This window comes from Nyctereutes procyonoides, unplaced genomic scaffold (assembly GCF_905146905.1).
Source record: "Nyctereutes procyonoides isolate TBG_1078 unplaced genomic scaffold, NYPRO_anot_genome, whole genome shotgun sequence".
Classification (NCBI taxonomy): Eukaryota; Metazoa; Chordata; class Mammalia; order Carnivora; family Canidae; genus Nyctereutes; species Nyctereutes procyonoides.
The window spans coordinates 10,588,628-10,697,963 of NW_026575132.1; the positions used below are offsets into that span (position 1 = coordinate 10,588,628).

At 35.8% G+C, this 109,336-nt stretch overlaps 1 protein-coding gene across 1 annotated transcript; it reads right to left on the minus strand.

Moving 5' to 3' along the window:
- Nucleotides 1-2,514: 2,514 nt before the first annotated feature.
- Nucleotides 2,515-109,087, minus strand: C2CD6 (C2 calcium dependent domain containing 6). The gene is made up of 16 exons (XM_055344983.1): nt 108,881-109,087; nt 94,983-95,069; nt 92,022-92,073; nt 90,337-90,482; nt 86,934-87,056; nt 82,867-82,911; nt 81,849-81,917; nt 79,256-79,335; nt 74,757-74,903; nt 67,751-67,856; nt 65,924-65,990; nt 63,883-63,926; nt 62,336-62,860; nt 10,339-10,413; nt 5,764-9,210; nt 2,515-2,862 (listed from the first exon to the last, which is right to left on the minus strand). Exons 1-16 carry the CDS (start codon nt 109,085-109,087, stop codon nt 2,515-2,517), a joined length of 5,568 nt encoding a protein of 1,855 aa, XP_055200958.1.
- Nucleotides 109,088-109,336: the final 249 nt, after the last annotated feature.

Genomic DNA, 109,336 nt, shown 5'->3' on the forward strand with positions numbered 1-109,336 from the left:
AAATTCTACCCCTGAAACAAATACTACACTATATGTGAATGAACTTGAATTTAAATTTTGAAAGATGGGATCCCTGGGTGGTGCAGCGGTTTGGAACCTGCCTTTGGCCCAGGGCACGATCCTGGAGACCTGGGATCAAATCCCACGTCGGGCTCCCGGTGCATGGAGCCTGCTTCTCCCTCTGCCTATGTCTCTGCCTCTCTCTCTCTCTCTCTCTCTCTCTCTCTCTCTCTCTCTCTCTCTCTCTGTGACTATCATAAATAAATTAAAAAAATAAGTTTTGAAAGAAAAAAAAAAGGATCAATGGAACAGAATAGAGGGCCCAGAAATAAACCCATGCTTTTAAGGTCAACTAATCTATAACAAAGGAGGCAAGAATATTTGATGAGATAAAAAATTTATTCAACAAATGGGGTCGGGGAACTGGAAAGCTATATGTAAAAGAATGAAACTGGTCCACTTTCTTACACTGTACAAAAAACTCAAAATGGATTAATTACCTAACTGTAAGAACTGAAACCAAATTCCTGGAAGAAAACATACGCAATAATTTCTTTGACATCAGCTATAGAAACATTTTTCTAGTATGTCTACTATGGCTAGGGAAAAAAATTAAACTATTGGGACTATACCAAAATACAAAGTTTTGAATAGCAAAGGAAACCATCAGCAAAACAAAAACAGCCTATTGAATGTGAGAAGATATTTACAAATTATATATCTAATAAAGCATTAATATCCAAAATATATGAAGAATTTATACAGCTCATCCTCCCAAAAGAAACAAATAATCCAGTTTAAAAATGGGCAGAGGAGATGAATAGACCTTTTTCCAAAGAAGATACACACATGAAAAGATGTTTAACATCCCTCATCATCAGGGAAGTGCAAATCAAAACCACAATGAGAAATTACCTAACACCTGTCAGAATGGGTAAAATAAAAAACATAAGAAATAACAAGTGTTAGTGAGGATGTGGAGAAAAAATACCCCTCATGCACTGTTTGCCAGAATACAAACCAATGCAGCCACTGTGGAAAACAGTCTGGCAGTTTTTCAAAAAATTAAAAATAGAATTACCATATGATCCAGTAATTCTACTATTGGGTATTTACCCAAAGGATACAAAAACACTAATTTGAAAAGATATATGCATCCTTATGTTTATTAGAGCATTATTTACAATAGTCAAGATATGGCAGCAGCTCAAGTGTGCATTGCTAGATGAATGGATAGACATCACACACACACATAGGAATATTACTCAGCAATAAAAAAGAAAGTAACATTGCTACTTGCCACAAGATGAATGGATCTACATGGTATAATGCTAAGGGAAGTAAGTCAGAGAGACAAATACCATATGATTTCACTCATGTAGAATTTAAAAAACAAATGAACAATAAAAAAAGACAAAAAACCAGACTCTAAATGTAACTAGAGGGGAGGTAGGTCGGTGGATGGGTGAAACAGGTGAAGGGGATTAAAGGTACACTTACCTTGATGGACACTTAGTAATGTATAGAATTGTTGAATCACTATATTGTATACCTGAAACTAATATAAAACTGCATGTTAATTATACTTGAATTTAAAAAAAGGGGGGGGTAGAACCAATTCTCAGAAGTCTCTCTCAAATAATAAAAATAACTCCTATGTTGATCTTGCTAATTTTTATGCAGTTTCTACAGTTTTAAAATTTTATTTATTTATTAATGAGAGACACACATAGAGAGAGAGAGAGGCAGAGACACAGGCAGAGGGAGAAGCAGGCTCCATGCAGGGAACCTGATGTGGGACTCGAACCCAGAACCCCGGGATCACGCCCTGGGCATGAAGGCAGGTGCTAAACTGCTGAGCCACCCTGGCATCCCTGTTTAATGTGATTAAATGTGATTTAATGTGATAAAAGTTTAATGTGATTTCCTAAGTTTCATGCTATTAAAGAGGTCCTTTCATAGTTTTCTGAGTAAGTTAGAAGAGTTGGTCCACCATAGGAGGTGCCTCAGGAAATAGTATTAAATCTGTTCTTATATTTACTTATAGTACAAAAGTTGTAATAGCAGATGATATTAAAATTAGTGGATGTTCCCTAAGCCCAGAAAATTACATACTGTTGAATCTGGAAATATACTTAGAGCCAAAAATAAGTATATTCATAATAAAAGGCTAAACATAAATAACTGCAAATAAAGACCCTGAACACTGGGTAGACAGAAATAATTAGAGACTAACAAAGATTTGGGAAATCAGAGGACTATCAACCGATAGGATATTGTTATACAGTAAAAAGAAAAGCTGGAAAATAAAACTTAACAAATATGAACTGAATATGTATTTCTTGGTCTGTTCCCTAAGGTTCATAAACAAAAACACATTTACATCAAAAGTGCTTCTTTTTCATTTTAATTTAAACAAAATGGTTCTAACAAGATGAAATTTGGTTGATTTCTATCACACAAAAGGACAGATCTCCAAACCATTTTGTTAATTGGACAAATTGACTGTTGGCCTTATATATCGTTTTGAACTTTTAACATTTGGATAATATCACAAATGAGTGAACACTTTTCAATATTCTCTCTTAATCTTTTTTTTTGCCGCATTTTATGGATTTCATAATTTGGGATTGCATCATTGACGTACACTAAACCTGCTGAAACCATTCGAGGACTTGTAAATTTTCCATTGTAGCTCTCTTGCCGTTTGTTAACCTCTGGAGCAGTATTCGGTCTTGTGAAGTGTTTTAACTGATTATGGCTATCATCTGAGCTTTTTCCTAAAAGCTTTGTTCTTGATTTTGCTTGTTCAGCATGCTTAAATGGGGTCACAGGTATATCCTCAAATCTATCCGAACAATCCTAAATATTAAAATAAAAATTCATGTTGGTGAGTTAGTTTTCTTAAAAATACATTCAAATTTCCAAGAACTGAAGTTTGTAATATCAACAGTTAAAGAGAAAAAATAAAGGCAACAAATATTTTATAGGCAGTCCCCAAATTCAGATCTTAAACCCAATGCCTCCTATTAGATCCTATTACAGAAACCATGCTTTTGGGGCAGCCCAGGTGGCTCAGCGCTTTAGCGCCGCCTTCAGCCCAGGGTGTGATCCTGGAAGACTGGGATTGAGTCTCTCGTCAGGCTTCCTGCATGGAGCCTGCTTCTCCCTCTGCCTGTGTCTCTGCCTCTCTCTCTCTCTGTCTCTCGTGAATGAATTAAAAAAAAAAAAAAAAAGAAAAGAAAAAGAAAAAAGAAACCATGCTTTAAAAAAAAAAGGCCAATGTTTCAAAGGATCTTGTATTTTAGAAGGGATAGAAGATACGAAGCTGGAAACCAGAAAAACTTAGGAGAGCTGTCCTTAGGAATCAGACTCCTAGACCAAGGCAGTTAGCCTATTCTATAATTCTTCTCCAAAATATATTTTCTCCAACCCCAAATATAAATCATGAACTGATACTTTATATCATCCAGAGTTTCATTCTTTAAAAGTTAATAAACATCTTCTTTAATGCACCTTCACGCACACATAGAGATCCTGGCATCCAAGGACATAGTTATATTGTTTAAAGTAATAAAAATTTTTATGTACATTCTGAGTAAAGAAGTAAAACATTTAGGAAAATAACTAGAAAGATATACACCAAAATTAATTTTTTAAAAAATAAATTTTGGGTTAGGGTGATAGGATTATGGGCTTTGTTTTCCTTTTCTTTTTTAAAAATTTACATAATACGACTCTCTTTTATAATAAACATATAATAACCTACAATTATCCCTAAGAGGGTATGGAGCTATTAGTCATTCTTACGCTAGTATGAACTAGTTTCCCATGCAGTCTGAGCATCTTGTCCCTTAACACTTTGCAGAGATGACCACACCAAAGCAATAAGCTATCCTGATTTAGAGAGAAGGTGAGAATGAATTAATAGAATTGGAGGGTAGAGAGAGGTTGTACAGGACTAAGAATTAGTGCAGCAAGAAAGATTTACAAAAAAGGGGGTATAAAGAGTCTAAAAACAAATTCTACCTACTCTATTTTTGCCTGGGTTTGAAGAAGGCAAGGAAACATTCTTCCTCTTCCCCTCTTATGTATGTGGAACAATTAGGTAAGCCACATTTAAGGGAATTTCTACTACTTTGGTAATATACAATTCTTGCTTTACAGATGAAATAACTGATTGCTGGAGTACCAGCCGAAGGGCATGGAGACCCACACAACTGGTTACTTTTCTGGATGGTCCTACAATTCAATTTCTGATCTTCTATTTTGACTCCTTTGGGAGATTCTAGGATTTTAGAAAAGAATCAGATGAGCAAGTCTTTCCAATGATCTGAAAAAAATGCTCTCCTACCACTCAATTTTCTCAACTCCACTGGAAAGGAAAGGTTAGGGACTGCTGGTTTAACAGAGAAAAATAAAGATAACTCCATCTCTCCTGCCCACTCTCAGGATAAAGTTTCTGAGATCCTATATGATCTCATATTATATGATATAAACACTATTTATTGTTTTGTTTGGAAAAATGATATTAAAGATTCAATTTGTGTAAAGGAACTTCAAAAAGTCTTTCCTTTCCCAAAACTATGAGCCCATCTTCTACTTCCTTGTCATAGTTGATACCCACACGTATCCACTAAGTGTGTACACACACAGTCAATACTAAATTACCAAATTTAATAGGAAAGAGAAATCCAAAGTTAAGAGTATAAGCTGCATTGATAATATTTTCCCTGCTACTAATTTTACTACTTACTAAAGCTAAATTTGCTTTACTATGAAAGCAAATTCAAAGCAACTGTTCTAAGAAAAAAAAAAAGCAACTGTTCTAAATTAGACCTACTTTCTCATTCAAAGGATTATGCACATCAAACTATCAATGTAATACTATTTTGGGATATATTAGTTCTCTCAGTTGTGGGTCATACCTATTTATATACACTAACGGAGAAGAGCAGTAGTCCAGAAAATTAAAGTAAGTCCTTCCACTCCTAGATTTTAACTTTGCTTTAGAATGGTTCGCATAAAGTCTGGCAGCAGGTTTACCTTCCTAATTGTTTTATGTTAATATTATAAATAGGTTTGAATTCCAGGTTTCTTAGCACATGATATACCAGAGGGGCAATGGTAATAGAAGTTAAATTAAAATTTTTTCATCCATAGTCCAATAGATTATAAATGCATATATATAAATTTGAAAAAAATTGCATATCTAATGCTTATCAGAATAACTGGCATATATCTTTGTTTACTGAAACAAATATAACTTAGCAATCTGAGAATTATATATTTATATCTGCATGAAAACAAAATCCCAGCTATGTTTCCATAGTATACAGCCACTGCCAATAATTGTATCGGTTGTGCCTGCATGGAGTCCCTGGCTGAGGGGTGAGTTGTGGCTGAAATCAGTTTTCCATGGACAGAGCAATGTGCTCTTGCTCCAGGGTGTCTCAGTCTACAGTGTCTGCTCAGAAGAAAGGGTGGGTGTCTTTTTCTAATTCGTGCTCCAGAGGGAGTGGCCTTTATCTATTTTACACAAAGGCACTAAATGTGTTACCAGTCTCCTGATTTTGAGACTGTGTTTTGAATTGGGTGAGGTGAATTTGAATGTCAGAAGAATTTTTTAAAATTTGACAGTCCGTATATCTTGGGGCAACAAAGGTTACACACATACTTGCATACAGACATATATACCGTAAAGTAGAGTATTTACAAACTTTGCTAAATACAAAACTAGAAGACTTAGAAAAACAGTATTACATGTATAGTTCTTCTTGCGGTCCAGTGAAGCAATGTTCTTGGAACAGATTTCCTTAGAATTCTTGTGGTGGGCAGTGTGGTTGGTAGTATCTTGCTAAATGACTTCTTTTGTTTGTTGACACGGTCTCTTTCTTTTCGTACCTTGGGCTTTAGATTTTCTGTCTTTAATACTTCTGGGAAGAGGGATGGTTTTGAGTTTTTCTGAGCTTCCACAATTTTGTACTTTAAAGACTGTGATTCAGGGAACTTGGCATATTTTTCATCACAAATTCCATTTTCTCTTACAGAAAGAGTATGTATTTTTTTGTATTGTGCAAATGTTACTAAATGTTGTTTTTTATTATTATTATTATTTCCTTTCAACCTCCGAATATACTGGTCTTCTAACTTTGATTTCTCCCCAGCCTCTAAATTGAAATGAGTTAAAGTGCTACTCTGCCTGGAAGGAAAAGTGTATTTGTATACATAGTCTTCATTTTCACTTGGCATTTTGCAATTAGGAATTCTTGGATAAAGTGACAGTACAGCTTCAGGTTTTTCCTGTGCTATCAACTTACACATATTATGCTCTTTTTTTCCAAGGGGCTTTGTTTTTAGTGTCCTTTCAAAGCAAACATTTGACTGACTTGCTTTTGATTTGCCACTCCAACTATGTGGGTCTTGAATATCTGTTTTAAAATCATAATTTTCTGCTCGAGGAAGCTGGATAAAACCATATTCTTTCCTGTGTTTCTTAAGTACTATATCTGTAAGTCTTTCTGATGACTTATTTAATGGAATCACTTGGGTGTTTTTGATGAAAGAAGGTTGTAGTTTAATTAATCTCAAGGTTTTGGCTCCTTCTTTAGGATAGTATCTTTTCTGTTCCTCAATTATTGATGGATTTTCCTTAATATGCTGTAAGGAAAAATATTCCCTTTCTTCCTTTTTGGTCAGTTCTGTTTCAGTAAGTCTATCTTTAGGAACTTTTTGTAAAGTCGTTTTTTGAATAATTTTTGAATATTTATTTTGCTTTTCTGAATTCTCTTCCATAAGTTGATTTTCATTTCTAAAAGATAAATCTGGCTTTATACATTTTAATGGTATAGTACTAGAATTGATCAAATTTATATGTTGGTTGATCCCCTCTAATTGTCTTTCTGTGAGTAGTCCTGACTTTGAAAGTTTTTCTATAAAAAGGCTCTGGAGGTGTTTGCTTAAATTGGCTTTTAGATTTAAAAGTTCATTTTCTGTTAAAGCTATAAGATAGTTTTGTAGAGATTTATTTAAAGGATATTTCATCTTTAAGTCAAGTCTCTTCCCAAAACTCCCCCTTGAAATGTCTTGTCTTAACTCATGAAAAGATATGGAGGCACTTTTAGTTCTTAGAGAAGACATGTTTGAGTGGACAGTGTCAGATTCTGTCTCTTTAAATAAACTGCTTTCAGAAAGGTTTTTTAGGAAATAGTTTTGGAGAATCTCATTTAAAAAAGATCTTAGCTTTATTTCCAAATGTTTATCTATGAAATGATGATTAAAATTATTTACAAAAGACATGATTTCTTTTACGGTTTCCGAATATTTTTCCAGAAAAATATTTTGCCCTTTTGGCTCCACTTTCTCATTCATCAAATACAGATTTTGATAGATTTTTGGTAAGTCTTCTTTGGTGATGTGTCCAGATTCTGAAAGTCTTTCTACAAGGTAATGTTGGATATGTTTACTTAGTTCAGATTTTAAATTTTTTATTTCTGACTCTGAGAGTTCTTCTAGAAATATACGCAGTTTTGGACTCAAAATAGGTTTTCTGTCTAATTTATCTGCTTTATCAAAATTCTCTTTGATTTCTTCAAGCTCTTCTGTATTATTTGGAACAGGATGCTGAATTAGTCTTTCTAATTCTTTTTCTGGTTGTCTTCTATCAAACTGATTATATTTGAAAAAAATATTAAACGTATGTTTTAAGAAGGATTTTAACATTATTACATCTGAATCATTAAGTTTACCCATTAATGAGTTACTTAAATTTTCTAAAGTAGAATTTAGATCATTTTCTTCTCTAGCAAACCTCTGACTATTATTTGGCATATCTGTTTTTTTATCTGGTGCTGACTGATATTTTGAATGTTGTAGGGATAAATTTTGACCTTCATCCACATATTCAACTCTATTCAAAGAAGTGGTTTCTTTGGGAATGATGAGTGTATTCTGATCTGAAAGAGGTTCTATACTGCTTTGGGTTTCCAAATAATCCTCTGTGGAATACTTTGGCTCTTCTCCAGCAAAGACGGTCTCTGAAGCCATTACAGATCTCTTCTGATATTCTTTATCTAATTCTATCACTTTGATTATCCCAGATTCCAAAAGACTATCTATAGGAAATGCTTGTATTATCTGGCTTATAACAGATTTGGCCTGTGGCAATTCTATTTCATCATTGTTTTCTTCATATTGAAGTAGAATATTTGAAGATATACTCTCCCAAGCTGTGGGTAATTGATTCTCCAAATTTACTGATGTCCCACTTAATTCTTTCACTCCCACTTCCAACTCTGAGAAGACAGGTGCAGTGAATATTTGCTTTATAACATAATCATGTGCACTGTCACTTACATCTGGTTTGGAGCTAGACAGTTCAATTTTTGAATGTTTCTTTTTGAAATTATTTTTTATTGGAAAATCAATCTCACCAGCTTCCAAGTGTTTTTCAGAGACAAGTGCCCTTTCTACCACTGGAGAATTTCTTGGTCCACCTTCTGAAAGTGAATCTGCAGGAATATCTTTAATTATTTGTCTTAAAAGAGACTTTGAACTTAAAATATATTTTTCTGAAAGCCTGCTATTTAAATCTTTAACTTTTTCAAATACTTTGTTTTCCAAACTACTTGGTGGCTCATCATAAACACTTGGAAGTGGAGAACTATGACTTTCCTTTCTTGCTTCAGTGTCCACAGAAAACTCTGGTTTAGAAAATAACTTATCTGAAAGGTCTTGCAGATTTTTACTTAAAATTGACTTGAACATAATTGATTGTTTTAAATTTTCTAGGTGAGAAGTAAGATTTAATGATTTTGAGAAGCGACATGTATTTACATTTCCAGTCATTGATGATTCTGCTTCAAAATTAGGTAGAGATACATTTGGTAGTCTTTCTTTTAACTTTTTCTTAGTGTCTAAAGTCTTTATCGTGATGCAATCGGAATCATGGGCTAACTTTAGCTTAGTCTCTGTGCCTAAAGTCTTTGCTGTGGTGATGCCAGGATCATGAGGCCAGGTTTTATTAGTAGGTCTTGCAGTTTTTGAATATGTTGGGTAAGGAGGATCTTGGTCTTCATGCTCTATAACCTCTGCACTTAAAATATTTCTACATTTGTACATATCTTGCTCTTTCCTTTTTCCGACTGACATTTTGTGGTTTATATTCCTTAGAAAAGGATCAAAACCATTCTTAGAGTTGAATTCCTGGAACTGTAATGTTAAAAACAAAAGGTTAGAAAATTCTGTAGTATTTATTTGAATTTATAATAAATTTGCTAGTTAATTTTCTTTGAGCAATCTGTCAAATTATCTATTCATCTACTTACTGTCTACAAAGAGAAAACTAATTATTTTAAAATATTTGAAATTGGAATGAAAATTTTAAGGCAAAATTTTAAAATTCGTAATTCTGATACTATACTATTTTGTATCCGAGAGCTTTTTGCCACCTAGAGTATTTTAAATACTTAAACTGCATTCATAGTTTTTTTTTTAAAGAACTTAATTTCCAGTGTTAGCTGCACTTACTTAAACAATAGCTAACATCAAGATTTAAGTCCTATCCTAGAAATATTTACCATTTTAGTAACAATAAAAAAAACATTTAAATGCAAAGCAAGTAGTAGATATTCTATTAAAAGTATCACAAATATTTTCTAAAGACTAACTTGGGAGCATAGATCATCTGCTTTTAAGTCTGCAAATTTTAACAATGATGATGAGTTTCACCCACTACTTAGCATGTCACAGTAGAATCTTACTTTTTGATGAATATCACACATGCCTGATAAATGGCTAAAAGAGCGTAGTATAAAAAATTCTGGATTATAGGGAAATTTCAGTGTAATATCCATGGGCAGTTTTGTTGCTCTGGGATCGAACTTGTCTATCACTGAAATAGCCTTTGGGATGAAGTTTATTCAAATATTTCAAACATATTCTAATGTTTGTTCATACAACTTCTATATTATCCAGTTGAAAAAAAGCAAAATGTGAAGTAATCAGCTTAGTATGTGTTTTAGTTTATTTCAACTTAGTTGTTCAAACTTCATTGTAATGGATACAATTTATTGTAACTGTTCCTCAAATGTTAGTTGATATCCAGATGACAGCATAAGAATTCCCTGGGTTTTTCTGAGATATACAGATTCCCAGGCTTCACTTCCAGATTGAGATTCATCAGGTCAGAGGTAGGACCTGAGAACAGATATTTTTTAAAAGACAGCCAGGTGTTTATAATGGGTAGTCTGGTTTAGGAACCATTAAATTATATAAAATATTAGAGAAGCCTAGTATTTAAATATAATTGCTATTGGGATAGGATAATTCAGGACTCACTGGATACTTTGGTTTGAATTCTATAAATTCCGGTCTGAAAGATGGTAAAGTGTATTCCACTGGTGAAAAAATCACCTTATAAAAAGAGAAGTTTTAATTTTAGACTGCTTATAATGCAAGGATATTTCCCAAGATAATTTTATTCTTTCAATGTATAAAGACATAAAAAAGCTTAAAACCTAAATATTTTTCTCATAACTACTATAATTTACTTTGTCAATTATCAAAGAAATCTATACATATATAATACATTTACACATATCATCTTAGCTTTTGATACTATAATATTCATCCTGAGTTTGTAAAATCAAGACAATGCACAGCAACTTGAAGCAAAAACAAAAGCAGAAAAGAAATAGAATTGTGAGAATTAATATAATTTCATTTTAAAAGGTTATAAAATGGATTAGATAATAACTGGCATTTAGGGGCCCCAGGTGGTTCAGTTGGTTAAGCATCCAATTCTTGATTTTGACTTAGGTTATGATCTCAGGGTCGTGAGATCTAGCCCTGCATGAGGCTCATGTGCTGGGTGTGGAGCCTGCTTAGGATTCTCTCTTCCTTTCCCTCTGCCCCTTCTTACCTTTAAAAAAAAATAAATAAATGGCATTTGGGATAGAAAGCATTTTTAATGATTCCTTTACCTGTAATTGCTAAATGGGTACTTACACTGCCTAAGGAAACACTTGATTCTAGATTAAGGTCTATAGGAACAATTATAGAATCATAAAACCACTGAATTTTTGGAGATGAAAGATGCTTTAGAGATAATCCAATCCTACTCGTTTCATACAAGAATCTGAACTTGAAGTTTGTTGCCCCAAGTTATCCAGATGATTAGTAGCCTAAATCCTAAGCATCTTAAATTTTCATTGGATACTCCTTCCACTACACAATCAAGACTGCAGTGACTAAAAGTGATTCTTTGGAAGTATCATAATGTGTATTCACCCTGCCAACTCAGCTAGACAAAACTTGACACCGTCTCTTTGAGAGTACTTAGTACTACAAACTACTTTCCAATATATTATCTCCTTTAGACAGCAGGAGGTTTATTATATATCAAGTTAATTAAAATAGCAGTTCAATGAATGATGTTTCCATTAGTAATACCTTTAACTGTTCATTAATATTAAGCAGTTAATAACATGACTTTAAATTTTCATCAGCTTCCCACTTTTGCAGCTATTTGTCTTAACACATTGACTAAATTATTTCTACAAGTTTCTCAATATTCCCTATAACTTCTCCCCTTCAGACAGATGTGTCTATGAATTCTTAAAATACACCTCAGACTTTTCCACATCTGTTCTTTTGATTGTTTTGTTTTTCTTTGCTTGAATTTCTCCAAATTTCCCTAAAACAGCTTGAACTCCAACATTTGAAATTCCATTATTTTAAACAAATTTAGTAGAAAATTTATAAATGAAATATATATGACAAAGCTGAAGAACAGTAAAAATATATATATTATCTTTTTTTGTAAAAAACACAAAAGATATAAAAACTCTTCCCTAGGGATCCCTGGGTGGCACAGCAGTTTGGCGCCTGCCTTTGGCCCAGGGCGCGATCCTGGAGACCCGGGATCGAATCCCACGTCAGGCTCCCGGTGCATGGAGCCTGCTTCTCCCTCTGCCTGTGTCTCTGCCTCTCTCTCTGTGACTATCATAAATAAATAAAAAAATTAAAAAAAAAACTCTTCCCTAATATAAGCTTAAAAAAATGTGTGAAAGGACATAAAATACGAACATCTCTAGACAAGAACTTTTATGCCATTTAACTCTGTATTGTTATTTAAAGAATATGAAGTGCTTTATGAATTAAAAAAAACAGTATATTTACACTAGAGAGAAATACTTTAAGCATTTATCTCAGGAAGTCAGAAAATGACAGTAAAACAAACCAATATAGAAGCTTCAAGATGATGGACTAAACATGTGGTTCTATTCTCTCCTACCTCCCAAGGTCCTAGTGAATTAACAGAAAACAATATTTCAAAAAGAAAAATCCCATAGCAATACTGGAAATCAATGAGACACCAGGATTTAGAAAGTTGAGAAAATTCAGAAATTATGAAAGCAGATGTGATTGATTGAATAGAAACCCCCATCAAGAAAATTAGAGTCTTGAACGACAGAAATCAGGTGGATCTTAGAAGCAAAAAATTCAAGGACAGCATTTCAAAGAGTTTCAGATGATGGTGCAATTATCATTAATTAAAAAGATGCATTCAGAACAGCTGGCTCTTCTCCTTTTCAGCATACCAGAGTATATGCTGCTGGTAGCATTGTCTTTCTCAGTCATCTACCCAGAACATCAAAAAACCTGCTTTCTAAAGTAAATGTGCAATCTGCCCAGGTAGAGATCCTATGAGTTTTGAGCCTTGACAGGGAAGCAGAATAGAGCTTGCTGTCGATGACATTTCCACATCAGATAACAAAAAGGGTATAAAAAGAAAGAAAAGGAAGTTCCATCTAGGAGAGAAACTCATGGGTTCTTTGGAAATATTGTTGAGTCCCCAGCCATCCTGCCTAGCCTCTTCCATCCCCATTTACCCTCCAGGGAATCTTGCCCGTCACACAAAGCATAACTATACAGTCAATATATTCCTTCATTCACAAACATAAAATGAGCCAACAAAGTTTACCAGATATATGAAGAAAATCAATACATGCAATGAAGAATCAATAAGAACAAACAGAATTAACCCCAGAGTAAATAGAGATTATTTTTGAGGAATGTGAGGAGAAGGTGACCCTTGGAAAACATTCCAAATAGTATCTTGAGATATTAAAAAAATATTTTAAGATTTTCAAAAAAGTAGTATCTCAAGTTATCAAAAAGATCATGATTTCCTCTTAGCTGTGTAATAGGTATCTCAGATTTAACAAATCACAAAAGAGAATTCTGGATTACTAATGCTGTTCCCCTCCCTCTCTCTCAAACCCATAGAACCTTGTCCTTTCTCTATTTTTCCTCATCTCAGTTATTGATTATACCATCTTCTAGCTTATAACCTAAATATCACTTTTTTATTTCTCTCCTCTTTACCATATCTAATCCAGCATTAACTCCTGTGTTTGCTGCCTTCAAAATATATTGAATGTCCGGTTATATCTCCCCATCAACCCCACTACCATTGTAGCACAAGCCACTATGATCTTTTTCCAAACATTAGTCTCCTAACTAACCTCTTGTTCTCTGTGACAGAGACTGATCATTGACTTCCCACAATATATATTATCTTAGGAACATAAATTTTTTTAGCATTTAGGTGGAAATGTTCCCTGCTTAAAAAACAAAAAACAAAACAAAACAAAACCCTACATTTTCCAGCCTCTGTTGAAGACAAGGGTAACTATGTGACAAGTTTCTGGCCAACTACATATAACTGGAAGTTGTTGGGAGAATCTTCTGAAAGACTATCTTAAAATAGAGGGATGCCTGGGTGGCTCAGTGATTGAGCGTCTGCCTTTGTCTCAGGTCATGATCCTGGGGTCCCAGGATCAAGTCCCACATTGGACTCCCTGCATGGAGCCTGCTTTTCCCTCTGCCTATGTCTCTGCCTCTCTTTCTCTGTCTCTCATGAAAACAAACAAACAAACAAACAAACAAACAAACAAACAAACGGCAGACTCAGCTGACAGGATCTAACTGACCTGCCTGAATTCCAAGTTATGTGAGACAGAGCTGAACTAGTCAGTCCTTCCTGTATCGACCAAGATTAAAACATACATACATAAGGTATGTATGCACATAAGGTCTTCCTATGCTTTATCTAGTTCAATCAAGGTTACTGGGAATTGGGCTGCCACTGCTCAAGACCAAGAGTGCTGATATCCTAGGAAGAAGTAAAGCAAGAGTAAAAATGCCATGAAATTTCCTATCATTTTGAAGATGGCTTTTTCTTCATTGGGTATTTGCTTAGTTGCCATAAAATTTTATTGTTTTCCGGAGCTCCTATGAGCTGGCTCAGATAGCTTCTGGATGCTTTTTCAATGTTTTTCAGAGGAATAAAAACTTGGAGCTGTTTATTCTACCATTTTGTTTATATCACTTTCCTTGAATATTTATTCAATATGGTGGGGGTCTTCTTGCAATGAATTCTCAGCTTTTGTTTGCTGAAAGGGTATTTTAACTTCTGTTTTGAAAAATAGTATAACTGGTTAAAGAATTCTAGGTTCGTGATGTTTTTCCTTCTATTAAAGATGGCATTACACAGTCCTCTCCCTTGCATAATCTCTAACAAAAAGTATATTTCTTCCTCTACAATAAATGTGCCTTCTTCTCCCCTCCCCCTAAGGTTTTCTCTTTACTACTGATTCTCAGCAAAGTGATTATGATATGTCTGAGAATTTTTTTTAGGTCAATCTCTTTGAGTTCATTGAATTTCTTGTTCTGTGGTTTATAGTTTCATTAAATATGAAAAACTTTTGGCCATAATTTCTTCAAATACATTTTTTAGTTTCGCCTCCCTATAAGTCTCCAATTACATGTATGTCTTACACTTGATATTTTCATACAAGTTACTTACACTCTCCTTTTTACAAATTTTTTTTCTCATTGTGCTTTATTCTATAACTTCTATCCCTTCAGGTTTACTGATATTTTGCTAGCATCTAATATTACTATTACTTCCTTTTTCATCTCTAAAAATTCCATTTTGTCTATCTATACCTTCCATTTCTTTCCTCATCATGCTCATGTTTATCCTACCACCTTGAATATATGGAATGTATTTGTAATAGTTCTTTAAACATCCTTTTCTGTTAGTTCCATGTTCTCTGTCATTTCTAGGTCTGTTCCTAGTAATTGATTTTCCCCTGCATTATGGGTCAAATTTTCTTGCTTTTTTGGGTATGTCTATAATTTCTTATTGGATGCTGAGAATGATAAATTTTCTAGATCTTGCTTTTGGTTTCTAGATCTTGCTTTCTTCTTTAATCTAGTATTTTATTAGTACATATTAAGTACTAGTACATATTAAGATACTGAGAAATTTATTGGTGGTGAGGGGGTATTGTCCAAAAGCCTTTAATGTAGGGCTTAGTCTCTCAACAAAGATGGGCCCTCTATTTGCTGTCACATACGCTTTTCTCTCTGGCCTATAGGAAAATGGTTTATTTCTAGCTATGTGAGTTCCCAGAATGTTCTACCCAATACTTTTTTTCAGTGGTTCTTTTTCTTGCCTCTATTATTTCACTACTCAGATTAATCCCAAAGACTAAAGGGGACATCCTTCACAGTTATCTGGAGATTTCGTGTTCTACATTTCCTTCCACTCCAGTACTGTACTCCACAAATTTTGCCTCTGTGCACCAAACTTTAATCTCTTCAATTCAGTGAGACCTCCAAGCTCTGTTTTGGTTCTCTCTCCTGGTGCTGCTGTGCAGAAAACTGGTGTGACTTTGTCCTTTTCTTAAGAAATTATAGTCCCATACTATCATCTTCTCAATGTCTAAAAACTGCTTTTCCATAATTTTGTTTCTGGTTTTCTTATTGATAAAGGAAGAAAGACAAATCACATTCCTCTAAAGTCCATCTTTACTAGAAGCAGACATGTGACATTTACTTTTCATGGATCTATTACATACATTATTTAGTTTGGCAGAGATTTATATTTAAATTATAATACTATGTTATTTATAAGTACTAATTATTATAAATTGTATTTATATAAATTATATTAAATTTTATTATGAATTATACTTATTATACTAATTACTTATTATTATTTATACATTGATTTTTCTTATATTTTAAAATAGAGCCAATCTATAAACAAAGCATGGGCGATTTAACTAGAGCAATATAACAATGTATTAGAAACCTTGACAGAGAAATGATAATATATAAGTAACAATGACAACAAAAATAAAATGGAAGGGATAGGAAAATGAAACTTTAAAAAAAATCTTTTTCATCTTTCATAGTAGGAAGTTGGTAGATAATGCCTATTGGTTTATATGACAAGAATTTTTAATTTATTTTTTAAATTCAATTTGCTAACATATAGTATAACACTCAGTACTCATCACATCACATGCCAAGAAATATTTTAAACATATTAATCACAGCGTTACAAATAACCATTAGAAAAATAATGTCTAATAAAACTGAGAAGAAAAGTTATAGAAAGAAGGTTTGAAATATTATAAATGCTCTAAATCATCTTTCAGAGTGACATCAACATATTCTACCTGAAGTTGATTAGTTGATAAATAAAGTTTGAACTACATAATTTAAAACTATAATAAAACTTACAAGAATTACAAGGCAAATTGTTAAAAGCAGTTGTCTTGGGTAAGGGAGACAGATAGTGTAGCTGTGGGTGGGGAAGGATGACTTTTTCTTTTTATTTTATACCCTTCTGTGCAGACTGATTTTGGGGGGACTGTGTAGGTATTGTTTTAATTTTTAAAAAAAGCTAGGGGTGGTGGTGATGTGGGAAAACATAAAAGCTTAAAACCTACAAAAAACTACAAAGGGCATTCTTTTTTTCCCCAAAAGGTATTATTAATAGGCATTGATTAAATAATTTTTATGCAGGTTCACAACGAGAGATAGTAGAATTTAGTTGTTTGCAGCACAGACTTCAGAGCAGTCTGCCTCTGTTCAAAACCCAGGCTTACCTTGATTATCCTCAGACTAATCAGTTAGCTAGTCCATGACTTAACTTTACCACACACAAAATAATTTAAAAATATTTACTTCACAGGATTGCTATGGGGATTAAATGAGTTCATATATTAAGACAGCAATATAGGAACTTGCAATAAAAGTATTGGGTATTATAATAAAAAATGAAATCTTGCCATTTGACAACATGAATGGACTTATAGGGTATCATGCTAAGTGAAATGAGTCAGAAAAAGACAATACATATGATTTCACTTATATGTGGAATTAAAAAACAAAACACAACAAAACAAAAAACTCAACCAAATAAAAAAAGAAAACCAGACTCTTAAATACAGAAAACTGGTAGCTGCCAGAAGGGAGGCAGATGGGGGGATGGGCAAAATAGATAAGGGAGACTAAGAGGTACACATTTCCAGTTGTAAAATAAAGTCATTGGAAGTCATGAGATATAGATTCCCATGCTGAGGATGAAGTATGAGAAATAGAGCTAAAGGTATGACAGTGGCATTATGTGGTGATAGATGGTGACCACACCCATAATGTGCACTGAATAATGTATAGAATTGTTGAATCAATATGTTGTACATCTGAAATTTATATAACATTGTATGTTTATACTTTAATTATTAAAAAACTACTGCCTATTATTAAAATAAAAACATTACAGCCACTTAAAGTGATGTAATTGATATATAGGTTGTATAAGCAATGAACTACCAGATGAAAAATTAAGGTACAGATGCCTAGTTAATCATAATAAGCAGTCTAGGAAAGCACCAGTAGCATATAGGAAAATATCTGTAAAACTGACTCAAGTGGAATGAAAAAACTTCAATGGATAATATTTTTTTAAAAAAATTAATTAAAATACATGATTATTCATTTGCCAAAAATCCATTGATCTCTACTTCGCAAAGAATGAACGTTAACATATGTAAATTCAAAACAATAAAAAACAGAATGTTGGTAGTGAAGAAGTAATGCAGACATTGACAAATGAATCCAACTGTATTACAAATGTAAAATATATAACCTCACTGAAAGCGGTAAGAGAAAAAAGGAACTAACCTTAGTAACTTTGGAAAAAAATGTTTTGACTGGAAATTGTAATAAAAACAAAGTAAACTGTACATAAACACAGTGTGCTAGTAGGTAAATTTGTTCTTCATGGGTATGGTATAATTTAGGAATTCTGACACTACTTTGCACTTATATTGGGATGGAATAAATAAGTAAATAAATAGTGGATGATGACAGCCAAGTTTCTCACTGTGGGAAAGAGAAGTTACATTGGACAAAAGCAAGAAAAGAGGGTTAATAAACTCTGGAACAGATTCAGAGATACCAATATAAACTTATAATTAGCAAAACATATAAAGAGACAGATATATATACAGAAACAGGTATAGACATATGTATACACATGGGTTTGTATACACACATATATTATTTAACTGTCTGCTGCCTAGACACAATAGCAACACATACACCCAGTTCCCAGACCCTGGTTTCAAAATATCATTCTCCAATATAAATAACCAAGGCTCCTGGTAGAAAAAACTGATTCTAGGATTTGGGTAACAAAATTACAAGATAAGCCTGGAATATCTTACAGTACAGAAAGTAGGAAAGTGCTCAAAAAGCAAAAGGATGGAGGCATGTTAAAGAAACAAAGGATATACTGAAAGAGTTCCTAATGGCCAAAGATGGAAAATTCTACACAAAAAAATAAATAATATCATCTTGGATTATAACCAAAAATATAAAATATACTTATTTAGAAATAAAATACTTCATTAAGAAAAAAGAAAGAAATTGGCTAATATAATGAGGAGATCTAGCTCCAGGGCCTCAATACGACCAAATCACTCTTCATATCTTTCTTCCTCTGTATTGGTTTTCTTATTCATTCCCTCTTATACCACTGCAAGCTCTTGATATAAGAGAATAAAGCTTTCTCTTAATATACTTAAATTATATCATTATCCTTGTAGCCACAGAGACAGTGTTAAGTTTGCCAACTACACCAAAGATTAGAGTTGGGGCAGGGAAGATATCTTCAGGAAGGGATACTGATAAACAAAAACACGTTAACTATATGGGCAATAAATATGTACAGGCATGCTTAATTTGTTTTGCTTTATTGTACCTCCCAGATATCGCTTTTAATAAATTGAAGTTTGTGGCAACCCTGTGTTGAGCAAGAGTATCAGTGCCATTTTCCAACAGCATTTGCTCATTTCATGTCTCTGTTACATTTTGATAATTCTCACAATATTTCAAACCTCTTTGTTATTATTTTACTTGTGTTGATTTGTGATCATTTATTATAATGCTGAAAGCTCAGATGATAGCATTTTTTAGTAAAAAAGTATTTTTAAATTAAGATACGTACATTTTTAAAGATATAATACTATTGCACACTTAATGGGCTACAGTATAGTGTAAGCATAAGTTTTAGATGCATTGGGGGATCCCTGGGTGGTTCAGCGGTTAAGCGCCTGCCTTCACTCCAGGGCGTGATCCTGGAGTCCTGGGATTGAGTCCCACATCAGGCTCCCTGTATGGAGGCTGCCTCTCCCTCAGCCTATGTCTCTGCCTCTCTCTCTCTTTGTGTCTCTCATGATAAATATAAATCTTTAAAAAAATTTTTCAGATGCATTCTGAAACCAAAAAATGCTTTTGACTTGATTTATTGCAATATTCACTTTATGTAGTGGTCTGAAACCAAACCTGCAATATCTCTGAGGGTGTCTGTAGTATTGAAACAACTGCCTATTTCAGCAAAAATATCAGTATATTATTACTCATACCAGAAAAAAGGTATAAATGAATTAAACATATGTAAATACAAAATGCACATATTAGGAAAACATTTAAGAAAATACTGACATAATCCTGGGGAGGAGAAATATCTTCTAAAAAAGATATAAACTAACAGCCACAAAGGGAAAGGTGCCAGATTGGACAACTTAAACACTTAAAATTACTATAAGGACCTCAAAGAAGTTAAAAAAAAAAAAAAGGTAATAAACAGCATAGATCACAAAGCATTGTTACTTGAAACATATATAGCATTCTCACACATAAACAAATATACAACCTAATTTGTATATATGGGAAGAGATTTTAAGTACTCAAATAACAGAAATACGGATTAAAAAAAATAAACACATGAAAGTTGTTCACTTATTAGTCAGAAAATGTTAATTAAAATAACAATTGGAATAGCATTTTTGGGTGAACAATTAACAAAAACTAAAATGAACAAGGTGTGAAATACTGAATATTTTCTTACATTTGGGTGCAAATGCAAATTAGTAAAAGATAATTTGACAGTATATATATATATCAAAATTAAATACGCTCATACATTTTGATCCAACAAGTCTATTTCTCATATTTATCCTATAGTATACTTGTACAGGTTAATAAAGATAATACTTACCATTTAGCAAGTGACTATTATGTTCCAAGCCCTTTAAAATTCTTTGAAATAGATGATAGTATAATCATTTTGCAGATGACAAAACTGAAATTCAGATGTAAATTGCCTAAAGGTATATGACCATGAAAGTGGAAGAATCTGGATTTGAACCTAGATATTTCTGCCTGTAAAATCCAAGGTCTTTTTACTATATCACACTAATTCTCTTACCACTACCAAACAATGCCTTGAAATGGTAGGCAAAATCAAATTCCCCATTTTTCCCCACTTTCTTTCATCCTGACCTTTGGAGAAATGATTTAGCATCCTGTCATGATCAGGGTTTAATTAGAAACAAATTAAACTATATCTGAAATTCTTAATTTATGAAGGGGCTCTAAAAATGTGAAGGAACTATTGAAAGACTGTCACCTGAATCAGCTATGAGTTGAAAGAGATGTTTGTTAGTCCTTTCCAATTCAGATTAGCACTCCAGAAGTTTGTCTCAAAATACTGCATTTCTTTAACACACTGTCTACTTTGGTTCATAAAAAAAAAATCTTTTTACTTCAAACAACTTCAAAGTTTATTTTCCCACAGAATTCTGAAAGTTTTGTGACTTTGTGAAGCAATTACCTTAGAGAACTTGTTCTAGAATTCTGATATGTCTTCAATTTACAAGTTTGTTGCCATAGGTGATAGATTCTTTCAAACTTCTAAATCTGTTAATTGTATATAACCTATGTTTTATGGTTTACCAACTGAATTTATCTTGTTCAATTTAATTGAGTTTTATCTATCATATATATACAGGTCTGACTACCACCCTTAAGGAAAATATTTAAGGTAAGTTTTCTTTTTTTTCCTTTTTTTTATTTTGCTTTATAAAAATTAAACTCTTTACTTTAAAATGCTGCAGATTCCCATGAGTTGCAAGAAAAAGCAGAGAGAACCCATATACCCTTTATCCAGTTTCTCTCAATAGTACCATCCTATAAAACTGCAGTAAAATATCACAACCAGGATACTGACATTATACAGTCAAGATGCAGAACATTTCCACAAGGATCCCTAATGTCCTTTTATAGTCACATCCATTCCTTTCCTGCCTCCACTCCCTATTTAATGCCTGACAACCACTAATCCGTTCTTAATTTTTATAATTTTTTTAATTTCAAAATTATTATATAGATGGAGCCATGCAGTGTATAACATTTTGGGACTAGCTGTTTTCACTCAGCATAATTCTCTGGAAATTCATCCAGGTGGTATTTATCAATACTTTGTTCCTTTTTATTACTATTATTCCATGGTATGGATGTGTACCACAGTTTATTTAGCCACTCACCAGTTGAAGGACAACCTGGGTTGCTTCTACCTTTTGGCTATCATGAATAAGGCTGCTAGAGAGTATTACACTAAATAAGTGCAAATAAGTCAGAGAAAGACAAATACCATATGATTTCAGTCATATGTGGAATATAAGAAACAAAACAAATGAGCATAAGGAAAAAAAGGAGAGAGAGAAACCAAGAAATCGACTCCTAACTATAGAAAACAAACTGATGGTTATCAGAGGGGAGGTGGGAGGTGAAATAGGTGATGGGGATTAAGATGTACAGTTGTTGTGATGAGCATTGGGTATTGTATGGAATTACTGAATCACTGTATTATATGCAGTGATTACAATGTATATTGTAATAATATCACACTGTATACTAAGTGAAACTTAAATAAAATGTAAATAAAAACTTAAGAGAAATAAATCATATTAAATCAACAGGTCAATCTAGGAGAACTGGCATCTTTCCTATGTTGAGTTCTCCAATCCATGAACATGGTATGTCCCACCATTTATCTAGGCCTTTGATTCCTTGTCAACATTTTGTAATTTTTATCATACAGATCCTGCACGTTTTGTTAGACTTGTTTAATTTTCTCTGGAGTTATTGTAAATGTTATTGTGTTTAAAATTTTTGTTTCCACGTGTTCATTGTTAGTATAGAGAATGCTATTGATTTTTTTCATTTTGAATTTGCATCCTTCAACTTTGTGGAACTCCCTTATTAGTTCTAGTATGTGTTCTTGTTGTCTGTAACTCTTTAGTATTTTCTACATAGACAATCATCCCATCTGAAAATATAGTTTTATTTCTTCTTTTCTAAGCCATGTGACCTTTATTTCCTTTTCTTGCCCTATTACAATGGATAAAATTTATAGTACTATATTGAAAAAGAGTAGCAAGAACATATGTCCTTGCTTTGTTTCTGATCTTGCAAGAAGAGCATGCAGGCTTTCACCATTAAGCATAATGTAAACTATAGTTTTTTGCAGATGTGCTTTATCAAATTGAGGAATTTACCTTCTAATATTAGTTTGCTGTTTTTAATATCATAATTGTGTATCAAATTTTGCAAAAAAACTTTTTTTGTGTTAGTTGATATTGCATGATTTTTCTCCTTTTGTCTATTGATATGGTGAATTACAAGATTGATTTTCAAATGTTGACATTATCCTTGCATAACTTTATCTGGTGAATTACACAGACTGATTTTTAAACTTTGAACCAGTGTTACACTTACACATTGCTGTATAAGTGTGCTTATATACTGTTCAGGATTTATGGATCTAAATTCATGAAGAAAATGGTTTGTAGTTTCTTTTTTGTGCTGTCTTTATCTGTTTTTGGTATAAGACTTATAGTAGCCTCATAAAATGAGTTGGGAATTGTTCCTTTCTGTTTTTTTGGAATAGATTTGTAAAACTAGTGATAATTCTTTCTTAATTGCTTGGTAAAATTCTCCAGTGAAACTATCTGTGCTGGACACTTCTTTTCCAGGAGCTTTTAAATTACTAATTCCATTTTTCTAATGGCCATAGGACTATTCAGGTTGATTAATTCATCTTAGTTGACCTAGGTAACTTGTAGTTTTCCAGGACTTGGCCCATTTCCTCTGAATTGTCAAATATATGAGCCTAAAGTTCTGGGTAGTATTTCCTTTTCATCTTTTTAATGACTACAATAACTGAAGTGATAAACGGTTTCATTCCTGATATTAGTGATTTGCATCTCTTCTCTTTTTGCCTTTGCCAATCTTGTTAGAGGGTTATCAATTTTACTGATTATTTTGAAGAACACCTTCCTTTGTTTCATTGATTTTTCTCTATTATTTATTTTTTCATTTTGAAATTAATTGATATTTGCTCTTATCTTTATTATTTCCTTCCTTCTTCTTGTTTTGGGTTTCATTTGCCCTCCTTTTTCTAAGTTCTTGAGGTGAGACCTTAGATTATTTGAAAATTTCATTTTCCAGTGTATGCATCTAGTACTACTATATATTCCTTTCAGTGTTGCTTTAACTATGTCTTACTAGTTTTGATATGTTGTATTTTCCTTTTTACTCAGTTCCATGTGTGTTTTATCCCATTTTGAGACTTCCTCTTTTACCCAAGGATTTAGAAGTGTGTTGTTTATAAACATTTGGAGGTTTTCTCTTATTTATTTCTAGTTTGATTCCAAGTTATGTGTTAATGGACATAGATGGCCTCTATGTAGTAACACCCACCAGGTTGTTTACTTCTTCACAATAGGCTGAGACTTAGCTCAAAACCCTGCAAGCACCAAACTAAAACTGTGCACATCCAATTGTTTTAAAAAATAACCCAAATAAGCAGGTTTTTAGCTATTTAGAGCCTGTCTGCTTTGCATACCACATGAAACTGTGCCCAACATACGTTATCCATAGATAAGATAAACGTTGGGGATATAAAGATCTTGAGTCCCTGTTGCCTTTGGATTTCTCTGACCCAGAGACTCCCAGCTGAGCTGTTGAGTGAAATCACCTAGACATGTAACCCCCCTTTCTAAAAACTTGTCCACAATGAATTTCCTTTCCATCCTTATCCTTCCCTTTTGAGTGGTGAGCTCTGTGCTATAGCCTCCAGGTGGTCTCATGCTGTGAGGGACTCTCCTCACATGCAAACATATTACAGTGTTATTCAAATAAGGCTTGTGCCAGGCTACAGCCAGTTTAAGGTCAAATATTTTTCCTTGATCAGCCTCCAAATCCCTTGAGCCCTCTATATTCTATTATGGTCAGAGAACACAACTCCTTGTGATTTTAATTATTTTAAATTTGCTGAACTTGGTTTTATGATCTATGATGTGGTCCATAAGATCTAAATAATCCATGGGCACTTGAAAACAAGTTGGGTAGAGTGTCATATCCTGTTGGCTGATTGTGTTGTTAGGTCTACATTCTTGCTGATTTTCCATCTAGTAGTTCTATAAATTACTGAGAATTGACTGTTGACATCCCCAATTAACTGTGGATTTTATTTCCTCTTTAAGCCCTATCAGATTTTGCCTCATGTATTCTCAGACTGCTTAATTTTCTTATACTGAAGTCTATCCAGTTTATCTGATATTAATATAGCCATTGCTGCTTTCTATGATTAATATTTGCATGTCATATGTTTTCCCACTCTTTTGAACTTATTCTTGTAAAAAGCATATTGTTGGATCATATTTTTTATTCACCTTGCCAAATCTGTCTTTAAAATGGTATATTTAGACCCCTTACATTTAAAGTAATTATTGACATATTGGGGCTTAAGTCTGTCATTTTATTTGTTTTCTGTTTGTTTCCTCTATTTCTCATTCCTCTGTTTCTCTTTTCTTATTTTTTTGTGGGTTAATATTTCTTAAAATCTGACATTGATTTATTTATACTGGGTTTTTTTAGTATGTTGCTTTTAAGAGTTTTCTTAGTGATTGTGCTATGTATTACATTTATGTAACATCACAATCTATGGTAATTGATATTTTCCCTCTTCAAGTGAAGTATAGAAATCTTTTATTTAGGCCCCTTCACTTTTTTATTTATTTATATTTTTTAAGTTTTTTTTTTATTTAATTTTTATTTATTTATGATAGTCACACAGAGAGAGAGAGAGAGGCAGAGACAGGCAGAGGGAGAAGCAGGCTCCATGCACTGGGAGCCCCGCGTGGGATTCAATCCCGGGTCTCCAGGATCGCGCCCTGGGCCAAAGGCAGGCACTAAACCGCTGCGCCACCCAGGGATCTCCCCTTCACTTTTTAAAAAAGATATATTTATTTATTTTAGACACACATAGAGAGAGAGAGATTGGCAGGGAGGGGCAGGGAGAGAAGACAGTCAATTCCAAATAGACTAGTGCTTTTTGCAGAGCCCAACATGGGGTTGGATTTCGCGACCCTGAGATAATGACCTGAGTCAAACCAAGAGTCACTTAACCCACTACACCACGTAGGCATCCCTAGGGCCCTTCACTTTAAATTTTTTTTTTATTTTTATTTATTTATGATAGTCAGAGAGAGAGAGAGAGAGAGGCAGAGACACAGGCAGAGGGAGAAGCAGGCTCTATGCACCAGGAGCCCGACGTGGGACTCGATCCCGGGTCTCCAGGATCGCGCCCTGGGCCAAAGGCAGGCGCTAAACCGCTGCGCCACCCAGGGGGATCCCCCCCTTCACTTTTAAAATGTAATTGTCTTAAGTATTTCCTCTACTTACAATGTACATCACAGTAGATAGTGTTATAATCTTTGCTTTAACCATCACATATTATTTTAAAACTCATGAGAAGTAGGAGAGCCTGTAATATTTGCCCATTCTCATGCTCTTTTCTTTCTGAATTTCCAAACCTTCTCATATTTTTTTAGAGACTTTCCTTTAGCTATTCATTAAGAATCTGTTTGCTACCAACAAATTCTCTTAGTTTTCCTTTATCTGAAAATGTCTTTATTTTTCCTTTAACTCCTGAAGGAAACTTTTGCCGGATATAGAATTCATATTGGCCAGTTCTTATCTTTCAGTACTTGAAAAAATGATGTGCCACATTCTCTGGCCTCCATGATTTTAGATGAGAAAATCAGTCATTCAAATAGGTATTCTCCTATAGGTAATGCATTATCTCTGGCTGCTTTCAGGTTTTTCCTATAGTTTTCAAATGTGTAATGATGATGTGACCTGGTAGATTTCTTTGGATTTATACTCTGAGATTTGCTCAGCTTCTTGAATCTGTAAGTTTATGTCTTCCTATAGATTTGGGAAATTTTCAGTCATTATTTCTTTAAATACTTGGTCTTTCATTTCCTTTTCTTTATATTCTCCTCCTCCTCCCTCTCTTCTTCTTCCTCCTCCTCCCTCTTCCTCTTCTTCAATCCCTCTCTTCCCTCTCCCTCCCTCTCTACTCCTTCTGGAAGTCCAATACATGTTAACTCTTTTGCTGAAACAATTTTTTTCAGTCTGCTTTCTTTCTGTTGTTCAGACGGTATAAATTCTATTGATATTTCCCTAAGCTCACTGCTTCTATCCTGTCATCTCCATTCTACTATTAAGCCCAATCAGTGAGATTTTCAGTTTGGTTATTGTATTTTTCACTTCTATAATTTCCATTGTTTTTTTTTTTTTTTTTTTTTTTTTGCAATTTCTGTGTCTCTGCTGATAATTTTTATTTTTTTCAAGAGAATTTCTGATTGCTTGATGAAGCATTTTTATGGTGGTTGCTTAAAATCCTTGTTAGGCTATTTCAACATCTGATTCATCTTGGTGTTGGCATCTTTTGATTATCTTTTCTCATTTATGTTGTGATATTCCTGGTTCTTGGTATGGCAAGTGATTTCCAAGCATATCCTGGATATGCAGGATCTTATACGATGGACCCTGGATTCTTTTTTTTTTTTTATGACAGTACAGAGAGAGAGAGAGAGAGAGAGAGAGAGAGAGAGAGAGAGGCAGAGACACAGGCAGAGGGAGAAGCAGGCTCCATGCACCGGGAGCCTGACGTGGGATTCGATCCCGGGTCTCTAGGATTGCACCCTGGGCCAAAGACAGGCGCCAAACCACTGCGCCACCCAGGGATCCCTGGACCCTGGATTCTTAAAAAAAAAAAAAAAAAAAAAAAATTTAAAGTAAACAGTTACCCCATTGAGATGTAGCATGGGGTCAGCCAGGTGAATGTGGATGTTCAACTTCACAGTAGGCTCCCCTGACACCACTCCAGCAAAAGTGGGGTAATGACTCATACTGCCTTATTGCAGACAAATGGGATGAGCATTAAGCATCCTCCTTGGTCCTGGTAACACCTTCTCAGTGACAGTGGGGCAGCCACTTGAACTACATTCTGCATCCAAGTATGGATGTAATATCATCTCTCCCCTAGGCTCCCTGACATCAAGGATTAGAGAGGGAAAAGCAGAGTGCCAGGTAGCCTGCCTCCCCCATTGCTTGGTTTTGCCTCATTGATGTCAAGCAGGGATGGAGGCTCAATTCCCCACTGGATCCCACTGACAAAGGAGGATAATAAAGACTACTGCTAACTGGGACTCAATTACCCATCAAATTTTGTTGCTACTAATGGAAATGGAGACTCAGCTGGCTACTAGACCCAACTGAGACTACCCTGGTGGGAGAAGCAGAGTTTTACCTACTTTCACCAGGCAGGGATGAAAAGATCAGCTTCCAGCTTAGCCCCACCAATGATATCTATCAGGAAAATTGTAGCATTGCCTTGTTCTGCTGGGTGGAGATGGCTATTCCTACTGCCACCTAATGGGGAAATCACAGTGCACTACTGACCTCCCAGGTGTATGGGTGGGGTATGAGATAGAAGATCAACTTCCTGCTTGTACCCGCTGAAACCATGTATGGGGAGAGGAGTGTGATTTTTCCATTGGAGTTTGGCTGCAATAGGACAAGCATCACCCAAACAATTTTCTGCTCTTAGCCTACCCTTTTCTGAGTTCCTTGGCTACAGGGAATAGGCTTTCCTTGGAGCTTTATTGTCTGTGCCTATTGCAACTCTAGTTGAAGGCTTCAGCAGCATCCTGTTCAGATATATGGGAGCCAACAAGGAAACTTAGAAAACTCATACCATGTCCTGAGATCCCTAGGCAGACTACCTTCTTCTTTCCATGTTCAGAGATTTCCTATGCTTGTTTGTTATATGTACATTTAGTTGTGATGGAAAGGATCTAGGAGGAATGGGGCTATTCCATCTTGGTAAGACTGAAATTTCTTCAGTTTTAATATAATTTAATATAATTTTTAATTTTATTTTAATATAATTTTTCATTTTGAATATTTGTAGTTTCTTTTAGCATTGCTATTTAATTGTTCAATGTTTTTATAGTAATTTTTTTACCCTAAACAGTAGTATTACCAGGTTATAGATTAGTAAAGATAATTTGAGATGTCCTTACCCTAAGAATTAGAGGGAGAGCTCATCTTGATTCCTACTTTATTGATATATAGGAAGGCTGTCCTTTCTCCTCTTATTAGCCACCATGCCTCTTCTTAATGTCATGATAATTCTTTTTCCTTTATCCCTTATTCATCTTTCTTTCTGCATGTATTTCAAAGTGGTGAACTTTTATATACATATAATATATAAATATTGTGTGTATGTTTTTGTACATGTTTCTAAAAAGAAATTGCAGGGTTTTAGCTGAGTCCCTTTCCACATGGACCTTGACTGCCTCCAATCTAGATCCTTGGGAATTTGTGGCAGACAGTTCCTCACATTCACAGGTGGCCTTTGACCTTTGCTGCAAGTGATCTAGAGGGGGTAAGGAGTGTAGTATACTTGGGAGTAAAAAAATATAGAGTATACTTGTGATCATTTGCCTAATACACTACTAACACCATTAGGGGATGTCACAGAGCATTAGTAGAAAAAAACTATTAGTGATAACAGCAAAAAGCCAAAACTTACATGGCAAATAGACAAATATAACATCTATTGGGTGACAACTTTGTATTACTGTGCTAGGTGCCAGAAGATAGAAAGGTAAGTAAGATAAACACTTCATCCAATGTAGTAAAAGCTATGGCTAAATAATCAGCTACAAAGGATAGGCTATTTCTTTGGTTGTAATATGCTAAATTACCTAAAGTGTCTTAGTTAATATGTAGCCAAGCTCAATCTGAAGCTAGTTGTCAACTCTCCTTTAACTGTCAGTGCTACTTTGCCTATGCCTACTGCCTACTGTACTTTGTAAATTTATCTCACTTAGAACAATTATATTACTGTAATATTGTGGTTTACTCCAAGTAACCAAGTAAGTCTTTCCCACTACCTCACTATAAGGCCTTTGAAGTCAAGAGCTATATTCTGTTCATTTCTGTATCCACAGTTCCTGGCACATAATAAGTACTCATTCAGAAAGTATTCGTCAAGTGCCTAGGTTTCTGACACTATTCCAGAAGAAAGGAATACAAGACACAGAAACTCTCAGCTCTAAATATGCTTACATTCAGGTAGAAAAGATGGACAACTATGATTAAAGATCTCACTACATTGGCATTTAGGAGATGGTTTCCACTTTGCTTAAGAGTCTCTAAGTGAGTCCCCTGGAGACACTTACAGCTGTAAATTTCTGATAAAATTTATCTTCATCAAAATATTTTGAGTTAGGTAGACATAAAAATCTCTATTTCTCTAGTTCACTGATCTTATTAAAACATGAATTGTTTAAATGGACCTGGTAATACTACTGCTATGAGGGTTCAGTTCAATTCAACCAACACAATGTTCTACATATATTTTCTCACTGAATCACCACTTTTGGTTAAAAAGGCCTTTCATGGGATCCCTGGGTGGTGCAGCGGTTTGGCGCCTGCCTTTGGCCCAGGGCGCGATCCTGGAGACCCGGGATCGAATCCCACGTCGGGCTCCCTGCATGAAGCCTGCTTCTCCCTCTGCCTGTGTCTCTGCCTCTCTCTCTCTCTCTCTCTCTCTCTGTGACTATCATGAATAAATAAATAAAATCTTTAAAAAAAAAAAAAAGGCCTTTCATTCCCCATGTCTACCTTCCCTTTCCTGCCCTACGTCCCTGTTAAGTACATTCTTCACAGAGTATTCCCAAGGCATCCTGTGTGTTCATCTATTATACTTTATTATAACTCTCTGTTTATTTTTCTATCAGCTACATTCACTAATATATTTTTGCCATCTCAAAGTATTGGGAAGAGGAGAAGGTGGTTCATCATATATACTCTAGAGTCAAATCCCAACTCCCTTACTGTGTGACCTTAAACAGTTTACCTAACCTCATTGAGCTTCAGTTTCCTCATCTGCAAAATATAAACAATAACAATGCCTATTTTGTTATGAGGATTAAATTAAATACTGCACATAAAAAGCCTAATATGTTGCCCATCTATATTATTATTGATTAGCATGGTGCCTGCTATCTAGTAGGTATTCAATAAATGTTTCATAAACTAATCCTCTTTAACCTTTAGCTAGTAATGAAAAGACTGCTGCCAGAATGCAAGTCTTCTGACTCAAAATCTTGTTCTTCTGTAACAATAGCATGTTTTGTGATATTATACCATTGTTTTCCTAAATAAAAGTTTAGGCCAGTAATCAGATGGGATTTTTGCGCTATTTTTAGATGCATGGATCAGTATGGAAATAATTTCAATTCCAAAACATTAAAATATCCAGGATATTTTGATGGCTTACTGGAACAATGGTATTAAATATTAGAATCTGTAATGCCCTGGCCAGTTGGAATTGTTGCCTTTAAAGTAACTAAACCTTTTTGCATGGAGTTCAAGATATTCGTATATGAAATTCTACTATCTAAAAGAGTATTAGTATGTGGTTCTAATGTCTTAGATTAAGGAGCCAGTTAGTCATTAAAAATTACAAAGAAAAGCACATATATTTTTTCCTCTCTTAAGAGATGGTTCTTATCTACTGGGTGCAAAATATGAAGTAGACCAAATTTTTCTTTCTCTTCTCATCTTCCAAGTCAATATTTCTTTCTTGCCTGATCATCCCAAGCCACACAACCCTTGTCCCATTTCTGAAATACTTACTGCTGTTAGTCATCATGGCATTTAGACAGCTGAATCTTAAACAACTGAAAATTTCCAAGATGCAAAAAAAAGGAATCCAGTATAATTAATTTCAAGTATTAATGGACAAATGAGATGAGGAGAACAGATTCTTTAAAACTGTTCATATCAAAATAGATGGGTAGAGGTAGTCTATGCTTTCCTAGTGCTCTTGTGTGTTGCCTTTTAAACAATAGCTATATGGGGGAAGGCAGAAGTAAAGAATTCAAAACTTTAGCCTGTTAATGTTATATTTATATTGCTTTATAATAGCTTATAAATTTATGATAAACTATGATAAAATATATAATAAATTTTATTTAAATAAATTCATAACATATGCTTTCTTGATGAAAGAAGTCAGTAAATATTAATTCAAAACAATGTAAAATATTAATAATGATTTTAAAGGATACACCAATCTACTTACTGATTTTCCTTTTTTATTTGTATTTTTTTGTCCACAAAACTGACTTGGCATTACCCTATCTGAAAACGAATGAAAAAAATGATTATATAAATAAGTTGGCACTTGTGGTATTTGAGAAACATGTTCTACTGGCTTATCTGTAACTAATAATGGTGCAGCATAGCAATTAAGAGTACACGCTCTGGAGCCAGACTGCTTGGACTCAGTCTCTGCAACTAACCATCTAACTTTGGACAAGTTATCTTGGCTCCATCTCAGTTTCCTCATCTGTCCTGTGTCATAGGGCTGTGTGATTTAAAGGGCTAATGTATGTAACACTGTGTCTGGAACATACCAAGCACAAAATGAATGGAAGTTCTGTTCTTGTTACTATCACTACTACTCCCTTTGCTCTGATTCCTGATACATTGTACCCTTGGGTCTGTCACTTAGTAAGTTCAATTGCTATTTTCAATAGTATTGTTAAAGAGCGTATGTTAAGTAATTAAAATGAAATGTCATCATGAGATAGGTTTTTATGTACATAAAAGATTGTCTTTCAGTTAAATGATAGTAAATGTTTATATGGAGTACTACTTTTCTGGTTCTTAATGCTGGTTCAAAAAATAAATTAAAAACCAAAAACCAAAAAACAACTCATCATTGCACTCCAGGTGGTTCTAAATGTTTTTGTGGCTGTTAAATTTTATGCACATTAATCAAATCTGTGCTTGACTGGATGTTTAAAAAATTGCTATTACTCATCCTTCTTGGAGCCTCATTTTTGTCTGTTCTCTAGCAGTCATTTGGGTAAACTTCCATCACACATCTGCTATTCATACCCACCTCTATAAAGCTGTGTAGACAATCTACATTCTAGAAAACTTCCACGGATAATTCTATATTTCCTCAAGAATTCATGACCCTAGAAAGGAATCTTAAGAAATAAACTAAAAGAATTTATCAAGTATGGAATGGAACAACTATGGCCTTCAATGATTTATGGTGTTAGACTGAAATATATTTGCATATATATATATTTAATATATATGTTATATTTAATATGTATTAAATAACTTATGTATATTAAATATATACATATATACAAATGGAAAAAATATATATTTATGTATAGGAGTGATAGGTATCTCAAAAAGCAGCTCTAAAGTAGTGGGGCTAACCATATTCCTCTAATTTGTTTATAGGTAATAAATCAAGGAATTAAAAAAGTGAATAAAGTCTAAATGCACTGCTTTACACTTATATAATGTATGCATATATTTTTTATAAAAGCAAAACTAACCTATATTTGATTTTAATTTTTTTAAATTTTTCAAGTTTTTATTTAAATTCTTGTTAGTGGGCAGCCCCGGTGGCGCAGCGGGGCAGCCCCGGTGGCACAGTGGTTTAGCGCCGCCTGCAGCCCAGGGTTTGATCCTGGGGACCCTGGATCGAGTTCCACATCAGGTTCCCTGCATGGAGCTTGCTTCTCCCTCTGCCTGTACCTCTGCCTCTCTCTCTCTCTCTCTCTCTATGAATAAATAAAATCATTTAAAAATAAATAAATAAATAATAAATTCTTGTTAGTTAACATACACTGTAATATTAGTTTCAGGCATAGAATTTAGTGATTCATCACTTACATACAACACCCAGTGCTCATCACTACTAGTGTCCTCCTTAACCCATCACCCATTTAACCTATCCCCCTCTACCACCCCTCCAGTAACTCTGTTTCCTATGGTTAAGAGTCTGTTTCCTGGTTTGCCTCTCTTTTTTCCCCCCATATTTTCACCAAATATGTCTCATATGTGGGATTTAAGAAACAAAACAGACTTTCTCTGACTGACTTATTTCACCTGCATAATACTCTCTAGCTCCATCCATGTCAGTGCAAATGGCAAGATCTCATTCTTTTTTAAGACTACGTATTATTCCATTGTATATACAAGTACCATGTCTTCTTTATCCATATACCAGTTGATGGACATTTGGGTTCTTTCCATAATTTGGCTATTGTTGATAATGCTGCTATGTGTCTCTTGGAATCAGTATTTTTGCATTCTTTGGGTAAATACCTAGTAGTGAAATTGCTAGGTCATAGGGTAGCTCTACTTTTAACTTTATGAGGAACCTCCATACTGTTTTCCAGAGTGGCACCACGAGTTTGCATTCCCACCAATAGTGTAAGAGGGTTCTCCATTCTCCGCATCTTTATGAACACCTATTGTTTCTTGTGTTGTTCATTTAGCCATTCTGACTGGTGTTGAATTGTATAAATTCTTTATATATTTTGGATATTAACCCTTTATCAGATACATTATTTGCAAATATCTTCTCCCATTCCATAGGTTGCCTTTTAGTTTTATTATTTCCTTCGTGCACAGCTTTTTAATTGATGAAGTCCCAAAAGTTTATTTTCTGCTTTTGTTTCCTTTGCCTCAGGAGACATACCTAGTAAGAAGTTGCTATGGCTGATGTCAAAGAAGTTACTTCCTGTGTTCTCCTCTAGAATTTTAATGGCTTCATGTCTTACATTTGGGTCTTTCAGCCATTTTGAATTTATTTTTGTGTACGGTGTTAAGAAAGTGGTCCAGTTCCAATCTTTTGCATGGCTGTCCAGTTTTCACAACACTATTTGTTGAAGAGATTATCTTTTCTCCATTGGATGTTCTTTCCCTGCTTCGTTGAAGGTTAATTGAAAATATATTTGTGGGCTCATTTCTGGGTTTTCTATTCTGTTCTATTGGTGTATGTGCCTGGGTTTTTTTTGTTTGTTTGTTTTGTTTTGTTTTTTTGCCAGTATACTGCCTTGATTATTAGAGCTTTGTAATACAGCTTGAAGTCTGGAATTATGATGCCTCCAGCTTTGCTTTTATTTTTCAAGATTACTTTGGTTATTTGGGGGTCTTTTGTGGTTCCATACAAATTTGAGGATTGTTTGTCTAGCTCTGTGAAAAATGGTGGTGGTATTTTGTTCCCTATCATTATATGTGTAAATTGCTTTGGATACTATAGATATTTTTAACAATTTTTGTTCTTCCAATCCATAAGCATGGAATGTCTTTCCATTTCTTTGTGTCATTGTCAATTTCTTTCATCAGTGTTTTACAGTTTTCAGAAAATAGATCTTTTACCTCTTTGGTTAGGTTTATTCCTAGGTGTCTTATGGCTTTTGGTGTAATTGTAAACAGGATTGATTCCTTGACTTCTCTTTCTGCTGCTTCATTATTGGTGTATAGCAATGCAACAGATTTCTATACACTGATTTTGTATCCTAGAATTTTACTGAATTCACATATCAGTTCTAGCAATTTTTTGGTGGTCTTTCCAGTTTTCTATATAGGCTATCATATCATCTGCAAATCATGATGGTTTTACTTCTTCCTTGCTGGTTTGGATGCCTTTCATTTCTGTTCTCTTGTCTAATTGCTATGGTTAGGACTTCCAGTACTGTGATGAATGTTAAGTGGTGAAAGTCAATATCCCTATCTTGTTTCTGATCACAGAGGAAAATCTCTGTTTTTCTCCATTGAGGATGATATTAGCTGCAGGTGTTTTGTATACGGCCTTATTATGTTGAGGTATGTTCCCTCTAAACCTGCTTTATTGAGGATTTTTATTATGATTGGATTGTGTATGTTTTTCTACATATATTGAGAGGATCATATGGTTCTTATCCTTTCATTTATTGGTGTGATGTATCACATTGATTGGTTTGTGACTACTAAGCCACTTGCAGCCCAGGAATAAATCCCAATGATTGTGGTGAATGATTCTTTTAATTCTTTTAATTTGATTTACTAGTATTGAGAATATTTGCATCCATGTTCATGAGGTTCTCTTTTTTTAGTTCTCTTTTTTTAGTGGAGTCTTTGGTTTTGGAATCAGAGTAGTGCTGGACTCATAGAATGAGTTTGGGAGTGTTCCTTCCATTTCTATCTTTTCTAACATTTTGAGAATAATAGATATTAACTCTTCTTTAAATGTTTGATAGAATTTTCCTGGGAAGCCATCTGGCCCTGGACTTTTCGTTTGTTGGGAGATTGATTGCTGATTCAATTTCATTGCTAGTTATCCATCTGTTGAAGTTTTCTGTCTCCTTGTTTCAGTTATGGTAGTTTATATGTTTCTAGGAACTTATCCATTTCTTTCAGATTGTTCAATTTGTTGGCATATAATTTTCATAATATACTTTTATAATTGTATTTCTGTGGGGTCAGTTGCTGTTTCTCCTCTCGTTTGTGATTTTATTCGGGTTGTTTCTCTTTTCTTTTTGATAAGTCTGGCTGGGGGTTTATCTATTTTATTCATTTTTTTCAAAGAATCAGCTCTTGGTTTCATTGATCTGTTCTACGGGTTTTTTTAGATTCTGTATCAATTGTTTCTCCTTTAATCTTTACTATTTCTCTTCTTCTGCTATCTCTAGGCTTTGTTCTTTTTCTAGTCCTTTAGGTGTAAGGTTAGGTTGTTTATTCAAAATTTTTCTTGCTTCTTGAGGTAGGCGTTTATGGCTATATACTTCTTGCTATGACCACTTTTGCTACACCTCAAAGGTTTGGGATCATTGTGTTTCCATTTTATTTTGTTTCCACATATTTTTTTTTTATTTCTTCTTTGATTTATCCTGGTTGATCCACTAATTCTTTAGTAGCATGTTGTTTAACCTCCATGTATTTGTGGTCATTCCAAATTTTTTCTTGTGGTTGACTTCAAGTTTCATAGCATTGTGTTCAGAAAATATGCACAGTATGATCTCAAACTTACCGTATTTGTTGAGTGCACATCCCATGTGCACGTGAAAGAATGTGTATCTCTGCTGCTTTAGGATGAAATGTTCTGAATGTATCATCTAAGTCCATCTGGTCCCAAGTGTCATTCAAAGCCATTGTTTCCTTGCTTAGATTATCTGTCCATTGATGTAAGTCAGGTGTTAAAGTCCCTTACTAATACTGCATAATTATCAATGAGTTCCTTTATTAAAATTTATTATTGTTTTAGATACTTGAGTGCTCCCATGTTGGGGGCATAAATATTTACAATTGTTAGATCTTGTACAGTCCCCTTTATTATGATATAGTGTGCTTTATTTCTTGTACAGTCTTTGGTTTAAAATCCAGTTTGTCTGATATAAATATTGCTACTCTGGCTTTCTTTTGACATCTATTTGCATGATAAATGTTTCTCCATTTCCTCACTTTCAATATGCAGGTGTCTTTAGGTCTAAAATGAGTCTCCTGTAGGCAGCAAATAGACGGGCCCAGTTTTTTGTTTTATTTTTTTATCCATTCTGACACCCTATGTCTTTTGATTGGAGCATTTTGTCTATTTGTATTCAGGGTAATTATTGATAGATATGTATTTAGTGCCATTTTATTACTTGTTTTGTTATTGTTGCTGGTGATTTTCTCTGTTCCTTTCTAGTCTTTATTACTCTTGGTCTTTCCTTCCCAAAAAGTCCCCTTTAATATTTCTTGCAGGGCTGGTTTAGTGGTCATGAACTCCTTTAGTTTTTGTTTATCTGGGAAACTCTCTCTCCTTCTATTCTGAATGGTAGCCTTGCTGGATAGAGTATTCTTGGCTGCAGATTTTTTCCTTTTAGCACTTTAAGTATATCATGCCACTCTCTTCAAGCTTGCCAATTTCTGTGGAGAGATCTGCAGCTAGCCTTATGGGTCTTCCCTTATAAGTTAGAAACCTCTTTTTTCTTGATTTTAGGATTTTTTTTATCACTATACTTTGCAAATTTAACTACAGTATGTCTTGGTGTTGGCCTGCTTTTGTTGGTTTTTATGGGAGTTCTCTGTGCCTCCTGGATTTAGGTGTCTTTTTCCTTCCACAGCTTTGGGAAGTTTTCAACTCTTATTTCCTCAAATAAACCTTTTTCCTCTTTTTCTCTCTTTTTCTGGGACTCCTATAATACAAACATTACTATATTTGAGAGAGTCACTGAGTTCCCTAAGTCTACTCTCATGATCCATAATTCATTCTCTTTTTTGTTCAGCTTCATTATTTTCCATTATTCTACCTTCTATATCACTCATTCATTTCTCTGCTTCTTTCATTCTTGTGGTCATTACATCTAGCCTTTCAAATTTCAGTTATTGCATTTTTCATTTCTAAGTGTTTTTTAATTCTTTTATCTCTGAGGTAAGGGTATTCCTGATGTCTTCCATGCTTTTCTCAAGTCTAGCAAGTATCCTTATAATTGTTGCTGTAAATTCTCCATCAGACATATAACTTACATCTGTTTCTATTAGATCTCTATTAGACCTTTTCTTGTTCTTTCTTTTGAGATGAATTCCTCCATTTGGCATTTTGTCTAGGTCTCTGTCTTCCTCACTGGGTTAGAAAAGCCAGTTAGCTTTTAGCCAGTTAGTTAGCCAGTTTCCTGCTCCTTAGAGTAATGGCTTTATGAAGAAGAGGTCATATTATATGCAGAGCCTGGCACTTCAGGGAGTGTCTCTGGTGTATGCTGTGTGCACTCTGCTGCTGTTTTTGGCTGCTCTGTTGCACAGGTCAATCATCTGCAGAGGTTCTCCTTGCTTGCAATAGGGGGATGTTCAGATGTTGGACAGAGTTTGGCGAGTTTTAACTAGGGATATTCTGATATGCTTGTTAAATGAGACCTGATGGCACTTCCACTAGAACTGAAGCCTTGCAGAACTCTTCAGTTGGTAGACATGGTGCATGTGGGGGTTTCTGCTGATCTTCTGAGGAAGGGGCCTGCTGTGCTGGTCTTTAGGCACACTTACCCAAGAAAAGCAGCACCAGCAGAGTGCAGGGGGGTAGGGATGGGACTTGGTGTAAGGTTAGGCAGCTGGGGTTGGCACTGTGATATTCATTGAAGTTTGTTCCCGCTGGGAGGTGGGGGAGGGAAATGACACCAACCAGCTCCTTTGTCCCGAGTTGGGATTCTGTGCTTGCTGCTCTCAGGGAAGTACTCTCAGAAGAGTGAATAATTTCCCCTTGTTTGACCCAGGCATTTTTCAGATCGCTGTTTTCATGTTATCTGTCTCTGGGTTGCCTGCCTGCCTGATTCCACTTTGGGCTCTATCCCAGCCAAGCCTGCTGACCTTTAAAACTGCAAATTTTAGAGCCCTGACGTGATGGGGACTTGCACTGGTCTCACTGTACGGGAACCAATGTAAGTTTGACCAAGAAGGGCAGTCACACCAGAGTTCAGGGGCATGGGATTTGGAGGAAGCAGGCTAAATAGGCAGTGTTCCAAGTTCACTGTCCTCAGCAGGTGTCTCTGCACCTATGCTGAGGGGTGGGGGAAGGAAAGGTGCCCACCAGTTCTTTTGTTCCCAGAGAGGCAACTCTGCGCATGCTACCTCTTACAGGAGCGCTCTAAGTAGAGTGAATAGTCTCTCCCTGTGTGCCTTAGTATTCTCTCCAGGAACAGGGTAGCACCTTCAGGTCTCTATCCTAGCCAAGCCCATGGACCTTTAAAACTTTAGTTTTTGAGCCCTGCTGGTTGCAAAAACACAAAAATCAGCCCTTTCATTTTCCCGGCCTATGGCTTTAGGGAATTATGCTCCTGGGATGCCTTGGTGGCTCAGCGGTTGAACGTCTGCCTTTGGCTCAGGGCATGATTCCAGTCCAGGGATCGAGTCCCACGTCAGGCTCCCTGTGAGGAGCCTGCTTTTCCCTCTGCCTGTGTCTCTTTCTCTCTGTCTCTCTCATGAATAAATAAATCTTTTAAAAAAAGTATATTCCTCTCTCTCTCTCTCTCCTTTCTTCTTGACCAGGGCTTACTCCCCTCCACAGCACCTATGATCCATTTCTCCCCCAAACTATGTCTTCATACTTCCCATCTTCCTCAATGTGGCCTCTTCTCTCCCTCTAGTTATGCAGTTTGTTCTGTCCATCCTCAGGTAGATCTCTTGGTTACTCAGAATGATTTGGTAGGTATCTGGCTGTGTTCAAGGATTGAGACAAGCCTAGGATACTCCCACTATGCTGCCATCTTAGCTCCCCCCTCATATAAAGTATTTATAAAAGTATTGGGTTAATTATAGGACTGGTCTACACGAGTAAACTGAAAAGTATAGTTCAAAGTAAAAACAAACCATTTTTTCTTAATTTATGCATTTATTTTAAAATGCCAGCATAATTAACATACAGTATTATATTGGTTTCAGGTGTACGATATAGTGATTCAACATTCTATATATTATTCAGTGCTCATCACTTTAAGTATACTCTCAATCCCCTTCACCTATTTCCCTACCCTCTTCTCCTTTGGTAACCAACAATTTGTTCTCTATGTTTAAGAGTCTGGTTTTTTAAATTTGTCTCTTTTGTCCTTGTTTGTTTTGAAAGTATAACAAACCCATTTAAAAATATATATAGTAATATTAAATAGTTTTTTAAAGGCTCTATTCAGATACAAATTTAGGAATATAGACTTAAAGAGAAATAGGAGACCCAATCATCTTAAAACAATTTCTCCCATTTTAAAAATGAGAAAAATCCAGAAAAATTAATGACTGGCCCAAGAGCAAGACAGAAGTGAGCAATAAGGAAATAAGTCCTGTTTTCTAAGCATGGCTTTAAAAAAAAAAAGAAAAGAAAAGAAAGATACACTATAGGGATGCTCAGTGGGTTGAGTGGCTGACTCTTGGTTTTGCCTCAGGTCCCAAGTTCATGGTCCTAGGATAGAGCCCTACATTGGGCTTTGTGCTCATCAGGAGTCTGCTTGTGGATTCTCTCTCTTCCTTCCTCTGCCCTTTGCTCAGCTCTCTCTCTCTCTCTCTCAATCTCAAATAAATAAATCTTTTTTTAAAGATATACTATAAATGATCTTTCTAATCCTATGTTTAATCTGACACTGCTTATAAAGGTTCTTTACCCTTCAGAGGTAGCTGGATCACTGGCTTGTTTCACATAAGCTCTTTTACATAATTTTCAAATTGCTCTGGCTTTCCCATGCCTGAGTTGCTCATTTGTAAAATCAGGATACTACTGTGAACCCTATACAGTTGTATTAAGATTAAATAAATATATGGAAAGTGTTTACAAAGTTATGAAGATTAAAAAAGGCAGTATCAGGGATACCTGGGTATCTCAGTGGTTAAGCATCTGCCTTCAGCTTAGGGCATGATCCCGGGGTCCTGGGATCAAGTCCTGCATCAGGCTCCCCATGGGGAGCTTGCTTCTCCCTCTGCCTATGTCTCTGTCTCTCTCATGAATAAATAAAATCCATAAAAAATAAAAATAAATAAAAAATTTAAAAATACAATATCAGATAATGGCAAGGAAAGTGTTGAAACATCTTAGTACCTATTTCTATACTTTCATTTTGAAAATGGCAAAATTAAGGCTTTAGTAAGACAAATGATTGCCTAAGATCACAGAGTTAGTACCAAGGCAGAGGTGAGGTCTAGTTTATCCCCTCATTAATATTAATATTAATACTCCATTATTTGATAGAGTATTTTCTCCTTTTAAGGAATAGTTAGAAATAATACAATAAGGAGCTGGTTTGTAATTGTATCAGATTTACTCTAAAAGTTCTGCAATGGTTAGAAGAATCCAAAGGGTATTAGAATAAAAGTTTTGTAGGAATCATATTATGAATACATACCCAAGCATTCCACTCTTCTAAGATGTCTTATTACCCTTGAATATTATTCCAAAATATTTTTCTTCTAGAATAAATAATAATTTAGGTGTATTTTAAAGCTTTCCTGACATTTAAAGTATCAGTTCCTGCAACTGACATCCTATGCTCCCAAATGGCTTCCTGTACCCCAATTATTAGAATTGCTATTAATGTATAGAACAAATGTATAAACACATATACATTAGTGTACATATATATAAATACAAAAACATATGCATGAAGCATTAATTTCTAATCATCTTTATTTTGTTATATTCAACTATTCAAGTAAGCAAAATTTTCCTTTTAGGGTAAAGGTCTGTTCTAAAAACATTCCTGCCAAACACACTTTCTTACTTTTGCCAATCACACTTTCATTGGATAACCCATGAGTGGGAGTGTTGGAGAACTTTTGCATGTTACAAAGAAATGTTCTTGCTTATCTTTCCTGTCAAGTGTCTAGTTATCTTATTTTCTGTTCATTTTAATTAGATTACTGCAATCTACTCTGGATGGATATTCAGTCACTACATGATTTTAACTATTAAATATTAAAACATTTCTGTACTAATTTATAAAAAGTTGCTGCCTCAAGATGTTCAAATGCCCATCTTACATTCATTGCTTTGGTTACCTGATTCCCTTAGAAATTTACAATTTTCTTTGATCCCAGTCAAGCATAGTAGGGGTCCTCCCAAAATTCTGACCCAAATTTGGTTATTCCATGTTTATGGATGTTCTAGTGTTAAATATTTTGATTATCTCCTTTGAGTTTATTGATATGTCATATATGTCTTCATAATGATATCACTTAATGTCTCTTTGAATCAGAAAAATTTCTTCACTAGGTAGATTTATAGGGTAGATGAAATGCTTATAAACATATATTAATATAATAAATGGTTAGTAATATTATAATCATGTAAAATAAGTATTATCCAGGATTTTAAGGTGACCTATATTTTGCTTTGTTTGATTTCCAATTAATATTGTAATTCATAGGTTTTTTTTATCTCAATAACCATAGAACATCATGATGTAACTTACATTTTTTGAGGAAAGTCTTGATAGTTATTACTTTATGTGAGCTCATATTCTCTCACTGAATATTTGAAAATCTAAACAGTATGTATACAATAAAAACCTACCTACAGTATTAGGATAATTTCCATTTCCATTCTTGGGGCTAATGGAACAAAAGGTACTCTGAAATAAAAACAGATAAAGTGAATAGAAAAGTAATTAAATATCAATATGATTTTTAAATAGCATTATTGATAGCTATAAGTAACAAAATGAGACCCAATGTTATCACTTGGCCTTGCATTAAGGAATTCATTTACAATTTAATCAGTGCAACTAGAGATAGTAAGATAACTTGCATAGCTGAAACATTGTATTAGTAGGTTGTTGAGGTAGGAAATGGCAAGAATTTTTTAAAAAGTGGCATTATTTTGTATATCACTGACCTCTTCTTGTGTCTCCAAACCATAGGAAACAAAAATGGTAACTTAAAAAGATAAAAATAAGATTAATACCAAAGACAGAATACAGCAAAAAAGGGAGAAGTGACATTAAGGAAAATGGTGGAGTAGGGTGCTCAGAGAATTGTTCTCTTCACTGAAACAAATATAAACTGTCAAAGACTGAGATCGACTATTTCAAACTCCAGAATCTAATACAAAACTTAGATCATCCAGGGGACTGGTCAATAAAGGAAAGGACAACTAAATTTTGATGTTTAAGAAAATCTGTTGCTCAAAGATACAGGTGTAGTGAAATGACAGGACATCTGCATCCCACTGTTCATAGTAGCAATGTCCACAAAAGGGTCAAAACAGTGGAAGGAGCCACAATGTCCTTCAACAGATGCATGGATAAAGAAGACATGGATATATATATATATATATATATGGAATATTAATATATATGGAACATATATATATGGAATATTACTCAGAAAGGATGAATACATACCATTTACATCGATGTGGATAGAACTGGAGGGTATTATGCTGAGTGAAATAAGTCAGTTGGAGAAAGACAATTATCATATGGTTTCACTCATATGTGGAATATAAGAAATAGTGAAAGGGACCATAAGGGAAAGAAGGGAAACTGAGCAGGGAAAAATCGAGAGGAAGACCAACCATGAGAGACTCCTAATTCTGGGAAACAAACGAATGGTTGAAGAAGGGGAGGTGGGTGGGAGAAGGTAACTGGATAAAGGGCATTAAGGAGGGCAACATAAGATGAGCACTGTTAATCTATATGTTGGCAAGTTGAATTTAAATAAAATATTTAAAAAAAAAGAAAATCTGTTGGGTCATTAGCTGGCCACTGAGATAATGGAACAGTCCAATGACTAGTCACAAATGACAAGGAATATAGTCTTCACCAAAAAAAAAAAAAAAAAAGGCTTGGATAGGTCCCTAAAGAAACAAATGACTGCTGCCCTCAAAATCAATAGCAGCAACCCCTGGAGAATGAAGAAAATCTAATTACCAGAATTGCATTATAATATTCAAAATTTCCAATTTTCAGCAAAAAATTATAAGGCATATGAAAGAAATATAGCCATTCATAGGGGAAAATTAATTGATATAAATAACTTTAGAAAAAACTCAGATGCTGGACTTACTAGACCAAGATTTTTAAACAATTTTCTTAAATGTGCTCAAAGAGCTCAAGAGAACCATAGACAAAGATAAAGGATATCAAGAAAACTATGTATGAACAAAATGAGAATATAAATAGACAGAAAATATAAAAAAGGAACCAAATAGAAGGATCCAGAGTATCTGAAAGAACTTTGGCACCTTCAGATGTACCAATATACATTTTACAGAAATCACAGGAGAAGAGAAAGTGTTGGAAAGAATTTTTGAAGAAATAATGGCTGAACACTTCCCAAATATGACAAAAGGCATAAATCTACACATCCAAATATGGATGGAGCTTAACATGCTCCAAGGAGGATAAACTTGAAAGAGATACATGCCAAGACATAATATAAATCAAACTACTAAAAGAAAAAGTAAAAACTTAAAAGGAGCAAGAAAGAAGAAACTCATCACATACAAAAATTCTTCAATAAGATTAACAGTCAATTTTCTCATCAGAAGCTATGTAGGTAAGTAGACAGTAGAATGGCACATTTAAACAGCTGAAAGAAAAACTGTCAACTAGAATTCTATATAACAAGCAAATTATCCTTTAAAAATGAATAAGAATTAAAGCATTTCTGGGTTAACAAAAGGTGGGGGTGTTTGCCACTAATATTTCTGCTTTACAAGAAGAAATGCTAAGAAAGTCCTTCAGGCTGGAAACAAAGGACACTAGACAACAACTCAAGTCCATATTAACAAAGAATTCTGGGAAAGGTAATTACATAGGTAAACACAAAAGCCAGTATTATTGTACTTCTGGTTTGTAACTCTCTTTATTTCCTACATGCTTTTAAAAAATATTTTATTTTTTATTGGACTATAACTGACATATAACATGGTAATACTTTTAGATGCAATTAATATATATATGATATGCAGATCATATGTATATACACCAGAATGATTACCATAAGTCAACATCCATCACCACACAGTTATAATTTTTCTGTGATGACTATTTTTATGTCAACAACTTAGCAACTTTCAAATATGCAATAGAGTATTATTAGGTATACTAACCATGCTGTACACTATAGCCGTAGGACCTACTTATAACTGGAAGTTTGTATGTCTTGACCCCTTTTACCAATTTTGCCATCCCCTACCTGCCACCTCTGGCAAATACCAATTTGTTCTATGTATCTGTGATTTTGGTTTGTTTCTTCATTTGTAGATTCTATATATATCAGATAATAAAGTATTTCTTTCTCTGACTTATTTCACTTGGCATAACACCCTCAAGGTCTGTCCATGTTGTTGCAAATGGCAAAGTTCTTTCTGTTCTATGGCCAAATAATATTCCATTGTATATATATACACAAGTTGTTTTTCCAATCATCTGTCAATGGAAAATTCTGTTGTTTCATGTCTTGGCTATTGTAAATAATGCTGCAATGAACATGAGGGTGCAGTTATCTTTTCCAGATAGTGATTTTGTTTTCTTTGGATAAATACCAGAAGTGGAATTGCTGGACTATATGTTAGTTTTGTTTTAAATTTTTTTGAGGAACCTCCATGGTCTTTTCCATAGTGGCTACATCAATTTCTCTCTCTTCCTCCTTCTCCTACTACCCTTTCCTCCCTCCCTTTCTCTTTCTCCTTATTCTTTTGTAATCTCTACCCCCAACGTGGGGCTCAAATTCACAACCCTAAGATCAAGAGTAACATGCTCTTCTGACTGAGCCAGCCAGGTGCATTCTACTTATTTATTATTATTTTCTGTGATAAGAACACTTAAGATATACCCTCCTAGCAAGTTTTTAAGTAAACAATACAGTATTATTAACTACTGGCATTGTGTTGTACAATACATTTCCAGAACTCATTTATCTTGTATAACCTAAACTTTGTACCCTTTGATGGATACCTGTTTTTCTCCTCCAAACCCTGGCAGCCACTATTTCATTCTGTTCCTATGAGTTTGAGTATTTTAGATTCAGCATATGTTATCATACAATATTTGTTCTCTGTGTCTTGCTTACTTCACCTAGCATAAAGTACTCCAGGTTCATATTGTTGCAAAAAAGAATTTTCTTCTTCCTCATATTAATATTCCATTGTATGTATATACCAAATTTCCTTTATCCTTCAGTAGACACTCAGGTTGCCTCCATGTCTTGACTATTGTAAATAATGCTGTAATTAACCTGTAATTAACATGGGAATACAGATATCCTGGTTTCAATTTCTTTGGATATACACCCAGAAGTGGGATTCCTGAGTCATATGTTAATTGTTTTTAGTTTTTTGAGGAACCTCCATACATTTTTTCTAATGTGACTATACAAATTTGCATTTTCATTAACAATGTATAAGAGTTCCCTTTTCTCCATAGCCTTACCAGTATTTATAATATTTTCTTTAGTTGGTTTTAGATAAATGCCAGCATAGCAGGTATGAGGTAAGATCTCATAGTAGTTTTGATTTGTAGTTCCTTGATGATTAACGATGTTAAACACCTTTTCATATACTGGCTGGTCATTTGTATGTCTTCCTTCTAGAAATGCCTAATCAGTTCCTCTGCTCATTTCAAAAATCAAGTTATTTGGGTTTCTATGCTATTGAGTCATAGGAGTTTCTTTTTTTTTTTTTTAGGAGTTTCTTATATATTTTAGATATTAACACTTTATCAGATATGGCTTATAAATATGTTCTCACATTCCATAGTTTACTTTTTCATTTTGTTGGTTGTTAGCTACAGTAATCAAGCCAGTATAGTACTGGCATAAAAAAACAGACATATAGAATAGACAGCCCAGAAATAAATCCACATATATATGGTCACCTGATCTTTGAAAAGGGTGCCAAGTATGGGGACACGATAATCGCTTCAATTAATTGTGTTGGGAAAACTGGATATGCACAAGAATGAAATTGGACCTTTGTTTCAGAGCATACACATACAAAAAAACAACTCAAAATGGATTGAACACTAAACCTTAAGACTTGAAACCATAAAACTCCTAGATATTAACAAAAATTCTCAACGTTGCTTTTTTAGTGTTTTTTTTTTTTTTTGGATATGAAACCAAAAGCACAGCCAGCAAAAGCAAAAATAGACAAGTACATTAAAGTAAAATTACATCAAAGTAAAATTACCTATATCCTTTAATTACATATTCTCTAATGTTTGGAAGCAGTATTCATTATATGTCTACCATATCAAGTTATTATGTCCACATTTTTACATCCTTACTAAAGTTTTTGCTTGCTAGCTCTATTAACACAAATATTAATCTTAAAAAGAACAGATTAAATTATCTCATTTTAATTGTGAATTTGTCAATTTCTATTTGAAATTGTTATTTTTAGCTGTGTATATTTTGAAATTATATCAATGGTTATGTCTACTTAGTGAATTTTTCTTGCTTTAAGTAATTATGTAGGAACTCTCTATTCTCCAAATAATTGTATTTGTTTTAAAAATGAGTATTAATTTTTTATCAATAGTGATATATCAGCTTTCCTTTGGTTAGTATTTGTTCATTTTTTTCTCTTTAGTTTCACCCTTTCTGTACCCTTAAGTTTTACATGTGTCTGTTGTCTTCAGTGCAGTCTCAAAATATTTTAAAGGTGGCTTTCACTTACAAATTTATTGTAACTTACATGTTTTGTTTTTCCTATTAAAATGCTTTTTTCCCGAGATCCTTTTGTACTCCTTTCCTGTACTGTATGAAATTGGATGGGTTTTTATATTTTTTCCCTTTCTACCAGTTTTGAAGGAATATATATATTTTTAAATAATTTTTTCCTTCAATTTTATCACATATTTTTTATTTTTTTGAATGGTCATTTAAGTAAGTGTAGAATTCTAGATTTAGTGTTTTCTCGGTATTTACTATTCCTTTGTCCTCTACTTTTGCTTTTCACAGTTTAGGTTCTCTGGGAGGGAAACTGTGATGGAAATGTATGTTTAGGACATGCATTAGAGGGTACTATTGGGACCAACATCTGAGGAAGGGAGGGTAAAGAAACAGGATTGGAAAGAAGAGATAGATGTTGACCTGCAATGTAGTCCCAATCATGGCCTCAGCAGACCCTGTAGGGAGTCCTGAAGTTGAGATGGCTCTAAAGAGTTTTTCCAATTTGGGGCAAAGGGGTTGAACACTTTATTTCTGGATTGATCTATCGTTGGATGCTGGCTGTCTCTATAAGAAGAATAACTTGAACAAGCTCAAAGCGAAGGGTCCAGAAGTATACTCTACTTCTAATAGAAAAAAACCTGAAAAGTTAATTGGAAAAGAGCATGAATACAAGAAAGGGTAATGTGTTTGGGTCAATCATCATTCATTCTACCAAAGTCCATCCTCTTGGCCATAATTATTCATTTTGTACCATAATTATTCATACCTTTCTCAAATATAAAATATGCTTACTACCATTCAAGCTCTCCTAAAGTTTCATTCAACCACAGCATTGGGCTTAAAATACAAGTCTAGATACAACTCCCTTGAATTACTCTTATGAACCACAAGCAAATCAGTCTCTCTTAATCATACATTAGTGGGAGATAGAATAATGAAAATAAATATTCCTATTTGAAAAAAAAAAAGACAAAGAGGAGCATGGGAAGATGGCAGAGGAGGAGGATGCTAAGCTCACCTCCTAATCCCATGGATACATCTAGATAACATCAATTTCAGTGAAACTAATCCAGAACACCCCCAAAGTGGCCAAATATATTCTCACAGTTAATCACAGAGAAGAGGCCTCATTATAAAGGGTAGATGGCACAGACATGGGCTGGGATCTACATACCCAGAGAGACTAGCCACAAAAAGGGGGGGAGGACACCACAAGCACAGAGAAGAGAATAGATCCCACACTAGGTACTCCAGGCAAGGGGAACTAGCACTTGAAAGATGAGTCCTTATAACATTTTGCTTTGAAAATCAGAGGGCCTTAACTTCACAACTTTTTAAAAGGTTGTCACTTTTCTATTTGTATAGTTCCAGCCATTCTTTTCTTACATCTCAGATGTTGAATTCATACATGTTCAAGATGATTTGATAATTATCTAGCTAAATTAAGGGGACCAGATGAAACAAGGATCCCCTCCTCTTCTTCCATCTTGCCCTCTCCCTTTTCACCAGTGAGGATGATTTTAGCTGTTGGCTTGATATATTTTGACCTCTATTATGTTGAAGTAAATTTCTTTCATACCCAATTTCTTATTTTATCATGAAAGAATGCTATATTTTGTCAAGTGTTTTTCATCTATTGAGATCATATAATTTTATCTTTAACTCTGTTAATGTGGTATATCAAATTTACTGATTTGCATATATTGAACCATCTGTGCATCCCAAGGATAAATCCCACATGATCATGATATGTGATCCCTTTAATATGCTATTGGATTCAGCTGGCTAAGATTTTGTTGAGAATATTTGCATCTATAATCATCAGGGATATCAGTCTATAGCTTCCTTTTCTTGTAAGTGACTATGTGGCTTTGGTACCAGAGTTATGTTGAGCTTGTAAGATGAGTTTGGGAGTTTCTTCCAATTTAATTTTTTGGAAGACTTTGAGAAGGATTTTTATTCACTCTTCTTTAAGTGTTTGGTTGAACTTATCAGTAAAACCATCTGGTCCTGGACTTTTCTTTGTTGGGAGGGTTTATTAATCTTCTTTCTCATTTGTCTATTCAGATTTGCCGTTTATTCATGATTCAGTTTAAGTTATATGTTTCTAGGAATTAGTTTATTTCCCCTAGGTAATCCAATTTGTTGGCATATAATTGTTCACAAGAGTTTCTTATGAATCTATGTATTTCTGTGATATCAATTGTAACATCTTTTTCAATTCCAATTTTGAGTCATCTTTCCTTTTTTCTTAGTGGTTCTACCTAAAGATTTTTTACTTTTTTTTAAAAAATATTTTATTTATTCATGAAACACAGAGAGAGAAGCAGAGACATAGGCAGAGGGAGAAGTGGGATCCTTGCAGGGAGCCCGATGCAGGACTCAATCTCCAGACTCAGGATCACACCTTGAGCCAAAGGCAGACACTCAACTACTGAGCCACCCAGGAGTCCTAGACTTCTTGTTATCTCTTTAAAAACCTGCTCTTAGTTCCATTTAATTTTTCTGGTTTCTACTTATTTTTTTCTCTGATCTTTCTTATTTCTTTCTTTCTGCTACCTTTGGCCTTAGTTTGTTGTTTTTCTAGTTCCTTGAGGCATAAAGTTAGGTGCTTTATTTGCAATTTCTCTTTTTTTCTTAACATAGGCATTTATCACATGTTTAATTGGGTCAAACTGTGGATCTCTTTTTTAGCATATGTTTATTTCCTCTCTTGCATCCAGATTTTCCTGTTTCTTTTTCTTTTTCTCTTTCTTCATCTCCTACTCCTCCTTCTCCTGCTTCTTCTCTTTGGTAAGACTATTTCTCATCTAATTCTATAATACCAGTCTAAATTGGATATCAAAAGTAAAGACATGGGGACCTAGGTGGCTCAGTTGGTTAAGTATCTGACTTCTGCTCAGGTCATGATCTCAGGTCCTGGGATTAAGCCCTGCATCAGGCTCTCTGCTCAGCAGTGAGTGTAACCCTTTGCAGTCAATTAGTGAGCACACACGAAAGCTGGCTTGATTCTACAGGACTGGGAAAAAGCACAGAAACTTGAGCATTCAATTCTGCCCTCAGGGAAGCCAATGGAAGGCTGTCAGCACCCATCCTGGCTTTACAAAATCAAGAGAATGCATACAATCTTAAGAATTTGCCCCTCAAAAAAAATTGCCCCTCCCCATCCCCCACCACCCAAGAAGGAACAAATGTTGAACAGACTATCCACTGAAAAGGTCTAAGAAAGCCTGAGAATCCCTGCCAAGGCTGACAGAAGCTATTACTCTCCCTAAGCCAGGCAGTAAAAACTGGAGGAGGTGATTGCTTCTGCACAGAAAATGAAGCAATCAACAAAACTAGAAGACAACCTACAGAAATGAAGAATATATTTGTAAATTACATATCCAATACAGGGTTAGTATCCAAAATATATAAAGAGCTTATAAAACTCAACACCCCAAAAACAAATAATCTAATTAAAAATGAGAAGACATGAGACATTTCTCCAAAGACGACACAGGATTGGTGAACAGACACATGAAAAGATGCCCAACATCACTCATCACCAGGGAAATGCAAATCAAAACCACAATGAGATATCACCTTACACCTGTGAGACTAGTTAAATTAAAAACCACAAGAAACAAGTGTTGGCAAGGATGTGGAGAAAAAGGAACCTTCTGCATTGCTGGATATGTAAACTGCTGCAGTCACTGTGGAAGACAGTATGGAGGTTCCTCAAAAATTTAAAAATAGAACTACTCGGTAATCCAGTAATTGCCCTACTGGATATTTTCCCCAAGAATATGAAATCATTAATTCAAAGAGATATATGTACCTTATATTTATTGCAGCATTATTTATAATAACCAAATAATGAAAATAGCCTAAGTGTCCATCAATAGATGAATCGATAAAGATGTGAGATATATATAAAATGGAATATTATTCAGCCATAAAAAATAATGAAATCTTGCCATTTGCCACAACGTGGATGGATCTGAAATGTATAATGCTAAATGAAATCAGAGAAAAATAAATATATGATTTTACTCATGTGGAATTTAAGAATTAAAACAAATGAACAAAGGGAAAAAGAGAGACAAACCAAAAAACAGACTCTTAACTATAGAGAACAAACAGATGGTTACCAAAAGGGAGGTAGGTGGGTGGATGGGTAAAATAGATGAAGGTAATTAAGAGTACACTTATCTTGATGAGCATGGAGTCATATATAGACTTTTTAAAAATTTTATTTATTTATTCATGACAGACACAGAAAGAGAGCGAGGCCGAGACCCAGGCAGAGAGAGAGGGAGAATCAGGCTCCATGCAGGGAGCCTGACGCAGGACTCAACCCCTGGTCTCCAGGATCACACCCTGGGCTGAAGTTGGCACCAAACCGCTGGGCCACCAGGGCTGCCAAAATTTTTTAATCATATTGTACACCTGAAACTAATATAACACTGTATGTTAATTATACTGGAATTAAAATAAAATTCAAATTAAAAAAATTAAATGTAATAAGGAATCCACTTGGTCTTGAGAAAGAACAAATAAAAGAAAAAAGAATGAACAAAAGAAAAAAGGAAGAAAGAAGGAAGGAGTAGCACACGAGATGAGCACTGGGTATTATACTACATGTTGGCAAATTGAATTTACATTAAAAAATTCAAAAATAAAATTAAAAAAAGAAAGAAGTTATCCAGAAGACAAAAAAGAAAACGAATGAAGAAAGTGAAGAAAGCCTATGTGAATTATGGAGTACCATCAAGTCAAACAATTTACATATCACTGGAGTCCCATAAGAAGAGAGAGAGAAAAGGGCAGAAAGTATATTTAAAGAAATGAATGAAAAATTTCCAAATTTGGGGAGAATTTTGGACATATATGAAGTTCATAGGTCTTCAGAGAAATTCAACCCAAAGAGATTTTTCTAAGACACACTGTAATAAAACTTCCATTATCAAAGACAAAGAGGGTATTTTAAAACAGCAAGAGAAAAACAATTCCTCACATACAAGGGACCACCTATAAGGTTATCAGAGAGACCCTGCCAGCCAGCAGAGCACTACATTCAAGTGCTGAAAGAAAAAAGCCTGCCAACTAATATTTTACTCAGCAAAACTGTCCTTTTAAATGAAATATACTTTCCCAGAGAAACAGATAAGGGAATTTATCACCATTAAACCTGCTTTTCAAAAAATGCTGAAAGTAGTTCTTCAAAATGAAATAAAAGGATGCTAACAAAAACATGAAAATATAAACCATACTGGTAATAATTATACAGTCAAAATCAGAATAGTCTAACATTGTAATATGATTGTATATTATCACTTAACTCTAGTATAAAGGTTAAAGGACAAACTACTAAAAATAACTAATAATTTGCTAATGGATTCACAATATTAAAAGAGGTAAATTGTGACAAAAGAATGAAACAGAACCACTTCCTTACACTATACACAAAAATAAATTCAAAATGGATTAAAAACCTAAATGTGAGACATGACACCAAAAAAAAAAAACAAAAACAAACAAAAAAACAAAACAAAACAAAAAAAAATCCTAGAGAGCACAGGCAGTGATTTCTTTGACATTAGCCACAGCAACTTCTTTCTAGATATGTCTCCAGAGGCAAGGGAAACAAATGCAAAAATACACTACTGGGACTACATCAAAATAAAAAGTTTCAGTGCAGTGAAGGAAACAATCAACAAAACTAAAAGGCAGCCTACAGAATAGGAAAAGATATTTGGAAATGATGTATTTGATAAAGGGCTAGTATCCAAAATACATACATAACTTATAAAACTCAATGCCCCAAAAAACAAATAATCCAATTTATAAATGGGCAGAAGACATCAATAGATATTTCTCCAAAGAAGACATACAGATGGCTGACAGACACATGAAAAGATGCTCAACATCACTCATCACCAGGGAAATACAAATTAAAACTACAATGAGGTACCACCTCACACCTCTTAGAATGACTAAAATCAACAACACATGAAACAACATGTGTTACCAAATATGCAGAGAAAAAGGAACACTTGTGCACTTTTGGTGGGAATATAAACTGATGCAGCCACTGTGGAAAACCGTAGAGAGGCTCCTTGTAAAGTTAAAAATAGAACTACCTTATGATCTAGCAATTGCACTACTGAGTATTTACACAAAGAATACAAAAGGATACATGCACCCTGATGTCTACAGCAGCATTGTCTACAGTAACCAAATTATGGAAGCTGACTGATGAATGGATAAACAAGATGTGGTGTGTACACACACACACACACACACACACACACACACACACAGTGGAATATTACTCAGGCATAAAGAAGAGTAAAATCTTGCAACTTACAATGATGTGGATGTAGCTGAAGTCATCTGACTGGACTGAAAGTAATACTATAACCTGGAAAAGTATCAACCAATTACCACCAAAGATGTCCCAAAGTCCGATGCTAGGAGCAGGTGGGATACTTGTAATATAAGCTCTCCTATCACAAGACAAATGGGTCAACATTTGGCAGGAATCAAGTTGGGCATGCAGTGGCAGCCTCTAAACTTCACCAAAGTTGACTACTTTGGGCCCAGCTATAAAGGTGGGCAGTATCATGATAAATCCAGGCAATAATTGTGGCAATCTGCGGAGTAGAGGCTAAATCAGCAGCTTGATTCCAGCTAGTCTCACTAAGAGCATGCCTTTATTGATCACATCTACAGAAGTGACCCAGATGGTTATTTTCATAGTAGCAATTTGGTTCTATAGTTCGCAGCCCCAAAGAGAAGTGTCTTTAATCCAGCATTCTGTGGTTTTCCAAATGACAAACCAGACAGCTAAGCCATTGACAATAGCCCAAAAGTAAGTTAAAATATAACAAGGCTCTTAAGAGTAGTACTGGCCAGAGTTCTGCCCAACAAAGTCAGGTAACCATATCCATTATTGCTTCTGCATACCTGGCCCTTAAACAGCCACAGTAACTCACTGACACCATCAGGTTTCAGCTTAGCTGAACCATCAGTGAACTTTGCCTAGGCATTTAGGGCCACCTCTGTGAATCCGGGGCTCCACTGAGCCATTGACTTTGCTTCAAGTGCCAAAATAGGGGATAAGTTTAGGGCCAAAACCAGTGGCTGATACTTTTCATGCAAAACCAAAAAGATGCTAGGACCAAGTCAGATGTACCTCTTAACATACTACTACCATTTGGCCAGCAAAATCTACTGGTTTAGACCCCACTCAAAGCATGTTGAATGCCTAAATGAGGTATATACAGTCTCTCATACCCAGAGTTAAAAAAAAAAATATGCTGAGCATCCTTTGGGTGACAGGTGGTTGAAGAGACTGCCCTTTTTCTTTGTCTGCCAAAGAAACTGAGTGCTGTGAATCTGTCCAGAGTCCCAAGAGAATCTACTTGGCAAGCAGACTCTTGGATTTTTCAGGGTTTATCAGCTACCCCTGATGGTCAACCAGAGCCAATGAGATGGAGGCTTTTGACTTGCTAACCAACAGAACATCTTTAGAAATCAGAGGGTGGTGGCACTCACATAAATCCTGATCCGCCACCCACCTGTGGCAAATGACAAGAACTTCTGTACCTGTGGCAATAACCCTGAATGGAAGACTGTCTTCTGACAAATTATGAGTATTTACAGTATAAGCATTCAACATATTAATTTCATTTCATAAGGTTAGTAATGAGAACTATAACAGTATATTCAATCAGTAGTGAGGGCCCTACCCATAAGGTCACTCTTAAGTTTTTCCCCACTGCAACTTTTGCCCAAACCCAGTCAGTTGATTTCAGGTATCTTTTCTCCTCCTATAATACAAACTCCCCTGCATGCTAGTGGCTACACCAGCTAAAATCAGGAGATTGTTATTTCCAAAGTAGGAACACTGGAAAAACAAGGGTGTGAGGAAGGCTAGCCTGTGAGGGACATCTAGAGCAATTAGAAGGCTTTTGGTTTTTTTGTTTTTTTTTTTTGTTTTTTTTTGTTTTTTTTTAGTAGGCTCCATGCCCAGTGTGGAGCCCAAAGCGAGGCTTGAACTCATGACCCTGAGATCAAGACCTGAGCTGAGATCAAGAGTCAGATACTTATCTGACTGAGCCACGCAGGTGCTCCTAGAAGGCAAGACTTCTGCGTTATTTTGGCACTTTACCTTATCTCAGGGTTGGTACCCCCTCTTCCCTCATACACTGCCTTGCTTTCAGAGTGTGCCTGGGCTCAGTAGCTCAGACCCACTCACTGGTAGAAAGTAGCAGGCTAGTAGGTACTCTGGCTAAGTGTGAAAGTCATATGCAAACTGGCTTCACCCTTTGTCAGTGGTATGGCAAGGGTGGTACTGGCAGTGTACAAGACAGCATACCAAGTGCCATCAGTCTTGTGTAGTGGATACAGTTATAAGCACAATACCTGAAACAGCAGGGATATAGAGGAAACAATTGGATTCAGAGTGATAACTCTAAGTCTCCAACTTCATTAGCAAATTCACTGGCCATATAGGGATGTGTTATTGAGATAATGCAGCTTTCCCTGCTCCTTTAAGTCCTCAATGAAGGCTGTGATTTCCCCTTTCCTTCTAGGATTCTAGTGTGTTTCTGTTAGACCATCTGAAAGAGCATAAGGAGACAATTTACAATCTGAGTAGCAATACATGTCCCACCAGCACTTCTCTACCTGTAGCTCTGTGGAATGGAGACAGATAAGTACAAATATAATAGTTCCTACTACATATTCAGATGTGGAAAACAACAGTACACTGAACTGCCCTAAAAAGACTCATCCAAAAGGTTGTATTAGTTCCCTTCCCCATTGTGAACCCTGCCCAAATCCTGCAAGTTGAATCCAACTAAGTTTTCCTTCCATAGGTAGAGACTTGTACATTCATAACCAACAAAACCAGAAACGGTTGGGTCCCTACCCTCCCTGAAATTCCCCCAGAAAACTTCGATGGCAGTATAGAACCTTATATCCCCTTTTAGGGACAGGGAGATCTTGGCTCCATCTTTAATCATGTTTCTCTTTAAAGCCTTTGGGATGAGGTTAAGAGGGAAAGGAAGTGTCATGGGGTTCAGAAGAAGGCAACTCCAGGCCATCTAACAAGACCTCACGCTTATTTTCAGTTTTGAGTGGTATAGCAGCAATTCATAGTTCAATCAAAATGAACTTCTAATGTTGCTGGTTTACCCAACACTCTATATCAGGCAACAAGGTCTTCATAGCTGACACCTTTATTTCACCTTTGGGAATTATTTCACTTGAGAGCTGTAGTCACATTCCTTCTGTATAGGTCCATGAGGTTTGTTGTGTTGTCAGGTAACTAACTTGGCTTGCACAGTAGTGACCTACTTAAAGGAGTCCACTTCAATCCAGGGCATCTGCTGTCCCGTTACTATGATGACATCTCATAAATTCTTCCTGGCTTCAACATCAGGGTTAAAGTTTTCCAAGGCACCAGAGCTGACTTCAAGAATTTATATTTCTTTGGGTCCGTTTTTTTGGGTCAGTGGATCACTCTCATCAGCTCTGTGTACACAATCAGGGCAATAAATGCCTCCAAACTAGTCACTACCTATTATGGTGTTTCCACCAGGGTTTTTCTGTCTCAGGATAATCTCCCCAAGAGGGCCAAACTGCCTTTTAGTAGCCAGAACTCATGATTAAAAAAAAAACTCAGATCTCTTACTATTGTTTTGGAATGTATGTAAGATTATCACCATATACTGCAGGAGTACTTAGCCATGAGATGGCCCAGTCATTGCCGTCCTTCCTTTATAGGTATCACACAGCCGGCATCTTCAACCAGACAAAGTTCTAATGATTTAGTTGGTTTCTATCCATAACAGTTATAAATTTCCATCCTCTCATCCTCAGTATAGGTAGGCACCACCGTAACTGTTGTCAAAGAGCAGAATCTTCTGCTTACTCAGGCACTGATCTTAGTAATAATTATTAACATAGGACAGACATTGAGGGGGATCATCAGATTGGCAAGGAAGTCTCTCTATCTGGAGGATAATTAGCAACAACCAGGGCACTGTTCACGCAGCTGTTTCTAAGCCTACTTCCTAACTCTTAACTTATAACCATCTCTCCAATAGTCTAGAATAAAGGACTGTTTACTACCTGATCAATCTTACTATTCGGTCATCTCTTTCCACCAGTTCCCATGGGCTTACTTTAAATGCAACTGAGCAGACCACAAGGTCCCAGCAGTCCTTCATCTTTCAGAAAGCCACGTTTGTCAATAACCCATCTTGTCACCAAGCTGTCAAGAACGTACCCTGCTTGTAAGCTAACTTGTTAGCCTGCCACAGTTTCATGAAGGCTGATAGAAGAAATGAACTTCCTAGGTCATAAACTAAAATTTATTACTCACAGCAACCACATTAGCCAGAATATAAGCATTTTTACACAGTTCCTCAAGCCCGGATTCCCAAGATAATACAAAGTGGGTAAAATAACAAGATTACATGCAATTAATAGGTGGAGTCATGGAGCTCGGGCCACTCAGCAGAAGCTATAGATATGAAGGAAAATTCATTGCCAGAACCACAGCACCAAAGCAGGTACAAAATATCATCATGAGACTAATAATGTCTACCTGTGGAATCTCTGAATATATTATAAGTCATGCGCCTCATTGCATGTAATTAATAAAAACCACCTAGTCATAGGAAATACAAATTATTTTAGTACTTTTAAGGCTAATAAACCACCTAGCTCTGGCATACCAAATATCAGGCATAAGGCAGAGAGATTAATTCCACACTCCATAAAATATATAATAAGGGCTTGATTATGTGTAAGTCCTTGAGTTTAAGCTTCTAGTACCTACAGAAAACTAGGATTAAGGAAGACAGAGAATTGTATAAAGAAAAGATTGGTGATTGCCAGAGGGAAGGGAGGAGTGGAGGAAGGAGAGATTGGGGAAAGGGATCAAAAGGTGCAAACTTCCAGTTATAAAACAAGTAAATCATGGGATGTAATGTACATCATGGTGACTATAGTTAATATTGTATTGCCTATTTGAATGTTCTAAGAAAGCAGGTAGAGCTTAAAAGTTCTCATTACAAGAAAAAAAAATCTTAAGTATGTATGGTGACAGATGGTAACTGGACTTATTGTTGTGCATATAAATCAGAATGTATATACACATCAAATCATTATGTTGTATACCCAAAACTAACATGTCAATTATACTTCAATTAAAAAATATATTCAGGGATTCCAAAGCAGTATTTTTAACTAACCAATTCAATAAGTATATATTAAGTGTCTGTATGGACTATTCTTTTTTTTTCTTTTAGAGAAAAATATATAGCTTTATTCTTTTTAATTTTTTATTTAAATTTGATTTGCCAACAATAGTATAGCACCCAGTGCTCATCCCATCAAGTGCCCTCCTTAGTGCCCATCACCCAGTCACGCCATCCCCCCCACCCTCCACGTCTTCGGCAACCCTGTTTGTTTCCCAGTTAGGAGTCTCTCATGGTTTGTCTTCCTAATTATTTTTTAATAGAGCCTGCTTCTCCCTCTGCCTGTGTCTCTGCCTCTCTCTGTGTCTCTCATGAATAAAATAAAATCTTAAAAAAAAAAAAAAAAACAGCCACCTATCCAGCCCAAAATGATGAATCATTATTGGAAATCCCATTCCCTTTTACCAAATATTAGTTTTCCCACTCTTCTTTGAAGCTAGAAGTATTCATGTTACATAATTCTAGTCAATGAGACACAAAATCTACTGGGGGTTGATTGGGTAAACTTTTGTTTCCTTGTAGAAATAAAAAGGGGCAAGTGCAAAAGAATTTAATTGTTCAACCCCTACATTCTTTGTCCTGCCTTGATCTATGTATGATGCCTATGATTGAAGCAAACATCCTGTGATCATAAAGTGACAAGCATGAGCATGAAAAAGAGGAAATATAAAAAGTGTCCTTGAAGACACTGTTAAGCCATTGAACCAATGACAGAAATCCCAGTCTCATGACTTCATTGATTGGGTTCCAATGGCCTTGCTGGGAAAATGCGGTTTCAAGGTCAAGATCACAAAGGTGTGACTGTAAGATCTCTTGTTCAGACTTCAAAAAGGTAGTGTTTCACTGACTCATTCAGCTAAACAAAAAATATTCTAAGTATCTTAGGATGGCTTGTTAGATTATCTTTACTGGATAGGAGACCCTTTAAGATTCTTATGGATATTGTATTACAGCACTTTGGCTTTCAATCAAAGGTAAATAGTGGTCTGTCTTAAAGATATTCAAGACTGCAACAGTTGACTGTTTGCATATCCATAACTGTATATACAAAAAGCCTACAAAATCTTTAAGAATCATAGCATCTGGGACAGGAATAGAGACAACCTAAATGGAAAGAGGTTTTTGAACTCTCAATTTTCTACGGAGAATACATAGGCTTCAAAGCTACTCAATTACAAATATAAGCTCTTTTTCGTGGGAAAAAAAAAAGATAAAGCCAAGCCCCAAGGGCAGAGGCAAGAGCATCGAAATTACTACGGCCCATTCACTGACTGTTGTATGCTTCACTTTCCCCTTCTTCCACCTTTGGAAGATAAGTGCCTATCTGTTTTCCTGTTCCTTACTCACCATGTATATAGGACACAGGTAATTTGTCTTTTCAATTCACAGATCTTAAGATTGAGAAGAGCCATATTCAAGAAGCCTCATCTACCTGGATCTGATTTAGATGTTGAAAATCTATACTTCAAGCCTAAGCCTGATGCAGTAATAGCATTAGCCAAGGATCTTAGAAGGGGAGTAAGTATAGTCTGCATGTAGGAGGCACATGAATTATTTGGGGGGTAGAGATAGTTAATCTATGGTGGTTAATCTATGGACCTTGCATTAGTTCCAAGCCTAAGTCTTAAGAGGACTCGAAGCTTCTGGTTTTGTATATTGGAAGCCCCAAGCTGCAACATAAGAAATTGAGCTGCCCTGCTAGAGAGGCAGCATGGAGAAAGAAAGAGATAATCCCTAAGGTTACATAACAGTGGTGGTGGGGAGTGGGAAGATATACATCAAACTAGATATTCATGCATCTCAACCAAACCCAGATTTACAGCTGTCCCCATCAAAGTGTAAAACATGTACGTGAACCTCATGAGTGTTCCAGTCCAATTGAGCTCCTAGATGATTATGAGCCTACCCAACATTAAGTGGAACAAAACTTCCCAGCTGAGCACAATCTTATACAGAATCTTCTAAAGATAAGAAAATGATTATTTTAGGCCACTAAGCTTTGGAGTGATTTGTTATACAACAATAAGTAACTCACTTATCAAATGAAAACTGAATATTTTGGAAGTCAGACTCGATAGAGAAATTAAAAGGCAAACTACAAACTATGAAAAAGTATGTGTCATGAACATACCACTGGTTAATATCCTTATAATGAAAAAGAGCTCACTGTGAAACCTCAACCTAATCACCAAGTACTCAACAGAAAACAATGGACAAAAGACATGATCTGTTTACTCACAGCAGGGACAATCAAAATAGCTAATATGAGTTCTAATCATTATTTACAAGATCATTAATATTCAAATACTATTGGTGAGAAGGTAGAGTGGTAAGATCTTTCTAGAGAGCAAATCTGCCAAAGGCCATCTCTAGAAATACATGAGGGCATAATCACAGATCCAAAGAAACAGCTACAGAAAGGATGTTAATTTCAAATCGAATATCCAACAATATAGAAAATGTTTAAGGAAATTATTAAGTATCTATATTTGAGGGTATTCTATATCTTCCAGGTTTTTAAGAAAATTCAGGTAACATGCTTATAATGTCAAGTTTTAAAAAGCACAATATAAAATTATTTATATATACACACATATTATTTTGATTATTTTTAAAAAATAAATGAAAAATATGCTTATATATAAATACCAAGGCTGAAAGGAAAAAAATTGTTAAAAGTGGCAGGAGGATTATAACTACTTTTGTCGTCTGTGCATCTATTTTCTAAATTTTCTATAACTATTATTTTCACATTCAGTAAAAACAAGAATGTTATTCTTTATAAGTTACACTGGTTAATCTACTGACCAAGGTACTTAAGAATAGTTCCCCAACTGGAGATATTTAATAAAATTATCTTTTGGAATTTGGGAGAGAATTTAGAAATGACCTGATATGATCTACCATTCAACAGATGAGAAAATAGATCTAGAGATTTAGGTGCCCAAGCTTGTTGAAGTATTCAGAGGCAGAACCTTACTTAGAATTCAGATTGTTCATCCACTGGCCAGTACACATGTTTACACTCCTTTAGGAGCTACCTATAATAGTGATTCAAATAAGAACTAAAGATCTAAGTAGAATAACTGTCATTTTGAGAAAGGCTTTAACCCTTTAAACTGATATTCAAATCATTCTCATTTTAAGCTATACAATTATTTATAATAATAATAATATACCATTTCCTATAATAGCTTTATGAATAATTTCCACTGAAATAACTTCTCAAGATTTTTAAGTTTCCTATAAATTTACAGCTTGTTATTGTTGTTACACTTTCGGCTGAACTTTATGCCCACCCATGAGACTATTTTGTACTACAGGTATTTCACATCACTCTGCTTTTCCTTCAAGAGTTTTTTCTCCTCACTTGACGAATATAAGTAGGGTAGGAATGTTTAATATACTTAGACATACTTCCACTTGGAGACTTTTGAATGTATTTTCAATTTATTATTTTTTTTTTAATGAATTATTTTCTCTAGTCACACTTCTAATACAAGAGCAGCTACCTTTAATTCAAGGTGTTCCTCTGGATCTTGGCTTTGAGACCTACCTTTTGATTTTGAACCTGGGGAAACTAAGCTTGTGCTCTTCCTCCCAGCTAAGCTTAGATTGTTGCTTTGCCAACAATATTCTGATGGAGATGAATCTAAGTTCCTCCTCTTTATTTTACCTGGATATATAAAGCTAGTTTTCATCTTTACCTCTGATGGAGATGAGTCTGTTTTTAAAAGGCCTGGATATCTAGCTTTCAATTTTACTTCTGGTGGAGGGAACATATTTTTCATTTTTCCCTCTGGTGGAGCTTTTGATAGGTATTCCTCTAAAGGTAATGTTTTGTTCTCCTCCGTTATTGTCAGGACTGGAACAACAGGAGTTTGCTTTGTTGACTCATCTGTTTGCTTTGTTGACTCATCTGTTTGCTTTGTTGATTCATCACTTTCAGGAGCAATAGCAACAGCATCTGAATTATCTTGATTTGACTCGTTCAAAGGTGGGAGAATCAAGTCGTTCTTATCATCATTATCTGGCAACTAGAAAATAGATCAATAAAGCAAGCTACCAATTAATCATTACTGACTAGAAAATATTTAAAACTAATAAAACTTAAAATCATTTGTACCCTTTTATCAGTTTTCATAAGAACTTACCTTCAATATTTGTCAATTATTACATTCTTTATTAAAAGAGTTAAACTCCACTTGCCTGAAACTAAGGACTATAGAATATTATTTCATTAAAATAATCACACTGCTTTACAAAGCAGTGGTTCTCATGTACTCAGATTTTATAAATCAGCAATATCTCAAAAAAAATTGAAGAGTCTAACATTTTGCTATTATTATGCTACACCAATATATCATAAATAAAGAAAACTTTAGGGGCACCTAGATGGCTCAGTCAGTTGAGTGTCCGACTCTTGATTTCAGCTTGGGTCACAATCTCAGGATCGTGGGATTGAACCTCGTGTCAGGCTGTGTGCTCAGCTGGGAGTCTGCTTGAGACACTCTCCCTCTCTCTGCCCCTCCCCCCACCACAAACTTGCACCTGTGCTCTATCTCTAAAATAAAGAAATCTTTAAAAAAAAGGGGGGGGGGAATTTTAACAGCAAAAGAGCACAAAGAAAATATCATAAAATCAAACAATATTATATTAACTCTATTTTTTTGCTTCTATTTAAATATAGATTATAAACCCACAGAGAAAGTAAAGAACATAGTTTAGTCTGTGGCATCCATTTCTAAGATCATTGTGCAAAATTTTATGCTTTTATTTTTACTTGTTGCCCCCTTTCACTTTGTCAACATCTTTTGTCCCCATCTTTGTATGTATTTTTAAATATTACCATTTTATGCTGTAATTTCCCCTTTAATAGTGTAATATAACTTAAGTAAATAATGTAATTGTATAGATACGGCCACAACAGAAATAACCATAAAAACCTGAATAACTTCTTGGGTGCTTTTTTCCCATCTATATGTATTTCTTTATTTATAAATGTTTCATCCCTTTATAAAATAGTGACTATTAGAAGTTCTCTTCCAAGTTCCCTTACCTCACTTGGAACAGTTTCAGCTTCCTCCTTTATAAAAGGTACATCTGTTAATAAATTAATAGAAGTATTTTATCATATAACATTATAAAACAATAAATACATTTATATATATGCACACTAACAAAATACTATTTTAATTTTTCTCACCAAGAACAAAGCAATTTAAATCAAAGCAGCTATTCAAACATAAATACTATTTAGTAAAAACAAGCTGAGAAATCTCTGGGAAGATGGAGAGATAAATTAAAAATCATGGAGATAAAATGAAAACATGAATTAAGATTTCAGATCCATCAATGTAAGAGATAAAAACAGATATACAGTGTCTTTTGCTACAAGTCAAGAGGAAATAAAATAAATCCCAGATGGTCAGTGATAGGGTTGGGATTCGAAAGAGAATGGAATAAAGGTGCATATGACCAGAGAAAGTAGGACCATTTGAAAGAAAGCTGGCTGAAGCACTTGTAAAATTTTCCTAGAGACATAAAGAATATATATTTAGCAAGTAGAAAAGGAAAACCTAAAAGGAAGAGAGACGGAATAAAAAATTGAGATACAAAAGAATGTGTTAAGTCTAGTATAAAACAAAACTTATTTTGGTCACTGTTAGTTGTGTGGCTGTGGTCAGCTTAGCTCATTTTTTGAGCTTTGGTTTTGTCATATGTAAAACAGGATAATAATGGCTTATCTTACAGGTAGGATACAAGTCTATGTACAATGTGAGCAGCAGTATGGTTAAATGCTGAAGCTCTTGGGTCAAACAGACTAGGTTCAAATACAAACCCTACCAGTTAATGGCTGTGTGACTTCTGAGTGGTTAATCTGATTTCAGCTTTCTCATCTGTAAAATGTAGATAAATAATAACACCCTCAATTGACTGCTGTGAGGATTGATTTATATAATCTAGGTAAAGGCCTGCAACACAGTGATCAGTAAATGTTGGGGGAAGCTGTAAGAAGTATAGGAATACCAGAAAAAAAGAAGTCACTAGACTTGAAATAAACTCTTTGGATAAGAAAAAGTTGGCAACCAACAGTGAGTGAGGGGTGTTAGCCTCGACTCTCCAACTTTGATACTGAAGATGGAAACTATGATTCTCCTATACCTGAAAATTGAACACTTCAAGGTAAAGAGTAGGCTAAAGACACATAGCTCTGCTAGGCTGGTTGATCCTCAATCGTTAGGAAATGAACATATCAGAGGCTGAGGTAGCCAGGAGGTAGAAGTAGGGAAATAGAGAAGTAACTTGTAGCCCAAGTCTTATAACAATAAATCCTTATTCCACACCTGCAGAATCCAAGATCTTGCAGATAAAGTATTATGCATCTATTTTAACTTACTTTCTTTTTTTTATTTTAACTTACTTTCAATGAATATTCTAACAGAAATTTTTTAAAAGACTACCAAACAATATCTTCTATTACTTTACTGATAATATGTGATAAGTTCTCAAATTTAATGCTAATTGAATTTCCCGTTCCCTTCTCTCTGTTTGCCTTCCTTTCTCATACACAGACACACACTTCTACTAAAAAGAGACCAATACCTCTACATCTACTGTTTAAGAAAAATATCTTTTTCATAGATCATAATTAAGATTTAACTTTTCTTGTCCTTAAACGAGTAAAGGAGTATTAAAACAACAACAACAACACTCTTGGGCACCTGGGTGTGTCAGCTGGTTTTGGCTCAGGTCATGGTCTCAGGGTCATGAGATCAAGTCCCATGTCAGGCTCCACACTCAGTGTGGAGTCTGCTTGAGACTCTGTCACTCTCTCTCTGCCCCTCCCCCTGCTCACACACAGTTTCTCTCTAAAACAAATAAATAAAAATCTTTTTTTAAAAAAAACCTCTTAATTGGGTCTCAGTCTTTTCTTTGGAGTGTTACAAAATAAACGCTATATACTAAAACTACAATGAGATACATATTTCCAACAAAAAATGAAATCCACTTAAAGCAAATTACTAATTTTCTTTTTGTGATACAACTACCCTCTTTTAAATTATCTTAATAATAAATACAAATGTGAATTTCTCAACCTGATGTTACACCATTTTCAGGCTCCTTTTCAAAGAGGCTTGCAAGTAACTCACTGGTATCACTTCCCTAGAAATAAGAAGAAAAAAAAAAGAAAGATTTTGGAGAAATGTTTAGAGAGCTATTTTGCCTTTATAACTTCTTCTATTACCTTCTGTAAAATTTACAGAAGAATGTGGTTTCATGAGAAAAACTGTCCAAATAGCACTATTTTAAAGAGAAGTATACCCTGGCTAAGAGTTAATGTTCCAGGGAGAAGCTTTCCAAAAATTGATAAGGGTATTTGAGTAACAAGTGTGTAAGAGAAAAAGATTATAAGTTAACAATATCATAACTTCAAAGGATAAAAGAAGATATCACCAGAAAATAAATTACTTTTTTATTGGAAAACATTATGGCCTATAAGCTGCAAAGTGATGTGGATCTTTAAATATATTCCAAGAGGAATTATAAGGTAGGGTGATCACTGACTCATAAAATACTGATTTTTTAATAAGAAAAAAAGTCCACAGTTCCTTTAATTAAGGGCTCCCCAAATTTTCCGTAAAATACTAATTCTGTATAAGTGCTAATTAATTTATCCTAATGAAGTACCACTATGTCAAAATACGAGTCATGAAAAACATTAATGTATCAGTGTGTTATGACTACCACTTCAAGGCTGTGACCTTAGTCAATGTTTTACTAATTCACTGAAATTTCTGTGAATCTCTATTGCTGGGCCAAAATGTATAGGTCAGACTGTATTTCTAAATATTATATTATCTAATAAAGATCTAGTATTCAAGATTTAGAGCACTCTTATAACTCAACAATGAAAATACAAATAACGCAATTTAAAAATCAACAAAGGATTTAAATAAACATTTATCTAAAGAATATATACAAATGGCCAGTAAACACATGAAAATATGTTCACATCATTGGTTATCAGGGAAATGCAAATCAAAACCACAATGAGATACCACTTCAAACCCACTAGGATAGCTATAATTGAAACAAACAAAAAAAGCAAAATAACAAGTGTTGGAGAAGATATGGAACCTTCATACATTGCTAGTTGGATGTAAAATTGTGTAGCCACTATGGAAAACAGTTTGATAGTTCCTGAAAACGTTAAAAAAGGAACTACTGTTTGGTCCAACAATTCTACTTCTAGGTATATACCCAGAAGAATTAGAAACATATGCTCACAGAAGAATCTGCACACGAATATTCACAGCAGCATTATTCATGATAGCTAAAAAGTTGAGACAACTCAAATGTTCACCAACTGATAAGCAAAATGTGGTAAATACCCATTTAGTGGAATATTATTTGGCAGTAAAAAGAAACAAAAGATTGATACATGCTACAATGGGAATGAACCCTGAAAACCATGCCAAGTGAAAGAATAAAATAATTATATATTATGATTCCATTCAAATGAAATGTTTAGAATAAGCAAATCTATAGTAACAGAAAGTAGAGTAGTTATTGTCTAGGGTCAGGGGGGCCTGGGAGGTTTGGTTAAGGGGTGTGGAGTTTCTTTCATGAGTAATGAGAATATCTGAAAATTGATCATAGCAATGGACATACAACTCTGAATATACTAAAGGCCACTGAATTGTATGCTTTAAGTAGTTGATATTTTAACCAAGTTGTTAAAAAATGAAATCTTACAAATTAATAGTCAATATTTATGGAATATCACATTAGCAAAACAGAAAAGTACATGAACGATGAAAGACATTCTATATATCAAGACGAAGCTATATCTCATCACTTTTAATTATCATAATCTTTTTAAATAAAAGTATTAGAAATTATATATGGAGAATGTTAATTACCTTACGTTCTTTATGGGCAAATTTTGGGGTAAGAAGCCCTTCTAAATAGCTAGCTTTTTCCATCCATGTATTCAGATTTCTGTATTCTTTTTTCATTTTTTCCAGCCTAAAGAAAGAAATCAGTTATACACTTAAAAAGTGACAGATAGGGATCCCTGGGTGGCGCAGCGGTTTGGCGCCTGCCTTTGGCCCAGGGCGCGATCTGGAGACTCCGGATCGAATCCCACGTCGGGCTCCCGGTGCATGGAGCCTGCTTCTCCCTCTGCCTATGTCTCTGCCTCTCTCTCTCTCTCTCTCTCTCTCTCTCTCTGTGTGTGTGTGTGTGTGTGTGACTATCATAAAATAAATTAAAAAAAAGTGACAGATATGGTATGATTCACAAAAGAATACATTCAGTATGATCCACTTATAAAATATTCTAAAAGAGGCAAAGCAGCAATATACTGTTTAAGGATACCATCAAAGAAAGGAAAAGGGATGATTACAACAAAAGTCAGGGCAACAGTTACCTAAGGATAGATTGGGGAGAGGATGGAATCTCATAAGGGCACACAAAACACATTTGTGATATTGGTGTTCTATTCCTTTAAGTTTTTATTTAAATTCCAGTTAACATACAGTGTCATACTAGTTTCAGGTGTACGACTTAGTGATTCAACCCTTCCATACAATACCCGATGCTCATCACAAGTGTACTCCTTAATCTCCATCACCTATTTAATCCATCCCACCCACCCAGCTCCCCACTGCCAACCATCAGTCTGTTCTTTATACTTAAGAAACTGTTTTTTGGTTTCTTTTTTTCCATGATCATTTGTTTTGTCTCTTAAATTCCACATAGGAGTGAAATAATATGGCATTTGTCTTTCTCTGACTTGTTTTGCTTACCATAATACTCTCTACCTTCATCTATGTTGTTGCAAGTGGCAAGAATCCTTTATTTTTTTATAGCTCAGTAAAATTTCATTGTGTATATATACATAATTTGGCTACTGTTAATTATGCTGCTATAAATATTGGGGTGCATGTACCCCTCTGAATTAGCAGTTTTTTAATCTCTGGGTAAGTATCTAGTAGTGCAATTGCTGGATCATAGGGTAGTCCTACTTTTAACTTTTTGAGGAAACTTCATGCTGTTTTCCAAAATGGCTGTACTAGTTTGCATTCCCACCAACAGTAAAAGAAAGTTCCCCTTTATTCCACATCCTTGCCAACACTTGTTTCTTGTGTTAATTTTAGCCATTCTGACAGATGTGAGGTGATATTTCATTGTTTTGATTTGTATTTCCCTGATGAGGAGTGGTATTGAGCATTTTTTCATGTGTCTGTTAGCCATCTGGATGTCTTATTTGGAAAAATGTCTATTCATGTCTTCTTCCCATTTCTTAACTGGATTATCTGGGTTTGGGGTGTTGAATTGCATAAGTTCTTTATATATTTTGGATATTAGCCCTTTATCAGATATATATAATTTGTAAATATCTTCTCCCATTCAGTAGGTGGTCTTTTTGTTTTGTCAATTGTTTCCCTCCCTGCATAGAAGCTTATTTTATTTGATGATTTTTGGGTTTGTCTCCCTTGCATCAGGAGACATATTTAGTAAGAAGTTGCTATGAGCCAATATCATAGAACTCACTGCCTCTGTTCTCCTCTAAGATTTTAATGTCTCACATTTAGGTTTTTAATCCATTTTGAATTTATTTTTGTATATAGTGTTAAAGGGGTTCAATTTCATTCTTTTTGCATATTGCTGTCCAGTTTTCACAACTTTGTTGAAGAAAGTGTCTTTTTTCCATTGGATATTTCCCTGCTTTGTCAAAGATTAATTGACCATATAGTTGTAGATTAATCTTTGGGTTTTCTACTCTGTTCCATTGATCTATGTGTCCGTTTCTGTGCCCATCCTGTCTTGATTACTACAGCTTTGTAAGATAACTTGAAGTCTAGAATTGTGATGCCTCCAGCTTTGCTTTCCTTTTTCAAGGTTGCTTTGGCTATTTGGGGTCTTTTGTGGTTTCATACAAATTTGAGGGTTGTTTGTTCTATGAAAAATGCTGTTAGTATTTTCTTTTTTTTTTCTTTCTTTTTCTTTTTCTTTTTCTTTTTTTTTTTACTGTTGTTAGTATTTTCTAGGGATTGCATTAAATGTGTAAATTGTTTTGGGCAGCATAGACATTTTAACAATATTCATTTTTCTGATCCATGAACATGGAATGTTTTCCCATTTCTTTGTTTCATCTTCATTTTCTTTCATCAGTGTTTTCTAGTTTTCAGAGTATAGGTCCTTTACCTCTTTGGTTAGGTTTACTCTTAAGTGTATTATGGTTTCTGGTGCAATTGTAAATGGGATTAATTCCTTGACTTCTCTTTCAGCTGCTTCCTTATTGGTGTATAGAAATGCAACAGATTTCTGTCTGTTGATTTTTGTATACTGTGACTCTACTCAATTCATGTATCACTTCTAACAATTTTTTGGTGGAGTCCTCTGAGTTTTCTATATCGAGTATCATGTCATCTGCAAATAGTGATAGTTTTACTTCTTCCTTGCCAATTTCGATGCCTTTTATTTCTTTTTTCTTGTCTGACTGCTATGGCTAGGATTTCCAATATGGCAATGTTGTATTTCTTTTATTTTTTTTTAAGATTTTATTTATTTTATTTGAGAGAAAGAGAGAACGAAAGTACATGTTTGAGTCGGGTAAGGGGAGGGGGAAGAGAAAATCTCAAGCAGACTCCATGTGGAGCTTGGAGCATGGAGCCTGACACAGGGCTCTACCTCATGACTCTGAGATCATGACCTGAGTCAAAACCAAGAGGTAGAAGCTTAACCAACTGAACTATCCAGGTGCCCCAATGTTGTATTTCTTAACTTGAATTATAAATATCTAGGCAGTAGTCTTATTATTTTTATTTAAGCTATACATGCATGTTTTAGAAGTTATTCAATATATATTGGTCTCATTATTTAAGCTTATATATACATATATGTTATCCAATATATACATATTTTCTGCAACAAAAGAAAAAATAGGAATTCAGCTTCTAATCCAAGAAATTTAAAAAAGCTTTAGTCATCTAAAGATGTAACTGACAAGAATTCAACAGAAAAAAGTGAATGTTTCCCAGAAGACACTATAACCTTGATAATAAACACTAATAAGGACATTATAAAACAGGAAAATTAGTCTAATCTCATTCATGAACATAGATGCAAATGATACAAATAAATATAACTTTAGTACAAAAAAATCCAATAGTATAGAGAAAAGATAATATATCATGAACAAGTTGGATTTATCCCAGGTATACAAGGATATTTTGATGTTAACATTAGAAAATATAAATACAATTTGGCCAATTAAAAGGGAAAAAAACATTTGGCAAAATCTAACATCCATTTATGATTTTAAAGAAACTAAGAAAACTAGGAACAAAGTGGAATGATTTACGTAGCCTGGTATAGCTTATCTATATTTAAAAAACCCTATATAAGTAAATGCTCTTAACTATTAAATGCTAGAAGTGTTGCCTTTAAAGATCATGAACAAAACAAGGATGTCCATCCTTGCCATTTATATTAGACACTGACTGGAACTTCTAGCTAGCATAGTAAGACAAGAAAGCAAAATTAAAGAGTTAAGTACTGGAGATAAAAAAAATAGTTATTTGTAGGTATGATTGTTTAAATAAATTCTCTCAAATGATACTATAGATAAATCATTATAAATATGAAAGTTTAGTCAAAGAGGAAATTCTAGAAGATAAGGCCAGCAGGGATAATTTTAAAATCTTCTCAAATCTTTATGTAAAAACATTCAGAGTAGCTCAATAGCAAACCCAAGAACATATGGGCAACATTTACAACACAATCATATGACAAGGCATCTCTATGAACCCCAAAACATATACATAAGACCTTCAAGGTATTGGTGTACATATGTCAAAAAGCAACAGGTATAAACGGGGCATATGGTGGCACCTGGATAGCTTAGTTAGTTGGGCATCCAACTCTTGATTTCAGCTCTGGTCATGATCTCAGGGTCCTGAGATTGTGCCCCTCATGGAGCTCTGCACTCAGCAAGGAGTCTGCTTGGGTTTCTCTCCCTTTGTCAGTCCCCCAGCTTGCACTCTCTAAATAAATAACGAAATCTTAAAATAAATGGAAGGAGGAGCATCTGATGGACCTGAAAATAAGAAAACCCCAAAATAGCCAACAGGTAGTCATGGGAAATTACAGCAGGCCAATTTGAGAAAAGCAGTTGAAACTGGGAGCATTTTGCTTTTTCCAATAGCAAAGTGAGAACAGAGGATTCATGGTAAACATTAAAAGGACTGGAGCAGTCTAACCACTGTGAATACTCAAAACTGACCAACCAGGTCTCTAGTCCAGGGCATGGCCCCAGAAAATCTTAGAAAGCAACTCATTTTTTAACACCAAATGAAAACATCAATAGTGGGAGCTCTGTGAAACTCAATAAGCTTTCTAAACCAAATCTCCTATAAAAAAATTTCAGGAAAATTAATTCCATATAAAATTGAGTAACAGAAAACTACCAGTGCCAAATTCCAAAGTAGTTATAAGAACGAGAAAATAAGGAACAGAGTAACAACCCTAGACTTTGAAAGCATGAAAGAAAAATACATGTGAGTCAGTGAGCACAGACAGGAGCAAGACGATTCACTGGGACCCATTTTGCTAGGAAGAGGCAGATCAGCTGGTGAAGCTAGAGAAATTAGAGCAGTGGCTGTCACTGTCACTATGAGCTATATAAGTTGAGGTTCTGCAGCTGGAGACACTCTGTTTAAATGCTGAAGCAATTACAAGGATCCAGTTGTAAACTATTAGGTAAGACATTAAGGAAATTAGCAATTTCCAGGTTTTTTTTAAAGATTTTATTTATTTATTCATGAGAGATGAGAGAGAGAGAGAGAGAGAGAGAGAGAGAGAGAGAGAGGCAAAGACACAGGCAGAGGGAGAAGCAGGGTTCCGTGCAGGGAACCTGATGCAGGACTCGATCCCGGGGTCTCCAGGATCACACCCTGGGCTGAAGGCGGCGCTAAACCACTGAGCCACCCAGGCTGCCCCAGCAATTTCCAGTTTAAGATGGTGGTGAGGAGGCTCCTGAACTCACCTCCTCCCATGTATTGCACTGTACCTACAGTTATACAAAGAGCAATTCTCTCTGAAAAAAGAAATAAGCTGAGCAACTCCTACACATCGTGCAAATAAGAAATGACTCACATCCATGGGAAAGGATGAGGCACATACCATAAGCCCCACCCCTGGCACAGTGTCATACAATTGGGACAGAACTCCCAACTCCCAACTCCCAGGATCCCCCTGAGGAGAAAAAGGGTTGGACAACACATATAGCATCCCAACTTTCAAGACTCCCATCTGAGGGACAGGCCCCCAAAGCTCCTATTTCTGAAAGCGTGTGACCACAAGACCCATAAGGCTACAGAAAAAAAAAGTTTCAGGTTTGCTAGGACTTACTATGCTGTCCGCTCAGGGCTCAGCACAGAAGGAGTGGCACAAAAATAAGCTCATCTCCCTGTTATTTCCCAAAAGATGCCTACTGCATTCTTTAAAAGCTGCTACCTGGAGTTGACTGAAATCCTTCTTGAGATCTCTGGAAGTCAGCAGATGCTATCTCCTTCTCCTTCTAGACCGATCCAAACCATCAGTATCTCCCTGGAAGGAGCTTATACAGACATCTGGCACCCCAGACTTTGTGGCTGTTGCCAAAGAGATGGGCCCCTGGATTGTTTGGCTGCCATAGCCAATAGGGCTTGCATTCACCAGTCCCACAGAACTTCAGCACACAAAGAAGCAGTTCCTAACAGGTCCAGGAATGACTTCCACTCCAGTGGCTATATCCACAGGCCTAGCACAAAGGGAGCAAACAAGAAAGCTCATCTTTTAGTTTCTCCATGGAAGGGCTCTAGTTACATATTTGCCCAACAGCTGTCTGGGGTTCAGCTGCTGGTCAGCCTTAATCTAGAGGCTGACTGAGATTCTCCTCTTTGAGATACTGACAAGTCTTGAAACACTGAACAACTGGAAGCTGCTAAGAAAAAAAGAAATCAGCCTGGACAATCACAAAGGTTTGAGAGACACCCAAGAGCTTGGGCTGGGTTCATTGATGAGGTTCATTTCCTATATGAGACCACTCCATCAAGACTACGAAACGTGGCAGTTTTATCTAATGGTCAGAAACCAACACAGAGAGTCAGGATAAATGAAGAGGATAACAAGAACAGAATAGCAAGATAAAACTTCAGAACGTAAGTTTCAAAGAAATAAATAAGAAAAAACAGACCTTAATAAAATCTGATTTACCTGATATAAAATTCAAAATAGTGATCATAAAGATGCTCAGAGGTCAGGAGAAAAATTCATAAACAGAACGAGAATTGCAACAAAGAGATATAAAATATAGGAAAGTACCAAACAGAAATCATAGAGCTAAAGAACAAAATAACTGAAAAATTCAATAGAAGGATTCAAGAGCACTAGATGTAGAAGAAAGGATTGGCAAACTCAAAGACAAGGCAAAGGAATTTATTCAATCAGAAGAGCAAAAAAAAAAAAAAAAAGAATGAAAAAAAGTAAAGATAGCTTAAAGGATTTATTTATAGGACACAACAAAGTGTACCACCATATGTATTACAGGGGCACTAGACACTGACTTTTCCTTTTTTTTCTTTTTAAGATTTTATTTGTTTATTCATGAGAGACAGAGAGAGAGGCAGAGACACAGGCAGAGGGAGAAGCAGGCTCCATGCAGGGAGCCAGAGACATGGGACTCGATCCCGGGACTCCAGGATCATGCCCTGGGTCAAAGGCAGGCACTAAACCACTGAGCCACCCAGGATCCCCAACACTGACTTTTCCAAACAAATACCTAAAGCCCATGTCCCAAAAGAAAAAATTAACGTACCACTAACACATAAATAAGATGAAGATTTTCTTTTTTCTTTTTCTTTTTTTTTTTTTTTTTACCTTTCCCGAGGTTGTTGCTGAAGTTTTTCAAGTCGTACTACAGGTGGCTGGTTGGATTGGGACACTGCAGGTGGCATCCCAACGGTAACATTCAGGTCTGAGGATAGGAATGCTGGATATTCTATTGGTTGTGGTGTAATAACATTTCTGCCAAATGGTTATAATGTTAAATATTGCAATTACACAAAAGCACACTTAAAATCATTCTCTCTTGTACACTGTAGCTCATCTATCTACCTTGAACCATCAGAAGGTAGAGCTAGGAAAAAAGACAAAGGTCAGACATCCTGACAGAAGTACTCTCTTGAACATTCTTACTATAAGATGGGCAGCAGGGATGAGAAAGGAGATAAGGACCTGAAGTTCTAATGAGAAGTAGAAAGTGTTTGAGCCCAGACCTCTCTCCCAATCTCTAGATCCAAATCTCTATTTTGCAGCTTAGTCAAGTGAAATTGATCATCACAAGTCCACCCACCCCTTACCAACCTGGCACCCTTAAGCCTATCTTTAAAACATAATTAATCTCCAAATGAGAACAATAACACATCATAATTCCACTTAACATGATACAACTATCCTGCATACAACCAAAAATTCACTAACCTCTTCCCCAAAAAAGAATATAAAGTCTTTGGGTGATGTTTACTTTTCTTAATATCCTGAAACTTAAATAGTATGATCTAAATTTAACAGTACTTAAGTGTTACAGTATAAAGTCAATATAGCTAATGTTACATGATAAGGGGATATGAGAGAAGAAAATATATTTGCTATGTAAATATATTTTTCAGGTCACTTGATAAATGGGCCAGAGTAGTACACCCAAATAATAAATCCAAAAAAGCCCACCAGGCATTATGCTTTTGTTTTGGTTCTAGGAGGGGCCAGATACAACTACTTATCCTCCACCTTAGCAGGTGCGGGACCACTGGATCCTAAAAATTTCAATGAAGACTACTAAATTTTTGTCAGAATTCTTCCCACCCTCTGATATGCAAATATCTTATCAGAAGTCTAGATTAGTTGCTATTTTCTATTTACCAGGTCCAATCAGCATAACGGTTATCACTGTAATGGACCTGTGTAATATCTTGTATTAGGGAAAGGCAATCAAGATACCTGTGAACTATGGGACACCTGAGTGGCTCAGTCAGTTAAGCAACTGACTCTTGGTTTCAGCTCAGATCATGATCTCAGGGATGTGGGACCAAGCCCTGTGTCAGGCTCTGTGCTCAGTGTGGGGACTGACTGCTTTGGACGTTTTCTCTCCCTCTCCCTCTGCTCCTCCCCATGCTCTCTCTTTAAAATGAATAAATCTTGTTTAAAAAATTCCTGTGAACTGAATTAATGACATAGGCTGGAGAAGTTAATATACCTGAGGTAGGACAGTGAAGGTATATTGCTTGGCCTTACCAGATCAAAGAAACTACTTCTGATGGTCTTTATATGAGCAAAATAGCATTTGCCAGATCAACAGTTGCATACCAGGTACCAGGGGAGGTGTTAATTTGCTCAAGCAATGAAACCACATCTAGTACAGCGGCTGCAAGTGGAATCACAGCCTGGTTAACCTTACAACAACCTACTATCATTCTCCAAGACATTTTATGCATAGGCCAAAATAAGTGAGCTAAATGGGGATGTGATGGGAATCACCACCCCTGCGTCTTTCAAGTCCTTGATAAAGGCACTAATCTCTGCAATCCCTCCATGAATGTGGTATTGCTTTTGGCTTAACTATTTTCTTAGATAGAGGTAGCTCTCTAGTGGCTTCCATTTGGACTTTCCCACCATAATATCCCTCAGTCCACAAGACAGGAAACCAATGTAGGGATTCACCAACTGCTAAGTTTGTCGATTCCAAATATGCAATCTGGAACTGGGGAAATAATCACAGGATGGGTTTAAAACTCCATTAATCACCTGTCCTCTGTAAGTCCCTAGTCTGACAGGTGGACAATGGTGCCATTTGGATCTTCTGGAACTAGGGTCAGTATAGAGCAAGAGTCCAGTAGTCTTTGAAAGGTCTGATTATTTCCTTTTCCCTAATGCAGTTACTCTGGTAAAAGCCTCTCCCTCCCTTCTGGGAAAGCTGGGAGAAAGATTAACATTATAAATTTTTGTCAGTTAACCAGAATCTCTAAGGGGACCAAGCCTCCCCTTCACTTGAAGGCTTTTGGGTCTGCAAACTGGCTCAAATCTGGGATTTGACTGAGGACCGATAGTACATTTTTTACTCAGGTGAGACTTTTATTCACTTGATATAGAACTTCTCTGCTTATACAAATTAAGTAAGAATTTAGTAGGCTCCCTATACATTTTATTTCTAGGAACTAGAAATGATCAACTAGCCAATGTCAGAGGTCTGTGTGAGTCAAACTATTCTGATTACTGCTTTGACTCTACTGTCCATTGCAATAACCACGCCATCTTGCCTTAGGTGGTTGTGGGCCATCACTTGGCCCTGCCACTTCAGGACGCTATATTCCCATTGCATTTAGGTTTCCCAGTTCAGTGACCACAGCTCCCACTGTAAGGTCTGCCTAACAGAGAAGAGCAATCACATAGCTCTTCAGGGGGGGCTCCCCTCACAAATTTACTTCTCACAGTCATGGTGAAAGGTGTATCTTCTGGAACCTCTCAGGGTGAGTGAGTAAGTCTTAAAAAGAAATCTATACCAACATCACCATCTCTCTAACCCTTTGAATATCTTCCTTCTACATTAAACCAAGGCAGGTTTGGCATTTCCAATTCACCCATGTGGGCATCTTTTGGTTCATGTTTCTGCAACCAAACAACCAAATCCAGTCTTTTCTAACCCCTTTATCTAAAACATTAAATGCAGAATCTCTGCTTAGTGAGTCCATTTCAATAAATTTGCTGTGACCCAACTTTTATGTTCCTTTCACCATTATCCCACACGCTATGTCCCACAGTTCTTTATGTTTACCTCTAGGAGGATTCTTATCTCATTTGTATTATAATAATTTCTTTTCACAAGTTACCTTTGCACTAAACCATGAGCTACCAGAGGGCAGGGACCAGGTCTTACTTATTTTACTATCTGCAATGGCTTGGGGGTATAGTAGATATTTAATTAATGCTTATTGAATCAATCAGTGAATAAAGAAATAATGATTGATAAACATTCAAATTTTACTATTTCAACAAATGACCAGTATCAAGTGAACAAAATTTATCTTTAATGATAATACCCAGTATTGGTGAGAATCTAGGACAATAAGCATTTCAGAATATAAATTCCCATCCTATACCCAATTCCCTCAATTCCATTCTCTCTATTTCTTATTCTTGGATAGCACCATAGATTAAATTTCCATCTCAGGTGCTCATTTCTCTTTAATCTATTTTTATTGTTGAAATTTTAAGAGCAGTTGACATATTTTAAGTTACTTTTGGTTTGCTAATGACATTTTTGTTTTTTGAGTTTTTTAAAGACTTTATTTATTCATGAGAGACACAGAGAGAGAGAGAGAGAGAGAGGCAGAGACACAGGCAGAGGGAGAAGCAGGCCCCATGCAGGGAGCCTGATGTGGGACCCGATCCCAGGACTCCAGGATCCCTGGGCCGAAGGCAGGCGCTAAACCACTGAGCCACCTAGGGATCCCTGCTAATGATATTTTTTAACATGAACTTTTTACTAAAGATTTAGAAGTAACCATTAGAATGTGTGGAATGGAGGTAACCCTACTATACTGTAAGGAAAACTGACAATTAATAAACTCTTTGATCTTATAAATTCCTCACCTCCTTCTAGAAAAGGGTACCTCACTAGCCAACTTTCCTTATTATCTTAACCCTGCCTTCCCTCCTTCAGCCATGAAGATGACACTCTCTTTTATCTCATCTCGAGGCCTCTTCACCTCCTTTCTCCAAGGAACCCAAGATTTCTCCCACCTTAGTAAGCAAAAACAATTCATTGCTCTCTTTACCTTGGAGTCTAGCCCATTCTGGCTATGTCTTAAGACAATCAAAATGGCGGGATGCCTGGGTAGCTCAGCAGTTAAGTGCCTGCCTCTGGCCCAGGGTGTGATCCTGAAGTCCCAGGATCGAGTCCCAGGATCAAGTCCCAGGATCAAATCCCAGGATCAAGTCCCAGGATCGGGCTCCCTGCATGGAGTTTGCTTCTCCCTCTGTGTCTCTGCCTCTCTCTCTTTCTGTCTCTCATGATTAAATAAATAAAATCTTAAAAAAAAAAAAAAAAAAAGGCGGGGATCCCTGGGTGGCGCAGCGGTTTGGTGCCTGCCTTTGGCCCAGGGCTCAATCCTGGCGACCCAGGATCGAGTCCCACGTCGGGCTCCCGATGCATGGAGCCTGCTTCTCTCTCTGCCTCTCTCTCTCTCTCTCTCTCTCTCTCTGTGACTATCATAAATTAAAAAAAAAATTTAAAAAAAAGGCAATCAAAATGGTCCATCAAATGGATTAAACGTTTTAATGCTACATAATCTGATTGTGTAAATAAGACTTCAAACACTTACATCACAGGATCTATTCTCTCTGGAGGTGGTGCAATATTCATAAACATGGATGGCTCAATAATTTTCTGAAGAGGTTTTAACTGAAGAAAATGGTAAGCGTATTTTAACACTGCTTAGTTACAATTATAGTTCACTCTAATACTACTATCCTCCGGGACTACAGAATAGGCCTTAAATACGTATAAAAAGAAATGGAACTAAGAGAGGAAGAAAGAACTACCATTTATTGACACTAGGTATCTGCCAAGAACCTTGAATCTGTAATATTATTTTTAATCCTATGATGTAGGTTTATGTAGGTAATCCTACATAATAATCCTATGATGTAGGTAACTGTGTCCATTTTACAAAAAATGCTGAGGATCAGTAATTTGTTCAAGGTTACCCAATACACACCAGAGCCAGGATCTGAATGCAGCTTTATCTGCCCCCAGTGTTGTACTCTTTTTACATTATCAAGACAGGTGAGTAGGGGTCTATATTACTGAAAAGTTCATAGACATAGGGATCACTGGGTACCTCAGCGGTTTAGCGCCTGCCTTTGGCCCAGGGCGTGATCTTGGAGTCCTGGGATCAAGTCCCACATCAGGCTCCCTGCATGGAGCCTGCTTCTCCCTCTGCCTGTGTCTCTGCCTCTCTCTCTCTGTCTCTCTCATGAATAAATAAATTAAAAAAAAAGTTCATAGACATAAAATCAAAATCAATATTTTTTATTATATTTCTCACTCTTTTCCACACAATATGTTTCTTGTTTTCAGTAGAATCTACCTACGTATAACAAAACTTGCCTAGTTTTATCTGAAAAGGAGATATCTCCCCAAAAATGTGATTATTACATGTTTTACTTATATTCAGACACAAAACCTACCTCTGAAGTTGGTGCTTATAAACTATGTCATGAAAGGGACTAATCAGTTACAGTCCCTACAAGGCCCAATTCATAAGAAAATAAATAGGCAGAAGGAATAGAAAGAAAAATCAAAGAAGGAAAAAAGATTGTGCCTAGTGGCTTTATTCTGTGTATTACTTAGTTCTGATTCGAAATGCATTAAAAATCATTATGATGTACCACAGGCAAAATTTTAGAATAACATTTTACCTGGGGTTACTTAGGAAACATAATGGCAGACTGTTTAATAAGAGTAATATACCCACTCTCAATTCCTAATAAAAAAGACAACCAAGACTATAAAAAATAGCAAAAAAAATGAAATGAAAAATTATATGCAAAATATAGGGATCATATCCCGTGTATAACAGCAGCACTGATGGGACTGGATTTATAAATGGTCCAAAGTTGTAATAATACCCAGGGATATGAAGAGTTCTTTCAAACACTTGGTGAGAATATATGTTGCTACAATATTTCTAAACCAATTCCCTGACAAGGTCATTGTTTTGGACAATAATTTCCATTCTAGAAATCTAGCCTAAGGACATAATAAAAGGACAGGACATAGGTTAATGTACAAAAATTTTCATTGGAACATGAGTATATGTAATGAATTTAAAGGGGCAGGACAAAGCTAGGAAGATAACTTCTTTGAACATATTACTCTCGATAAATCAAGGAGTGCTCAAATAATAACAGACATTGAAATAACCATGGGGGGTGGGGGAGTGGGGAAGGAGTATATACGATCAGAGTAAAACATTATATGTGAGTATAATAAATGACTCCATTTTTAAAAAGCATTTTTAGATATAAAAACCTGCACTAAAAAAATAAATAAATAAATAAAATAAAAAAAATTAAAACCTGCACTTGGGGACGCCTGGGTGGCTCAGCGGTTAAGCATCTGCCTTTGGCCCAGGGCATAATCCTGGAGTCCTGGGATCAAGTCCCACATCAGGCTCCCTGCATGGAGCCTGCTTCTCCCTCTGCCTCTGTGTCTCTAATGAATAAATAAAATCTTTAAAAAAAAACAAAACCCTGCACTTCTTATACAGTTGAAATAATTTTGTTTTCAAATGAACACACAAAAGCAAATTTTCTGGGCAGCCCCCGTGGCTCAGCAGTTTACTGTCACCTTTAGCCCAGAGTGTGATCCTGGAGTCCTAGAATCGAGTCCCACGTCAGGCTCCCTACATGCAGCCTGCTTCTCCCTCTGCCTATGTCTCTGCCTCTCTCTGTGTGTGTCTCTCATAAATAAGTAAATAAATAAATCTTAAAAAAAAAGCAAGTTTTCTGATAATGGCATTTTGAATAAAATATTATTTTAAATGCATATGCAAATAAAAATGATGGTTTCATTTTTTTCCTTAGGCTGGAGAAAAACAGCATTCCTTTAAAAATATTTGTTTTAAAAAAAATACGTATTTAGGGGTCCCTGGGTAGCTCAGTAGTTGAGCGTCTGCCTTTGGCTTAGGGTGTGATCCTGGAGTCCTGGGATGGAGTCCCACATTGGGCTCCCTGTGTGGAACCTGCTTCTCCCTCTGCCTGTGTCTTTGCCTCTGTGTGTGTCTCCCTCATGAATAAATAAATAAATAATTTTAAAAATATATGTATTTTTGAAAATTTATCAAACTGGAAAGAAGAGAGGCTCAGATTTGACTGAAGAGTTATAGAATAATTTTTAAAAGAGGAACTAACCTGATGTGAAAATCCATAACCAAAGTTTCCATAGGAGAACATAAATTCCACCTCCACCCTACAGATAAACTAAACACATGGCAAATTTATTTTATTGGTTTATCAGAAATATATTCTAATGAAAAAGGGGTAGCAAGTAATATTTTTACTTCACAAATCTCTCAGAAAAACTAAAGCACAAATCTCCTGATTGAAAAAATAAGCCACACAAGGAACTCCTATAGAAGAATCTATGGAGTTCCTGAAATGTTAAAAACTTTGCTAAAAAGTATTATATGATTATAATATAGGAAATATCAACTTATAATTAGTAGGGTTACCCTGAGATACACACACACATATATGTATATGTATATATATACACATATATATGTATATATATATATATACACACACACACACACAGATACATATACATGTGTATGTTTTTAAAGTATTTACTCACATTTCCCCCATCTCCACTTCCAGATAACACTTTTATTTAGACAAGTGATTTCATCTTTCTGAATCCCAGCTTGCTCAAATGTGAAATGAAGGAGGGTGTCAGAGGTTATGATCTCAAATGTCCATCATTCTTTTTGATAAAGCTCCTTGTCCCTGTTCTGGCTATTGATGACAGAGGTCTCTCTGAATAGAATATTAATCAAAACAATAATTTTAAGTATTTAAAAAGAAATTCAAGCAAGAACTGTAAAAACACCCTTTAGAAACTCTTTTTCTCTAGGACACATAATCAAAGAAGCAATTAGGACATTTTAGTCTCTTAGTCAATGATTTCAATTTTCCTGTTCATCAGTTAGCAGTAAGGTAGCAGCATTAAAAAAAAAAAAGTGGAGATGAAGACTGTGTGAGTAAATATTGTTCTTTCTATTTAATACATTTCCATTAATTCAAACAGTGACTGGTAGAGTAACAGGAGAATAAAAACATTAACAGAAGTTAAAACAGTATCAGAGTAAAGCTGTAAGAAATGTTATGTGCATGTACAAAACTTTGGAAATTTCACTAAAATTCTTACTGTGTTTTTATTCAACATGTGAAATTCTTCAATAAAACGCCCTTTCTGGGAAAGAGTAAAAAAGAGTAAAATTCTCAAATAGAGAGTCACTCATGAAGCCATACAGATGATAACCTTAACCATCTCATAAATTTTGAAAAATCAGGTAATGATTTTTAATGCATGTGTTAACTTAGTAGCTAAAATACATTTGGAAGAAAATAAAAATTCCAGGTTGCACCAAAAACAAGTTATTGTTTACATTTATAATTTAGACAAAAATGGTTGTGCTGATTATAGTTCCCCTTTCTTCGAGTCTTAAAGGAACTGCCATGCCTGTACTCCTTTAGTTGGATTTAACATAAATGTGCACAAAGAGTGGACTCATGACAGAACTGAGTGCCTCTCTTGTCCCCCAGGAACTGTTGGGATCTTTTTCACCAGGTAAACCTTAGATATCCTTGGTCATCACATCACCTCTGGTCATGTCTACTGTGCTAGCAGTCCTCCCATCTAATCCACCATCCCATGGTTCCCTTTCTTCCCAACATTTTCCACTGCAGTTCATGGAATCTCTCCCTATTCCATGGTTAACAAACAGCCTTACACCTTTAACTGCTCTACCAGACATTGCCTCTTTGCTTTACCTAAGCCTTGGCTCACCACTAAAGATGCTACTTCCCTCACAGGCTCCTCAAGGAAAGGCCCACCTACTTCAAGGCCAGGAAGTAAGGAGCAACCTTCACACTCCCCTTCTATTGCTTCTAGGTTGTATTAGTTCACGTAGATATTAACAGTTTTCCATTTTTAAACTTCAGGCTGTCTGGTATGTTTCAGACTTTCTGGTCACTAGTTCTCCTTTAGTGAAAACGTCAGCACCTTGTTCACACATCCTCTCCACCCCCAAAACCTAGCAATCTGCAGAACCTATTTAACATTGGCCCTCTCAGTTTCTGGTGAAGTCATATAATAAAGGAAATAACAGCTGATGGTACAATGGCAGACATCACACACCTATCAGAATGGCTAAAGAATAAAATGGTGAGGACACCAAATGCTGATGAGGATGCTCAGAAACTGATCATTTATTTCTGGTGAAGATGTACAATGGCTTCACCACTCTGGAAAACAGCATTTCCTATAATGATTATACTTGCAACTATCTTACAAACCAGAAATTTATCTGAGAAATGAACACTTATGTCCACACAAAAACCTATACATGAACGTTTATAGCAACTTTAGTCAGAATGGCCCCAAACTGGAAACCCAGATGTCCTCTAACGGGCAGATGGCCAAACAAACCGTGGAACATTCACGCCCTGCAGTACTACTCAACAGCAAAAAAGAAATGAACTAGTAATACATGCAACTACCTAGATGACTTCCCAGAGAAGTACATTGAGTGAAAAAAAAAAAAAAACCACTAAAATGTTACATACTTTGTGATTCCATTTATATAATATCCTGGAAATGAATTACAGAAAGGAAGAATAGATTGGTGGTTGGCAAGGGTTAAAGGAGGGGGCAGAGGCAGGAGGGAAGGAGATGTAGCTATAAAAGGCAACAATCTGAGGAATCCTGGTAGAAGTGGCACATTCTCTAACTTGGTTGCAATACTGTACCCTGGTTTTGAAAGATGGTACCATCATGGAAAACTGAGTAAGGGATACAAAGGATCTCTCTGTATTATTTCTTTCAACTGCATGTGAAACTACAATTGTCTCAAAAATATTAAAAAAGCCATGCATCTATTTAAAGTGGGCCAAATGCATCCATGAGGCTTATTCTTCATTAGGCCTAGTTTATACAATTAGGGAAAGAGAGAGCAGGAGTAGGAGCAGAGGTGTGGAGAGAGCAGCAGACTCCACACTGAGCAGGAAGCCTGATGTGGGGCTCGATCGTAGGACCCTGAGATCATGACCTGAGAAGGCAGATGCTTAACTGACTGAGCCACCCAGGTGCCGTGAAACAATTCTTAGTGAAGGTAGAAGTGCCTACAGAAAGATACTGACAGGGATCCCTGGGTGGCACAGCGGTTTGGCGCCTGCCTTTGGCCGAGGGCGCGATCCTGGAGACCCGGGATCGAGCACCCCCCCCCCGCCCCCGGTGCATGGAGCCTGCTTCTCCCTCTGCCTGTGTCTCTGTCTATCATAAATAAATAAAAATTTAAAAAAAAGAAAAAGAAAAAAAAAGAAAGATACTGACAGATGTCACACACAGCATATCTTGAACACACCACACCTAAAATCATAAGGCTTTTTGGGGAAACCTATAAATAACCAAAATTGCTTCCCCTGACTACTCTGCTCATGAAATAATAATGGTCTCTTTGCCATATGACATAGCAATTCATCATACTATAGAGACTTTTTACAGATATGCAATGGAAGACAGTTTCAAGAAAATTCACTGCAAAACAATCCAAATACCCATCAACAAATTTAAAGGTTTATGTATTTGTTTTAGAAAGAGAGAGAACAAGTACACGAGCAGGGGGAAGGGATTCTCAAGCAGACTTCCTGCTGAGCCCAATGTGGGGCTTGATCCCATGAGCCTGAGATCATGACCTGAGGTAAATTAAAAGTCAGACACGTAAACCACTGAGCCATCCAGGCACTCCCTGACCTTAGCTTTTTAGAATCTAAGCTAGTATGTCCCACATTATGTATTCTTCTTATATCATCATGGTATTGTTTAACTTTTTCCCTATCTCCTAAATTCCTATGAACTGAAAGTTAGATCTAGACTCAGCTTGGTTAGATTTGGGGTAAACATTTTGATGAGAACAATTCCTAGGTAATGCTGTATACTTCATATTGTACTGACATGCACTGACATAGGATGCATACGATGTTAAATTATCCACAATTACCTAACTTCAAGCTAACTTCAAGCTCTTGGTTAAAGTGGTAACCAAAACTTCTGTTGTAAAGGCACCTTTTCCCCACTGCAACAATTAATGTGTAGACTGTTACAGTGGTGTCATGGAAATTTCTTGTTTCCCAATAACCTTTTATCTCATGCTTTAAGTAGCACTGCTAAGTCTTGACTGAACCAACCATCATTCGCTATAAAGGACTGCAAAAATAGTCAACCTGTAATTCTATCATTCTTTCTACACTAAGTGGCATTCTTCTGTTTTAAATTTCAAAATTCCATTTTTCTTCCCTGGCTCTTTTCTTCTTTTTTGAGATCAACAGGACTTATGGATTTTTCTTTATTCAGAATTTGTACTGATCTCTTTGATATTCAAATTATCCTGAAATTGGCCAACAGGAGACTCTTGCAATCTGTCTCTTCTGTCTTTTGACATAACTTCATAAGTCTTTGAAGGCCTCCTTGCTTTGCATCCTACAAATACTCCTTCAGATTGTTTATATTTGTTCACTATCAGTTCTCCTCCTTTGAGCTCAGGACAGTATGGCTGCTGGGAAGTGAGAGGGTAATCCGAGACAGGAGAAAGCAAGAGGGGAGGAATAATGAAATCTGTGTATAAACCCTGCCCCAAACTCTGGCTAACCTCTAAACAACACATGCACAGGGCAGACTGCAAGGAGCCCAGCTAAGAGTAAAAGAACTGAAATTTGGGCTGTCAACTAAGAGACAAGAGTTTATCGTTTGAGTCCTGTTTAAAAATATTCTAGAGAGATGCCTGGGTGGCTCAGCGGTTGAGCGTAGGCCTTCGCCTCAAGGTGTGATCCTGCAGTCTAGGGATCAAGCCCCACATTGGGCTTCCTGTAGGGAGCCCACTTCCTCCTCTGCCTATGTCACTGCCTCTCTCTGTCTCTGTCGCTGTGTCTCTCATGAATAAATAAATATTTTTTAAAATTCCAGAAAACATAATAAAACATGCTTATTAGTCTTTTAATTTGTATTTTCCCCCCACACACAATTGATTTTTAAAAATATGCTGTTCTAAGCCAACTTTAAAAAAAATATATAACCAGAGGAAGACATTGTTTCATAAGCATATGAGTTTGAAAGTAGAAAATAAACCAAAAGGAGTCTATCAGATACAGATAAATAACACCACCAACAACTGGATAACGTGATAGCAAGGTGGTAAAGATAATCTGAATACATACCTGAATTACTTCATAAAGGTGTACCTGAATACTCCCTAACAAGAGAGGGTATTTTTCTATTTTGTCATATTGCATTAGTTCCAAGAAAATATTATTCCGCACATCATCTTGACGCCTGGGAACCTTGAAACAAAATACATGCAAAAAGAATGATCACATTTGCAGTCTGAATTTCAGATATAATTTCTGAATAAATACACTACAGGTGTAAAACTATATTTTGTTATATACACCCTAATAAACCTAAATGGTTAGCTTTCACATATTATTAGCCTTATAACTTTTCAATCACATAGTCACAGATACCCTAACATCAGCAAAAATCAGGATCTTGTTTATGTATAACATCAATTACAGTCTTTTGAAACATTCTCTTTTTAACTCTACACAAAAGTTTAGTTTCCACATCCTACTGAAACTATAGTATAAAAGGTAATCCAGGGGATCCCTGGGTGGCTCAGCAGTTTAGCGCCTGCCTTTGGCCCAGGGCACGATCCTGGGGTCCCGGGATCGAGTCCCACGTCGGGCTCCCTGCGTGGAGCCTGCTTCTCCCTCTGCCTGTGTCTCTGCTTCTCTCTATCATGAACAAATAAAATCTTTAAAAAAAATAAAATAAAATAAAAAATAAAAGGTAATTCAATATCCAATTCAGATAATCTAGGTAACCCAAATAGCCAATATCAAAAGACAACCAACATCCTTTTCAGTCTCTGTTAAATAACTTATTGATAAAATGTATCCCAAAATATAATGTGTAATTTTATCATAGTTATATAATACTAGTTTAAAAAATCAAAGAGTTCTATAATGGTTAAAACAAACAAAAACAACTTTCTTTTCTCGCATGTTTAATCCTTTTTTCTGTATTTTATGATGTCTTGACATCCTAAAAAGCCTGGCCAGAGACAGACTTCCCCTCCCTGGGCTAGTCAATTCTTACAGATAGCAAAGGGTTTAGTGAGATGGAAGCACATCTTTCATATGCAAACCAATCCCAAATTATAGCCCTAACCACTTTCTTATCTAACTCTCACATGGAGCCAGTATTTCCCTGGCCCTAAATCATCCCGGGACCAGGAACCAAGTAACTAGGGACTCCCCTACAGCCTAAAGCCTGAGAGAATTATTCAAACTAGCCAATCTTAAATTTCTGTTCTGGGGATCCCTGGGTGGCGCAGCGGTTTGGCGCCTGCCTTTGGCCCAGGGCGCGATCCTGAAGACCCGGGATCGAATCCCACGTCGGGCTCCCGTGCACGGAGCCTGCTTCTCCCTCTGCCTGTGTCTCTGCCTCTCCCTCTCTCTCTGTGACTATCATAAATAAAAAAAAAAAAAAAAAAATTTCTGTTCTGCGGTGCTTTCTCAAGAAAACCCCAGTAAAGGCTTTAGTCTAGGGTCTCTCCACACTTCTGTCTTGTTTCCTGACCACCTGGACGCTTCTCCTGAAGCTCTATGTAGTGTAGTGTTTTCCTTTCCACCCTTCTATCAATGGCATGAGCCCCTCCATGTCATCATTCAGTCATACCTCTATAAAGTAAATCCTGGGCATGATTTTGCAAAATTTCACTCCTCAGAAACTATCTTTCAAGCTTTTAAAGGGATTTCTTTGGTTTTTTTGCCCTGAAACCATGTTTCTAAGTAACATGCTTATATTAAGTGATATTTTAGTTTTAGATACTATCAATTAACTGCTTATTGTGAGAGAAAAATATTAGCTCTCAACACCCTCCCCTACAATTTTCATAGTTCTCTTCCTTTCATCCCTCCAGTATATTTTATATATATATAAATTTTCATCCCTTCAGTATATTTTATATATATATATAAATTTTATATATATATAAATTTTCCTTTAACATGTTTTTCCTTTAACATGTTTTGCTTTTGTTTCCTTGTACAGTTTTCTATGTAGTTATTACTGAAACATTCCCAAATTTTCCATTAGAGTTCCATTAAAATTCTCCTCTTAATATGCTCAAACTAACAGCTATTTAAAAAAAGGAAAAAAGACTTTGATTATGCTAATAAAGATAAGCAACTTACTAATTTATACTATTCTCCAGCATTAATTTCAAGTTTTCCTTAAGTGGATATACACTCACAAATTCTTGAAAACTTGGCAAGCTCAGGAAAACTATTTGCAAAGTAAAACAAATAGTATAGATTGCCTTTAGCAAATCTATGCCTGATTTTTTGTGTCCTTTTTTTAAACTATGCTTAAAGAACTATCTTCAATACTCAAGACTTCAGCAAAAAGTTTTAAAGATTAAAACTGACGGTTAAAAAATATGGAGCACAGGGGAAATGTTTAGGATGTCACTAAAATTTAACTATTAGGACTAATGAATGGCCTAATCAATGAATCCCTATGGCTACATGAAATAGTGCTGCTCACTTTAAATAATGCAAACTCTGAGATACATTTAAGATTGTAAGAAGCTTAGCTATAAAGAGAAGCAAACTCTTAACACAGGAAGCTCTGATGTGAGAGGAAGTTGAACAGTACAGTCTGAAGCCAGACTGACTCCATTCCATTTACTGGTTCTAGGATCTTAAGAAAGTTATTTTACCTAACAGTACCTGTTTCCTCATCTGTAAAATGACGATTATAATAAAATAATATATATTGGGGGGGTGATTCTTATAAAGACTAAATAAGTTAATCCATGCACAAACAAGTAGAGTTTATATAAGAAGAAAGAAGAGAGAGAAATGAGGGGGAAATGAAAAAAAAAAAGAGAAAGTATGCTCTGGACTGAACATCGCATCCCCTCAAAATTCATATGTTGAAGCCTAAATCCCCAACATGATGGTATTTTTAGTTGTGGTGTTGGTGAGGTAATTAGGTCATGAGGGTAGAGCCCCCATGAGCTGGATTAGCCCCCGACAAGAAGAGACACAAGAAAGATGATCTCTCTTTGCTCTCTGCCATGTCACTAAATGATGAGAAGATGGCCATCAAGAAATTAGAAAGCAGGCTCTCACTAGACAGCGATGTGTCAGCACTCTGATCCTGAACTTCCTAGCCTCCAAAAAGGTGAGACATGAATGGCTACTGTTTAAGCCACCCCATCTATGGTAACTTGTTACAGCAGCACAAGCTAAGACAGAGTGTAAGAGGAGAAAAGCAATACAGAGAAAAATGTATGTTTGATGAACACTCAGAAACATAGTAAGATCTTAGGGAAGAAGATCACATCAAGATTATACATATGCCAGTAAGTTGTTTATTTTAAAAAAAAAAACACCAATATAGTCCATGGCATAGAAACAGAATACTGTAAAAATCAAATTAAAAGGTACTGCATTTGTTTCTTTCCAATCCCCCAAAAAGGAGATAATTAGTATGGATTATTTGAAACTGTAAAAATGCATTCTTATATCTAGAAGAGAACTTTAACATTACCTGTACAGAAAAATACTTTACGTCATCAAAATTAATTACAGCGTTCTTTTCATTGTTTTGGGATGGCAGGCTACACATTTTTGTACATTTCACAATGTTGTTAATAGAGATGCGAATGAACAAATTACTGTAATGTTGTAAAGCAACTGAAAATACACAGATATTGAGGAAGCAAATTTTGTTGTAATTGTATAGTAACAAGTTATAATATTACCCGTTAAACAATTCAGGCAAAATCAATCAAATAAATAAAGAAGGTAATCTTTTAAAATACTTTTAAAATAGTATTTTTGCCCATCAACGGTAGGCAAAATATAAGTAGGAAAATTAGGCTGATTATCCTTCAGATCACTTCTCATATCACCATCCTCACATTTCCATTATGATCTTCTGCAACTGTTTCTATATATTATAATTTTTTGAGAAAGAGAGAGGAGCAAGTAAGCAGCGGGGTGGGGAGGGCAGAAGGAGATAGAGAATCTTAAGCAGGCTCCATGCCCAGTGTGAATGACCCTGAGATCATGACCTGAGCTGAAATCAAGAGTCACATGCTTAACCTGAGTCACCTAGGAGCCCCTCTATGTATTATTTTTAAGGTGACTAAATATTTGCAATAAAAGTTAAAATTTTTTCTAAGCATAATTATGTAGAAATGCAAAACTTTGAAAATCACTTGAGAGTAATTTATTTTTAACATTAAGACAAAAAAATTTAAAGCAGTTTTCCATTATCTTACTCATTTCACTATATACTTCAGTATACTATACTGAATTATTGTTCATAGTACTCCATGCATTAAAACCATTTTGTCTTTATGATTTAACTAATTATCTTCAAAAATCTCTTTATGCAAAATTTTCCTCAATAATTCACTTTATATAAAAAAGAAATACCAAGACTTCACGACGACACTGGGTTTATGCCATGATATATCTAATTATGAGCAATCAGTTTATTAAAGGCACCAAGATAAATAAATCCTTTAAACAATGTTTAAGACTGCACAATTACTACTTTGAATAAAAAAAAAGGAAATAACTAGTATTATCATCTAAGATATGTATTTTTCCTTTTTTTGGTAAGATACATGTTTTTCCTTTATATGATGATTGAGATGGATTACAGATGGCTGAAAAACATTCATCAATTTGCACATCAAAAAGTGGAGTTTATTTTGCTCTGCTCTTGAATCTGGACTGGCCCTGGGAATACGTTAATGCAGTGGACATGACTAGGGCTGGGTCTAGGACAGGGTGAGAGAGACACCAGCCATGGTCCAAAATTTAAGGAGACACCAAAAACTTCAGTAAACAAAATAAATAATATTTTAATGTAGTATTTTTTAAAAATAAAAATGCAGAAAAAATATGATGGAAAGATAAGACCTTGGGACTGTATGGAAAGAAATTTCTAACCATTTCAGCTTTCCAGCTAAGTCTAGTCTTCTAGGCATCCTCACTAAAATACCAGACATGTAAATGACATCTCTTAGATATTCTAGCCCTTTTGAACTGTCAGATGACTGAATGCCTGCTGTGCTAATGTGAAGCAGAAGTGGCACTAATGAATGCACACAATGATTGATGATAAAATGGTGAAGGTTTTAAACCACTAAGTCTTGCAGCAATATATAACTGAAACACATATATGATCATGGTATGGTTCTGAAATCAAAGAAAGGATACTCTTAGGCGTGAAATGTCTGCAGTTCTTTACATGAATAGCAAGGCAGCCAACCTAAAACAATCAAAATAAAAACACAGCAAATGAGTTTTTAAGTTAACTTTTCTTCCATTTTATTCTACACCAAACTATATATTTTTAAAAGCTCCACTTTGCTAGATTTTCCTCATTAAAAATAGTTTCTCATTAAAAATATCTAGTTAATGGAAAACACCAGAAAACAGGAATACTGTTTTCTAAGAAAAATAGGCAGGATTTATTCAAAGTAAAACTAAAATGAACAAGAATACAATGAAAGAAAGAGAAAGAGAGAAAAGAAGGCAAGCATTATTAACTTAAATCCAACCATCACTCTTTGAATCATTGTTATTTTATGAGATGAGAACCGACAAAATGTAGCATCCCACATATAATAAGAAATATGCCTTGCTCCAGATAAGCTTTTTTATTCAGTATCCTAAAGCCACTCTATTCATTCAACAACCATTCACCCACTACAATGTGCCAAAGATTGTGAAATATTCATTTTCTCTTGTATAAAGTATTTCTAAATGTTAAATAAAATTATACTTTGTGTTTATGCATAAAGTAATATATAAAATGAATTCAGGAATACTTGAATACTGATATGCATTATCTGCCAAATATATTTAGCCATGTTTCGTCTTAAAAACCAAGTAAAAACAACAGCAATATGGTATTAAACACTGTAAACAAAATAAATGGCCAAATAGTATCTTTAAATATATGTAAATAATTTTAAAGATTTCGCTTTAAAAAAAAAAAAGACTTGGCTTTAAAATGATACAGAAACAGAAATTAGCATTCAGTATTTAATTTAAAAACTGTTATCTGAATCATAAAATCCTAAGAAGAAAGTACTGTGGTCTACTTCTCAAGGAAACTTAGATACGAAATGCTATGTTAGAAATTCTAAGTTTTGGGGATGCCTGGGTGGCCTCAGCGGTTAAGCGTCTGCCTTGGGCTCAGGGCGTGATCCTGCCTGGATCAAGTGACACATTGGGCTCCCTGCATGCAGCTTGCTTTTCCCTCTGCCTGTGTCTCTGTCTCTCTCTCTCTCTGTCTCTCTCATGAATAAATAAAATTTTAAAAAAAAATTCTAAGTTTTCAAATGCAAAGGGGTGTAATGCCAATGCCTATTACACAATCTAGGCAGGATTTTAAATAGTACTGCCATAGGTGATTCTATTAATCATTTTTATTTCTTAAAATTGGAGTTAAAGAGGATAAAACAGGGAAGTATAACTACAATTTTGTATTGCATAATGCGCCACATTAACATTCTGTCATAAATCACTGCCTGCCTGCCAAGTATTTTAACATGAAGCCATGGGCAACTACCTTTACTTTCCTTATATTTCATTAGCTCTTTATACTTTTGTATAATAGATCCATATAAAATAAAACAGAAAATTTTCTATTTAAATATAGAAAAATACTTAACACTCACAAATATAATGATGACCACTCACAGGCTATGGATAACAAATGTTGCCACAGATTCTGAGACCCATCTGTGGCCCAAAACAATAACCATGTCAAACCTTCACCAACCACCCCACCCCCAATATGCACTGAAAACAGGAAAGCAACCAGAAGAGTGTTCACAAAAGCATTTTATGCACCCAATTTTAAGACAGGCTTTTTCACATTTTTTCTAAAAAAGGGCTCTGACTGTCAGAAAGAGGAATAGTGGGTTGTGATGTAGCTATTGTTGCAGACACATGTACAAGCCTTGCCAAATACCTCAGAATAAATCCCAGAACTTTCAGAAAGTAATGTGACAAATCACATGCTATGAGGAGCTATCATATGCCAAACATCTGTCAAAAACTTCCAGGTGACTTTTAAGAGCAGGTTAATAATGTCTAGCAATATATAACTCAACTAAGGATATTGCAAACTATGAAGTCAGGAGGTGTGAATGAAATCAAAGTATCAGTTCTGAAGGAATGTAGAAGTCATACTCAATAGTATGGATTATGGATTTCAGTATGTCAACATAATGGCATGCAGAATAGCTTACAGCCAAAAGTGATTTCAAGGAATCTTTTCTAAGTTTAGATTCAGGCAGTGACTTTGATTGTGTTATAGGAAAGTATTATATAATTATACAGATAAATGCACACTGTGCTCATTTTGTAAAAAAAAAAAAAAAAAGTAAAATTAATATACTCTTACTTTTCCCCCCAAAAAACGTGGTGTTAAAGTCATCATATATTTTTTAATCAAGAAAATGTATGGTATACGATAGGATCTAGAGAAGAGGGACAAGAGAAACTCTCTCACTGCATACCCATTAACTATTCCAATGACGTTCAGGAATAAAGATAACTGTAAAAGAATACCAAAACATTTGATAGTTCTAAATGTATCTTATGTTCTATAGTGCACACATACGAAAAAAAAAAAAAACAGATTTTTCTGATTCTCAGCCTACATTTTAGGTCCAACTGTGTGTTTGTGTGTATATGTATGATTCACAAGAATTTTGCTTTTGTTTCTGGGTTATTCTGGATGAGACGTGGAGTCAATTTTCAAATCATAGCTCAAAGGCTCCTAAATCTGACAATAAATGCAATCACTTCACCAGCACAACAAAAATACTTAATCTTAGGCATTCTCAGATTCCAGGTTAGCAGATCTTAGGTGGAAGCCAAGAATCAATGTTTTTGAAAAGTATTCTCAGTGATTCTGATGTAACTATAGTTTGGGAGTCCCTGTATAGAATTTTTTTTTTCTGTGAATCAAGATGTTTTCCATAATTTCAGTGATTATTAGAATGCTTTTTCTGACTCAATGAAAAAAATGAAAAATTCACAAATATGTTATCAGAGAGAACCATTTTCTACATGTTTTTTGATTATCAAATAATAAATATTAACTAGTCTTCACATAAAGAAATAATTTGTACAGATTTACAAAGGATTAGTCTCACATACCACACCCCCAAATGGTACCAAAGTTGGCACTTCAGGTGTTATTTCCAGTTCTTTACTTTCAGTCCCTTTCAGAGTTCTTCTCAGCATCTACGATGTAAACAAATTAATATAAGACTTTAGAAGGCAAAGAAGAAATAGATAAAAGTCAACTTCCACAAATATTTTAGGAGTATCTACTAAGTAACAATTATTCTAGGCAGTGGGATATTAATATGACCAGAAAACTCATCCCCACCCTCCGTAAGTTTATCAATAAGTTAGCAGAGAAACAAATAGAAACAAATAAATATAAAATCATCAAGGGAACCATAAGGGGAGAGAGAAGCACACGGTACTGTGAATAATGAGTTCTGCTTGCTAACTAAAAATGACCATCATTACTCCATTTTAGTCTTAATCTGATATAGACATTAAGGACTGTATCCCACAGATGGGCAGTGATCCTGCTTGCAAGTTATCCCAAGATTCATTCAGCTAATCAGCCATTGAAGGAAGTGGAACTGAATAATTTGGGATAGTAGGTACATGGCAATGGGGCAAGGGATAAATGGTGGTCAGTTTTTAGTTGTGTGATTTCCTCAGAGCAACTTCACTAACTGCTATTTGTGAGTTGGTATCTTTGTTCTTAAGGGCTCTGGTCACTACACATGATGGTTAGCTTTTAAAAATTACAAGACATTTTTAGTAAGAGAAAAAGTAAAGAGAAAAAAGGAAGGTGGAAGACAGAGGCAAGGGCAATAGGGAAAAAGCTATTACAAATCCAACTTGAAAAGAAGAATTGTTATTTATCCCCAACCTTTGCTAACTTGAATCAACATAGCTTTACCTATAAACATTAGCTTTCCAGAAATCTGTTGTTTTGGGTCTCCTCAAGAACCAACTGTTCTATTTTTGACATATAAAATACATCTTTAGTTATGCTGAAATTATTGCTTCAAAGTATGTAACAAACACTTTATCTGTACTGAAGAAATCTGTTGTATGTATCTTGGGTCATTTTGCTGTTGCTGCATCTGACTGGCCTAATGGGTTTTATATATATGATTTTTATATATTTGTATAATTTGTAGTTTAAGGTAACTGAGTGACAATTACTATATCATCACTAAAACATCAAATGTGGTAATCATATGCGTATTCAGTGTGCACCCTCAAGCTTGTTGATGTTATAACCTTATTATGGAAGTTTGCTCTGTGCATTTTAATAAATATAAAATAATTGGGGAAAAATCCTTTAGAACACTCATGTTCAATTTACTCTTGACTATGTGGCAAAAAATACTGCCTCCCCCCTCACATCATTACCTTTTTACTTTTCCTTCCTTATCTGAGCAGAGTTCTCAGTGGCAGCAACATAAGCAAAACAACTCTGCCTAAATTCTATTAGAATCTTGAACACAAGTTCTAAAGACTAATCTCATAAGGCCTACTTGTACCACGCAGAATTTCTGAACCTGCAGAGAATTTTTATTTCTGTTAATTCTACTATGCCTTTCATTTCTGTCACTTTTGGCCCCACTTTGAATAAAAGTCCCTTGTGGCACTTCTTTTAAAGGTCTGGATATTCACTTACATTATTCTGTAATTCTTCCCCATTCACCTTTTTTTTAACCTACTCTCCTCCATTCCAGTTTTATTTGAAAACTCACTAGCCTACACGCTTAACTTTTCCCAGTATATTCCTCCTTCCTAGTGCTAGCAGAAACCTCTGTGTCTTCACATTAATTAACATTTACTAACATGCTGGCACAACTGTATGCCTAGCATTGTGCTGGTTCCATCTTGAAGTGTTCTTGCCCTTAAGAAGTTCAGTCTGGTGTTGAAGATAGAGAGGTGGAAAAAAAAAACCCACTTACAGTTTCTCTATAAGAAAAACGATTGCTGGGGATCCCTGAGTGGCTCCAGCGGTTTAGTGCCTGCCTTCGGCCCAGGGAGTGATCCTGGAGACCCGGGATCAAGTCCTACAAAGGGCTCCCTGCATGGAGCCTGCTTGTCCCTCTGCCTGTGTCTCTGTTTCTCTCTCTCTGTATCTCTCATGAATAAATAAATAAAATCTTTAAAAAAAAAATAAAAGAAAAACGATTACTGAAAAAAAGATAATTTTATTTTTCCTTTTTCTTTACCCTACCCAGATTTCCTACATGGGAAAAGGAATAACTTATTTGATTGGTCAGACCTTCCCATTCATTGTGCAAAACTACAAGTTTCTGGATTTATTAACTCTGAAAAAAAATATTTTTTAAAGATTTTATTTATTTATTCATGAGAGACACAGAAAGAGAAAGGCAGAGACACAGGCAGAGGGAGAAGCAGGCTCCATGCAGGGAATCTGATGCGGGACTAATATATATGTATATATATATATTTTAAATATTTCCTAAATCATCTTTTCTCTGCCTAACTTGGGAGCAAAGACTCTTTTTCACCATCTGTGTTTCTGTCCCCATGGAACAAGGACACTCACAGCAAGGCCCAGGGATCATCTCTAGAGTAGTAGAAGAAAATATTAGAATAGAATTGATATTAACAATTTTCTTTAACAAATAATAAAGTACATACAACTAACTGTAAGCAGTAGACAAATATTCCAAGGATAACTGAATTTTATGCTCAGAGAGGTTATATCACTGCCTTCATAAGTTCTGGACATCGCATTTGCCAGGTAAATGGACTGACCAATCCACATTATCTTAAATACCATACTCAGCGTACTTTACAAATAGATAAGGACTGAGCATAAAAAATGTCATGGCAAAATATTATTAAAGTTGGCAAACAGGGGATCCCTGGGTGGCTCAGTGGTTTGGCGCCTGCCTTTGGCCCAGGGCACAGTCCTGGAGCTCCAGGATCGAGTCCCGTGTCGGGCTCCTGGCATGGAGCCTACCTCTCCCTCTGCCTGTGTCTCTGCCTCTCTCTCTCTCTATGTCTATCATAAATAAATAAAATCTTAAATAAAATTTTTTTTAAGTTGGCAAAGATATACCATGTACTTTGATCTTACAAAAAAAAGATAAATGCTCCAAATTTGCTAAACTGTGATGACAAATAGCAGTATGTAAACTAGAAAATATTTTTAAATGTATAGTTCTTAATCTGTCTTTTCGGAGTAAGGTAGTGACATTTTAGTGAGTGGGAAAATAACTCTTTTATATGAACTCATGTTAAGAACATTTTGAAAACTATTGCAAATATTTTTACCTAATGTTATTTTATGTGTGTGCAAATGTGCTGATCACACTACATACTCATGATATCACACTTTAAAAACTTAGAAACCATTTCCTACTTTGTTTTAAAAATCTCACAAAAGAAGGGTTTCAGCAGGTTAGGAAACCATTTTTCGTTTTTAATATAAAGAAATGTAATGCTTTCCAATACTTTGCCAGAACTATTACTCAGAAAAGATAATATTTTACTGATAAAATCTGGACTAAAAACTTTGCAAAGTAGAAGAGAAATTAAAAATGAATAATGTCATTTACCAAGTACAACCAAGATGCACCTATTCCATTTGAAATTTCAAATCTTTGAAAGTATCTTTTTCAAATACAATAGCATTAAAACCCTTATACTGAAATAACAAATTTGCCTTAGAATGAGACCTTCAAATCACTACATCACTAATATTAAAACCCTGCCTTTCAAATTAAATTAATATTAAAACCCTGCTTACTGAATTCTGTACCACTGATAAACATGGAAATCATTTTTAGAAATACTGCTTATCATTTTAAATTTTTTATATATTGTAGAATTTATATAATAAATTACAGTACTTTAATGTAATGTATAAATAAATATACAAACATTGGTGATAGATGTTCACATATTTTAATTGATAAGGCTGTGTAGTCTAAGCAATTTGGAGACTACTTCTACAGAGTTGCAACTAAATGACTATAAGCTATCTCACTTGCCCAAATCTGCCTTTCTGGAGGCTCTAAGCCCCAAGTTTCCATGCATATTCCCACCTAATCACAGTCTGCTTAGAATGAAGCATCTCAAAGAAAAAAAAAAAAAAGAATGAAGCATCTCATACATGCTGCCTTCAATTTGAGATGCAGGTAAGAAAGAGTTCCACAATAGTTTCCAGTTTAGACTCATTACCAGAAAGCCTTAGATAAAGCTGATACTTAGTTCCTCATTTGACTGTCCACTTTTTAGCAAATACTAATGGCTACAACCCTGGAGCAAAAGAGGAGCAAGAGGTAAGATTCCAGTACCATGCCTGATCCAGGATGTCTAAGAAGTATCTCATAAACATATGGCAAATGAGAGGAGTGGGGAGAGAGTGTTAGGGAAGGATCTAATGAAAAGGAAAAAAATTAAGAACTAGAGGGACAGAAGCCTAGACAAAATAAATATAAAAGTATAAAGGAAAAAGGCATAGTTTTACTACATTATAATATTTATATAATATATATAAGTATATTGTACTGAGATACATATACTTAGGTACAATAAGTATATATACTTACATATAAACTATAAATACTATTATATCATGTAATGTTTATATAATATATACTTACATATTTATGTTAATGTAAATATTGCATCACAACATACATATACAGATGGCTATCAAACAACATGAATTTGAACTGTGTGGGTTCATTTATACATGAGTTTTTTCCAACAAATATACACACAGTACTATAAATGTATTTTCATTTCCTTATGATTTTCTTAACATTTCCTTTCTTTAGATTACTTAATTTTAAGAATACAGTACATAATACATACACTTTACAAAATATGTGTTAATCAACTGTTTATGTCATCAGTAAAGCTTCCAGTCACTAGTACCCATTAGTAGTAAATTTTGGGGGGTATCAAAAGTTACATATGGATTTTCAATTGCATAGGGGTCAGTGTCCTTGATCCTCATATTGTTCAAGAATCACTCCAAATAATTCACCTCAATTTGAACTACAGATTCAGTGCAACCAAAATCAAAGTCCTAACAAGTTTTCCTACAGAAATTGATGAGCTTTTCCAAAAATTAGTATGGAAATGGAAAGACCAAGAATAGCCACCTTGGTCTTGGTCTTCAAGACCATCTTGAAGAAGAAAAATAAAATGAAGTATTTATATTTTTTTAAGATTTATTTTTTAAGATTTATTTTTTCATGAGAGACACAGAGAGAGAAAGGCAGAGACACAGACAAGGAGAAGCAGGCTCCATGCAGGTAGCCTGATGTGGGACTCGATCCCAGGATTCCAGGAACACACCCTGGGCCAAAGACAGGCGCTAAATCACTGAGCCACCCAGGGATCCCCACAAAATGAAGTATTTAAAAATTAAAGAAATATTAGCCTCATCAATCAGACAACAAAAAAAGGTAAAAGACATTCAAAGTGCTGAAGAAGAAGCCAAACTCTTACCCTTCACACATGACATGATACTTTATGTGGAAAACCCAAAAGACTCCACCTTAAAATTGCAAGAACTCATAAAGCAATTGGCCAACATGACAGGATATAAAATCAATGCACAGAAATCAGTTGCATTTCTACACACTAATAGTGAGACTGACGAAAGAGAAATTAAGGAATTGATCCCATTTACAATTGCACCAAAACCCATAAGATATCTAGGAAAAAACTTAACCAAACAGGTAAAGGATTTGTACTCTAAAAACTATAGAACATTTATGAAAGAAATTGAAGAAGACACAAAGGGAAGGAAAAACATTCCATGTGCATGGATTGGAAGAATAAATATTGTTAAAATGTCTATGCTGGGACACCTGGTGGCTCAGTGGTTCAGTGTCTGCCTTTTGGTTGGGTCATGATCCCGGGGTTCTGGGATCAAGTCCCACATTAGGCTCTCTACAGGAAACCTGCTTCTTCCTCTGCCTATGTCTCTGCCTCTCTCTGTGTGTCTCTCATGAATAAATAAAATCTTTGAAAAATTTAAAAAAAATAAAATGTCTATGCTACCTAGAGCAATCTACACATTCAATGCAATCCCTATGAAAATATCACCAGCATTTTTCACAGAGCTGAAACAAATAATCCTAAAATTTGTAAAGAAACAGAAACTACCCCAAATAGCCAGAGAAATGTTGAAAACAAAAGCTGGAGGCATCACAATTCTGGACTCCAAATCCGTAATCATCAAGACAGCATGTTACTGGCACAAAAACAGACACATAGATCAATGGAACAGAATAGAGAACCCAGACACGGACCATCAACTCAATGGTCAACTCATCTTTAACAAAGCAGTAAAGAATACTCAGTTGAAAAAAGACAATCTCTTCAATAAATGATGCTAGGAAAGTTGGACAGCCACATGGAGAAGAATGAAACTGGACCATTTCCTCACACCATACAAAAATAGACTCAAAATGGATGAAAGACCTAAATGTGAAACAGGAATCCAACAAAATCCTAGAGGAAAGCACAGGCAACAACCTCTTTGATCTCTGCTGCAGCAACTCCTTGTAAGACACATCTCCAGAGGCAAGGGAAACAAAACCAAAAATTATTCAGACTTCATCAGGATAAAACGCTTCTGTACAGCAAAGGAAACAGTCAACAAAACTAAAAGACAACCTACAGAATGGGAGATCTTTGCAAATGATATATCAGATAAAGGGTTAGTATCCAAAATCTATAAAGAGGGCAGCCCGGGTGGTGCAGTGGTTTAGTGCCGCGGGGTGTGATCCTTGGAGACCCGGGATCGAGTCCCACATGGGGTTCCCTGCATGGAGCCTGCTTCTCCCTCTGCCTGTGTCTCTGCCTCTCTCTCTCTCTCTCTCTGTGTGTCTCTCATGAATAAATAAAATCTTTAAAAAAAATCTATAAAGAATTTATCAAACTCAACACCCAAAAAACAAATAATCCAATCATGAAATAAGCAGAAGACATGACAGACATTTCTCCAAAGAAGATATACAAATGGCCAACAGATAAATGAAAAAGTGTTCAACATCACTCATCATCATGGAAATATAAATCAAAACCACAAAAAGACAGTACCTAACATCTGTCACAATGGCCAAAATGAACAACACAGGAATCAATAGATGTTGGCGAGGATGTGGAGAAAGAGGAACCCTCTTCACTGCTGGTGGGAATGCAAACTGGTGCCACTCTGGAAAACAGTATGGAGTATGGAGATTCCTCAAAAAGTTAAAAATAGAACTACCGCATGACCCAACAATTGCATTACTAGGTATTTATCCAAAGGATACAAAGAGTGACTTGAAGGGGCACATGCACCCCAATGTTCATAGCATCAACGTCCACAATAGCCAAAATATAGAAAGAGCCCAGATGTCCATTGACAGATGAGTGGATAAAAAAGTAGTAGTATATATATATGCAATGGAATACTACTCAGCCATCAAAAAGAAAGAAATCTTGTCATTTGCAACAACGTGGATAGAACTAGGGGATATAATGCTAAGTGAATAAGTCAAAGAAAGGTAAGTATCACATGATTTCATTCACATGTGGAATTTAAGAAACAAAACAGATGAACATAGGGGAAGAGAAGGGAAAATAAGATAAAAACAGAGAGGGAGGGCAGCCCCACTGGCACAGTGGTTTAGCGCCACCTGCGGCCTGGGGTGTGATCCTGGAGTCCTGGGATCAAGTCCCACATCGGGTTTCTTGCATGGAGCCTGCTTCTCCCTCTGCCTGTGTGTCTGCCTCTCTGCCTGCCTCTCTCTCTCTCTGCCTCTGAATAAAAAAATAAATGAATAAAAAAATAAATAAATAAAAATAAATAAAAAACCATCATTAAAAAAAAACAGAGGGAGGTAAATCATGAGAGATTCTTAACAACAGAAAATAAATTGAGGGTTGCTAGAGGGATGGTGAGTAGTGTGATGGGGTAATTGGGTGATAAGCATTAAGGAGGTCACTAGATGTAATAAGCACTAGTGTTTTTTTTTTAAGATTTTATTTATTTACTCATGAGAGACACAGATAGAGAGAAGCAGAGACATAGGCAGAGGAAGAAGTGGGATCCTTGCAGGGAGCCGGATGCAGGACATGATCCTGGGACTCCAGGATCACGCCCTGGGCCAAAAGCAGACCCTCAACCACTGAGCCACCCAGGTGTCCCTAAACACTAGTGTTATATGCAAACGATGAATCACTAAATTATACCCTTGAAACAAATAATACATTATATATTAACTAAATTGAATTTAAACAAAAATTAAAAAGAAAAACAAATAAATAGATCAATAGAACAGGAGAATCCAAAAATAAACTCATGATTATATGGTCAATTAATCTTCAACAAAGGAGGCAAGAATATGCAACGGAAAAATGACACTCTTCAGCAAATGGTATTGTGGAAACTGGACAGGTGCATGCAAAAGAGTGAAACTGAACCGCATTCTTGTACCATACATAAAAGTAAACTCAAAATGGATTAAGGACCTAAATGTGATACCTGAAACCATAAAAATTCTTGAAGAGAGTATAGGCAGTGATTTCCCTGACCTGACATCAGCTGTAGCAACGTTTTTCTAGATATGTTTCCTAAGGCAAGGGAAACAAAAGCAAAAATAAACTATTGAGACATCAAAATAAAAAGCTTCTGCACAGCAAAGGAAACCACCAACAAAACTAGAAGACAATCTATAGAATGGGAGAAGATATTTGCAGATAACATATCTGATAAAAAGGTTAGTATCCATAAATTGTCCCACTGAATATCAAATAAAACTTCCGGGCAGCCCGGATGGCTCAGTGGTTTAGCGCCCCCAGGGCGTGATCCTGGAGACCCTGGATGGAGTCCCACATCCCACATCGGGCTCCCTGCATGGAGCCTGCTTCTCCCTCTGCCTGTGTCTGTGCCCCTCTCTCTGTGTCTCTCATGAGTAAATAAATAAAATCTTTGTTTAAAAAAAAAAAACAAAAAACAACAACAAAAAAAACTTCCTTACCATTTCTGTGAAGTAAGCATAACACTGATATCTAAACTGATAAAGAAAATAGAGGGGAACCTCAGGTGGATCAGGGGTTTAGCGCCACCTTTGGCCTGGGGCATGATCCTGGAGTCCCGGGATTGAGTCCCTTGTCAGGCTCCCAGCATGGAGCCTGCTTCTCCCTCTGCTTGTGTCTGTGCCTCTCTCTCTCTCTCTCTCTCTCTGTGTGTCTCTCATGAATAAATAAATAAAATTTAAAAAAAAAGAAAATAGACAAAAACACACTGATACAAAAATGCCAAAAAGTAAGCAGAATTGAGCACCACATGAAGAAAATAATATGCAATAACTAAGTGCGATTAATTCCTGGAACACAAATTGGTTTAATACTAGGAAAATCATTGATAGAATATGCCACATCATAGAGATCGAAAAAGTTATATGATTATCTCCATATATGTTTAAATGGCCTCTGACAAAATTCAACACGCTTTCCTGATTAAAACACTCTCAAAAATAGGGGATCCCTGGGTGGCTCAGTGGTTTGGCGCCTGCCTTCGGCCCAGGGCGTGATCCTGGAGTCCCAGGATCGAGTCCCACGTCAGTCCCAGGATCGAGTCTCACGTCGGGCTCCCGGCATGGAGCCTGCTTCTCCCTCTGCCTGTGTCTCTGCCTCTCTCTCTATCATAAATAAATAAATAAATCTTTAAACAAACAAACAAACAAACAAACAAAAACCACCCTCAAAAATAGGAATTAAGCCAGTCCTAAAGCCAATGTTTCATTTGGTGGGGAAACACCTTTACTAAGATCAAGAATAAAGCAAGGTTGCCTACTGTCACCGTCATTCTTCAACACCTTACTGGTGGCATGAGCCAAAGCAATTAGACAAGAGAAATCAACTTAAGGCAAAAGAATTGGGAGGAAAAATTGTTTCTGGGTAGAAAAGTCAACACCAGAAACCATAAAGATGTCAGTTGCCTAACTTACCAATTTAACACACTCCTTATAAAAAAATACAAAGTTCTTTGCTGAGATAAACAAGTTAATAATAAAGTGGTTTGTTTGTTTTTTTTTAAGTGAGAACAGTCAGGATATCACTGGACAAGGAAAATCACAAAGCAGGGAACCAGCCCTACCTGACTTTAAAACATAGCATAAGTCTTTAAAATAAAATAGTATGGTCCTGGTAAATGAATAGATAGACCAGTGGAATAGAAAGTCCAGGGAAAATATCAGATACATATGGTCACTTAAATCTCAAATCACTGGGGCAAAGATGGATTTTTTTTTCTTAATAAATGGTTTAGGGACCATTCCACTTAGAGGAAAAAACAAAAAAAAAACAAAATACCAAGTCCATACCTCAAACCAAACAATCCAAATAAATCAGGGATTTAAATGTAAAATGATTAAATCTGGGATTAAATGTAAAAATGATACGCAAGTACTAGAAGGTAACAGGTAAATTCCTTTGTGACCTGGGTGTATGTAAACAGTTTTTAACTAAGACTCATAAATCAGATGCAATAAAAGATTGATAAACTTGACCTCATAAGATTAAGAACCCTTTTGCATAACAAAAACTGCCAACAACAGTCAAAATAATAGCTGTTAAACTGGGAGAAAATATTTGTAACACATATCACAGATGAAGATCTAGTATCTTGGGACGGCTGGGTGGCTCAGCGGTTGAGTATCTGCCTTCAGCCCAGGGAGTGATCCTGGAGTCCTGGGACAGAGTCCTGCATTGGACTCCCTGCATGGACCCTGCTTCTCCCTCTGCCTGTTTCTCTGCCTCTCTCTCTGTGCCTCTCATGAATAAATGAAATATTAAAAAAAAGAGAGAGAGAGAGAAAGATCTAATAAAGAACTTTTGAAAAATGGAGGAGGAAAAGAACTTTTCTCTTAGGAAAATAAACAGAAAATTCACACAAAAAAAATTTAAGGGACTTTAAACATACAAAAAGATATGCTATGGCCCCATTTCACACCATTCTCCCTCTCATTCACTACGTTCCATGAACATTCCAAACCCTCTGCAGAAACTTCACATCTGTTTACTTTCTTATGCTCTCTCCAACTCTTTTTTTAAAATATTTTTTAAAGATTTTCTTTATTTAGGGATGCCTGGGCGGCTCAGCGGTTGAGGATCCGCCTTTGGTTCAGGACGTGATCCTGTAGGCCCAGAATCGAGTCCCACATTGGGCTCCCTGCATGGAGCCTGCTTCTCCCTCTGCCTGCGTCTCTGCCTCTCTCTCTCTCTCTCTCTCTCTCTCTCTGTGTGTGTGTGTGTGTCTCATGAATAAATAAATAAAATCTTTTTAAATAAATAAACAAACACTGGTCTGGAAGAAGAGATGCCTTTCTATTCAAGAAAGATACCTCTGTCTGTGCTTCAGAACCCATGCTTTTCCATCCCCTCATAGATTCTACTGTCCTCACTGCCTATTTCTTTACTCTCTCCTTAAATCCTAATAGTTAATTTTTTCAACAAAGCACATCTTTTTTTTTTTTTTAGTTCCAATAAAACTTTATTTATAAAAACAGGCAGTGGGCCTGGTTTGGCCAAGGGGCTATAGTTTGCTAATTCCTGGCTTTTTTTTTTTAATTATAAATTAATTTTTATTGGTGTTCAATTTACCAACATACAGAATAACACCCAGTGCTCATCCCGTCAAGTGTCCCCCTCCGTGCCCGTCACCCATTCACCCCCACCCCCCGCCCTCCTCCCCTTCCACCACCCCTAGTTCATTTCCCAGAGTTAGAAGTCTTTATGTTCTGTGTCCCTTTCTGATATCTCCCACACATTTCTTCTCCCTTCCCTTATATTCCCCTTCACTATTATTCATTCAACAAAGCACATCTGATCCATATTATCCCCCTGCTTAAAACCAGCTTTTCCTGTCTTCTGTAGCCCTGGTTCTTTGAATATCCTTGAATTTAAATGTGTTTTAAGCACCACCTGCAAACTATTCGTATCCCGAAATGTATTCCAAGAAGATGTGAAACAAAAAAAAAAAAAGAAACAAAAAAATAAAAATAAAAAAATAAATAAAAAATAAATAAAAAATAAAAAATAAATAAATAAAAAGAAGATGTGAAACATACCTGAGAGTTATGTTTGCTTCCAAGTTTAAAAAAACTGTATTTTGAACAGAAATGCTAAACATGTTTATATAGCTGTTACTACCGTAGGATAATCTGATTTCAAGAAACCATGTGCCATAAAATGCCAAGAAATTGTAAGAAGACTACCTGTTACCTAAATATATAATGTTCCACCTGTGTACTGATGCATAGGCAGCATTTATTAAAGAGGAATATCCATTCTGTGATCAATGGTCTACACTGTGTATCTTATAGCTATTATAATAATTTTAATAACACACACTTGTATTTTTCTAACTTTGTTGTATAATGAACATCTATAGTACATAAACTCATTCCTCTGGATCCGTGTCTGAAAAGAATTCATTTATGAGGTCATTATAAATTAAACCCAAGTGCACATTTCATTTCTTAAGCTCTTTTTTTGTTGTTGTTCTATCAAAACATTAAAATATCCTATGGTCAAATAATTTGGGAAACCAAACTTGCGTCAACAACGTACCTCGCATATGGGTGCACTACTCTTTTTTGAATATATGTAGTTGCTGTTGTGCCTATAAGCAAATTAAAAACACTGCCGCCTGGTGGCTGTCATTACAGATCTTTCCAGTCAGTAGAGAGTAAAAAGTCCGTTATTCTTTTGTGATAAAAAGGAATTCTCGTGCTCGAAAAAATACTGGAAATTACCATTCTACAAAATAAAGTCCATATTCCACAAAGTGATGTAAAACAAACATCTCCTGTGGCCTAAACCTCCAAACACTTCCCTCTTTCACCACTTTGCAATTTCTCCTACCATTATGGCTAAATCCTAATACGCTCTCAATTGATCATAACAATGAATCAAGAGTATTCTAAGTTTCTGGAAGTAGGAGGGTACTGTCGAGATCAAGTAATTCAACTCCCTGATTTTACAGAGGGCATCTTCCTTTTGTGCACCATTTGTTCCTGATACCTTTATCTCTACTATTCTTTTAATAGCTGAAGACCAACAGAGAACGTACAAATTCCCTAATGTCGCCTTCTAACACTTTGAAAAAGCGAGTTTCCATCTGGTTACCCTTTTCCACTTCCTCCGTGCTCTGGCTATACCATCATACCGTGAACTTAAAAGAGTTTCACATATTTTGAACATAAATCAATCTTTCCAATTAAGAACAGGAGGCCGGGGGATCCCCGGGTGGCTCAGCGGTTTGGCGCCTGCCTTTGGCCCAGGGCGCGATCCTGGAGTCCCGGTATCGAGTCCGGCATCGGGCTCCCTGCATGGAGCCTGTTCCTCCCTCTGCCTGTGTCTCTGTCTCTGTCTCTCTCTCTCTGTGTCTATCATGAATGAATGAATCTTAAAAAAAAAAAAAAAAAGGAGGCCAATTACTTTGCAGACGTGACACGGATTTGTTCCCGTATGATGACCCCAGGAAGTGAAAACAAAGGTGACTCGACTTTCTGAAGTTTAGCCCTTTAACATCAGAAATGAAATCCTGATGGTGGTGATGAAGGCATCACTTATGTCAATGACGACAGCAGCTGTGACACCTCCTGCCTCGCAGCTTTAAGCACTTGACATCATTATCTCTCTCAGATCTTCAAACGACGCTAAAAAGGAGACTGTCCCAACTGTCACTTAAATTACTGCCCGAGGGGATCCCTGGAGGGCCCAGCGGTTGAGCACCTGCCTTTGACCCAGGGCGTGACGCCGGAGACCCACCCACCCCCGATCGAATCCCGCGTCGGGCTGGCTGCATGGAGCCTGCTTCTCCCTCCCTGTGTGTGTCTCTCATGAATAAATAAATAAAATCTTAAAAAAAATAATTACTGTCTGACAAGTTAAATGACTGTCAAGGTCCCACAAGTGAGCGCCACCTTCCAGTTTAGGGCGGGGCCCCCGCTCACGTTCAGCAGCCGGTGCCCGGCGCCCTCCTCCTTGGCCGGGTGCGTGGCCCTGCTACCCCTGCGGCCCTCTGCTGTGCAGGACGTCGGGGATGCAGTAGGGATTCCTCTGAAGTGCGGGGGCTGTGGACTGGGGACGGCCCCGCCCTTCGCGGTCGTCGGGGGCGTGGGAACCGCGGGCCGGCGCTCGGGGAAGCTCCATCCCTCCATCCTCCGCCGGCCGGTCTGCGCCCAACCGCCGGCCCCCACTGCGCAGGCGCGGCCCGCCGCCGCCGCCCGCCGCCGCCGCCCGCCGCCGCCGCCCCGCCCAGGTCTCAGCGCGTGCGCACTGCGGCCCGCGCTTCCCCAGCCCGAGCTGTCCCGAGGGCCGGCTGCAAGCGCTTCCCCAAGCCCCTTCCCTCTCAGGGGATTCGGAGCGTGCTGGTGGACGGCAAGGCCCTTCCGCGCTGTGAACGCCGT

What these genes read in the sequence shown, in the direction of transcription:
- C2CD6 (XM_055344983.1), bottom strand. Translation starts at nt 109,087, where the DNA reads ATGGAGGGATGGAGCTTCCCCGAGCGCCGGCCCGCGGTTCCCACGCCC. An exon ending in TGAAAATGGTGTAACATCAG is followed by an intron (nt 63,927 to 65,923) that starts GTTGAGAAATTC and finishes ATTTATTAACAG; the next exon opens with ATGTACCTTTTATAAAGGAG. An exon ending in CCGCAAGAAGAACTATACAT is followed by an intron (nt 2,863 to 5,763) that starts GTAATACTGTTT and finishes TTTAATATTTAG; the next exon opens with GATTGTTCGGATAGATTTGA.